The sequence below is a fragment of the Xiphophorus couchianus genome, chromosome 9 (genome assembly GCF_001444195.1).
Source record: "Xiphophorus couchianus chromosome 9, X_couchianus-1.0, whole genome shotgun sequence".
In the NCBI taxonomy this organism is placed as follows: domain Eukaryota; kingdom Metazoa; phylum Chordata; class Actinopteri; order Cyprinodontiformes; family Poeciliidae; genus Xiphophorus; species Xiphophorus couchianus.
In genome coordinates, this window is record NC_040236.1 from 1,588,451 (window position 1) to 1,712,924 (window position 124,474).

Here is a 124,474-nt window from a genome sequence, read left to right on the forward strand (position 1 = left end):
TCCTGACGGACAGTTTTGGTGGAAACAGGAGAGTTGAGGTGCACATTTAATTCTGCCGTGATTTGGGCAGCCGTGGTTTTATGTTTTTATATACAGTATATATATATATATATATACAGTACAGACCAAAAGTTTGGACACAACTGTGTGTCCAAACTTTTGGTCTGTACTGTATATACTTGACTATGATTACTTATATTTCTTATGTAATGTAGAACATTGTCTGTTTACAAATCAATTTATATAACCTTTATGTGTACTGTTCTGTCTCTTTCCACATACATGTATATCTATCTATGTCTGAAGATAGATAGAATTATATATCAATATATTGGTATACATGCTTGTTTACGTTTTTGATGTTGTGAAAAAAAGATTAATATGAAAGTGGTTTACTAATAATCACATTGCCATTAATCTAATGCTATTTTGTAGGAGTAGAACTTTTAAGATGATGAACAGCTTTGGCTTAACAACTTAAACTGTGCATTTCTGCCTGAAATATAATGTAATTTATGAATTATATTGCTTTATTACATGGTTGATTTATTTTAATGACAATGGAAAGAGTCTGAAATAAGTATAGCAAAAATGTTAAATTATTCATAAATGTCATGACCTCTATATGACAATCTAATACTTTGACAAATATTTTGTCTTTGTAATGAGTCCGCTGTTACTCTTCTTTCTTTTTTGAAAAAAATATATTTGCCTTTACAGTTTGCAGAGTGCATACTGGAAAACAAGGACCTGAACTTTCCATCAGCAGCAGAAGCTGTTAATACCATGAAACTCAACATGTCTTCCACACTTCTCTCAGAATCAGGTATCTTTTGACATATTTTTTATTCAGTTCCTATGTGGGTGGGATACTATGTTGTGTGTAAAATCATGCACGCACAAAAAAATTGTGTTAGGTCAGCTATTTTATCTAATTAGAAATATTAAAATATTGAACTTTGCAGATGTGTGAAGTACAATCATGTTAGTGTTTATGTCAAATTCAATTAGTGAAGAACATTTCAATACATCTGGCCTTGATCTCTAATAAATAAATTACACATAACACAGCCCAATAACTGTTGAGGCAAAAAACATAATCAACAAACTTAAAATTGTTCTAGGATACAATTACACTTTTCTTGAGTAGCTTTAATGTAACTTAATAAGGAAAAAGGACTTGCAGTTTGTGAAAGTACAAAACTGGAATGAGATGCATTATGTGAACCATTATATTCATTACTGTGTTTTCATAAAATTAACATTTACAAAATGACAAATTTCACAAGATGTATACACATATATATGTAGACATATTAAAATTTTCTGAATGCCATTTTTATACTTTCAGTGGCTTAAGTTGGAGAAAATTATAAAAAGGTAAACACTAAGTGATGCTTTCTTTTACCATAAATCCCAGAAATACCTTAAATACATGTGTGTTTCAATTCATGAATAGACAGACACCATGTGCGCCTGCCTAATATGCCAATATGATGTACAGTTTCTATTACTTGTATTTGTTTATGAGACCAGACATTATCAAAAAGGGATGATTAGACGACTGAGATCTACACAGAGGATTATTGTTCCACTTTCAAAAGAACACTAACAAATGGAATTATTTAAAAGAAAAAAAAAACCCAAAAAAATACCATTAAGATTATTTTATAACATTGATTTAAAGATGCGGTTTGTTTTTCTGTAGAGTCAGTGGAGACTCTGCAGACACTGTGGCAGTGAGGACACAGAAGATCACATGTGGGTAAGACAACAATGTAATGCAGTGAAAAATCAATTCAAGCAAACCATATACCGTCCTTAAAATAGTTGCAAAGTATGTAGATATACAAAAATAAATCATAATAAAATAAATAAACACCTAAGGCAGGTAAGTGGGAAGTAGCTTAAGTTTTTTTTTTTTTTTAAGTACAGTCGTAAAACATTAAACACAGTTGCTTGTGGTCCTAGAATTTTTTTTACCTCCATACATGTCAGGAACATGCTGTCATCTCCTCAAATAAAGTTCTACCAATCATATATTGATAATTAAGAAGAAGCTTTATGTTGGCAAAACCCAATATCACCTTCAGTAAACAGATAAGGAACTAAAAAAAACATTTTTTATGTTGTTATTTGACCATTTTGTATTATTTATTTACAGATCACATGTGACAGATGCAACTGGTGGTACCATCAAGGCTGCATTAAGGTCCCACAAACCGACACAGACTACTGCTGTGCAATGTGTTTATAGATTTTATGTTTGTACCAATCTAATTCGTTAATGACTGCAGTTCTGTGGATTTTCAGTTTAAACATGTGACATAATTTTTGTTGACTTAATTGGTTTTCCAAAAATTTTTGTTATGAATATTCTTTTGTTGAAATTAATGAAAAAAAGTGATTTAATTTTTATGTTAAACCAAAATAAAAATGGTTTGTGTATGCTTTACATTTAGCAAAGATGCATTGTCAGATTTATTTCCTTCAGTATCCTTGCAATAGCGATAATAAAGAAATAACATTTTCTACATAATCACATTTGTTCCCTTAACTGCTGGTATGAGTTTTATATCAATAGGATGATATTTGGGGAAAATAGGTATGGCATGCAAATATCGGCAGGCTCAAATTCGATATTGCCAAAAAATGCATCCCCCTCCTAGCTTGAAAAAATAAAGAGTCAAGAGGGATTTTACCTTTTCTACATAATTACACTTATCCTCTTAGCTACTGGTATGAATGTCATATCAATAGGATGACATTTGAGGAAAATAGAGGGGGCATGCATATTTTGCAAGGCTAATGATAGGCCTTGCCGTAAAATGCATCCCCTGCTAAAATGGAGAAATACAGAGTTATGAGTGGAATAACTTTTTCTACATAATCACACTTGTTCTATGAACTGCTGGTATAAGTTTCATATCAATATTATAATGTTTGAGGAAAATAGAGGGGGCATGCATATTTTGGCAGGCTAATAATAGGCTTTGCCGTAAAATGCATCCCCTGCTAAAATGGAGAAATAAAGAGTTAAGAGGGATTTTACCTTTTCTACGTAATGACACTTGTTCTCTGAGCTACTTCTGTAAAGTTTCATATCAACAGGACAATAGACAGGGGATACAAATATTGGCAGGCTCAGAAATTAAAATCATCCCCCCTACATTAATAGACTAGACAGTAAAGGATGATATAAAATATTCTACACAACGGGCTTCTGTTTTGTAATGCTTTAAGCCATTGTGTCAAAAGAAAAATCGGGGAATTTCAAGCTATCTGCGGAGAACATTTTCATCAGACGCTGACTGAAAAACGTTCGACTCAGATGTTTCAATAAAGCTATAAAAACCGTATTTATTTCAATTAATCTGCGAAATAAAACCCACCGTTTTATGTCTTACATGATTAAGAAACGTGATAATGTTACGAATATCTTCAAAAATGTCCTCTTCGGTCATATTTCAGTCCGTTTTCTCATCAATATACGAGAGTTTAGAGCGATGCGCGCTCCCGCGACAGGGGATGCAATTCTCGGCAGGCATGCATTTCTGGGCATAACAGTGTCTGTACATAAACACCTGCCAACGAACGCTATACAGCTTGGCCAATTGCCTGCCGTTTCTACAAAAAAAAGTGGAGATAAACTTTTTTTCAGTGTTTTCCCGCCACATTATTAATTGAAACTATGTGTGATTGGTCAGATGTGTGGAGCACACGCTTGACATGACCGCAGGACAAAAAAAAAACGATGTGGGGAAAAATTATCGGCTCTGGCACTTAGCATAGTAACATAGTTAAAATGGTTCAGGTTAAATCCTGCTAAAATGCACCATCTGCTGGTAAAACGGGGTATTGCATTCACCCTAGAAAGAGCGGGGTATTATGGGTAATCCTCAGAGCCATGAGGATCACTGTCGAGGTAATGTGTCTCTGCGATGTGATAAAGAAATATTATTTATAAAATATGTTTATGGTTTTCGTTTTCGCATATTATTGAAATATGTTTAATCCATGTTATGCTAATGTTAAGGAAATATGGATATTGTTGAGTGTTTAATATGGCTAATCTCATGCCATGTGCGTTTAAGAGATAAATATTCCTATTTGGACAAATGTTAAGCAGAGATAAACATTCTTCTGGCAGGGCTGTAACTTAGAGCAGCCACAAAACACTATTCTCTTGAAAGGCTTTAAATTAGCAGGCCATAAATAATATCTTCCCCTGCCTAGAGGTCGGAGGTTGGGGGGTTTCCCAGGGGCTCTGAGCTGCATCTGGAGTTGATCACAGATTTCGAATCTGGGAAACATCTATGTTTAATTTCGGATACACCTTTTAAATATTGTTCGTGATAAGGCAAAGATTCAAATCTTGGGAGATGCTGAGTCCAAAAGAGTAAAATAGGTTTTGTGAAATTAACTTATAACTTTAACAACTAAAATTACTCTTGAGTCTTGTCATTAAAACTTAGGGGAAGGTTGACGTTTTTCCAAGGTGGCTCTCTGATTGGTTGAACAACGGAACGCCTTCGTTGCATAAATTAAAATACGGAAACACCCCTTTGTATTAAGAGGACATGTAAAGAGAAAGAAAGAGAGTTTTTTTCCATTTTTTCTCCACGTGGGCGCCTTTGTCTGTCTTTGTGTTCGTTTGTCTTCCCCTGGTGTGTTTTTATTTTATTTTTATGAGAAAATGCATATCTCTGTATCTCTGCAGCTTTGTTGTTCATTGCTTTGTATGAATTAAACTCTGTGATCTGTGACGTGAACACGCTTTGTTTAGTTTCGTTTTACAGCTGGCCGCTGCTCGCCGAGAAGAACCCGGCTGTGTTAAGGAAGAGACGAGCCAAACGTTTTGTTCAAAGTTTTAATAAATTCTTCCTCAATACTAGCTTTGCTATTATATTGTCTTTGTTGCGTTAGAGAAATGTTGAGAAGGACCTCGCTGCAGCAAACAGAAAGGGGCGGGGACGGACCTTTCCGTCAGTCCCATACCTTATTTGGAAATGGGACCATTGCATTCCGGAAATGAAGGGGGCGCTATTTTCATAATCACTAGTATAAATACCTTAAGACGCGGAGTTAAGAGGAAAGGAAGAAGAAAGAAAGAAGTTTGAGGTTCTTCCACTGGTGTTCGGTCAACAAAAGGTATTTTTACTTTCTTAAATTTTTTCACATAGTAAATTACGGAGCCCCTAAGGCAGGGGTGTCCAAAGTCGGTCCTGGAGGGCCGCCATCCTGTGTGTTTTAGTTCTCTCCCTGGTTTAACGCATCTGGATCCAATGATGGCTCATTAGAGGCCTTAGGAGAACATTGACAAGCTGAGAAGGTTGTTACTACAACCAGGGAGAGAACAAAAACATGCAGGATGCCGGCCCTTGAGGACCGACTTTGGACACGCCTGCCCTAAGGGGACATGGAGAGGAAAAAAAAAGGAAAGAAATCCCGACTTATTATCTCGAGATCCCGACTTATTATCTCGAGATCCCGACTTATTATCCCGACTTATTATCTCGAGATCCCGAGATCCCGACTTATTATCTCGAGATCCCGACTTATTATCCCGACTTATTATCTCGAGATCCCGACTTATTATCTCGAGATCCCGACATATTATCTCGAGATCCCGACTTATTATCCCAACTTATTATCTCGAGATCCCGCGACATTTCTGAAAAATCGCGAGTTACTTTTTTTGGGGGGAAAGGCATGTTTTTATGCGGTAAACGTGGGGGAGTGTGTCTACATTGATTATGGAGGACGACTTATATCATTTTCTGCGGTCCAGAGATGTCCCAGAGGAGGATATCATGCACATGCAAAGAGACAAGGTAAATATAATCGCATAAAACATTGTTTGATAAATATCCGCTCAGTGAAAAACTACGTTTGATAGCCTTAGCTAAGAACCGCTTTGTATTTTATCAAGAAAAACTTGTTTTATCTGTTAAAGTTTGACCACACATTCTACAATTTGTCTTCAAAAAAGGGGGTTACTATGGCAACGGCACAACAAATTATGCGACCCATAACTAGCAGCGATAGTGCTACACAAGAAGTCTTCGCATGGCTTTCTGAAATACAACTATTACTATACATATATATATATATATATATATATATATATATATAAAGATGTGGATGTCTTTATTCTAATTATTTTTTTATTTTTTATGTCTCCAGGTGGACAAGGCTGTGCTGTCTATAATGACAGACGAACAGATGACCAATTACATCACTTCATATGGTGACAGAATAGCAGTTCTGTCTTTTTGTCAGCAAAGTACACTTATTGCAGAAAAAGATACTCTTCTCCAGAACTTAAGAGATAAAATTGGAGCACGGAAAATGAGATCTAGGACCAAAAGAGCTGTTTGTAGCACATCTGGTTTGTTCCAAATGCAAGGGGTGGAGATGGCAAGAGGAAGAAGTAAGGCAGCAGGGAGGACTTCGAGAAAAATTGAAATTGGGTGGCTTCATTTTCACATTGATGAATTCCAACAAGTGAGAACAAGAAATGGTGGAGGAACGAGGCATGCAACAGTGGATAAAAGTACAACTGTTTCTCAAATTCTTGAAATGGGAAAGGAGCTTTTTTTTCCAGATGGGACCTCCACCAAAGGGGTAATTGAAGACTTTCTTTTTGAAGTTTGTGACTTCAAAAAAAATCTGATTTCTTTAGATGAAACAGTCGGAAATCTTTATGAAAAAACCAAGCTGAAGCTTCTACGGTTTTACATGTGCACAAAGAAAGAAGAAACAGTTCAGTATTCATCTGAAGAAGATTGTCAAAGTCCTGAACAACCAAATGACATGGATTCAACCCCAACAGCTAGAAAAGGATCTTTTGGTGAAATGGAGGATTGTGATGATCAAACTTTGAATCACCTAGACTCTTCCTACAACCATTCTGGAGTTGTTGATTTTACCTCATTCTGGATCCACACCTCGGCAGCCCCAGCCCTTCAGCTCTGAAAATTCTGGATCTGTTCCACACATGGATGAGGGAGACACGGTTGTATGGAATCCTGAAGAGGACCTAATTGGATTGGATGATGACAGTGACATAGTCGTTGTAACACTAAATTATGACAACACTGAAGAAGTTGTACAGGTAAGATCAGAAACGCTTTGGCGTGATACGATTTAGATACTTATAGAAGTGATATGTGACATTTGAATTGAGGTAAAATAGTAACATATTATTTGGTAGAATTTACATAGTTTTTTTGTGATGTATTTTTAATCAACTGTGAAATAAATATCTATCTTAAGGCAAAGGTATGAATAGTTTAACACTTGTGTTGTGTGCTGTAATCAAACATAACTTTATATATTACAATACTGTACAACTTTGTCATTCAGGACGATCTCAGCAGTCCCTTTGGACACGGTTCCCCGATACTGTTGCCTTCAGCCAGGAGTCTCTTCTCATCACAAATGCAAACCAGTAATATGGAGGCAGGACAAACTGGCCAGGTGAAATGGACACAGTCAATACAACCCAGAGCTCATTTTCTCCTCTGTAATGAACAACTCAGTACCACCTTTTTTTTAAAGGTCATGCAATTATTACATCTTTTGAATTGAATACATATTTTTTTATTGAATTGAATATATATTTTTCATTTAATTGAATTGGTATTTTCTATTTAATTAAAAAAAATCATATGAAAGTATTAAAGTATGGATTAAGCAGAAGGGTTAGTGTTCCACCAGATCTTCCAAAGTTCTACAAATTAGCTTGGTAATCATAACATAGTAATGAAGAGAATATTAACAAACAAATGTCCAATCTGTTTGTAGAAATCTTATATTTGTATCTGTGTTGTTAATAATGGTTATTGCTTTATCTTTTACCCAGGACTCTGGCTTGATTCCACCCGAAGATTCTCACCCAAGTTCAAGCGGTCTACTGCCCCAATCTGTTTCAGCTGGTAACTCAGAAAATCTAGCAAACCATCTACATGTGTCAATTCGCAGGATCAAGGTTGTGGAAGATCTTTTGGCTGTGTTTATGGAAAACAACCTTTTGAATCAGACTTTAAAAATGGAGTTTGTGAATGAAAGAGCAATCGATGATGCTGGGGTATCAAGGGAGGTTTACACTGCATTTTGGGAGCAGTTTTTGGAACAGTGTGAGGGTGAAACAGAGCGAGTTCCCAGGTTGAGGCCTGACTTTTGTGAGTCTGAATGGCAAGCCATTGGACACATTTGGGTCAAAGGATTTCTAGACCATGGAGTCATTCCAGTGAGGCTATCGAAAGCTTTCATTTTAGCTTGTGTCCATGGAATTGAATCAGTGGATGATGATGTATTGATCCCATCATTTCTCAACTACCTCCCTCTAGTAGAGAGATCAGCTGTTGAGAAGGCTCTACAGGGCACCATGGATCAAGGTGATGAAGAGGACTTGCTAGACCTCTTCACAAGGATGGGGTCCCACTTCCTGCCTCCCAATGAGAACATTCAGCAGGCCATTGAAACCATGGCTCACAAGGCAATTCTTCAAGAGCCAAAGTATATATTGGATTGCTTCTCCACATCCATGGCATGTGTACAAGTGGAACTTGCTGACAAGAAATGTCTGTTGTCTTTGTATGAAAAAAAGAAGGCCTCAGGTAAAAGACTGTTACAGCTGTTTGAATCAGCAAATGTGACGCTGTCCCAGAGAGAACAGACAACCTTTAACCACCTTCAACGTTTTGTAAAAAATGCTGATGAAGACAAGGCCGAAAAAATACTGCGTTTCTGCACCGGCTCTTCTGTAATCTGTGTTGACAAAATTCTCATTTGTTTCAACACTGAAACCGGGCTTAATAGAAGGCCTGTTGCTCGCACCTGTGGAGCTACCCTAGAACTTCCTTGCACTTATAGTTCTTACCCAGACTTTCGCACAGAGTTCGACAACATCCTCTCCAGCAATTACTTTGAAATGGACATAATTTGAAGTTGATGGGAGGTATTTACAGCACCTTTTTGTTTTGGTTGTAAATTTTGAATGCAGTTTTTTTTTTTCTAAATTTCATATTTAAATATTTAATGCATTCAGTAATATAGCAATTGATTTTATGTTTTCATGGTTTGGCTGTATGTTTTTGTTACTTTACATTTCAATTGTATTTATTTTCAAAGATACCTTGTGAATAATACAAATTAATGTAAAAATTACTTTTCCGCAAGATTTTAAGATATTGTTTTAAGTAAATAATTCCTTAATATTGATCAAAAAGTACTGTTTATATTGGAAGATTATTTAACTTATAACAAGATATTTTTCCTATAAGTTAATTTATCTGCCAATAGAGCAAGTACTTTCTCATCAATATTAAAGAATTACTTACTTAAAACTCTATATGTTGCTGAAAAGTTACTTTTAAGTTAATTTGTCTTATTTTAAGTGTAATAGGATATTTTCACTAGAAACTAGACCAGAATTACTTGTTAAGATTTTGTTTTTCAATGTATGAAGAAGTGCTCCTTTGATTTTATCATATTCTAACCCCTTTTTTTGTAATTAAACAGAAATGTGTTCTCATTTTCTTTCAAGATGCTGTACTACAAGACCGATCTGTTGATGTAGCCTCTGTGCAATGTTGCTTTAAGCAGAGTTTGTTCTTTCAGTAAGGTTTACTGTTTAAGCTTTTAGATGTTTTTACAGATTTTTTAAAAAGTTCATAATTGTGTTTACAACCCTTATTAACTTCAGAGGCAAGAAATATGCATTGTGCTTTGTATCATGTTGATTGTTTCAAATACTTTTCCTTTCTTTATAGCATTTCAAATTTTAAAAAGTTAATTAATGCAACATTTATTTTAAAAATAGAATGGCAGGACAGAGTTTATCACTTAAAAGAAGCATTTTGTTTTGATCACAGAATTACATTTTCAGATAAATATTATTTATACTAAATACCCTTATTTTCCTTTTATGTTTATCTTTGTTTGACAAGTAAATATTTGCTTTCACAGAGTTTATTTTCATCTGAAACAGATATTGCATATTTACAAAATGGTTAGAAGCAGTTGAATAAACTGGCAGTTCATGAAACTCAAATGAACAATACATTTCTTCATTGTCCCTTCTAGAGAACATAATGAAATACTTTTGAAAGAAAAGAAACACAGTTTGTTTACATCTGCATGCCATTCTAAGTGGGCTTGTAAAGGTGCTGAAAAATGTTCTTGCTTGCAGTCAGCACATTTTAAAGTGATGCAATGATTGCCTCTCTTAGATGCATATACAAGTTCAAAGCCTGGTAAGCGTCTGTGGGTAAGGTCAGATGGGACTCTGCCATAAGGATGTTGCAGAGGTCAAAGACATCTGGATCACATGGTTTGGTCAGTCGAGAAATGCACTCATTTTTGCATACTTCAACATGTTCCTCTTCAACAAGGCAAAGAGAGCTGTAGAGCTCAGGTAATGCATACATCACATTGGGTCGACCACTGGGGACATTTCTGTTGTTTGATGGCCTGATGGAGTGTGCATTCCAAACCTGGGCAGTATCATCCAGCTCATCCTGTCACAAAGAACACATGAATATGAGAATCATACACACTCATCTGTCTTAAAATTAGTAAATTATAAGAGTCATAAATAGGGATAGGAATTCCTAAAAACTTTGCAATACCAATTTCATTATGATTATTAATTATTGATTTTATTTTCATCAATTCTCAATGAGTTAGAGAATAAAGTCCTTAATTTAAAATTTGCACCATGTTGTATTCAATTCAAACAAAACTGAAGGTGGCTTAAAAAAGAAGAATCCTGCAGTTAGATTACAATTTTAACATGAAATTCAACTTTTTGCACATCAACAATGTTTGCGAACACAATTTTGCATGTTTCACATCTCAGGAAAAATCTTTCAAGACTTACAGTGTCTCCAGCTATGGTTAAACACATTATTATATGTGTATTGTTATTTAAACATCTGAGAAAGCTAAGCAACTTCAAGTATGCAAGATCAAATCATGGTCATACTGATTTATTTAGTCCACTGCTTAAACTAGTGGACTTAACACATAGCATTTATGTGTTAATGAAAATGATGTCTTGCTTACAGCTAAGGAAAATATAACATTTTAGATTAGAATATTACATCACACCAATAAAAACACTAAACTCCTGCTTTAAGGTTATTTTAAAGTGCTTTTAATTTGACAATACTCATCCCAAATTCTAATTTATTGAATATGACTACATATAACTGAGATTGAGACTATTCATACAGTACAGAGCTGATATTAAAACAATAACCTTGATATGGAAGCATCTAAACTTGCCTGGCAGAAGAGCCAGAGTCCATTCCTCCCCCAGGGACCCTCAGACCTCCCTGAGGATCACGGCTAAGCAACATGTCAAACACTTTACATTCAATAGTCATTTGCATGATGTGTGTTAATTTTTTGGGACGTTGGAAGGATTTGTTCCCTTTATTGTGATTCAAGCTTTGTTTGGGTCCTAGTCTTTTTTTGTAGAATATAACCACACTTTGGAACCCATAATGTGTCCTCGGTCCAAAGTAGACTGATCTCGCTATTCTGTTGAGTTCTCCAGAGTTCTGGTATGACTTTATTATTTGATCTGAATGTCAAATGAACTACGTTGGGACTATTTGTTTGGAAACACAGCGGATGCGTGTGCGAGCACCGGCCACCCGTGTTATGCCCAGAAACACCGGCTCTTGCTGCAGTTAAGTTGCGCAGCATCCGCTGTGTTTAAAAACAAGTAATCCCTCTAGGATCTCAGTTTGCTATTATTATCCAAACATAAATAAATTATTAAGATTAACTCACCTGTATGATCCCCATGCAGCAAAACTGAAGAAGGTTTTTGTCTAAAAATCCACCATCAAAGTAACCGTTGTCTCTGATGTCTCCAAAAAGGGACAACCAGAACTCCACACACTGGTTACGAAGGAAACGCCACCAATATTCAATTCTTTGATTAGCTGTACTTGCTCCTTCCAGGTAACTGTCAAGGGTCTCGTTTGGTTCCGTTGGTACAAGGAAACGCTGGAAACTTCTCACATGGCCATTTTCGGTTCCAAGATCACCACGTACAACTCTAGGGCAGCCATTTAAACGCTGCACCGCTTCGATGTAATACCCCCCGATCACCTTTGGATTACTACTTGTTGTGTAAGCATTAAGCCAGATTATTTTTCTTGAAAACCCATCAATACTTGCGTTGATGCATATTCCATATGGTTTAAGTTTGTCGTAGGAGTCCATGTGCCAGATGAAGTTTGGTCCCTTTGAAAAGTAATTTCTCCGTCTGAGACGTCTTGCCTGCCTCAGTGCCACCCCTTGGGGATCCAATTCCTTCAACACAAAGCACACATCTTCTTTTCTCACACGAAGTCCATGCTCTCTGCATTTAGCGTACATCCATCGGTAACCGTGAAGCTGTCCAGAGGACTGTAGCTGGTTATTAATGAATTCTACTAAAACTGCCAAGTCGGAAAAGGACTTGCGCCGAATGAGTCCCCGCGCTCTGAAAACTCTCTTCAGATGTCTCTCACCAATACTAAATCCATGTCTGCTGTCAAGCACTGATTTAATGTGTTTATACTCAAGCTCAAGCTCGAAATAAAAATCTATATCTCTACCCCATGGGTGGGTGTCCTCCATCACTGTGATTAGGTCGTTATGTACTGATGTCGGGATCTCGAGATAATAAGTCGGGATCTCGAGATAATAAGTCGGGATAATAAGTCGGGATCTCGAGATAATAAGTCGGGATCTCGAGATAATAAGTCGGGATTTCTTTCCTTTTTTTTTCCTCTCCATGTCCCCTTAGGGGCTCCGTAGTAAATCAATACGCTTTTCTAGATTAGGTTGAAAATATAATTAACAGCTGTAAACTAGTGAAATTCGTAATTCATACAGGGGAAGGCTAATTTTAGCATGTAGCATAGCTAATTATTATCCCGCAAGGCACCATTAGATAAAAATAGAAAAGTAGATAACATGTATAATTGAGAAATGTATTTTATGCTCAAACTGTTTTTTATTTTCATTATACAGATCCACGTATCTATTTGCAACATGAACGATAAATATTTCTGTCCCCTTTGCTCATACAAGCTACAGAACCATTTAGCACAAACTGCTATGGTTCAACATAACGGTATGTATAACTACACTTGAAAAATATAAAATATTTTTTACATACTTACCAGTTTTCTAGTGTTTCTCTTTTATTTTTAAAGGTTAATCTTTTTTAAATATGTTTTGTACACCAATGTTAAATTTCTGGAAAGTCTAATATATTTTATAAACTAACAGCTGCCATTATAGGTGGGTGTAGTACCCAGATGTGATACTCTAATGATGAGTAGCACTACTTCAATATAGTTTTAGTAAGCAACTGCAATAAACTACACTAGTAAGAGTAACAAAGTATTTGGTGAAATGGCTATTATTAACTACTGTTTTACTGATCATAATGTGCAATGTGATTTTTTATTTTTTTTTTTTTTTTTTGTTATTTTCAGATGCCTCTGAATGTTCTTGAAACTGTTCTCCAGGAGGTGATACCAGCACAGGGAGACTCAGCTTACCTCACCTTGGCATTGACCTGCAAGTGCTTTGAAGCCGTTGTGTCTGAGCCAGTTTTCAGGAAGAAGACTCACTTTGACTTTTTTCACCTAAAACATGTGAAATTAGATTTCAACTACATGAAATCGATTTTTCATTAACAGGTGAGATCAACTGGGGCAAATTTTCAAAAACATTCAAGGCAGAAAACCGGATTCCTTTTGCGGTTGTAACGTGTTTTTCCTGCCACCGGTAATATAAAGACTGTGGGCTTCACCGGCAATGGAAGACGAGGAGAGTACCCTGGTTACTACTGTGATGGCCGACCTGGACACTGCACTGACTGTCAATACTGAATGCAAGGAGAATATTAGTTGCTTTCCACAGTCTTTCACACATCTCAGTTATCACACATTGTTAGTTTATTTTTTTTGTGACATGCCATTTTAAATCATTTCTGCTAAAGAATATTTGCCTTTTGACTTGTGCAGTCATCCTTTTTAATAATGTGTTCTTTCAATATTATTTACATTTTTGAATGTTCCTTTTGTTGTAGCTCAGTTGATTTACTTTATTTACTTTTCATAGAAATGGTGCCGTTTCCACACAAAGTTACATTGTGGCTGTAATTTGTTGGAGAGAGTAGAACCAATAAAGTAGTTGTAAATATATTGTAACAGCGTTATTTAACAATAGGATAACCTTGTTTTAAAAATTTTAAATGCAAGCAAAGCTAATAACTTGCAATATTTTATATGTGTAAATACAATGTTTCCTATACTTTTTGAACAATGACTGGAATCAATACCATTTTTTTTTACAAACCTGACATACAGCTAAGTTTATGTTTTAACAGTCAGAATCAACTTGGGTTTTTTTGTAATAAAGCAAGCACATTACAGAAACATATTGTTCAGATACAAACAAGATTAAACGAGCAGAGCGAAGGTGTAGTCGGGGTGGAGGTGATGGAAGCTGAGATGAGGAGCAGTTGCACACATCAAGCCGGACTTTATGAAGGGTGGAGGAGATGAGCCCGGCGCCGTTAGGCTGGGATGGAGACACCTGATCAGGTGATTGGCTGAGCAGGTGAGATGAAGACAGTTATAGTTAGAATTTACACACTGGTTTAATTTATGTAACCAGTGACGTTATTCAAAAAGGTTTTCATATAGAAAAAAGATCATTCTCTCTGGCAGTTACCAGTGCAGTGTCTACTGCCGGGGTCCGAGCCCCAAAGATTATTTCTTGTCAAATAAACTTTCTAAAACCTACTTTCTCTCTGTGTGAGTCTTTCCAGGTTGAAACTACATTTAAAGTTTTAATTAATCTCTTTGGGTTTTGCAACAATTGGATATTTAAGGTTTTTATTTTATGAATCGATTGCAATTGGTAGAATTGATATGGAATTTCTAAATGGAATAGTGGGACACCAGTCAGTTTACTGATTGAACTGGAGTCCTTATAGCAAAAGTTTCCAATGAGACATTATGGTAAACAATGATAACAGCTGAGCCAGGTCAGAATGGCACTTGTTAGAAGTTCAGAAGTCCTTTGGTTTGTTTGTAAATTATATTCACAATGTGAATAATAAGAAAAATATTTGGCAAATAAACAACAAAAGTGCACTGCGAATGGACGTACAAAGTTGGCCAAAATTGTTGACTAAATGTTTTACCCATGTGTGAAATGCAGGTATGTTTTACTAAATCTCTGTAGCAGATGGCTAATATAAGGCAGTTTTATATTAATAGTTTTATATAGATATGGTTAATGGTTTTGCATTGTTACAAGATGCAAGTTTGTACAAGCTAAAATATAAAAATGGCATCTAGTAAATAAAATGTCAGCATTTTATTTTATTTCTCAGAGCATTTTAATTAATTGTGTTACTTTCTTTAAAAAGGACACTCACTGGTTGTTCCTTTGATGTAAACCAAATCCACTATACGATCACTGTAATTTTCAATTATTTTATTTTGGTTACTGTATTATGGGTAATCCTCAGAGCCATGAGGATCACTGTCGAGGAGTTTCTTTCATGCCAGAGATTGACTTTACCTCGGTGCCCATGTGTGAAATGCAGATGGAGAATTAAAGAAAACAACTGATGCCAGATTGAGCTCCTTGTCGTTCATTTCTGCACCAAGAAGCCACCAGAACCGTAGGCCACACTTGCAGAGCACAAGCACAACGACAGGGAGGCGGAGAGACAGCGATATACTGTAGAAAAAAACCCGGCTCCCAAATAGGATCCTAAAACGGCTCCCATTGTGGAGCCGGTTCCAATCGTTCACTACAAAGAGCCGGCTCTTAGAGCCGGATCGTTAGCGACCGACACATCACTAACTCCAACTTATTCTCATCAGTCCTTTGGCGCGGAGTCTGCAGGTTGATTGTCCTACAAAACAATCCGTAAGTACGTGTCTTCTGTCTGGTTTACCTGTATTGTATCAAATTTTAGAAATCGCCAATTAAAGAAATGTGCTGCTCGTAACAGATCGGATGACCGGCGTACCCCAAAAGAGAGTTAATTATTTATGTTTTTTTTTTTTTTTCATCCTTTCCTGTGACAGTTTTTCTGATATTGTTAAAACACACAATAAGTCATCTACCATCATTAAGGTAAGAATATTTTGGTGCAGAGCGATTTCAAACTCCTTACTGTTCTGGGCCATAACATTTTCAAATATTGCTGCGCCATTATTTGCTGAGCTACCATTGGTTCTGTCATGATGGGTTAAGGTTTCTAGCCCACATGCAGAACACAAGACAGGAGAGTAAGAATCAGTTTAAGTGATTTATTAAGGTACACAATTATCAGAGTGTGGGAAGGTGGTCTGGTCCAGGGAATCAACTGTAACGGGCAGCAGTGGTTCACTACGAGGGGAAAAAGCAGACTGGTGAGTTCAGGGGTCGTGGGAATATGGAAAACTCAGATGAAACACAGGTTGTTCTTACTTGGTGGTGGCTGGATCTGAATCTTGGAGGGTTACTGAGTATGTCCAGGGTCTCGGTCTCTAGTGGGTCCAGGAACAACGGAGGAGTGCGGCGGAGAACGGACAGGTAGGCTCGGGTGCAACAGAGACACAGAGGAGTGATTCGGCCGCCAGCCGTGGGGTCCAGGAGATACTTGCAAACAACGGAGAGGTGAGTCTGGGAACTCGGGCAACCAGTGGATACTTTCCACGGCGTCACGAGGGAGGTTCTGAAACCAAGGAAACTGCCAGGATCTGGTCAGCGGGTCCAGAGTGTCAAAGGGATCTCCTGAAGGCAACAGAGAAACACAAAGAGAATCAAAGGAAGGCTCAAGGCAACGAGGAACACAGAGACAGGGCTCAAGGGGGCTCTCAGAGGTACCGTGACTGGCAAACACTCAGGCGACGCTGGACTGGCGGTCAACTCCTTAAGTATGCTCCGCTGATGAGGGTAATTGATGACAGCTGTGGATGATGATGATACCACCGCACTCCAACCGGAACCTGTCGCCATCTGGTGGTAAGAGGTGGAAAAGGCGCACAGGAAAAACCCCACCAAGAGAACCAGAGAACCCCGGAACATAACAGGTTCATTTGAGCGCCAACGCGGCAGAATAAATTCGGTTCACTAAGCAGAGTTTGTTTCAAAGTGTCTTGACACAATAAAACCACTTACATGATTTAAAAAGAGTAACTATTGTGCTTTCATTCTATGTACATGAGCTTTTAATAATCTTTCTCACAGTCAATTAAACCAGCATGCATGGGTGAGTCTCATGCATGCTGGCTTGGCTGGGACCAACCCATGCAAGGGTGCTTTTTTTTTTTTTAAATGAAACTGCATTGAATCTATTGTTGTGGGCTAGATAGGTAATGATTGGCCATTAGCATTTATCTGGGCTAACTGCATGAGCCCCATATGGTTAACCTAAAATGGGAGCCATATTGTTGACCCATTTGGGCTAAATGTAGGGGCCCTATTCAGCATTAATGTGGGCTAGCTGGGAACGGGACAGAAATGGGCAACACTATATGGGGCACATGTGGTTTCAGTATATTTGGCAAAAAAGCTTTTTTTGTAAATAGGATGACGGTATAGTAGTTAATATTTTTAAATCCTTTTTTATTTGTAAGTGACACTTTGAAACTAACTCTGGCAGAACAAAGTTCTTTAATCTGCACAGTTTTGTGTTGGTCTATAGAGTAGTCTTCAGTGGCCACATGTGAATCAAACATTAAGAATTTCTTTTTGATGTTTTTGCAGTATTTTAAGTGTAGCGCTTGTTCTTTAGTACGTGCAATATTTCAGGAGTGATTTTAGTGATAATTGCATTAGTGAAACTGTTCAGTGTTTACAATATATGGCTATAGTGATTACTCTATACCAGGGGTCTCAAACTCCAGTCCTCGAGGTCCGGTATTCTGCAGTTTTTAGATGTGCCACAGGTACAAAACGCTGGAATGAAATGGCTTAATTACCTTCTCCTTGTGTAGATCAGTTCTAAAGAGCCTTGCTAATGACCTAATTATTCTATTCAGGTGTGGTGTAGCAGAGGCACATCTAAAAGTTGCAGGACACCGACCTTTGAGGACTGGAATTTGACACCCCTGCTCTATACAAAGGTTGTTTTGCCTTAATATTATTTTTTTTGGAAAAGCCCAAACGTTATATTAACTGCATTAATAAAATATATTTCTTTGCAGACTTAAAAAGCATCAAACTGTGAAGATCATCTATCAACGATTTGAAAAAGGTAGATTTATAAATTTGATTTTCATAAGGTTTTGGGAATTAAATGTTTTGTTGCAATTTTATAACCATTTTATCAGGCAAGCTTTATGTACAAATTGCTACTTCTGCCAAAACTGACAGTAAATAAGACTCTATGATAACATTACACTAAGGAAATTCCTTAAGCCAACTTGAACCGTGCTATCAGGTTAGCAAAGCGAACCCACAGTCGAAAAATACAGGAGTTCTTCCACGACACCAGCAACACCAGAAGTATGTGGCAAGGCATAAAGGCGATCACAGATTACAATCCATCCTCCCCCCCAGTGGGTGAAGTTGATGCTGACTTTCTAAATGGACTCAATAACTTCTTTGGGAGGTTCGAGGCACTGAACAGTACTCCGGCAAAGAAAACTGTTCCCCACCAGGAAGAGGACCCACTCTGCCTGGACACAGCCGATGTGTTGAAGACTCTGAAAAGAGTCAACCCACGGAAGGCCCCAGGCCCCGACAACATACCTGGGCGGGTGTTCAGGGAATGCGCAGGTCAGCTGGCTGGTGTCCTAACAGACATTTTTAACACCTCACTGGACCAAGCCACAGTGCCAGCCTGTCTCAAAACTGTCTCCATCATTCCGGTGCCAAAGAAACCTCAAGTCACCTCTTTCAATGATTACCGGCCTGTGGCACTGACTCCCATCATGATGAAGTGCTTTGAAAGGCTGGTAAAAGAACACATCGTCTCCAGACTCCCCCCACATTCGACCCGTTCCAGTTTGCCTATATAGAGGAATTTAAAGGTGCCTAAACTTATAGAGTGTATAAATAAAGGTTAAATAAGACTCGGAACTCCTTCTGCTCATAGTCAAAACGAGAAGAGATTTTAATGCACATCTGCGGAACTAAACATCACATACACATCGTTACAGTAGTCCCAAAATCTCTTGACTTCTACTTCTGGTATCAGTTTTTTATAGGATCCGAGCTCTGCTGGTGTGTATTGGAAAGCCCCGACCAATGGCGTTGCTTTCCTCCATTTACGTAGTTCATTTGGCTCCGTCTTACACTGGATGTGTATTGGAAGTTCCTTGGAAATATTAAGACCTATTGACCTCCAACATCTGCTCCATTTCAAAGGTGCAAAACAAGTCAATTATTATTCTTATCTATCCAAACAGTTTATTTCCCAGACATTCTTTCCGTCTCACTTCGGCTTCGCACGCCAAGGAAAGCTGGGAGCCAGGTCAACTTGACTTTCTATGGCGCCAGATTTCCTCAGCGCAACTCCATAAAGAGTATTTCCACTCTTACATAATCCCAATCCATTTGACACAATACATTTCCTCTAGGTTAAAACATATCTTAGTGCGAAACCGACGAACAAACATAATTTTTAACTATTAATATAATTATATTCCTCTACACCTACTGCTGAAACCGCTCCACTGAGGATGCTATCTCCTCCACCCTACACCTGAGCCTGGCTCACCTGGAGGAGAAGAACACTCATGTGCGGATGTTGTTCCTGGACTTCAGCTCAGCGTTCAACACAATCATCCCACAGCATCTGGCAGGAAAACTGGGACACCTGGGCTTCAGCACCCCCCTGTGCAACTGGCTGCTAGACTTCCTCACCGACAGACCTCAGTCAGTCCGGATCGGACAACACACCTCCGATGTCATCACTCTCAGCACAGGCTCCCCTCAGGGCTGCGTCCTGAGCCCTCTGCTGTTCACTCTGATGACACACAACTGCGTCCCCAGGTTTGCCACCAACCACATCGTGAAGTTCGCGGACGACACAACGGTGGTGGGCCTCATCAGAGACGACAACGACCTGGACTACAGAGAGGAGGTGGAGCAGCTGGTGGACTGGTGCAGAGACAACAGCCTGATCCTGAACGTTGACAAGACGAAGGAGATGATCGTCGACTTCAGGAAGAACCGGCCCAGCCACGCTCCACTGCTCATCAACAGCTCGGCTGTGGAGGTGGTCAGCAGCACCAAATTCCTGGGGGTGCACATCACTAACGACCTCACCTGGACTGTGAACACCACGTCTCTGGCCAAGAGGGCACAGAAACGTTTGTATTTCCTGCGGAGGATGAGAAGAGCACACCTGTCCCCGCCCATCCTCAAGACGTTCTACAGAAGCACCATAGAGAGCATTCTGACCAGCTGCCTCTCTGTGTGGTGTGGAGGCTGCAGCGCCTCCGACTGGAAGAACGTGAGGAGAGTGGTGCGGACAGCAGAGAGGATCATCGGGGCCCCCCTTCCCTCCATTCAGGACATTTCATCCCAGCGCTGCGTGTCCCGAGGCCGAAACATCGTCAGTGACCCCTCACACCCCCACCATGGACTGTTCTCCCTGCTGCCCTCTGGAAAGAGGTTCCGCAGCATCCGGTGCAGGACCACCAGGTTCCGAAACAGCTTTTTCCCACTTGCTATCAGACTGCTGAACTCTTAACTGCACTGCACTTAAAATCTGGTCTCCACTTTATACCTTGCACATGTACAGAGCTAAATAACTTCTATTTTACTGTCATTCCTGCACTTTATATTTATATTCATATTTTATACTGTATTTTATTTTATTCTGGAGTAACCTCACAACATTGAAAGCTCAAAACACTGTCCTGAGCCGTATGCAACGAAATTTCGTTCTGTATACACGTTGTGCATGCAAAATGACAATAAAGTCAGTCTAAGTCTAAGTCTAATCATGGCCAACATAGACCACAAGTCTATGTTGGGGTACTGCTTCTGAAGAGTGGTTAACATTTAGGGTTAAATTATGAACTGAAAGATGAGTCATTTAACAACGGTTAAGTTATTGCTTTAGCCACTGTAAAAGATCTAATCGATAATGCTTTAAATGATACTAAGGCAATTATAAATGAGCTTAACATTAATTTTGTCAATGTGCTTTCAAATTTGTCTGGAGAAATTAAGCTGTAGAAAAAAGCAATTTTAGGTACATTCATAGAAACAAATGCAATATTTCTCAGTGGCATGTGCAAGGGTGACATGATGCAAGTTATAAATTTTCAAAATAAAGAAATCCCTTGACACAAATCAGTGTTGAAACAATTTTTAAATGTATAATCAAAATTGAATTATTTTCTAGATTTTGCTAACTACTTAATGATTTCATTTTTTTATTTATATACTTGTTGCCAATATTTGAATGAGCAGTGCACTGATTAATAACTGGATAACCAGTTGCATCAGTGTCATAAAAACTGTGACATCTATGACATGTACATTTATTTTATGATTCAGGGATGCTGTCTTTACTTAGGTTGTTTGGTTGTTGCACTTCTTGTGAAATATCAACTTTAATTCCATACTAATTTTACATCCTGAAAACTCAATTTATCCTTGCTTATCACCTTTTCAATTTCAACTAACGCATAAAGTACCTTAATAGTAAAATTCTTATGATTAATCATTGTGTTAAATACAAAAGTATTTGGCAAAGACAAAATTATATTTCAGTCTTTAGACAAGTAGTCTATCATATCTTAGTAAATAGGCATCTGAAAGTGTGCTTTGTTTGTGTTTCTACAGACTTTAAAAAATGGATTACTATTGTAGTTCTCGGACAAAAAGAAGACGAATTAAAGCCAAAGTTTGTGAGCATTTAAAGTTTTTGGAAGACATCAAGGTCAAAAGTGGCACATTTTCTGATTTGGATTGTGCTTTGGAAGTGGACAACCAGATTCCCAGTGAAGAGTGGAACTTTGAAGCTCATTTGAGTGAAAAAGAGACTGATGCAGAATTTGAAGTTGAAAATGAAGAACAATCAGTTGCTTGAAGAAAATGTACTGCCAGTAGCATTGAAATAGATTTGAACAGCACCTCTGAAGAAATTGATCGCACATGTACACTTAAAATTAAGCTTACTGACTGGGCAGCAAATCGAAATATTTCACACAGTGCATTGACAGAGCTGCTACATATTTTAGTGCACTATGGTTTGGATTTGCCCAAGGATTCTAGAAGTCTTTTGTCAACTCCCAAAACCTTTATGTTGTGTAGGAGATAACTGTTTTGATGTTGAGGGCAAAGTTGCTGTAATAAGGAATATAATACAGTTGTTATCTGGAGCCATGTACACTTTTGTGTGTCAATTTTATGAACAACAAGACTGTTTCTGCAGATACCCTATTGATTCATCTTGTCTAGGTATCAGAACTGTGACACAACTTTCTGACCATCTTTAGACTTAGACTTAGACTTGTACTTTATTGATCCCTTGGGAAGACTCCCTCAGGAAATTGAAGTTACCAGCAGCTCCCAGGCAAAAAACAAAGATAACACACAGTAAGCAAAAATGCAAAAGAATACAAAAATACAAATTAAATACTAAGGTACACACTAAATGTGAGTAACCAAAACCTTAAATTATGCAAGAAAAACCTTAAATTATGCAAGAAACAAGGAATAAGAATATAGAAGATAAGAATATAAATAAATATAAATACAACACAAAAAATATATATATATATATATATATATATATATATATATATAAGAATTTGGCGGATAGATTGACCAGTGATATCGTATTGCACTATGTGGTTTGACCTAATGAGTATGTAGAAAAATACAAGGGGTCACTACTCCTCCTTCTACCCTCTGTCCTGTGTCACCCCCCCCCACCCCAATGAGGAATTGTACAGTCTGAAGGCATGGGGGACAAAAGAGTTCTTAAATCTATTGGTCCGGCACTTGGGAAGCAGCAGTCTGGCACTGAACAGGCTCCTCTGGCTGCTGATGACGGCGTGTAGAGGGTGGCTGCTATCGTTCATGATGTCCAGCAGTTTGTTCAGTGTCCTCGCCTCTGCCACCGTCACCAGAGAGTCCAGCTTCATGCCGACCACAGAGGCGGCACGCCTGGTCAGTTTGTCCAGTCTGGACGTGTCCTTCTTGGATATGCTGCCTCCCCAGCACACCACGGTGTAGAAGAGGACACTGGCAATCACAGACTGGTAGAACATCCAGAGCAGTTTGCTGCAGATGTTAAAGGACCGCAGTCTCCTCAGGAAGTACATCCTGCTCTGCACTTTCCCATACAGGTGGCTAGTGTGTTTTGACCAATCCAGTTTACTGTCCAGCCACAACCCGAGGTATTTGTAGGAGTCCACGACCTCAACCTCAGTTCCCTCTAATGCGACTGGTCTCGGCTTTGGTCTGGACCTCCCAAAGTCTATAACCAGCTCCTTCGTCTTAGCGGTGTTGAGTTCCAGGTGGTTTGTGTGGCACCAGAGAGCAAAGTCCCTCACCAGACAGCGATACTCCTCCTCTCTGTCGTCCCTGATGGCTGTGTCATCAGCATACTTCTGTATATGACACAGCTCCGAGTTGTAGTGGAAGTCAGAGGAGTACAGGGTGAAGAGAAGAGGGTCCAGCACTGTGCCCTGGGGGGCTCCTGTGCTGCTGACCACAGACCACATACGGTGTCCTTCAGCCTGACATACTGGGGCCTGTTGGTGAGGTAACTATGGATCCAGGTGACCAGGTGTGGGTCTACTCCCATGCTGTTTAGTTTATCCTGGAGCAGAAGGGGCTGGATTGTATTAAAGGCACTGGAGAAGTCCAAAAAAAGGATCCTCACCGTGCCGCTGCCCTTATCCAGGTGGGAGTGGGCCCGGTGCAGCAGGTAGAGGATGGCATCCTCCACACCAACATCTGACTGGTAGGCGAATTGCAGGAGATCCTGGGCATGTTCCACCTGGGGTCTGAGGAGGCCGAGGAAGAGCCGCTCCAACGTCTTCATCAGGTGTGAAGTAAAGTGCCACGGGCCGAAAGTCATTCAGCTCGCTGGGCCTGTTCTTCTTGGGCACTGGGACGATGCAGGATGTCTTCCAGAGGGTGGGCACTTCCCTTAGCTGCAGGCTGAGGTTGAAGAGCCGCTGTAGTGGCTCTCCCAGTTCAGTAGCGCAGGTCTTCAGCAGCCTTGGACACACCTGGTCCGGCCCTGCTGCTTTCCTGGGCTTGAGCTTCCTCAGCTGTTCTCTGACCTGGTCTGTGGTGATGTGGGGCGGGGGTTGTGCTGAGGTGTGTGGGGGGGTTGTCAGTGTAGTGTTGTCTGGGGGGAGGTGTGTGGTAAGGAGCAGGGGTGGCTGCAGTGAGAGAGGGGTTTGGGGGGCCATGGACTGGTTGAACCTGTTGAAGAAGTTGTTCAGTTCGTTTGCCCTCTCCATTGTTCCCCCAACGACTCTGGTCTTTGTGTTGAGGCCAGTGATGGTCCTCACACCTTCCCAGACCTCCTTCATGTTGTTCTCTCTCAGCTTCTGCTCCACCTTTCTCCTGTAACTGTCTTTTGCTTCCCTCACACACTGTTTCACCTCCTGCTGTGCTGCCTTCTTTATGGTGTATCGGTGACAAGCCTGACAAAAAAACTGGTAGTCCTTCCTTTGCGGAACGGTCATGTTGTCTTTCCTCAGTTACATGACCACTAATTGACTTAATATGAACTTCCAGCATGTCCTTCAGCGTCATGGAATTCATTGAAGAATCAACAGAGGGAAAGAAGTTGATGGATATTATCCCATCATGTTGGTTTACAGATGAAAACAAGGTTCAGTGCTTCTGGCCAGCAGGTGTTGGTATAAATGTCACTAAAACAGTAAAGCAACAACTACAGCCAGATGCTTCATGGAAGTTATGCTGTGTGCGTGTTCTTGGAAATGCAGGTGACATTTACTTGTATGAAAATTTTCAAAACGTGAGCTTTAGATTTACAAATGTGTTGATCCTTTTTTTAAAAAATTCTTTTCTAAAGACTACTATGGAGAAGCATGACGAAAGCTTACAAGGGCAGAAGCAACATCGGATCTTCAAACAGATAATGATATCCCAGAAAAGCGACGTAGAAGGTAGTGTGGAACAGGGACTTATGTAACAAACAACTCTAAATCTTCTGTCTTCCTAGTTGTCAACTCCTTTACCCATTTGGTTTGCTTTACGTTTTCCTCATCCTTCAGGGCTTAAAGCAGGCATGTCCAAAGTCCGGCCTGGGGGCCAATCACGGCCCGCGGCCAGATTTCATACGGCCCGCAGCTTCAGTCTTATAATGTATTATTTATGGCCCGCCTGCACTGTGAAACAGAATAAATAAATCATAAAACTTGAAACTGTAATTCCTCCTTTCACCAAATGGTGGCAGCACCACTTTAATACTATCAGTCTCTGCCTCCGTGCAGCGAACCGCTCTCCACTCATTTCTGCCATGGCCACTGCAAAGAAAACGAGGAAAGTTTACAGTGAGGGCCGCCGCTTTCAAGAGAGATGGGAATTACAATACTTCTTTTCTGAAAATCAAGGCAATTGTGCTTGTCTAATTTGTAATGAGATGGTTGCCTTGTTTAAGGATTTTGACGTAAAGAGACACTACCAGACTAAACATGCTAACACATACAACAAGCTAACAGGGAGTGACCGTGCTGAAAAACTGAAGCAGCTCCAAGCTGCACTGGCATCACAACAGCGATTTCTTTGGGCCTGAGTCAAAAGAAGATACCACCAAAGCAAGCTACGATGTTAATGTTAATAGCTAAACATGGCAAACCTTTTACTGAAGATACATTTATCAAAACTGTGTTATGAAAATGGTGGAGAACATTTGCCCTGAGAAGAAGCAAGAATTTGCGAATGTTTGCCTGGCACGTAACAGTGTGGCACTGAGAGTTGAGGACATAAAACTGAATGTTTTGAACGGTAACGTCTGTCACTATCAGCAGTGAAAAGCCAAAAGAACATTTATGCACTTGGATTTATGGCACTTATTTTTATTAAACTCTTGAGTAAGATTTGGTTATGAACCTGTAGATGTGATACAAACTATTACTTTCTGAAAGATATTGTAAATGACAAGAGCAAAATTCACTTGTTTTAAAATTTAATAATAACAGACAATTTTGTATTATTTATAACCCCTCTTTAAAATGTTCTTGAGGCAAAGATATTTTTAAACTCATGTAAATTTAAGGTATTTTATACAGTTTGTTCAATGTTATCTGACTCTCCAGATATGAAAGAAAAGCAGAATTTCTGCTTTTAGAGTTGCCTGAGTGGCTTATATTTGGTTATTTTGTCATTTGAAAAATAAAGATAATTGTGACAATGAAAATTGTTTTATAACAGTGTGTATTTGCATGACACTTTTGTAGTTAAAAAATGTCCGAACAAACTATTGGCCCCCAGGCATCTTGACTTTATCAAATCTGGCCCTCTTTGCAAAAAGTTTGGACACCCCTGGCTTAAAGGAACAACATATTTGTAAGAATGGAAAACTACCCAGGAAAAAAATGCTAATACTTATGAGCTTTACTGTAGATTTTGCCACATTCCTACTTTAAATGAACTCGATTACTGTTTTTTTTATTTATTTTTTTAACTTTCCTCCATATTGGTTGTCATAAGTTCAGCTGTAACTTTTTATCCTTTGCATCTTGTTTCTGTATCTCACAATTAACTTGAAATAAAATCCTAAAATAGTTAAATTGCTCGCTAGACCTCAGCCTTTTTTTTTTTTAACCAACTTTTACCACTTGTTAAATTCTGATTTATCATTTCAGATCCTTCAAAAAATTGGGCACATTTTCATCAAGTGAAGACAGTGTGGACTCCTCAGAGAGTGAAGTTACACCTCCTCCTCCCTTGGAACTTACCACAATTGGATCTGCTTCAAAAGTGTATAGTCTCGGTGTGCACACAAAGAGAAGCCCCATTGCAACCTCTGCTCTGGAAAGCCCCAGCACAGCACCAACTCCAAATCTAAGAAGCCCAACTGCAAGTCCTGGGACTTCTTTGAGCAGGAGCAGCTCCAGCTTGGGAGAGGCTATGTTTACATGACTGGTTACACTTCTTGAAGAGGTCAGAGAAACACAAAAACTACACGGACAGTTGCTGAATACCTCGCTGAGACAGAAATCTGCTTCACCACTGGTTGAACCACCTGAAGGAGCTGTTTTTCCAATGTGTACAATCAATGATGTCCTGGGCATGAATGAGAAGCTGGGTGACTCAGACTTCATGTCTGGAGTTGTAAGTTAAAATTTTGTTCCTTAAAAATGAACATTAAATTAGGCCAGTGGCAGTAAGCAATTAATTAATGACACAAATTAAAACAAATTTCCATAATTTATTGTTTTTCTGTTTCTACTAAAAACTGCATGACAAGTATTCAGTCTGGTGTTTAGGTCTCAACTAGCCGTTTTTTGAAGTACACATTTGTTTACAAAGACTTCATAATTGGATATTTAAATTGTTTTCCAGTTGCAGTGCTCATTGTTCATTAGAATTTAAAGTTTATCAATCTTTGAGAATGTGTCCTTGCATTATTTACTATTATATTATTTGAAAATGGTCGCAAAACATTTAATCACAGTAACTTCTGGGAATTTATTGTCCAGAAAAATTTATTGTGACAGGAATCCCTTAAATTGGTACATAAATGAATTGCCATTTTGTCCATGTATAAAATTAAGCATATATGCTATATATGTGTGAAACAATAACAAATCAATTAATAAAACTTACATGTATCATGTATCCTGATTTTCAAATGTTGTCTTGTAATTGTCATTATATTTAAGGTTGCCATGGTTGCAGAAATTGGAGGAGTGTCCTTAGATGACGCAATATGACAAGCTATGCAATTCCTGATGTCCCATGAATTAGCAGTCCAGTTCAACCTGTTTGGCCGACATGGGAAACACCAGTTTCGGGACCTGCATCTCTTTGATGTTGTGTATGGTAAATATCAGTTTTTATGGTCAGAGTAACTTTTCTTTTCACTTTTTTTCCTTAAACATTTGTTAATTTATTTTGTTTGTCATATGCCTTTTGTTTATTTTTAGTAATCTTTTAGGTTAAAAACTGAGACTTCAATTTTTGGTTTTATTCACAGAGTGTTCTTTCACTCAAGAACTTGTTTTTGATAGCTGACAAAATTTTAAAGCAATATTTGTATTTCAAACAATATTAACAAAATAACTATAAAACCATAATAGAACCTTTCTTATATCAGTATAAGATAGATATAGATAGATATTTTCAATTTAAACTAAGAATCTAGTGTGTGTTTTCATAATAATAAAGACTCGAGTACTTTTATTTTGGCAGATCTTTGCAAGCATTTTTTATGCCCCATGAAGGGGGAGAGGCAAATGTCATGAATGTTACATTGTATTAAAGTAAAACGCTAATACAGTTTCTACCTTTGTTTGTTATTTTAGGGGCACTTAAAAGAAATGCATCCATCCATGGAATCACATATAAAAATACGGAAAAGGCACTCTCAAAGTGGTTCACTGGAGCCCATGACAGAGGTGGGAATAGGAGAGTTAAAGCAACTAGGGAGGCTGCCAGTTCTCACTCAGGTGGGCAGGTCTTCCAAGAAGGACAGTTACAATAATATGCAAGTTTTTAAGTGTAAGCATGCATCTAGGTTATTCTCAAAGGTTTTGTGAAAGATCTGTGTGTATGTGCCAGTAAACAAGTTTGTTGTTCAAAAATGCCATGTGAACAATTTTGTAGATTTTTTGTTGTATTTAAAGAGCGGCATTTGCGCTTGTGGCACCATTTGCTTTGTTAATGAAGTTCTAATAATTGCTGAGGTATAAAATAACTTCTGATTACAAAATAAAAAGCCTTGACCAAATGAAATTTCTTTTTCCTTTTTTTAAACAAATTTTGTGATAAAGCGTTTTAGGACTTTGGTTTGTTTAAGATTGCATATCTATCTATGAATGTAATTCATTTCAAGGTTAGGTGAGAACAACCCCATTGTTCCTAAAAGGATTAAGGCATCTGGCTCTCACTGAAAACCCAGTCAGGGCCTGTAAACCAATATGGGCTAAAGCATATGGGCCCATCATGGAAAATGTGTACTAATTTGTTACCCATGCTAGCCCAGGTGAAGTTCTATTAAGGCCCAGTTCTGAAAGCACATATATGAACCATGCATGGGCTTCATGTAAGTAAATCATCTGGGCCCCACTGAAAATTCAGTTAAAGCCCATTAAAACCCGCGTAGGGCCACCATGGAGACCTCTAACAAACCCACTTGTTACCCATATTCTAGCCGAGTTCAGATCCAATTGGGACCCAGGTAAATATTCCTGAAAGCACCCTAGTGGGCCACAGATGGGTCTCATGTAAGTTAACCATCTGGGCCCCACTGAAAACCCAGTCAGAGCCCATTAAAATCTACTTGGGCAAACCCATGTGGGGCCACCATGGAAACCGTGGACAAACCCACTTGTTACCCATTTCTAGCCCAGTTCAGACCCAATTGGGGCCGAGGTAAATATTACTGAAAGCACCCTAGTGGGCCACAGATGGGCCTCGTGTAAGTTAACCATATGGGCCCCACTGAAAATCCAGTCAGAGCCCATTTAAATCTACCTGGGCAAACCCATGTGGGGCCACCATGGAAACCGTGGACAAACCCTTTTGGGACCCATATTGTCTGCCATCTTTTATCCCTTTTATATATGGGGCCCACCTAGGTATGCTGGCTAGGAAATGGCTGAATTACTTTTAATCAACAAAATCTCCATTGCAAAATTGAATACATACCAACAGTGCTTTCAAAGACTAACTGAATCAAAGTTGCAGTTTGTACTGAAAGAAAACCATCATGCATTCTCTTGCTTTGTCTGCTTTTAATGACATCATCAAAAACTGCAGACTCTTAAATGTATTACCTAAATTCCGCCACTAGATGGCAACAACTGAACACTTCCACAGTACTGTATAAACCTATGAAATGTCCACAAACTGACATACAACAGCACACTGCTCATCATAAAGGAGATGAGGACATATTGGTCTCAAACTGTTCTTACTTAAAGGAGCAAATTTATGAATATATAAAGCAACACAAAATATTGTGTATTTTTAATGGGACATTATTTTCCAATATCTTATGTCAGCTGTTGTTTGTTACTCCTGTTAACAGTTTTAAATAACTGACTCCAAACTAAGCACTTACTTTGCTGTAGTCAGTACAAATCATAATCACAAGTAGCTTAAAAAAATTGACATTTACATTTATTGTTAAATATTCAAATTTACAATGTATGATAAAACCGCTGACTAAATTTGGAGTTAAACTGATGCATTAAATTCAGCAAAGGCTTTTCCTTTTCTCAGAAATTAACTTGAACTAAACTTGATGGGTTTTGTTCCTGTCTTCCCATTGATGCAACACCATTAGATCTTGATACAAACACAGCCTAAGGATCAATGCCGTTTTTGCTGATCTATTCTTATGTTTTATCCTTACTCATAATTGAATATGATTTCAAATATAACTGAGTAACTTTACTCAAAACAAATTTAAGTAAAAGTAAAAGTTCAGGTTTTGTAAACAAATTAAGGTTATAGACCTTAAGTTGTAATTACAGCAATACGAGTAAATTTAACTAATTTCCAACCTCTATGCCAGAACCAATATATATATATATTTTACATTGTAAAGGGCTTGCCTCATAGACTACTTTCTGCATTATCCATACAGGTTGACTATAGTACAGTGAAATATTTATATTTTTATTTGTTCTGGTTTGCAAAATGAGCCCCTCAAAAATCAATATCTTTTGCAATCCGTTAGGCTTTTAGATAGCCTCGTGTAAAATGTATTCATTTTATACAATCAGCTGAACTCAACAGTGTTGCATAATTATTTGGAGTGAACTGGCTTTTATGTAGTTGAATCTGAATGTGACTAAGCATAACTAGATGCTAATTAAGCTATAATTTGAACAGAATTTTTACTCTGTTGGACTTCATAGAGATTGGATATTTTGTGCTTCAGTTCACTTGTACAAACATTTGGGACAGGTGGAATAGTTTTCAAAAAAAACATAAATTTTGTGTTGAGGGTAACATTTTAAAATCCCTAAGCTTCTTTTTTAGAATATTGATAGAACATGTAGAAAGATGTCGGAGATTCATGAGAAATGTAGTTGCAAACTGTGAAATTAGCTGCAGTGGCAAGTGACACCGCCGAGGACTGAGCTTTGTTCCCACTCCAGTTGCTGCACAATCCGTTAGGTCTGCCTCCCTGTCAGAGCTCCAGGGAGAACATAGAGCTGGCGTCATCCTTTCGGCAAACCAAGAGAAGGAAGGGGGAGGGTAAGACAGAAATGGGTAGGAGAAGGAGGGTTGTCTGTGCTTCTACTGCATCAGCGCCAACATCACTGCCTTCGTCACCGGAAAACAACAAGGACTGACTAAAGCTGAGACTAAAGAGAAAAAATACTGTTAGCAGCAGGAAATCTCTTTCCATCAAATACGGATTCCCACATTAGGCCACTGCGTCTTCACCTTCCTTAGCCAGAGGCATCATCTCCCGAGAGAGAAAGAGGTCTTCTAGGAATGACTTGAGAAGAGAGGACGACAGCCATCGCTCCATCCTGTCAAGATGGGAAATCAGGAGGCAAAGCAAAAGAGAGCTGCGCCTTCATCGGGTAATGGAAGCTATCCTTCGCTAAATGAAGGATGGAGGGAAGGAGGAGGGGATTGGACAAAAAGGGGGGGCAAGAAACTCGGCAAGCAGGGAGGTAAAGGAACAAACAGCAGTGGAGGAGGAGGGACTCATGGCACTGGACCAGGTAAAAAACGAAATAAATCTGATTCCAAATCCTCCGTTTTTTCCCTCCGAAAAAGAAAGATAAACCTGAAAGGAAAGGGGGATACATGCTCATCAATACCAGGTTTAAATGAAGATGATTGGGCTTCTCAACATGATGATCTGGACAGCACCAAAACACCTGACCTGTCTGCAGATGAACTAGGACACTCAGATTCTGAGGCTGCATTTCCTGAAAAGAGAAAGAAATCAGAACAGGAAAACAGGAATAAAGATAGAAGAGAAGATGAAAAGTCACATGTGCAATTGAAAGCCTCAACAGAAACCACATCGCCCACAGAAGAAGCAGGACAAAAGGGGGGTAGCTCAGGATCGGACACTGATATATACAGTTTTCATTCAGCAGCTGACCATGAGGATTTACTTGCAGACATCCAGCTGGCTATTAGACTACAGCATCAGCAGCAACATGATGGGGAGAACGCAATCTCAGAGGTACATGCAGGTGGAGCGGGGGACCTGAATTGGAGAGCAGCGGAAGAATGGACTAAGAAAAGTAATAGGGTGGAAAAAGAAACTCATCAGGAGGTGCTTGGTATGACTCCAGAACTAGAGGTGGGCTCTGATGCACTATCATTCTTAGAGACAGAAAGTCATGTTTCTGTCAATCACACAGACTCGCTTCCAATGCTGTCAAGTAGAGAGACATACCTGTCCTCTCACACAGAGATGAAAGGACAGGGGGAGGTCCAAGAAGGGCTGGGACCACCAAAGTTAAGTATGAAGACGAGAGAGGGACAAGCTTTTCTTTGTATTGCTACAGGCACAAAAGACCAGCATGTGGACATCTCCATGGCAACTGGAAGTCTGACCGTCAGCCCAATCACTATGGCAACCTGTGACAATTGTTCACCTATAGTCTCAATTGACAGTGAAGGGAAATGTCTGGGAATGGTGGAGGAAGCAGAGTTCAGTCCCCCTCCAGTCAGTAACAGTAAAAGTACTGAACATGCAGAAGGATTTAGCTCAGGGGCTGTGTTTGATGAAGGTGATGGTCAGTTAGGCTCAGGTACCAGTGCAGAGTCCCTCGAGGACTGTGTTTTGACTGGTTCCAAATCCAATCAATGTGCTGCTTCTTGTAATGGTTCCTCACCCTCTGACCAGCTCTGCAGCAGGGACAGCATCTGCTTTATCACACTGACTCCCCAGGGGAGCCCAAAGTTGGCAAAGCAGCTCCTCAAGTCCACCCATTCCTCCAACTTTTATAGCCATGTGGTGAAATCCTACCCCACTATTTTTCCATCCTACATCAAGACCACTACGCGACAGCTCAGTACCCCAGGACAATCCCCAGCTTTATCTCCTTCCCACAGCCCACTTTCTCCACGGAGAGCCCATCTTCACAATCGCAGGTACATATGCTACTCCTCATGCTTATCATTTAATGATTTTTCATATTTGTACTCCATTTTGTGTTTTTACAGAAAATTATCCCAAAAATGAGATTGCACATTTATAATCTGATTCGTAGTTATTTATACCAGGAATGCAACTGAAACAAAATTAAACAGATTTTCAGAATTATCTTAGGATGCAATCTTAACCCAAAGCTATGGAAAAGGTAAACAATAATTCACATTGTCACTACATTAACTGTACATCAAATAGTTTGGGATAATAGGATTTGAGAAGATTAACAAAATCAAATTCAAAAAATACTTTGAGATCCCAAAGGGAAATTAAATGTTGTTGTAACTCATATTAAATCTTCTTCACAATTGTTGTAAATTGTGATGGTTGTTGGCAGGAAAGATCTGTAGTGGTCTGTATTACAACAAATTTGAAGAAGCCTCTAATTGAAGACACTATGTTTTTCCAATACAGTATTATGAAGAGGATGGCCAGGCTTGTCCATACATTTCATGATTTTATGGAGAATCCTTCTTTGCAACATCACCTTCAGATGATTTGTTAACAAATTAACGTTAAAAAAGCATGTAAAAATTATGTTTTTCTCGTGAATGAAGTGATAACTAGTTACAGAAAAGCTAAGCCTACCCAATTGTATTATCTGTCAGCAATCTTATCAGTCTGGTTATATAATATACAATGTTTTTCTATCAGTTTCTAATCTATCAGTAATCAGCCTAAATGGCAACTGTTATGGAGTCCTAATCATATACTTGATTGAATGGAATGAGAGTGTGGCATATTTGTCAGAGGTCATCTGCAAGGTGCTGGAAAGATGCACAGTACAAGGTCATAGCAAGAATGTTCATTTCCACGTTCAGTCTCTGGGCAGGTTGATGTAAACAAGTATGATTTATCAGATTATGAAGTGGTGAAAAGCCAGTTTTTGTAATTAATTACATACATGTCTGATAAGTTATTATACAGATCTCACTAAACCAAAGCAAACCAAACAACAAACAATTCACAAAACAATTTATTTGCCTTCATCAATAATGAGTAGAAAACTGCTCATTTATCAGGCAATTTTTTTTCCAAATGTGCAAACATTTTAAAACTAGAACATAGACCTAAGAAATTGCTGATTGGACTACAGCTCGTTTTTACTTTTGAACCGGAAGTTATTCTGGCTTTAACGTGTTTTTTTTAAAACATGAATGTTCTTGGTGATCCAAAGCCTCTTGCCACAACTGCTACAAAAGTTTGGTGACAGCTCAACCAGCTCTTTTCCACAGTTTGGGCAAAAATGGCTACGTGACCGTATTCCAGCTCCAAACAAGCTGTAGTCCAATCAGCGATTTCTTAGGTCTCCCACTGGGACATACCTCTTCCGTTTTGTTAATATTGTAGTGCATTTGTAATTTGTAATTGTTCTTTGTTAATGTTGTAGTGCTTTTGTAATTTGTAATTGTGCTTTCAATTTGCTGAAGTGGTTTGCACCTCAGGGCCACCGTAGAAGTGGGATGATCTTGGGTTTTCTTGACAATATTTAACTTTTACAATCACAAATTATTAAAGTCATACAGTTATTTGGTGAGCAATTAAGTCAAGAAATAAAACATAAACAAACATCAAATATAAATACTTCAAAGGACTTTCCAAAAGGAACTGAGTGAATATTAACTCAATGAAAGTAGTCTTGCTTAAGCAAGATGGCTTTACCAATACCTATCACTACAATAGTTGCTCAGAAGCAAAACAATTGACAAACCAAAAGGTTAGATGGTAAACCAATAAAGGTTTTTTAGAAGGTTTTTATTGGCTCTAGTGGCCTTTACTTTGGACTTTTCAGAGTAAAATGGGTTGTGAGAGAGGGGGACAACATGCAGCAAAGATCATCGGGCCGAGATTCGAACCTGCGATGACTGTCGAGGACTAAGGCCTCCACACATGAGTTGCATTTAACCCTGTGCAGCCACCTTGTTTGTTTATAGACATCTTAACCAGTAGAATCAGAACTGATCAATTTAATTGGACATTTACTTTGATTCTAGATGTTTTACCTACCTGGCTTTTTTCCGACAGGTAAACATCCAGGGTCATTATCTCTGCATATCCTGTCAAGCTCAGGCAAATAGTCTGTGGAATAAAAATTGTTTGAGTTCTGTCTGATGCCAAGGTAAAGGGTGTAAATATGTATGCAAATCATTTAGATTTACAAAAATATATATAGCTACAGATTGATTGTTGCCTATATTTCTTGCTTTAAATATGAGTAAAGCCTGAAACAAGACCTTTGCACATCACTATGATGTCTATATATATGAGAACAAGTGTTTCCAAAAAAGGTGGTGAAACAAAGGAAATTCCTCCACAAAAGGAATAGATTGCTGAACTGTATTGAAGCCTACACAGATGTTAACCAGAAACATAAATGTTGACAGGATGGTGGCTGGAGAACACGAAACGCACAGACAACGGTCACTGAGCCTTACTGGGACTCTAAGCCGATCAGCTGACTGGACAGAGGAGCTTGAAAAGAGGCTGAGAGGCAGAGAAGTGGATGGAGGAGAGTATCTGATGGGCTACAGAGGAGGAGGCAGTCAACCTATCTGTGCTACCAGAAGATCCTCATGTGGACAAGTCTCCCTCTGTGCTTTTCAAGATGTCTTTACAGGTGAGCAAAGAACATGCAACAGTAAAATTTTGGGAAGTCGTCACTTTCTTACTTTAATAGAGATAGAAGAAGCAAGATATTCCCAGATGTTCTTCTGTTGATGAAGTTGTATTGATGTTGTTCAATTAACTTAACATTTCAAAGTAATGATTGAAAAAAACTAGCCAGATGCGAGATCACTTCATAGTACACTTCATCTGTCTCAATTTTGGTATTTATTTATGTTTGTTTCAATGTTTTCTTCATGTCACGGTTTTTACAGTACATGAGTTTTAGATTTTGGCCTTGTTTTCAGCCTACTATTATTGGGTCATGCGCCACCTGCTTCCCCATTAAAGTGTCTATTTGCGAGTGAAAATGTGTAGGAGTAATACTTTTGTATTTAACTATGGCGCCATGTATTCTGATCACCATGTGTCCATAGTCTTTTCTGGGTCATAGGTAGAATTAGTTTTCCACTACACTTTAAATTTTGCTTGTTGGTTGTAAGGTTAATTTGCATAACATATAACTTAATTTAAAAAACAAACAAAAGAATACCCTCCATCTTAAAGAATTAGCAACATTTAATTTTCTCTAGGAAACCAGTCACACAATCCAGTTTCTAACAGGAGTCCCTATGCCAGAAAATGCTTCACTGAGTAGAATGAAGTCAGAAATACAAATCAATTGGTTGGTTTGCATACTATTGGCGATCCAACCACTATTGGAAACCCAGCAGAGCCACACCAAGCCATATGTAACAGCCACTCTTCTGTGTTTGTTAGATTTGTGAAGTGCACAATTTATAGCGGTCCAATCAAAAATGTTTTTTACATGACCTGTGGATCTCTGCTGCTCCTACATAGTCACCATAATACTTATGGTTAGTTCTCTAATTAAATCAACAGATTTAATAGAGAATCTGGCTGTAAGTCTGTGACCCAAAACTTACAGCCAGACCTGTAAATTTGGGTCACAGCTGTTAAACTCTTTTGCCAAAGGGCCAGTGACCTGCAAACTTTAGGTGTGTCTCTGATTCACACCTGAATAAAAAAAAATCCTCTTTACCATCCCACTGTAGAACTTGACTTCAGACTGAGGAGGCACTTTTGGCATTTGAGTCAGGTTTGGTGAATAAGTTATATAAGCTACTGTCATGTTCAGTGTTTTTCTGTGTGTTTCTTTTGAGTTTCCTGTGTATCTGTGTCTCAGTGTTGTCCTGTCTTCCCCTTGATTGTTCCCAGGTGTGTCTCGTTCTGTGATTACCCCCTATGTATTCAACTCCATCTGTGTTCCTTGTTCCTCGTCGGGTCCTTGTTTTGCAATTGTCGAATGTGCGTTCAGTCCTTCATCTGGTCCATTCAAATTACTCAGTCGTGCTGCCTGGTTGTGTGGATTTTCTGGACATTCTTTATTAAAATCATTATTCATCTTTACCTGGGTTTACAGGCGTCTGCCTCACCATCACCTCCACCGCACCATTTCATGACAGCTATAGTAAACAAGCCCTGAATGACTATAATTTAGCACTCCTAGTGTAGGTGAAAGGCCTGAACTAGGAGTGGGTAGGTTTCCAGCAAGTCATAGCATTTTCTTTTTTTCATTTTTTAGCAGATATTGGATTGCAGATGGCTGTGTAAGATATTCAATGCCTGAGATATTGTTTTAAAATCTAACCACGACTTAAACTTCATTATTTTATTCCTGACAGGTCTTCTGGAATTCTCAATCAAGCATAGCACATTTCAGCAACAAGACAGTTCAAAGTGTTTCACATTATGAAAACATGAAAAAGATCAGTTCATAGTAGACGTCATCGGTCTACTATACTTGTAGACTTGTATACTTTACCATGTCCAGAGGACTCCAACGCACTTCCCACTACATTCAGTCATTCACACACATTCACATGGTGGCAAGCTACTAGACAGTAGCTACAGCTGCCCTGGGGCAGAGGTGGGGCTGCCATGCACAGGAACCACTGAGCCCTCTGACCACCACCAGCAGGCAAAGAGGGTGAAGTTTCTTGCCTAAAGACACAATGACAGAGGTGGGCAGAGCGGGATCGAACCGGCAACCAGCCAATTGCAGAGCGAATTCCTACCACCATCGTCCCTCGAAAAATAACAAAACCTCATAGAAATGTCATACAGTCAACAGTTCTGAAACCAGTAACAGACATTGCATTTTGCCAAATGTTATAGTTAAAATCATCATTGTATATCAAAAATGTTTGCAAATATTCCATTTATTATGGTTGAAAAGCAACTTTAGCAACAGTGCAAAGTGCAGAACACACAGCCATATTGTTCTGCACTTTGCACTGTCACATTATCTGTACTTTGCCATAATTGGACCTGCTGCTACTTCTTTGGTGTGGTTGAGTGCCTTTAGTTAATTTAGTTGTATATATTGTTATTATTATTATTGTGTGTTTGCTTATTTATACTGTATATATTTGACCTTTTGCATGGGAGCTGCAATGGAAATTTCGTTGAATTCTGTTCAATGACAATAAATGCTATCTATCTATCTATCTATCTATCTTAAACAGGTGGATTTTTAGTCTAGGTTTAAAGGAACTCAGTGTTCCGGCATTTGGCAGTTTTCTGGAAGTTTGTTCCAGGTTTGTGGCGTGTAGAAGCTGAATGCTACTTCTCCATGCTTGGTTCTGGTTCTGGGGATGCAGAGCAGCCAGAACCAGAAGACCTGAGAGGTCTGGAAGGTTGATACAAAAGCAGATCTTTAATGTACTGTAATGCTAAACCGTTCAGTAATAGAAGCATTTAAAAATCTGTTCTATGAGCTCCAGGGAGCCAGTGGGAGGATTTTAGAACTAGGTAATGTTATCTCCCTGGTTTTAGTCAGAATGCCAGCAGCAGCGTTCTGGATCAGCTGCAGCTGGAAGACTAATTTTTTAGGCAGACCTGTGACGACACTGTTGCAGTAATTAATGTGACTAAAGATAAATGCATGTATGACTTTCTCTAGTCATACATGCAAATTATACAAGAAAATTCGGGCCAAATTTTCTTTATAGAACTAAAATGTGGTCAAAAAGGCCACATTTGAGGGTTATTTAACACTGGATCATTCTGAAGTGAATATGTTGATGTGATTTTGACCATTGTTCTGGTTTTGCTTTTGAACTCTCCTCCCGTAGATGCCATTTTTGTACAGTGTCTTTCTTCTTGTAGAATCAAAAATCATTGACTTTAGATAGACAAAGGATGTTTGCAATACTTTAGATGTTGGTCTTGATTCTTTTGAGAGTCCTTCACATGGTGGATCCACATCCACCATGATAGTTATTGCCCACATGCACCTTTCCAAAACCACTTTTGGAAAGGTGCATGTGGGCAATAACTATCATATTGACTAACTCCATTCAGCTTGCATAACTTAGTAATTACTTCAAGCATTGTTCATGCTTGTTCATCTTGGTAATTGCTCTTACAGCTGGCGTCAAAGCTTTAGAAATGGCTTTGTTGACTCATATGTAAATAACTATTAGTATTTGCATTTATTTTTACTGAGTCACTGCTTTTTGAAATCTTTTAGCCTTTTTTTTTGGTTTTTGGTGGTCAGTTGAGGAGGGCTTTCGAAGCAAATCATGCTAAGGGCCACAGACCATCTTTGCTTAGAACTGAACCTAGAACATAAGAAATTTAAGGTGATTTACAGAATATAATGGCTTTAAATATTCATAAAGTGTTTTGGGGTTTTTTTGCCCCGTTTATTCTATGGCTATGCAGGTCGCACCCTTCTTGAGAAGCTGTTTTTGCAGCAGCAGCAGAAGGAGCCAGAGGAGGCTGAGAGGCTCTGCTCCAAGATCTTGGCCATGGGTCTTCTGCTTCCTTTCACTGACTGCTTCAGAGAACAGTTAGGCGGCAGCACGGCTCAAATTTCATCCACTGCATCAGCCAAGTTTGACGTACGTACTATTATTTTTACACATCTTTTTGACATGTTTCAAAATTCTCTGAGGGTCATGTGTAATTTATCATCACTTTTTCAGCAACAGTGCCAATCCCATTCGGCATTTAAATACTATTGTCAGGAGACACATTCACTCATGATGTGTATGAATGTCAGATAAACATTCTTTAAAAATTAATTCTGTATTAAAGCCATGTTCTCTTCAAGGAGGATTTGTCATGCCACATTTTTATGTTGTATAATAACTTGCATCCAGAAAGTTAGGAATAACCACTAAGGGTAATTTGGTGACTTGGCCAAATTTTCTTGACCTGCAAGTTGTTATAGGTGTCTGATGTCATTCTTTTGTTGCATCCCCCAGTTGCTTCCAAGCTTCAACCATATAGCTTTATGGACTCAATACACCGGAGGCGATGTCACCCCCTCTCCAAGGAAACTTGTGTGATGAGGTGACAATCAATTCCTGTCCTCCAGCTAAGCGATCAGTGAAAGTTGTTCATGTGAAATTTCAAGCTTGTAGACATGCATATGCGACGCAATATAAAAAGTTACAAATTGTTCAACTTTTGTCGTTGCTGCCTTCACCATTGCTTCAGTCTCATGTGTTGGGTTCAACCAGAGTGGCAAGAACCTGGCGAGTCTCACTGTCCATCACTCCCCGTGTGTCAAGTGTAATAGAATTGAGCTGGAGTTGAAAATATTAAAGGTAGTTCACATACTTCATTGTCCCATTCAATTCCTTGAATACACCATCACCACCCACAGCCCCGTAGCAAGATGCCAACTCTATCATGCTTAACATTTGGTATAATCTTTTTAGCTTTACAAGAGTCACCTTGACTTCTAAAATATACTTCTTGTCATTTTGGCCAAATTGCTCAATCCTAAAACATGTTCATGAGGTTAAGTCATGTTTCAAAGTGTAGGGTTTGGAGTACATTCGTCTTTATTTGAATAGAATAGAATAGAATAGAATTACTTTATTCATCCCAGCAGGGAAATTACTTCGCAGTTACAGCATAGAGACAAGACACACACCAACCACCACTGAGTAGCAATGTAGACAAGATAAAATAAGAATAAAATATGACATGCTGTCAATATAAAAAGCAGCTTAGAGCAGTCCTTGCAAAGATTCAAAAATGCAGAACAGAATGTATATGTAAATATATGTACAGCAAGTGTGCCACAGTGCAGTTGTGCGAAATTGGACTGATTAGTGCAGAACAGTGATTTAGCTTTTATTGTACAGTGAGATGGCATGTGGCAGGAAGGATTTCCTGTATCTGTCCCTACGACAGCGGAGCTGGAGCAGCCTATGTGAGAAGGTGCTCCGCTGCCTGTCCACTATGTGGTGGAGAGGGTGCTGTTTATTGTCCATAATAGACAGAACCTTCTTCAGTGTCCTCCTCTCCACCACAGTTTCCAGGGACTCCAGCCTTAGTCCCAGTACAGAGCCAGCTTTCCTGATGATTTTGTCTAGTCTATTAGAGTCGCCGGCTCTGATGCTGCTTCCCCAACACACAGCAGCAAAGAAGATGGCACCGGCAACAACACTGTGATAGAAGGTCTCCAGCATCTTGCTGCACACATTGAAGGATCTCAGCTTCCTTAAAAAATAGAGTCTGCTCATCCCCTTCCTGCACACAGCGTCAGTGTTAGATGCCCAGTCCAGTCTGTTGCCGATTACAACTCCCAGGTATTTGTAATCCTCCACCACTTCCCCTTTGATCTTCAGTGGCCGTGAAGGTATCTTCTTCCTTCTGAAGTCAATCACCATCTCTCTGGTCTTACTAATGTTGAGCCTCAGGTGATTCTGGTCAGACCACTCCACAAAGCTGTCCACCAGTGTCCTGTACTCCCCCTCCCCTCCATCCCCTATACACCCGACAACCGCTGAGTCATCAGAAAACTTCTGTAGGTGACATGATTCAGAGTTGTACTGGAAATCAGTGGTGTACAAGGTGAAGAGAAAGGGAGAAAGCACAGTTCCCTGTGGAGCTCCTACGTCACTGACCACCACACCAGACAGGACACTGCCCAGATGGACAAACTGTGGCCTGCCTGTCAAGTAGTCAGTCACCCAGGAGATCACTGAGTCGTTGACACCCATCCTCCGCAGCTTCTCACCCAGTAGCAGAGGCTGGATGGTGTTGAAGGCACTGGAGAAATCAAAGAATGTGATTCTCACAGTGTCTCCTCCACCATCCAGGTGCGACAGTGCTCGTTGCAGCAGGAAGATGACGGCATCATGAACTCCTAAGTGGGGCTGGTAGGCAAATTGCAGGGGGTCTAGAAACGTCCTGACATCTTCTAAGTGAGAAAAATAAGTATCTGAACACCCAGCGACATTGCCAGTTCTCCCATTTAGAAATCATAAAGGGGTCTGAAATTTTCGTCATGTCATAAGGTACATGTCCACTGTGAGAGACATAATCTAAAAAAATAAATAAATTTTAAAAAATCCAGTTATCACAATGTATGATTTTTTATTTTTGTGTTAGGCTACTGCTGCAAGTAAGTATTTGAACACTTGCCATTCAGCAAAAATTCTGGCTCTCAAAGACATGTTAGTCTGCCTCTAAACACTACACCTTCACTTCACTTATTATTCTAAATTAGAAGCACCTGTTTGAGGTCATTAGCTACACAAAGACTCCTGTTCACCCCACTCAATCAGTAAGACTCCAACTACTAACATGGCTAAGATCAAAGAGCTGTCAAAAGGCACCAGAGACAAAATTGTTGTTATATTGCAGGCACAAATGGGACAGGCGACCACATAGTCTTTGATCATACAAAACTTTTGGTGGCCATCTTTGTATAAAGATGTCAAAGAGATTGTTTGGTTTATGCCAGAATGACATGAAAATTTGGCAGTATAGGTCCAATGAATAAGATGAGCTCTGATGGAAGAAGGGAGATAGAGACTATCGGGTAGTATGTTATCAGGACCGGGTTTGGTCTGTTGAGTTGTGAGTACCTGGTCTCTAATTTCCCAAGAAAGGGCTCCGATGACACAATGGTGGAATGATGGTGGCGCAAGTGTGTCTTTATCGAGGAAAACTGTCTTGAAAGTGCATCTGGTTTGGTGTTTTTGGACCCAGGCCTGTAACAAATTGTAAAGTTGAATCTGGAGTGAAAAAGTGACCAGTGAGACTGTCTGGGACTCAACCTTTTGGTCTGTTGAAGATAGGCTAGGTTTTTGTGATCTGTCCAACCGATGGGATGTTCAGCCCCCTCCAGCTAGTGACGCTATTCATCAAAGGCCATCTTTATGGCAAGGAGTTCTTTATTGCCTACATCAGTTTTTCTCAGCTGATGAGAGACGGCAGGAGGAGATTGCACAGGAGTGTAGTTTGTCATCAGTTGGTGAAATCTGTGACAGGACTGCTCCAACCCCTGAATGAGACAGGAATAAACTGTCTAGATCACATGTGTCAAACACAAGGCCCGGGGGCGAAATGCAGCCCCTCGCAGCTTTTTATGTGGCCCTCTAGATTCTAGACTTATGCATAAATAAAACGTACAGGATAACAGTTGTGTGCTTAAACATTATGTTTTTTAATTAAATCAAAATGGCTTTTATTTGTTACGGCCAAATTACATTAGTCAATTCTTCCAGTTTTACTACAATCGCAGAAATTCACACAAATCAACAAATTGTGTAATTTTTTGTGCGAATGCATAATTGTGAATTTACTGAAAGTTTTCCAGAAAAATTGTCAAAAACATGTGTTTGAAGTGATACCAACTCCCACCTGCAAGTGGCAGTATATTTTACTTCTACATTTATGCTTTAATTGATGTCAAGTTCTAGTCTCTGATCGTCAATTTGCGACTAATGAAAAGTCACATTTACCATTATACATAAGTGCAAATATTGCAAAATTTCTTACAAATATTTTGAAATTAGCAATTTATTGCAAAAAAATTACAACAACAAAAAAGAAATCCTGGAGGAATTGATGAATGTGAAAACTGTTAATTATGATTTGAGTTAGGACATTCGTGATGTTAATGTGGCCCAAAATGAAAACGAGTCTAGATGGATCTGGTTAAGTGAGGATGGATGCAATGGCAAATTAGTTTTATGAAACTTCGGGTGACCAACTGAAACTGGTTTTGGTGGATGTGAGACTGGTAGAACAGTTTGTCATAGTTTTTAATGAAACGACGGTAGACGTTTGCAAACCCCAGAAAACACTGAAGTTGCTTGCGAGATGTGGGAGTAGGCCAGTCCAAGAACTTGAACCTTTGCTGGCTCTGTCTTCACCTGCCCGCTCCCCAAACATATCCAAGAAATGTGAATGATGAGGCATGGAACTCACATTTCTTTGCTTTGACAGTCTATTCTCCAAGAGAAGCTGAAGGACCAGGCAGACATGTTTTTGTGCTTCTCTACGGACCTTGGAAAAAATGAGAATGTCGTTGAGATAAACAAAGATAAACTGATTAAGCTACTCCCTAAGGACATCGTTGACTAGAGATTGGAACACAGCTGATGCACTCATGAGGCCAAAAGGCATATCCAAATACTCAAAATGGTCAAGTGACTGATCTAATAGTTTGTACTCACTTGTTGATCACATAACCCTTTCATGCATAAATTATGATCCTGTAAGTCTGGATTTTCAAAATTGTTTTTGATTATCTTAGGGCATTAAAGAAAAAGGTGGGAAAAAAACTTGGTAATTTTCTTTTTTCTAGGATTTATCCAAGTGTCCACTCAGGTAGACAACATGTGCTTAAATTTTTTTAACTAATGATTTGCTGTATATTACATTGTGAATTTTTATTTTTTTGTACATTTTTTACATAATATTTTGACATGAGTTAATAGAATAAATATATATAAATATATAACATTGTATTCAACTCGCATCCTAGTCTAATGTTCACTACTATCTCATCCCTTTATTCACTCCCTCTCATTCAACTGCTCAATCTAATTTTAGTCGTATTTTGGCTTCTTCTCAAACAGTATATTATGGGCATTTTTATTTTTACAAAACTAACAAGATTGAATATGATACTTCAGTCATTTTGTTGTTTTCTGTAACATAACAGTACAGTCTCTTCAGTTTCAGTTATATAACTTCTCAAACATAAAGATGTTGAAATATAACGGTCCTCAGAGTGAGCCGGCACATTACCGACGCTACCCCTGTCCGACAAAACTGACAAAATGGTGCATTGGAACCGTGACTCAATTATACATCACGTCAATCAATATGTAAACATCCTACAAAGTTGCCTTGGCGAGTTTTTTCCACTGTATACTGACCTGGAGAACAAATTGACAGGAGTCATCAATGGAACGTAGCGCTGCATTTAGCATCCAGATTGCTTTTGCGGCAGACCGGAAGTCCATCCCAAACCCAACCTGGAAGCAATGCCCCCCAAACAAAGATTCCGCTTCGCTACTACCACTCTGGTCCCCACCTCAGGAAAGCATTATAAATGTAATGCTTAACTGTGAACAAAATATAATTTGTTAATTTATTTTTTTCTTTTAGAAAATAGCATAAATTTTACCTGAAACTATTTCAAAATTAATTAAAAAAAACCCAAAATACTGTGGTGGCATTTCTAGGTGCACCACATACGTATATACAGTATATATATATATCAACACCACCTGGGGTTTTTGTTCCAGGACTATTCAGCTTCACAATATTTACAAAAAAGCTATGCCAGGTCAGGACAACAAGGAGAGGTGGATTATTATATTTTAGAAATGGTTTATTTTCTCCAAAGTTTAAAGTAGGCCTACAACAATAGAATGCATGCATAAAAGACGACTTACAAAGTTCACACATGTATACTGCACATTAGCTCTTCAACACCAAGTTGTATACTACAACCCAATTAAAAAAAAGAACATTTACACAAATAAAAGAAAAGCCCTCCAAACCAAACAGCAAAACAACATGCATGCAAACAAAATAGCAAAACAAAACCTGCAAGCAAACAACAAACATACATACAAAAAGGGGAAAACATCTACAAACCCCAAATGAACATGCAGTAGAATTACAAAAGGGACTCACCATGAGCAGGTTGAGCCCAACAATAAAATTATTAATAGGGTAAATGACATCCCAGCTGAAAAAGGCATGAAACAAAAGGACAGGGACCAAACAACGACTTTGATGTGGCTGTGCTCCCCATGCGCACACCAGCAAGGAGGAGGGGGAGAGCCACGAACAATTTGCAGCCAAGTTCCGCAACAGTCCAGGATCTAAAGTAAAATTTATAGTACGCCATTGCACAGAGCCCACAACGAGCTGGACAATGAAATCACTCACCCCAGTATGAACCCCAAACCCACGGCGTGTCCGACCACACGCACTTCCAACGAGCAGGAGAAAAACCACACAACCTAACCATGTCTCTGAACCCAAAGGAGGCATGATCACTAAAAAAACTTAGACTTAGACTGACTTTATTGTCATTTTGCATGCACAGCGTGTATACAGAACGAAATTTCGTTGCATACGGCTCAGGACAATGTTTTGAGCTTTCAATGTTGTGAGGTTACTCCAGAATAAAAATAAAATACAGTATAAAATATGAATATAAATATAGAATATAAAGTGCAGTAATGACAGTAAAATATAAGTTATTTAGCTCTGTATAAAGTATAAAGTGGAGACCAGTTTTTAAGTGCAGTGCAGTTAAGAGTTCAGCAGTCTGATGGCAAGTGGGAAAAAGCTGTTTCGGAACCTGGTGGTCCTGCACCGGATGCTGCGGAACCTCTTTCCAGAGGGCAGCAGGGAGAACAGTCCATGGTGGGGGTGTGAGGGGTCACTGATGATGTTTCGGCCTCGGGACACGCAGCGCTGGGATGAAATGTCCTGAATGGAGGGCCCCGATGATCCTCTCTGCTGTCTGCACCACTCTCCTCACATTCTTCCAGTCGGAGGCGCTGCAGCCTCCACACCACACAGAGAGGCAGCTGGTCAGAATGCTCTCTATGGTGCTTCTGTAGAACGTCTTGAGGATGGGCGGGGGCAGGTGTGCTCTTCTCATCCTCCGCAGGAAATACAAACGTTTCTGTGCCCTCTTGGCCAGAGACGTGGTGTTCACAGTCCAGGTGAGGTCGTTAGTGATGTGCACCCCCAGGAATTTGGTGCTGCTGACCACCTCCACAGCCGAGCTGTTGATGAGCAGTGGAGCGTGGCTGGGCCGGTTCTTCCTGAAGTCGACGATCATCTCCTTCGTCTTGTCAACGTTCAGGATCAGGCTGTTGTCTCTGCACCAGTCCACCAGCTGCTCCACCTCCTCTCTGTAGTCCAGGTCGTTGTCGTCTCTGATGAGGCCCACCACCGTTGTGTCGTCCGCGAACTTCACGATGTGGTTGGTGGCTAACCTGGGGACGTAGTCGTGTGTCATCAGAGTGAACAGCAGAGGGCTCAGGACGCAGCCCTGAGGGGAGCCTGTGCTGAGAGTGATGACATCGGAGGTGTGTTGTCCGATCCGGACTGACTGAGGTCTGTCGGTGAGGAAGTCTAGCAGCCAGTTGCACAGGGGGGTGCTGAAGCCCAGGTGTTCCAGTTTTCCTGCCAGATGCTGTGGGATGATTGTGTTGAACGCTGAGCTGAAGTCCAGGAACAACATCCGCACATGAGTGTTCTTCTCCTCCAGGTGAGCCAGGCTCAGGTGTAGGGCAGAGGAGATAGCGTCCTCAGTGGAGCGGTTTCGGCGGTAGGCAAACTGGAACGGGTCGAATGTGGAGGGGAGTCTGGAGACGATGTGTTCTTTTACCAGCGTTTCAAAGCACTTCATCATGATGGGAGTCAGTGCCACAGGCCAGTAATCGTTGAAAGAGGTGACTTGAGGTTTCTTTGGCACCGGAATGATGGAGGCAGTTTTGAGACAGGCTGGCACTGTGGCTTGGTCCAGTGAGGTGTTAAAAATGTCTGTTAGGACACCAGCCAGCTGACCTGCGCATTCCCTGAACACCCGCCCAGGTATGTTGTCGGGGCCTGGGGCCTTCCGTGGGTTGACTCTTTTCAGAGTCTTCAACACATTGGCTGTGTCCAGGCAGAGTACCTCCTCTTCCTGGTGGGGAACAGTTTTCTTTGCCGGAGTACTGTTCAGTGCCTCGAACCTCCCAAAGCAGTTATTGAGTCCATTTAGAAAGTCAGCATCAACTTCACCCACTGGGGGGGAGGATGGATTGTAATCTGTGATCGCCTTTATGCCTTGCCACATACTTCTGGTGTTGCTGGTGTCGTGGAAGAACTCCTGTATTTTTCGACTGTGGGTTCGCTTTGCTAACCTGATAGCACGGTTCAAGTTGGCTCTCGCTGTCCTCAGTGCCTCCTTGTCGCCAGACTTGAAGGCTGAGTTCCGTGCTTTTAGCATTCCACGTACCTCCTTAGTCATCCAGGGTTTTTGGTTGGCCCGGGTGATAATGTTCTTAGTGATGCTGACGTCCTCTGTGCACTTGTTGATGTAGGCTGACACAGTCATGGTGTACTCATCGATGTTGATCTGGTCGTTGTAAGTGGCTGCTGCCTTGAACATCTCCCAGTCAGAGCACTCAAAACAGTCCTGAAGTGCCTCCATGGCCCCCTCAGTCCACACTCTCACCTGCTTCACTGTAGGTTTTGTTTTGATCAGCAGGGGCTTGTATGCAGGAATTAGCATAACAGATAGGTGGTCTGAAGAGCCAAGGTGGGGGCGGGGGGCTGCTCTGAATGCTTCTTTGATGTTGGTGTAGGCCAAGTCTAGAGTATTCACTCCCCTGGTTGGAAAATCCACATATTGGTTGAAGTGAGGGAGAACAGACTTCATGTTGGCCTGGTTAAAATCCCCAGCAATGATGAATACGCCTTCTGTGTGTGAGGATTGCAAATCACTGATGGTCCGGTAGAGAACACTCATAGCCTCTTTAGTGTTAGCACTGGGGGGCACATATACGGCAGTGATGCTAACAACAGTAAACTCCCTGGGCAGGTAGAATGGTCTGCAGTTAACAGTCAGAAACTCGATGTCCGGGGAGCAGTAACTGGCGACAGTCATGGCATTTTTACACCAGTTGTTATTGATGTAAATACACAGCCCCCCTCCTCGGGTTTTACCGCTGAGAGCGCTGCTCCTGTCTGCGCGGAATGTAGCGAGCCCCTCCAGGCTAACAACGTTGTCCGGTATGGTCGAGTTGAGCCATATCTCGGTCAGAATGAGAGCGCAGCAGTTCCTCAACTCTCTCTTTGAAGACAGTTCTAGTTGCAGATGGTCTATTTTGTTGTCCAGAGAGCGAACGTTGGAGAGGAAGATGGACGGAAGCGGCGATCTGTGGGGGTTAGCGTTTAGCTTAGCTGTTAGTCCAATTCGACAGCCGCGCTTCCGCTGCCGGTCGCACCGCCTTTGCTTTCTCCTCCTCCGGCTAGTGCTGCTAGGCGAGTCCGCTGCGCTGTGGGCCGCTGGGTCTTGCTTGCGTAGCACTCCGAGATCACGTAAACACTCCAGAGTAGTCGTATTTATGAGTCCGAAATCACTTGATGATCGTAATTCCAGCAGACGCTGGCGATCATATGCTAACTTACTGAATGGGTGCAAAGTTTGTAGCGTTTTAGGCGGAGTATTTTGCTCAAATACTCGCAAGTTGTCGAGAGCCCATGCAGCCGCAGCCATTTTGGGCGCCGCCATTTTATGATGAAAAAAACTGGTCTAGAAGCCAAACAAATGGGAGACCACAAAACTAACCTGGAAACTATGAATGCTCACCATACGCCATCTTCACGACTCAATAGAAGTGTGTGGGCACGTCCGATGCCCACCTGGCTTTGTTGGTGCCACCCACCACTCATTGTACAGGTGAACCTGCACCAACATACCACACTTACAATAAAATAATACATGGATTCAAATCCACAATAAATTACCAACTTTACAGAGTTAACTGTGCTGAAAACTACACACCTCATAGACAGACAGAATGGAATTATTCAAGAACATCTTTAAAAACTTGGTATTTCCATGGTTTCCATTTAAAACACAGAAAATACCAACACTTCAAAAAATAAATTTTAAAAGAACAATTCTTTTGTCACTGATGTCATGATTCCAATTTCATGGGAAGAGGAGAGTTTGGTTCATATTACAAAAACAACATTGTAAAAATTAGTTTGGACTTTCTTTTAACTCATTACTTTAAAGTTTTGTCTAACATCTAAAAGGAAAGTTGTGATTAACTTGGCAAGGAAGTTGGAGGAGAATAGTGAATTACATAGTAAACACCTGTTGCTTAAGAAAGTGTTTAAAATAGTTTTGTTTCTGCAGCATGACCAGCTGTATACATGGGCCGCAGTCAACCAGCCACCACACTCACTGGATCTTCTTGAAGGAAAACTAGCAGGCCAACTCAAGACGCAGTGGTCTCCATTAAGGCTAGGAGAAAACAGAACTGGTCATAAATCTATGGAAGCAGGTAAGCTCAACATTCAAATGAAGTATGAGGAAATCAAAATAGTATTGTTTTCCACATCAAGCAGTTAATTTATTCTGAACATGTGGAAAGGAATCACAAACAAAATACAAAAATACAACAAAAAAAATTGGCGTTTACTTAAAAATTATGCAAGCTTGCAAGCTAAAGGTTTCAAAACATAAGTCTTAGTATGTGCGAGCTGTACTGATTGAGTAACATTAACGTGTGCAATTTTAGGGAATTTTACGTTTATATTAGTATTAAGTTAATATTAGTATGTTGTAATTACTTAAACAACACCCAAAACCTAAGTTTTTTTAAAACTAGAAACTACTTACATAAAAAGAAAACAACTTTTTTGAGACAGTTCCAGCTTTATATTTGTTTCTTTGCTCAAACCTAGACAGTAAATACAGAAAACAAAGATAGTTTGCTCACGTTTTTCAGTAAAACAAACTCATTCACATACCAAGCTGCACTTATTTTTAAATAATAACATCATATACAACAAATATGGCATCAGTATTAGATATACTCAAACTTGAAAAAAGTCACCACAGGCTACTTCCAAACATACAAAAGTGAAGAAAAAAAAAGACGAATTAATGAAAATTAATCTAATGACAAAATAATAATAAAAAAAACAACTAGTTGTTTTAGAGGAGTTTCAGATTGTTTATTATACGATACAGATATTTCTGAGTATTGCTACGTTCTACGAACAAATTATGCAATTTGTCCTGGGAAAAATGTAGAAAAGGGTGATTGTATTATGTTTTTCTCAGTCTGTCAGGTCAACTTCATACTCGTTGCCATGGCAACCAATAAACAACAGCTCTGGGAGTGCAGAGCAAAGATTACGTTCAAGTGCATCAGGAATTAACACTAAAAAAAACCCCACAAAAACATTTCCCACACAAAAAGTACATACAAACGCCAAACAGAACATTTTGTCCGTTGTAGATTTATGTTTTTGAATTTCCATTTTGCGATCATTAGGAAGTGATCACCTGAACACTCACGGTGGTTGATTAGCTAACTTAAACACCTGCACTTCTGATTATCTGTCGGAAAAAAGAATGTGGGTTGCCTTATTTTTGTGTTAATTGAACCAAGCTAACATAACTAACTTACTCTCCACTTTTTTTAATTAAAGCTTTTTACTGACCTGTGAAATGTGATCCCTTTGGACCTTGTTATCTTGCTATTGTAGTGTTGACAATTAATATCAAAACTTTGCATCCCCTTCTCAGATTCTTTGGTTGATTGCGTAATTTCCCCGACCATCGATATTCCTGACTCAATGTAATGCAACAGCAAATGTGGCTCACTGCCACGGCGTGCACAGTAAGTCACGTGATGTCCAATCCACTAGATCACTGAGCGGACTTGCCATTTACGTTTTACAAAGGAATTTTAAAAAGCATTACCTGGCCGTTAATGCTTTGAATACAACGTGCAGCTGCTGCCGAGTTACATAGATGCAGGCCTATAAAAATAAAAAGGTGCAGGAAATATTGGTGGGGACTGTCCCCTTCAGGCCAGAGTTGGTGGGGACATGTCCACACCAGTCCTTCAGGAAGTTACGCCTATGCTGTAATGTAATAAAAGTTACCTCCTACAGCTTTAATGTTACCTCTTACTATTACCACTTTCTGTCACTCTTCCATAATGTTTTAACTAAAGTATAATTGCTGTACTGTGATATTTTTTGCCTAGATCATTGTGAAGCTGTCCCCACAACAAGACAACAAGACAGTGAGGAGAGATCAGAGGTCTGTCCTTCTATTTCTCTGTACATTCTATAATTTTGCTGTGTGACCAAACTAGTCTTCTAGTTCTGTTTGGTAGAGAGAGTGCAAGTGAACAAAGACCTTAAATTTTTTTAATTTGATTTTGGATTTTTCCTTTCTGCAGGGGGAATATGTGCTGCCGTCAAAAAAACTAAAGGAGAAACACGTTGATGTTATCCAGCAGCTTGAGCAAACTATAGAAGATCTCAGGACTAAGATTGCTGAGTTGGAACGTCAACCCCCTCTTCTGGAGGAGAAGGGTATAACAACCATCACCTCCACCACCGACGGAGAATGTGGAGGAGATGAGAGCCTATTGAGGTCTCTCTGTGATGCTCATCTGCAAACAGAGGCAGGGGCCTCTCTGGGATGCCAGGAGGTCAAGTCAGTGCAGACCTCGCCAATGGATGATAGTTTTAGGTTCAACAGGTTCTGTAGAGGGCTGGATGGAGGCTTTCTGCAGCCATCATCCAATCATGATTGTTCATGTCAACTAGAGCCTTGTACTTCACCTCTTCTGCATCAAGGAGAAACTGTAATTCTTCACTCATGCCTGAATTTGGTCCCACCTCCTCCTCCTCCACCTTTGCCAGGATTTCCAGACCCTCCTCCTCCACCACCTCTTCCCCCTCCTCCTCTTTTCCCAGGACTTCCAGGCCCTCCACCACCGCCTCCTCCTTTGCCAGGATTTCCAGGGCCTCCCCCTCCACCACCGCCTCCGCCTTTACCAGGATTTCCAGGGCCTCCCCCTCCACCACCGCCTCCGCCTTTACCAGGATTTCCAGGTCCTCCCCCTCCACCACCGCCTCTTTCTTTACCAGGATTTCCAGGGCCTCCCCCTCCACCACCACCACCTCCTCCTTTAGCAGGATGTTCAGGCCCTCCACATCCTCCTCCAGGATGTGGGCCTCCTCCTCCACCACCAGGAGCAACTGGCGTACCCCCAAGTCTTCCAGCAGTAATGGGTTCATTGCCCCCTCCAATGCCACTGGGTTTGTATTCTCTACCTTTAACTCAGGATAAACCAACCAGAAAAGCTGCAGTGGAGCCACCCCGGCCAATGAAGCCCCTTTATTGGACGAGGATCCAGCTACACACAAAAAGGTATTGATGTTGACCAGACAATTGTGATGTTATTGGCAAGACATTGCTATTGATTTGGTTCTGCTTACTTTAAATTAGGGGTTGCATGACTTCATATTTTTTAAAGTTGACCACAATATGACAAAGTCGAGTCGATTAGTCACAGTGACGTCATAGTAATGAAAGCGAAAATATATCACAGCAACTTACAACCTTTATTAGCTATGTTCACGGCAAATATTAACAAAAAAACATGCTTATGTTAAGTCTATTATGCTGAATTAAAAGAACAAGAACCGGTCTACATGTGTTTTGTGGACTTGCAGAAGGCATTTGACCGTTTCCTTCGGGGAGCTCTGTGGGGTGTTCTCCTGGAGCATAGGGTATCGGGCCCTTTGATACAGGCTGTTAAGTCCCTTTATAACCAGTGTCAGAGTCGGCAATAACTTGCTGGCAGTAACTCGGACTCGTTTCCAGTGAGATCTGGACTGCCCTTTGTCATCAATTCTGTTCACTACTTTCATGGACAGAATTTCTAGGCGCAGCCAAGGTGTTGAGGGGATCCGTTTTGGTGGCCTTATGATCGCATCTCTGCTTTTTCAATCAATCAATCAAATTTTATTTGTATAGCACATTTCAGCAGCAAGGCATTTCAAAGTGCTTTACATCGTATCAAACACAGAAACACAATGCAACATAGAATCAACAATCAAAACACGGCATTAAGTAAAGTTCCATCAATAAATTTGTTTACGTTTCAAATACAATCCTAAACAGGTAGGTTTGTAGTCTAGATTTAAAGGAAGTCAGTGTTTCAGCTGTTTTACAGTTTTCTGGAAGTTTGTTCCACATTTGTGGTGCATAGATGCTGAAAGCTGCTTCTCCTTGTTTGGTTCTGGGGATGCAGAGCAGACCAGAACCGGAAGACCTGAGAGGTCTGGAAGGTTGATACAACAGCAGATCTTTAATGTACACTGCCTGGCCAAAAAAAAGTCGCCACCTGAATTTAACTAAGCAAATAGGTACAAGCCTCCTATTGGATAAGTACTGCATAGGTGATTATCTTTCAGCTTCCAACAAGTTATTTAACCCCAGCTGATGCAATGAGTAACTCCTCATTTCTTAAACAACCATGGCAAAAGACACATCCTGTGGTCGTGGAAAAGACGTTAGTCTGTTTAAGAAGGGTCAAATCATTGGCATGCATCAAGCAGAGAAAACATCTAAGGAGATTGCAGAAACTACTAGAATTGGGTTAAGAACGGTCCAACGCATCATTAAAAACTGGAAGGATGGTGGGGAACCATCGTCTTCCAGGAAGAAATGTGGTCGGAAAAAAATCCTGAATGATCGTGATCGGCGATTACTTAAACATTTGGTCAAATCAAATCGAAGAAAAACAACAGCAGAACTCAGGAGTATGTTTAATTGTGAACGCAAAAGCATTTCCACACACACAATGCGAAGGGAATTCAAGGGGTTGGGATTGAACAGCTGTGTAGCCGTAAGAAAACCTCTAATCAGTACGGCTAACCAGAAAAAAAGGCTTCAGTTTGCTAGGGAGCATAAAGATTGGACTCTGGAGGAATGGAAGAGGGTCATGTGGTCTGATGAGTCCAGATTTACCCTGTTCCAGAGTGATGGGCACATCAGGGTAAGAAGAGAGGCAGGTGAAGTTATGCACCCATCATGCCTAGTGCCTACTGTACAAGCCTGTGGGGGCAGTGCTATGATCTGGGGTTGCTGCAGTTTGTCAGGTCTAGGTTCTGCAACATTGTGTGCCCAAAGAATGAGGTCAGCTGACTACCTGAATGACCAGGTTATTCCATCAATGGATTTTGTCTTCCCAAATGGAACGGGCATATTCCAAGATGACAATGCCAGGATTCATCGGGCTCACATTGTGAAAGAGTGGTTCAGGGAGCATGAGACATCTTTTTCACACATGGATTGGCCACCACAGAGTCCAGACCTTAACCCCATTGAGAATCTTTGGGATGTACTGGAGAAGGCTTTGCGCAGTGGTCAGACTCTCCCATCATCAATACAAGATCTTGGTGAAAGATTAATGCAACACTGGATGGAAATAAATCTTGTGACACTGCAGAAGCTTATTGAAACAATGCCACAGCGAATGCGGGCTGTAATCAAAGCTAAAGGCGGTCCAACAAAATATTAGAGAGTGTGACCATTTTTTGGTGGCGACTTTTTTTCTTGGCCAGGCAGTGTATTTTAGTGCTAAGCCGTTCAGTGATTTGTAAACTAACAACAGTATTTTAAAGTCTATTCTTTGAGCTGCAGGGAGCCAGTGTAGGGACTTTAAAACTGGTGTTATGTGCTCTATCTTCCTGGTTTTAGTGAGAACGCGAGCAGCAGCATTCTGGATCAGCTGCATCTGTTTGATTGATTTGTTGGAGAGACCTGTGAAGACGCTGTTGCAATAATCAATGCGACTGAAGATGAACTCATGGATGAGTTTCTCTAGATCTAGCTGAGATATTAGTCCTTTAATCCTGGAAATGTTCTTCAGGTGATAGAAGGCCGACTTTGTAACTGTCTTTATGTGGCTCTGTAGGTTCAGGTCAGAGTCCATCACTACTCCCAGGTTTCGGGCCTGATCGCTGGTTTTTAGTTGTAATAACTGAAGCTGTGCATTGACTCTAGATCTATAACTCTAGATCGTTCCTCTTTAGGTCCAAAAATAATAACTTCAGTTTTGTTTCTGTTCAGCTGGAGAAAGTCTTGGCACATCCACACATTTATCTATTCTAAGCATCTGTTCAGTGATTGGATGGGTTCTGAGTCACCTGGTGACATCGTAATGTAGAGCTGTGTGTCATCTGCATAGTTATGGTAGCTAATATTATTTCCTGTTATAACCTGAGCTAGTGGGAACATATAAATATTCAATAAGAGGGGTCCTGACTTCCGGTTATGGCGTCTCAGTGAAATTGTGCTTATGGCTCGCTGTTAAATCCTTAAATGAATCCGTAATTAAGATCAATATCCACAATTTCGCTCGTTTATGGTAACGGAAAACGTTTAGTGGGGATCATGCCACCGAAAAATGCCAAAGTTGTCCAACAACCAACTAAAGCGACTCCACGAGAGAATGCGGCTAATGAAGCTCATGCTAACGAGACAGCACCGGCTAACTTGACAGAGGCTCAAGAAGCTCCGACCAACCATGATATTCTCAGAGCAATTAACCTACTGAAGGAAGATATGAACAAACAATCTGCTGATATGATGAAAGCAATTCAGGATATCAAAGGGGATATGCAATCGCTCACTGAGAGAACTGGGGAAACAGAATGCGAATTTCGCAAGTAGAGGATGGCGTTACTTCCCTTCAAAGCAGAGTTAAATCACTGGAGAGAACAGTGGAGGTGCTTGGTGATAGAGTTACGGAGCAAGAAGACAAGAGGAGACGCTCCAACCTGAGACTGGTCGGGCTGCCTGAAAAATCCGAGGGAGCGGATCTGTGTGGCTTTCTGGAGACATGGCTTCGAGAAACACTAGGTGAGGACTTCACCTCCTCTCGATGCGTGGAGAGAGCTCACAGAATTGGGCCCCTCAGCTCTGAAACTGCGGCTCCAAGAGTTGTTATAATGAAGTTTCTGAGTTATAGAGACCGGGATTTAACTCTGAAAGCTGCCAGGAAAATGAAGGAAGTGCATTATGACAATCACCGTGTCACCTTTTTTCCTGACTTTTCGGCCGAGACTCGCAAGCTGCAGAGGCGCTTTGATGGAGTGAAAGCCCGGCTTTGAGCCCTTAAAGTCCGGTATGGTATTTTGTATCCAGCTCATCTGATCATTACACACAATGACAAGCGACGGATCTTCAAGTCAGTGGAAGAAGCCGAGAAATACATCGATGGAATAATCGATGGAGTTGATAACTCCAGGATATAGTGTGTGCCCATCGCTTCCCCTCAACAGTGGATACAAAAGGAACAAATTGCAGTGGACAATATTGTAAGTTGACAAACTTACAATATTTTTGTTGTTGATGTATGTGAAAGCATGAACACTGCTATTAATGTTTCTTTATTATACCTTTGTATTGTTACCAAATCTAGCCTTAACTATTAATATTTTGGTCAAATTGTTCTTTGTTCGGCCAGCCAACCCACATATTACCTTCGTTATGCGTGTGGACTTTTATGTTACCCACTTAATGGATGCAACATTTCATATAACCCAAGTTCAATGTTCAGAAGGGATTAACACCACATTTCGTTTGGGGAAATGTGTGGTGATTTGGGATGAAGGGCTCACTATGGGTACAGTTTTTTGTTGACTTTACATGACTTGAATGTGAGAATAAGAAGAGGCCAATGCATTAAATTTGTTTACATCTCCAAGTACACGATTTATGTCTGATTGCCCGGTAATCAATGTATCTAGTGGAATGTTAGAGGTCTGAACAAAATGGTCAAACTTAAACAAGTGATGGGCAGGATCAAACAGATGAAAACTACAATATGTTGTGGCCGGGACAGGTATTCTCCTCTAGTTTTACAACTCATGCCAGAGGAGTAATAATAATGATTCACAAATCAATTCCATTTGAACTTAAAAATAAATACCTTCACCCGGCAGGGAGATTTATCATTCTTAGTGGGACTATAATCTCTACATTGGTCAACTTTGTATGTCTCTATGCCCCCAACGGGGATGATCCTACCTGTAGAAGCCTAAATTCAGTTTTTGTTCATTCAGACTTTAGGATAAGTTATGTTCATATTTCTTATTATAATTTGTGTATTTGGATAAAGATGTTAACTAGTTGGATCTATTGCATAGTAATTTACCATATTTGGATACACTAATGTCTTGCAAATTTGCATATCTAATTGGAATTAAGGATTTTTAGGGTGTGGCTAACCAGAGTCTGTTGGGCAGTTGGAGTAGAGCCACACAGTTTTTTGACCTCACTCTCTTTCCTTTTAAATTGTCGTTTCTTTATTTTTTATTTTTCATGGAAAGATAACCTTTGTACCGTTTTTATTATTATTTCTGAAGTAAACCATATTAAGAGGATCCAGTCCTTTTTCTTTTTTGGTTGTCGTTTTTTCGTCAACAAGTGGACCGAAGGGGAAAGACGGAGAGCGTCAAGCTTATGGCTCCTTTATTTAGGAAATAACACTACCTTTTACCAAAATTTGTTTTTAACCATGTCAGCTTATAATGGTTCATTTATAATTGGTGGAGATTTCAATTGTGTTTTAAACCCTGCAATAGACCGTTCAAATAGTTCTGTCATATCCCACCAACAAGCCAGGAAAACTGTCAAGAAATATATGAAAGATCTTAATATAGTGGAGGTTTGGAGGCAACTTCATCCAAATAAGACAGAGTACTCATGCTTTTCAAGCACCTCCAAAACTTATTCACAAATAGATTATTTTCTGGTCTCCTCCGGTTTATTATCTACAGTTGAAAAATGTTGGTATGAAGCTATTCTACTTTCTGATCATGCCCCAGTTATTCTGTCAGTAAAATTACCAAATTATTGCCGGTCTTCAATCCCATTTCGATTTCAAGCTAAATGGTTTAGATCCCAAGAATTTGAGGAATTTCTCAAAGAGAAAATAACTGAGTATTTCAATTTTAATACAACCCAAACCAGTGCATCAATAAAATGGGAAGCCTTTAAAGCCTATATAAGGGGGGAAATAATGAGTTATACTAGGCATAAATCAAGACTACATTTGAATAAATTAAAAAACATTGAAAAACAAATCAAAGAATTACAAGAGCAACTGTATCACTCTAATGATGCTGACAAATATAGGAGACTTCTTTTACTAAAATCGGAATATAATGAGCTCACTACCAACAAAATAGCAACTAATCTACTGTGGTAAAACAATCATACTATGATCAGGGTGAGAAGGCAGGTAAACTCTTAGCTTGGAGGCTTAAAAGGTTACAGACGAATCGGGCTATAAATTCAATCAAATTAAATAATGGTGAAAATCTGGTAGATCCAAAAAGTATAAACGATGCATTTGCAAAATATTATGAGAACTTATATACATCCCAATATCTAGACAACACAAATAAACAGGACCAACTTCAATTTCCAACTCTGTCAGAAGAGAATAAGAACAATTTGGATGAAAAGCTGAGTATTGAAGAACTTAAAATGGCCTTAAGCCGCATGAATTCAGGTAAGGCACCTGGCCCCGATGGCCTTCCAATTGAACTTTACAAGAAATTTCCAGATAAGTTACTGCCCCCTCTACTCGAAGCGTTCAATGAATCTTATGAAAAAGGCATCCTGCCTCCATCACTACGTTTGGCAACTATTTCTCTCTTGTTAAAGCCAGGTAAACCCCCAACAGAAATGGATTCATATAGGCCCATTTCTTTAATGTCCTGTGACACAAAAATTCGATGCAAAGCTTTGGCTCGAAGGATTGAAACTCATATTCCTAATTTAATCTCGAATGACCAAAATGGATTTGTTATTGGGCGCCAAGCCTTTCACAATACCCGTCGATTGCTAAATATATTATATGCAAAACAGTTTGCTATGGACCACGCCTTTCTATCATTAGATGCTGAGAAAGCTTTTGACAGGATCGAATGGAGCTATCTCTTTGATACCCTTAATAGATTTGGCCTAGGAGAAAAATATTTAAAATGGATTCAATTACTATATACTGAGCCAGTTGCTAAGGTCGCAACAAACGGTCAACTTTCAACATGTATTAGCCTCTGTAGATCGACGCGACAGGGATGCCCTCTGTCCCCCCTCCTTTTCTTATTTGCCATTGAGCCGCTTGCCATGGCAATACGTAAATCCCCTGAAATCACCGGCATTCAAATTGGAGATGTGGAGCACCGGTTGTCTCTTTTTGCGGATGATATTGTTCTGTTTTTAGCTAATCTGAAAGAGTCTATTCAGGCTGTTGATAAAATTCTGAAGGAATTTGGTGAATTCTCAGGTTACAAAGTTAACCAAAAGAAAAGCTCCTTATTACTGCTTAACAGAAATAACCCCCCAATACAAACACAATTTGCTTATACCTATGAGGGCTTTACCTACCTAGGAATTAAGATTAACCCAGATCTAGAGAAAATAGTCTCTATAAACTATGATCCTTTAATTCAGAAAATATTAGATTCCCTAGATAGATGGAATGAGATGCCAATTTCAATGATAGGTCGTATTAACATCATTAAAATGTCCATTCTCCCGAAGTTCTTATACTTTTTTCAGTCCATCCCCTTACACATTCCAGCTTCCTTCTTTTCTTCGATAGATAAAGCCTTTACCAAATTTATATGGAACAATAAACGCCCCAGATTGCGACTCTCTCTTCTTTATCTGCCCTATGAACGAGGTGGGCTTAGAGTACCAAACATTAGGTTGTACTATCATGCAGCACAGCTTTGTGCTGCTACTTGCTATTTTTCCACTGGTGAAATACCCTCTTGGGTACAAACAGAGAACAACTTATTAACATTGTCTTTGACATCCTATCTTTATTCAGCAGATCTTAAACATCTATTAAAAAACACCAAAAATACTTTTCTCAAAAACACAATATCAGTTTGGCACCACTCACATTCAGTTTTGGATGAGGTGTCCGAGCTCTCATGTCTATCCCCTATTTGGGGAAAAAATAGATTCAAACCAGGAAGAGCAGACAGAGGATTTAGAATATGGTTGAATAAAGGCGTAAATAAAATAGGGGACCTTTATAGTGAAGGAGTTTTGATGTCCTTTGAACAGCTGGCAAATAAGTACAGTCTGCCTCAAAAACATTTTTTTAAGTATTTACAGATTAGAAGCTTTGTTTTTGCGTCACTGAAATCCACTGCTGAACCTCCACTCTCTACCATAGAATATTTAGCCACTCAACACAATCAGAGTAGGGGTTTACTCTCCAAATTTTATAATATCTTGCTTTTAGCCTTAAAAGAAAATAGTCTCTCATATTTACAAGCATGGAAAAGAGATCTGCAAACTGAAATCTCTGAAGATGAATGGAACAACTCTTGTCTACTGGCACAAACGCAAACTATTAACACAAGGTTTAGACTATTACAATACAAGTGGTTGTTTAGGACATATATCACTCCTATAAAACTTCACCATTTTAACTCAAATATTTCTGATGTGTGTGTTAAATGTAATATAGATAAGGGTACTCTTTTTCATTGTATGTGGCAATGTATGGAACTTCAAACTTTCTGGAAGGAGGTTATTGTGTTCTCCTCTCGTTTGATTGAACAGGATGTTTCAATGGACAGTAAACTTTGCCTACTGCATATTTTTCCAGATGGATTTAAAGTACCTATAAAGAGAAAGAAGCTTGTGAGTTTTTGCCTTTTGCAGGCTAAACATTTGATTGCTCTGAAATGGAGGAACCCAGAAAGACCAAAGATAAATGAATGGATCAAACTACTGAGCAACAACCTGGCAATGGAAAAACTGACTTATATAACAAAAGGAAAACTTGAAGACTTCAATGATATTTGGTACCCCTTCCTATATTTTATCGAACAATGTGACATGTAAACTCAACCTTTCCTTTCTTTTTGTGTAGAGAGTGAGCCCTGGGGTTTTGTGTGTTTTTCTTTATTATTATTTTTGGGGTGGGGTGAGGGACGGCATTGTGTTATTTTTTTATTTTTTTTCTTCTTCTCTTTTTTCATGTTCTTTTCTTGTATGTTTATATAGCAGAAAATTCTAATAAAAATATTTTGGGAAAAAAAAGCAGAAAAAAATAAATAAATAAAAAAAATAAGAGGGGTCCTAGGATTGAACCTTGGGGTACCCCACATGTGACCTTTGACCTCTTTGATGAAAAGTTTTCAATTGAAACAAAGAAATCCCTGTTCTTTATTAAGATTCAAACCAGTTAAGCACTGGACCTGAGAGTCCGACCCAACTCTCCAGTCGATTCAGTAATATGTCATGGTCAACAGTGTCAAAAGCTGCACTGAGGTCCAACAGAACCAGCACTGTGGTTCTCCCACAGTCCGTATTTATATGGATGTCATTGAACACTTTTACGAGGGCAGTCTCTGTGCTGTGGTGAGCACAAAAACCATACTGGAAGGAGTCAAAGCGGTTGGTTATCGTTAGGAAGCTATTTAATTGTTTAAACACAGCTGTGTTAGACCAAAATTCTCTAAAATATTAGAGAGCTTTTTTGCCCCTCTGTCTTGGGGGTTGTCAACATGAATGTTGAAATCACCGACAATTATTAAACAATCATAATTAATGCATATGAGAGATAGAAACTCATTCAAGTCAGTAAAGAAATTTTCCACATATGTTGGAGTTTTGTATAAAGTTAGTGTCAAAGTTCGTTTGTGGCCTTTAACCTCAATTCCAAGATACTCAAAAGAGGTGAAGTGACCCAAGGAAATTTTACTACTATTTACGATATTCTTAAATATTGAAGCCATGCCTCCTCCTTTTTTATGTTTTCTATTCTCACTTAAGAAATTGTAGTTAGGAGCCGCTGATTCAATTAGTACGATTGGTTCATTATTGTCATTCAACCATATTTCTGTCAGAGACATAACATCGATATTATGCTCAGTGATGAAATCATTAATTAATAGAGCTTTAGCACAGAGAGATCTGGTATTTGAAAGAGCTAGTTTAAGTGAATTGAGGCCAAAAGTTCTTCAGTCTGAGGTTCCTTTAGGCAGTGGAACAGTCTGAGGTTTGAATTAGGTCCGCTGTATTTTATGTTTCTGTTTTTTGTAAATTTTCTGTAGTTATCCGGACAGGTAATGTCCTGTTTTGCAGTGCCGGGGGGCCAGACACATTCTGGAGTAAGACGGGTGTAAAGATAAAATCTGGACCCCGGCCTCAGACCTCAGAAATGCAGAGTGATGGATCCTCTGGGATGTGCCGAAGCGAACCTGTTGATTCATTCCATCTGTAAATGTAAGAAACTCCGGTCCAGAAGACATTTCTTTATGGGCATCTTGTGAATCCTGTGAATGAGTGGGTGAGCAGAGAGGGAGGGGGGAAAGAGGAAGGGAACCAGTCGCTCCATCTTCAGTCGATGTATCAGCATGTTTTGGAACGGTTTGCTCCTGATAAGCGCAGGGTTCCATCCTAGTCAGACATCCTTGAGCCTGTTCTTCTGAAGCGATGATCACATTGCTGTCCTTGATAAGATGAAAAAGATTTGCAGTTAGTAGCTTTGTCCCATGTTTATTAAGATTGCGTCTGTCTCTTCCAAAAAGGTGAAAGTGCTACCAATAGATCCAGAGGTTATCGATGAAGGTCACTGAGCTGGCAGAGCAGGTTTTAATCAGCCATTTGTTTATCATGTTCAGCCTGGAGTGTTTTTCGTCTCCCCATTGAGGTGATGGAATTGGACCACTGAGAAATAACTTCATTTTTAATTTTCCCATAGTGTTCAGAAGAATATTAAAGTCCTTTATCAGAATCTCATATTTCTGCTTTGCCAGATCGTTGGCTCCAACATGCACAACTAAAGTCTCAATATCTGGCTGATCAGTAGTTAGAGAGAGTACAGTGTCACCAGGAAAAGAAATCACTCTTGTTTTCTTGGGATTGCAAACGTGACTGATTCCATTTACTGCCTCATCTCCAACAATAAGCACTTTTGGGATACCTTTCGTTTTCCTGGTAGCCGCTTTGTCCTTAGGAGCTTTGGGGGGTGGATGTGTTGGTCTTGCCTCATTGTTGATGTTTGAAGGCGAGGTCTCACTCAGAAGCTCAGGCTGGAGTACAGAAAATCTGTTTTTCAGTGGGATTCCCACAGAGTCAGAATGTTTTGAGGCCCAGGCTGGTCGCTTTGTCCTTGGGAGCGCGGTCGGTGGAACCGTTTTGGTTTCAGCTGCTTGTTTATTTTTCTTTGGTAGAGCAGGTGTTGAGGTTGAAGGTGGGTTTCGGCTCAGAGCCGGACACGCTGATTCGTCCAGGTGAGGGGTTCTCCCTGTCAGTTGCCTCATCGGATCTGCGGTGTGAGACATTTGCTTCATCTTGGCACCCAGAGCGTTCCAGGGTGGGCTGCTTGATGCGGTGCGTACGACCTCTTCGTTGAATTGAGGAAGAGTTGTCTCATTTCCTCAGGTAGAGTTGATCTCAAAGTTCACCTCCAGCATTTTAATCTTCATTTCTATAGACTGAAGTCGTTGTATAATACTGCTAATGTCCTTGGGGTTGGCCGGAGGCATTTTGTCCTGGTTCAACTTGGAGATGAAGAAAAGTAAGGTAAAAATAAAAGTAAGAAAATCCCCCAGTCCTTAGGTTTGAAGTAATCCAGTTATGATGTCAATAATGTAAATATAACTATAAAAACTGTCACTTTAAAAAATAACTCACAGGCAAAGTTATAAGTAAGGACGAGAGAGAGCACGATAAGCTGTTCCTCCTTCAGCTGCCACAGAGAAGTCCCGGTTGATGCGGTCCTATTGGCTTCATCAGGTAGTAATCTACAGCTTTCGCTGGAGCGGTTCGCAGCCGAGTGTGAAGCAGCCAGGATGAGGATCAGTGCCTCCAAATCTGAGGCCATGATCTTGAGCAGGAAAAGTTTAGAGTGCCTTCTCCAGGACAGGGGGGATGTCCTGCCCCAAGTGGAGAAGTTTAATTATCTCAGGACCTTGTTCACGAATGAGGGAAAAATGGAGTAGGAGATCGACAGACAGATTGGCGCAGCATCTGCAGCGAAGCGGGTGCTATACCGGTCTGTCATGGTAAAGAGAGAGCCGAGTTTACCGGTCGCTCTACGTTCCTACCTTCGTCTATGGTCATGAGCTTTAGGTCATGACCGAAAGAACGAGGTCATGGATACAAGTGGCCTAAATCAGTTTTCTCCGCTGGCTCTCCCTTAGAGATAGGGTGAGAAGCTCGGCCATCCGAGAGGGATTCAGAGTAGAGCTGCTGCTCCTTCACGTCGAGAGGAGCCAGTTGAGGTGACTCGGGCATCTGGTTATGATGGCTCCTGGATGCCTCCCTGGGCACTCTTCCGGGCACTTCCCACCAGGAGGAGACCCCGGGGAGATCCCTCCAACCCAGAACGTTGGAGGGACTATGTTTCTCAGCTGGACTGGGAATGCCTTCCCAGTGTGCCCCTGCGACCCGACCCCGGATAAGCGGAAGATGGATGGAGGAAAAAGAAGAAGAAGCAGAAGCAGAACATTCATCTGCTGCTGACTTATTCGTCAGCAGCAGAGCAAAAGTGGTCTGGAAAGTTGGACAAAGTTGGGTCCTGCTTTTTTTTCCGTTCTTCACCATTAATAACTGCCATTCATTGGGCTGATAATAAGCAAAGCTGGTGCTGATGATCAGGTTAGCAGTACTTATAGGAGGCAAATTATTACATTGACCACAACTATGCTTTTGGCACATCATTAAACAACTTATTATGAACAAATCCCATTTGAGTAGTTAAATTCAATGCACCCACCCGCTGCTCCTCCGCCCCAATTTGCAGCAGGATGCTCCACTGACTCAGCAGCGGCTCTCTGACTTTGCTGAATGAACCAACATGCAGACAGTGGCAGAGATCGCCTCTATCAGATCCTCAGAATGCAACTTGAACTAACATTAGCAGCTGCCTTGTTCAGCTCAACACTTCACTTTTTGCAGTGGAGGATAACCATTGCCTGCACTGTAAACAACCGTTTACAGTGCAGGCGAGTTCCAGTAAGCTTCTTAGTATCAAACTTGTACATTACATACGTCACATTCAAACATCCGCAATTGGGCAAAAGTTAAAACATCAACAGAGTTCACACCTCCAGAGAGTAATTTTAAAGAAAAAAATTTACATTTTTATTTTGTCTACAACTGCTACTCAGTGGTGGTTGTTGTTGTACAGCATCTCTACAGCATAGAGATGCTGTAACTGCGAAGTAATTTCCCTGCTGGGATGAATAAAGTAATTCTATTCTATTCTAATTGTTTCTCAACAGCCGAGAGCCCAGACCCTCTGTCTGGACGCTCTGTAGCCTGATTTTCTATTGACAGAAGAAAGATTACTTTAAACTTATGTCTGTCAAGGATATTTTGGCCTGTGGATAGATTGGCATGATTTAAGCTATATACAATCAAGAAAATAGTTTTTCTAGTTAGTTCTCAAAGTTTTGGTTTGTTACAAGAAACTCTTGAGACCTTTTGTGTTTTTCAGGGACATTCCTTCTTCACTTGTGTGGGAGTTGGTTGAGGAACCTGATGTGGACTTTGACGAGTTTGTGGCACTGTTTTCGAAAACAGCAGTTAAAGAAAAAAAGCAGCCACTCTCTGACACCATAACAAAATCCAAGGCAAAACAGGTCTGTGTGTTAAGAATGTTTTATATCTTGTATATTATACAAAGCAAAATCATAAATAGTTAATATGCTTTCAAAATGGTCAACAATTGAATATATAAATTATTCAAGTTTCTAAGAGATAAAGTCACTGAAGTTCACAATTTTTTTCTTTATATTTGCATATTTTAAACAGACATGATTAACACTTCCCCATGTTTTAGATGTCTCTGTTGCAGAATAGCTTATTCAAATGATTACATGACCTCTGCAGCGATCAAGTGCTGGAGAAGCTTGTTAATCACTGACTTATTCAGGCTACGTGTGTGGCAGAAGGGAAACACCTAAAATATACAGGGCAGTGGTTCCTGTTGACTGGTTAGATTCCATTTACCATCAATTAGTCTAACAAAGCTAAAAGCAAAACCAGGACAGAGCCAATTATACAAAACAAAAATGCAATATTTAAGATGCAAAGTTTGAAAATTTTTGAAGATTTTAGTCATCAAGTTGACGGCCTTTTGACAACATGACCAACAGTACACCAGCAGGACAAAGCATAAAATGTGGCAATGGCACCTGCCAGTGTCAGCATTGTGTTCTGAACACAATGCTGCCACCACCATGGTTCAATATAGGTTATGGTTATGAGCTGTGCCTGGTTTCCTCCAAACTTGACTATTGGCACTCACACTAACAACTTCAATCCTTGTCCTTGAAAATTTTCTTTCATGGTCAAAGTCCTTCAAGTTTCTTTTGGTAATCTCCAGACAGGCTGCCATGTACCTTTTAGTAAGGAGTGGCTTTCATATGGCCATTCTATCATACAAAATTGATCAGTGGATCACTGGAGAAATGGTTGTCTTCCTGAAAGGTTCTATTCTCTCTACAGAATGCAGTAGCTCTGGCATTGTGACCATCGGGTTCATGATCACCTCTGTGACTAAGGCCCTTCTCCCCTCTGCCAGATAGCGGTCTAAACTGCTCTATAAAGAATCCTACTGGTCCCAACCATCTTCCATCTACCAATGATGGAGGCCGCTGAGCTCAATGGGACATTCAAAACACCAGACATTTTTCTGGATCCTTCCCCAGATTTCTGCCTCAAGACAGACAATACTGTTTTGGAGGTCATCAGGCACTTCCTATGATTTCATTCTTGGTGTTTGACCTCTGACCTACACTGTCAATTGTTGGACCTTATATCGACAGGCAGTGCCCTTCCAAATCAAGTCATATAAACCGCACAGCCCAATAAATAAAAATGTTATTTCTTGTTTTGTTTTGTTTTTTTAAAGGTTTTTGTGGCACTAGTTGCATTTATTTAAATGAAGTGACAGACTTATATAGTGCTTTTCAGGACACTCAGTCATTTCCATTTGCATGCTGTTGAAAAAGAAGATCATTTAATGCTAGCTTTGGACAAAAAGTTTTGGCTCTTTCCTCTTTTCTCTCCCGAGTCCTTGGCGAGTGGCGGCGTCCTGCTAAAACGAAACTAACAAGGCGTGTTGACGTCACAGATCACAGAGTTTAATTCATAGAAAGCAATGAACAACAAAGCTGCAGAGATACAGAGATATGCATTAACTCATAAAATAAAATAAAGACACACCAGGGGAAGACAAACGAACACAGAACACATAGACAGACAACGGCGCCCACGTGGAGAGGGAAAAAAGATGGAAAAACTCTCTCCCTCTTTTTCTTTACACTCCGTTTTAAACAAAAGGGGTGTTTCCGTATTTTAATCTATGCAACGAAGGCGTTCCGTTGTTCAACCAATCAGAGACCTGTTTTCGGCCAGAAGGGGAAAAACACTTAATCTCAGTAAGAGGGCGAACCACTTCGTGCTCATCTCTGTCTGGCACGAGGAGAGGCGCCAAGAAGTCTCTTGCCCCCTATCGGAATGTAAATTTATTACTCTGTCTTCAGCGGGGGAGGAAAAAGCCCTGCTTGTTTAAATGTCTGCTATTGTCAGCTCTCCCATGCTCAACATAAAACTGTTCCAATAAAAGTGTTGGCTATACCTTTACACATGTTGTAAGTATTTTAGCACTTAAATAATCATTTTCCTTTACAATGCTAATGATGGCAAGCAACTGAATTGTAGCCACAGCTTAATTTCTCTGACAGAGGCGAGGCTGCTGCATTGTGCTAACGGCTCTTCTAATCAAGGCGATCGCAGGGCAAAGTCCCTGCAAACTCATTGCAGGGAGTTTGTCACCGATTACATGTGCCCTCCCTCACACCCCAGTTTTCTGTTTTTAATAAATTAGCAAAGTCCTCAAAAACATATGTCCACCTTGTCATAATGGGGGATATTGAGGAAAGAGATTAATTTAATACTATTTGGAATAAGGCTGTAACATGTGGAAAAAGTGAAACGCTGTGAATTTTTCCTGAATGCACCTGTATCTGTTACAACTTGGAACTGACTATGGGGGGTTTTTTAGGTTGCAAAGCTGCTGAACAACAAACGTTCTCAGGCTGTTGGGATCCTCATGTCTTCCTTGCACCTCGACATGAAAGATATACAGCATGGTGAGCAGAGAAACTGAATTAACTGTGCTCAGCATTGTACCTTTTTATTTTTATTGTCCATGTTTGCCTGGGCACTTATGCTGTACAAAAATAATATCCTTTTGACTGATGAATGGTCAGGGCCACCGTACACAGCATAAACCAATCACCATTCAGACGATTTGATTCCCATGCCAGAACATCAAGGGGCAAATGTCATGATTCTTCCACACATGGATTTTCTAGACTGAATGTGGTTTTGAAAAAACTTCTACCAAGTGATGCCATAGATCAATGTTTCCCAATCCCGGTCCTTTATTTTAGCAGGATTTAACCTGAACCATTTTAACTTTGTTACACTAAGAAAAATTAAAGTCAGGATTAAAAAAAAATAAATAAATAAAATAAATAGAGAGAAAAAAAGACAAGAGTGTCAATTTTAACCCAGTTTTTCTCCAAGAGAGGTGTGTAGACTGTGTGAGATTATCAACCATTTAGCATAGTTAGCTTAGCTAGACTACTGCTTGCCTCCATTTCACCAGCATTTAATGAATTAAGGAAAAAAATTACCAAGATATTCATATATTTAACTTGTCCCTGTACCACACTTAACAACAGATTAGTCAGCAGCTGCTCTAACCCACGTCCCTCCTGACCAGCTCTCTCCTAAGTGAAATTAAAGCTGCAGTATGTAACTTTTATTTTTTTAAAAAAATAATAATTTTACATATTTGTCAAAACGGTCATTATGTTGTGAAAGTATGGCATGAGAGATAATTTTTGTAAAATGTATTTCCTTTGCCTTCTCTTACTACTATCTATAAACAACCAATCAGAGACAGTAGGTGAATTTTAGCGATGTCAATCACAATCTCATGTGGTTGCTCATCCTCCCTCCCCTTGCTCTGTGCTATGCTGTAGCTAGAGCAGCCTGTTGAGAATGCTCAGTCTAGTTAACATAGCTACCAATGATAGCAGAAAAATGATTTTCCTGTAGCGATAAGTTGTTTCTCTACCATTAGCAAATTTAGCAGAGTGAATAAAGTTGATTGACAGCACTAAGACCCTCCTCCTGGTTCTGATTGTTTTTTTTTTGTCATAACGGTGCATTACTTTAGCTAACAATAGTTTAGGGAGGTGGTGAAGGAGATTGATTGTTTTCCCAGATTATGTGTCTCATAGCAAACTATCATGACATGGTGACAGCTTTAACAAATATGGAGACAATATATATTTTATTAGTTATATACTGCAGCTTGAATAAAATGCAACTACATAGCATTTATTGAGAAGTCTAGATTGCTTCATTTATATTTTGCACATTACCAGTGACTTGCTAGTGAGGAGAGACATTTCAGTAATCTAAAACTAATAGAAAAAATTTAAGCAACCTATTTGCATACTGTATGCAGACTGTTGCATGTAAAATTCATTAGCAGTAAATATTGTGCTAGTATCAGTATTGGACCAAAGAAAGCAAGGCAGTTGCAAGCCTTTAAAATTGTGAAGCTTTTTATGGGTCAAATAGACTCAAGGAATTGTAACAGTGGCTGCGCGGGGGGGCCCAATCAAATTTTTGGGGGCCCAAGATTCCTGGATGCGCCCCTGGATGTAATGTATGCTTCCACCCACATGGCAGCAGGGAGCGGCTGCCATGGGCTGCCAATTAGGCACACTGTTGTGGACTCATTGTCTAATCTTTCTGAAATGGATTCAGCCTGACTTTAAGGTGTCTGTCAGAACAAAAATTGCTGAGATCCAAGATATTAGCTGTTCTATGACATAGAGATGTGTTTACTCAGTCAAAACCCCTGCTTAATAACTTATAACTGTAGATTTCACGATAGTGCCATGCCCTATTGTTAGCGCATGACACTATCGTGAAATCTATGCGCATCTTCTTCAAAAAGACGGTGCTTGATGATCAAATTGGTGCCTTTTTTTATGGACTGTAATATTTTACACAGGTTTTTCAGAGACATTAAAAAATGCTACTTGCACTGGGACAGGACGAACAATAAATCGCTTATCATTTATAGACTTCAAATTAAAAACTGAATTTTTAATTTAAGCAAAATTAAAGCTTGATAAAAGTGCAGAAAACAATAACTAATTTGTTCAAATGAAAAGACAGTGGTGCAGTACATAAGAAGTTATTTGGAGGCAATTTTGTCTCCAAATGCTACGAAACAAAATTGTTCATCAATGTTTATACGTGCCAGTGAGGTGGAAAAAGTACAAGAAATTAGACTACTCAGGCTAAATCAAAGTTCTACTCATCACAAAGGAAATAGAACATATTGGTCTCAAACAGTTTTTATTTAAAGGAGCAAATTTATAAAAATATTATGTATATTTTTAATGGGACATTAATTTCCAATATATTATGTCAGCTGCTGTTTGTTACTACTATCTAATAGTTTTAAATAACTGACTCCAAACTAAGCACCTGATCTTCTGTTTTTAAATGTAGTCAATACAAATCATAATCACCTGTGATTGACATCTTAAGATATGTAACCAAAAACCATAAATTTAGATTGTAATGTGACGGCAACCCATATATACTAAAATTTTATGACGTGGATGTGGTATTGCTTTAAACACCTGAAAGTAGCTAGAATTATAAATTACATATTTAGAAGCTTTTTCATTTGTAACTAGACAGATACCACATTGACACAATTGATGTGATCAATATTATCAAAGAGAATATTGGAAAATATTCTATAGTGTTTTGGGATGAAGTTTGTTCTTTAGAATGGATTGTCCTATGAAAACATCTGTGAACAATGGCTCTTCTTTTTGTTTTCTAGCTGTCTTGAACTTGGACAACAATGTAGTGGACACAGAGACCCTGCAAGCACTTTATGAAAATGTAAGTTGCTAACAGAAATTTCCTCCATTCAGGTTATGTTGCTTGTTATGTCAATCACTGGCTCTTAAAGCCTTCATGATTTTGCCAATAAATCTAGCTTAGAATCAGGTCTGTTTTACTAAGCTGCTTGTGTACACCCTTTCATCTGAGATATATTTTCTGTCCTAGGCATGGCTGCTAATAAAGGAAATTCCTAAAAAGTAATTGTCATTTTTTAAATGTTGAATGCCTTGATCAATTATTAGTGAGGGCCCACTAATGCAGAGCTGTGATGTGAAAAGACTTCAGCCTTCAAAAACACAACTACTAGTTGTCAAGTTGATTTTAAGCTTTTTACTCTTCCTACACCAACTATTAGCAATGGCAGCACTTTTTGAAATGTAAGGAGCCACAGTTGAATATTTCCCTTTTTGTAGTTTTCCTCACACGGCAGCAAATATTTGTTTTCAGCTTCCTAATTACTGATTTGGCATTTACAAAGTAAGTACATCTTAAGAATACATACATTTCTTCAATATAATCAATTAAAAACAAGCCATCAAATCAAAAATAGATAACTAATCAATAACTTTCACCTAGGACAACCATCCCCACTCAATAGCATCCAAAAATTGCAAAGTCTCCAAAAACTATAACTATACTAACTAAAATTTTCAACCAATAATGCACCTCAAATTCCGATTACTAAATGGGAAAAAGATCTGTTTTGTTTTGAATGCATCTTTTTTAATGTATACCTATTTGTGTCATGATGGGTTCTATTTGTCTTGCCCACATGCAGAACACTACACTGGAGAAACGGAATCAGTGAAAGAAGGTTTATTAATATATATATATATACAAAATAACTGCAGTTGTTGGTCCGGGTTGGAAGGGGAAAAGTCTCTTGGAGCAGCCAAAACTCTATGAGAGATAGCGGGGAAAAGGGATGAGTTCACAGACGGTGGGAAATAGGAGTGACAACAGAAACAATGGATCGATCTTACTGGGGGGATGAGAAAACTCAGTCCGGAGGGAGTAGTCCGTGGAGGCGCGGCGGAGGGCGGGCAGGTAAGTTCGGGCAGACCGGAGACAGAGGAGCGGTTCGGCAACCCGCCGGAGGAAACCAGGGAAGACGTGTAATCCAACGGGGAAGTAGAAGACGGAACTCAGGCAACCAGTGGGTACGGTCCACGGCATCACGAGGGAGAGAGTCCAATAGGGGAACCAGACTTGACCGTCACTGGAAAATCCAAGGCGTCTCAAAAGGGAACACCTGAAGACGGGGAAAAAACACGAGAGGATTCACTCGGAGAAATACTCTTGCGAAAACACAGAGCCTAGCTCTAGGGGGCTCAGAATACCATTGCTGGCTAACACTCTGGTGTCAAAGTGCTGGCAGCCCGCTCCTCTTGTAGTCTCGGCCTGATGAGGTGATGAAACACCGGTGTGCAAGTAATGCACCAATCTCTGGAGAGGTGGTGAATCTGACTCCATCTGGTGGTTGAATGGTGAGTAACAAAAAAGAGAAAAAGAAAACCCACAAAGAAAACCAAAAACCCCTGCTCCGTGACAGTACCCCCCCCAACCCCCCCAACGGTCGCCACCTGGCGGCCGAGAAGAGCAAGAGGGGAGCGAGGAGCAATAATCCTCGATAAGAGAGGGATCCAAAATAAAAGACCCGGGAACCCAGGAGCGGTCCTCCGGACCGTAGCCCTCCCAGTCGACAAGGTACTGCCACCTGCGACCTCGCCGACGGGAGTCCACAATCCGGCGGACAGAGTAGGCAGGATGGCCATCAATATCACGGGTGGGAGGAGGGGGCTCGGAAGGGGGGCAAAGGTGCTGGTCTGGACGGGTTTTATCTGGGAGACGTGGAACGTGGGATGAATGCGAAAGGAGGCTGGGAGGCGGACAGCTGATGAATGATGGATTCTATCACAAACGGACCGGACATAGACTTTAACGGGACATTCCGAGAGGACAACCAAACCTGTTGACCTGGAACATAGGTGGGCGCAGGGGCCCGTTTCCGGTCCGCCAGACGTTTGTTCTGCGCAGCGGTATTGTTCAGGGCATGGATGGTGTTCCTCCAGACCTTCTGACATCGGCGGATGTGGTGGCGGACTGAATTGACTGCGATCTCGTCCTCATCAGAAGGAAGTAATGGAGGTTGATAACCTAGAGAGACCTCAAAAGGGGACAGGCCAACAGCAGTAGAAATATGGCAGTACTCTACCCAGGGGAGAAACTGGCTCCAGTCAGCCGGATTAGTAGAAGTAAAACAACGAAGGGTTGTTTCCAGTTCCTGATTCATCCTCTCTGATTGCCCATTGGTCTGCGGGAGGAATCCCGATGTTAATGACACCTTAGCGTGAAGGGCCCTACAGAAGTTCCTCCACACTTGGGATATAAACTGGGGACCTCGGTCTGATAGTATCTCGAGTGGAATGCCATGTAGGCGGAAAACATGTTTCACTAGGAGTTGGGCTGTCTGGAAGGCAGTAGGTAACTTGCGAAGGGGGACTAAATGGCAAGCTTTAGAAAAAAGGTCAATTATGGTTAAGAATGGTGGTCAAACCCCTTGATGGTGGGAGTCCGGTCACGAAGTCAACAGAGATGTGAGACCACGGGGGTTTGGGTATGTGAAGGGGTTGAAGGAGACCGGAAGGAGGTTGGTGAGACAGCTTATTCCTTGAACAGACTGTGCAGGCCATAACATACTCTCTCACGTCTTTGTGGACCGAGGGCCACCAGAATCTACGTTTGATAACAGAAATAGTCCGACTAATACCAGGGTGGCCTGAGAACTTAGATGTGTGGATCCACTGAATAAAACGGGCTCGGATGGAAGTGGGTACATAGATCTTACCAGGAGGACATGAATCGGGCGCTGGCTCAGATTGTTGGGCCTGTATGATTAAGTCCTCAATCTCCCAGGTGACGGCTGCAACAGTGCAGCTGGGAGGGGTCTTAACAGAGTCGTCCGGGGAATGGATATGGGACAGTGCGCCTGGCTTAATGTTACGGGAACCTGGGCGAAAAGAGATGGAGAGGTTAAACCTTGAAAAGAACAAAGACCAGCGGGATTGATGGGGACTCAGCCTCCTAGCAGACTGGAGGTATGACAGGTTCTTATGGTCCGTCCAGACCAGCACTGGATGTTCGGCTCCCTCCAACCAATGCCGCCACTCCTCCAGGGCCAATTTTATGGCCAAGAGCTCACGATCTCCGACATTGTAGGTCCGCTCCGGTGGGGATAGCCTATGGGGGAAAAACGCACAAGGGTGAGTCTTGTTATCTTGATCAGAGATCTGGGACAGTACTGCACCAACACCCATGTCAGAAGCGTCCACCTCAACAATGAATTGTTTCGTGGGATCAGGTTGAATGAGTACAGGGGCATTAGCGAAAAGAGTCTTTAGCTTGCAGAATGCGGTGTCGGCCTCCGGGGTCCAACAGAATGTGGTCTTGGTAGACGTCAGAGCTGTTAGTGGTGATGCTGTTTGGCAATAGTTGCGAATGAACCTACGGTAGAAGTTAGCGAACCCAAGGAACCGTTGCAGCTGTTTGCGTGTTTCAGGTGTCGACCACTCCAATACAGCCCGGATCTTCTCCTCGGTGGCCCTTACCTGCCCGCCCCCTAGGATGAAACCAAGAAATGAGACTGAAGGCACATGAAATTCACATTTCTCCGCTTTCACATATAACTTGTTCTCCAATAGGTGTTGAAGGACTAGGCGGACATGGTGTTTATGTTCGACAAGGGGCTTTGAGTAGATTAGGATGTCGTCGAGGTATACAAAAACGAACACGTTAAGGAAGTCTCTAAGTACATCATTCACTAAGGCCTGGAAAAATGCTGGGGCATTGGACAGGTCGAAAGGCATGACCAGGTACTCAAAATGCCCGATGGGGGTCTTAAAGGCAGTTTTTCATTCGTCCCCCTGGCGAATGCGGAGTAAATGGTATGCGTTTTGTTGTGATTTAAACTCAACGGACCAAAAGCATGTGAGCACACGAACAGGAAATCAGCCACACAGAATAATCAGAGTTTACTTTTTTTATTCTTTTTTTAGTGCTAGAAAAGAGAGACGCTAACCCTCACAGGCTAATTTGTTGTGGAGTGAATATAACCGAAATTATACAGCATCTGATCAAAAACGGAAGAATCATTGGTTATATCTAAAAACACGCCCATTGGTTGCCTGATGTCGTACATCAGCTAAGTCATGCCCAGTGATCACCCGATGTGTTACATCAGCTAAAGTTTCTATTTCTACAAAGGCCTTTGTGTGAAAGTGAAGAATTCCATGTGTGTAACAAACTGTGTGTGCGTGTCCTTAATAAGCGTCTCAACAGTTTCTTAAATCTAGTTTGGAAAAAATGGTTGCATCGTGTACCAGTTCAAAAGCTGACGAGAGTAGAGGCAAGGGATATTTGTTCTTTACTGTAATCTGGTTTAGACCCCTGTAGTCGATACATGGGCGTAGGAAGCCATCCTTTTTCCCCACGAAGAAAAACCCCGCCCCTAGGGGAGAGGAGGACGGGCGGATGATTCCAGCCGATAAGGAGTCCTTAATATATCTCTCCATAGTTTCACGTTCTGGTCTAGAGATATTACACAGGCGACTAGAGGGAAAAGGAGCACTGGGTAGAAGGTCTACGGAGCAATCATATGGTCAGTGAGGCGGAAGTGAGAGGGCTCTGGACTTACTAAAAACTGAAGCTAGGTCATGGCACTCGGGCGGAATGGTAGAGAGGTCGGGTAGGTCAGCCTCTTGGAGCCTTGCCGGCAATGGACCTGGTGGAATAGCCGAATGAAGACAGAAAGAATGACAAGAAATGGACCAGGACTCAATTCGTTTGTCTAACCAGTTGATGTGTGGGTTGTGTTGTTGTAGCCATTGAAAACCAAGGATTATGGGGGAGCTGGTGGTGGAAAAAACAAAAAAGGAACAAAGTTCACAGTGGTTTCCAGAGATTATTAGCTTTAGCGGTTTAGTTTGGTGAGTTATTTGGGTGAGGTTTTCACCATCTAAGGCGGTGACTCGCAGGGGAACAGCTAGTGGTTCGGTCTCGATGGATAATTGCTGGACGAGTACAGTACAGAGTTGAGGTTCTGTTCACAGCCGGAGTCTATAAGGACGGATAAAGGGCACGACTGATTGTTATACATGACAGTGGCTGGTAGTACTAAACGAGGAGCATTTACTTCATGCGAGTGGTCCGCCAGCCTCCCTGCTTCTACTGGCGGACCAGCAGGTTTGACCGAGTCGGACATGTGGCGATGAAATGTCCAGGAAGCCCACAATGTAGACAGACCCGAGAAGCCATTCGCTTCTGTCTTTCCTCGGGGGTTAGACGAGCTCGACCTAACTGCATGGGTTCGGGGTCAGAAGTAAACTGAGGAGGGGAAACCGAAGGGGTAGAAGTTACTGCCGGAAAAGATCTTACTGGCGGCTCTCTCCGGTTTGAGGAGAATGGTTAAATATGATGGTGCACTGTAAAACAAACCCCTTGCATCTGTTCGGGTCTCCAGAAAATCTTTCAGGAGTAGGTGGACGGATCTCGGAAAACGTGGGACGAATTGAAGGATCAGGGGCTGGAACAGGCTCTGGAGAGGATTGCTGGGGAACAGAGGTTTGCAGAAAATTAGAGATCTCGACAAGACGTCGGTTTGTTTCGGCTTGACGGCTACTTGGCTCTCCAAGAGCGGACTAGTGGGACTGTAAGAGAGCATGTTGCTCTGATAGCGTTCTCCGTACAGTGTCTGCTGGGCACTGTACCATCATGACAGAACACTCTGGCAAACAAACTATTGTTTGCCAGAGTGTTCTGTCATGATGGGTTCTATTTGTCTTGCCCACATGCAGAACACTACACTGGAGAAACGGAATCAGTGAAAGAAGGTTTATTAATGTATATATACAAAATAACTGCAGTTGTTGGTCCGGGTTGGAAGGGGAAAAGTCTCTTGGAGCAGCCAAAACTCTATGAGAGAGAGCGGGAAAAGGGATGAGTTCACAGACGGTGGGAAATAGGAGTGACAACAGAAACAATGAATCGATCTTACTGGGGGGGATGAGAAAACTCAGTCCGGAGGGAGAAGTCCGTGGAGGCGCGGCGGAGGGCGGGCAGGTAAGTTCGGGCAGACCGGAGACAGAGGAGCGGTTCGGCAACCCGCCGGAGGAAACCAGGGAAGACGTGTAATCCAACGGGGAAGTAGAAGACGGAACTCGGGCAACCAGTGGGTACGGTCCACAGCGTCACGAGGGAGAGAGTCCAATAGGGGAACCAGACTTGACCGTCACTGGAAAATCCAAGGCGTCTCGAAAGGGAATACCTGAAGACGGGGAAAAAACACGAGAGGATTCACTCGGAGAAATACTCTTGCGAAAACACAGAGCCTAGCTCCAGGGGGCTCAGAATACCATTGCTGGCTAACACTCTGGCGTCGAAGTGCTGGCAGCCCGCTCCTCTTGTAGTCTCGGCCTGATGAGGTGATGAAACACCGGTGTGCAAGTAATGCACCAATCTCTGGAGAGGTGGTGAATCTGACTCCATCTGGTGGTTGAATGGTGAGTAACAAAAAAGAGAAAAAGAAAACCAAAAACCCCTGCTCCATGACAATTTGTTTGTTTTGTTTGGTTATTTGATCTCTATTGCTGTTATTTGTTCTATTATATGGTTAATTATTTTTGTAGATCAATATCCTTTTGTGTTTTTTGTCACTCTATGTTGTATATACACCTGCTGATGAATAATATATATATATAAAAGAAAAAGAAAAGAAAAAAATCATACACAAGAGATTCTCAAATGTCTTTATATATTAAAAAGATTGTGCCATAATTAAACTTTTAAAGAAAGCAAATTGCAAAAACCTTAAACATGGATTTATTTATTTATATTTTTAAAATAAAACTATAATTTAATGTGAGTGTGCTTTCACTATACCATTACTGTAGTTTCTAAGGGCATCAATAAAACACTATAAAATGTATTCTTCTAATTTTTTTTTTTTTTTCTTTTCTTCTAGTTTTCATGGGTTGTTTTCATGTATGGTTATTGCTGCAGTGGAACAGGAACAAAACACTAAATAATTTTTTTTGCTGTTACAATGATTACTCCATATTGTGCATAGAATCTTGTATTTTTTCCATAGAGAGCACAACAGGAGGAACTGGACAAAATTGAAAAGCACATAAAGTCCTCTAAAGACAAAGAGAATGCTAAGCCTCTGGATAAACCTGAACAGTGAGTACTTCTCCCCCCAACTCAAGTTTAATTACCGGGCTAAGTTGTTCTTTGAACTTGAATCATGTTCTTTGCTCTGCTCACATATGTATTGATTATGAGGAAAAGTGCATTGTTGATTAGTCTTTATTATGACTAACCATGGCTAGATGACTAATTGTTGTATTTAGTTATGACCTTTACTGAAACATGAAATTGATATGAAAATATATGTATTAAATTTTAAATAATTGACAGACATTCCAGAGTTGTTTTGTTAATTAAAATGCACATCTGCAATCCTATCCTGTGTTGGCAAAAGCAATCTTACAAATGCCTGCTATCTCATTTGGTTTGTTACAGATTTCTCTACCAGCTCTCCCTGATACCAGACTTCTCCAGCAGAGTTTTCTGCATTCTCTTTCAGTCCAGCTTCTGTGAGTGTATGTCATCAATCACAAGAAAAATTAACACACTGCAAAGGGTATGCAAGGTGAGTCATTAGAGCTTTTTCCAAAACCTTTTTTCCCCCAAAAAGCTTTTGGTAAAAAAATATTTAAGAGTAGGCCTACATACATAAATATTTCCTACATCAAAAGAGTTTAAGGCTTTCTGTGTGTTTTATTCAGAAATGTTGATATATTGTATGAATACATTGGTCAGTGTTCATTTAATGTATTATATCGCTATTATTTTATTAATGTGATTTACCAGTTTGGATAACTTGACTTCCTATCAACTGTAACAGTCATTATAATGCTTAGTTCCTAGAGATGAGTCGGTATCACCACAAGGGGTGATACCCCTATTTCCTTTTTCCTTTGTTGTACTATTGTACAGAGTAAGAACTCCTCTTCCACGTTGTTGTAGAGATCATCGGTGATGATGAGGTGCAGAACGGTAAACTATCGTTTCTTTTCTCATGTATGAGACTATAATGTTAGTACCGTGGAAATCTGGCTTTACATAGACAACGTGAAAATAAAGTGAAAATGTGGAATACTTCAACAGTGCGTCCTGCTGTTTTGGGTTAGAGTGGCTAACCACCATTGCTAACTCCTTCTCCAACCTCGCACCACACCGTCACAACGAAGAAAAAACATGCTAACCAAAAATGCTCCAGACCCAGAACTTCAGTTCATGGGCGGTTCTAGACGGGGGCCAATAGGGGAACTGAAGAAATCATACTAAATAAATATATTTTGTTAATATTCAGTGATAGGCTTTTTAAATCTTTACAATTTTACTTTAACAATGAATTAAAAATTAGGGCTGCACTTTTAGCTGCTGTACTAAGATAGACATTTTCCATCTGCTAGATCAGGATCTGCAACCTGGATATCTTTAGACGCAAGTAGCTCTTTGACTCACTTAATATATCAAATGATGAAATATTGCTCTGTTTTTTGTTTAATTTTTTTCAAATGTCCCTATAAAAACACAGACTATATTGGCCCCATGGTAAATTTGGTCTAGAACCAGCCTTCAAGAAAAAAAACACCAGTAAAAGCCGTTATATATTTTTTTACCCAGCTACATGGGGGCAAACTTGTATCATCAGCACATTTATTCAGATAACAATTTGAGCAGCAAAATATTATGCTTAGCGATTTTTCTGCAATGGGCAATTTCAAGTGGCAAATGTAAGGGGTCAAACAATCAAGCGAGATGTTGTGATTGTGTCCGCAACATTTTAATTTAATAATTGTTACAAAGTAACTCAGTTAGCACAGTATCGCTACACAGCCGTTAGAAAGAAACATCGTTCCACAACCGTCGTCTCCTAGCAACGGCGGAGTGATACTGACCCCCTCTGCAACCACGTGAAACTGCGACACAACTAGTCAATAACACACACACACACAAACACAAAACAGTATTAATTTACCTTGACTATTTCATCAAAATGGCCTGTGTGCCACAAATGCAGTACTTCATCAATTTAGTATTAATTAAGTATTATGAATGGAAATTGTGTAGAACATTGGCTTTATTTATTTGAAGAATATTTTGTAGTTCAGTACAAAATTGTGTATATGTGTAAAATATTTGGATAAATAATGGGTTAGTTTGATCCTGGTACTTAGCCTTGTTAATTACTCTTGTTGCTCTTTTTTGAAGTTTGATTAGTGACTGCTGTGTTGTTTTGTAATTAATTACCCAAACCTCTCTGGAGTCACTTAAATAAGGTAGAACTAAAGAACAGTACAGAATGTTAAGTTAGGCTGTTTCTTTGTGAATAGAAAAGAGTTTTATTCACTTCCTGAATTGTAAACTGAAATAGCAAAATCCTGACTCATAATGTCTACTTTTCCATTGATTGACATACATTTTTGTTTAAAGAAAAAAGTAAGAATGTTGTTTCTTTAAAAAAAAAACAACATCCTTTATGTTTTTATCTGAACATAATGTTCAGATAAAAATAAGGGTATTGCAATTTCTAAGTATGATTTTCAAATAAAGTTCAGGTCTACCTTGATAATAAACTGGTTTTATGTTTATTAATGCTATGAATTTAGTAAAATGTTCTTCAAATGACTGGAAATACATAGTTTTGAGTAGATTTTATCTTAATTACCAGGGGAGCATGACCCAGGCCCCTCTGGGACTGTGTCACTCCACAGCTGCTTGCCTCATTAATGTTAGCAGATGTTGGCAGGTATGATGTAATCTTGAGAGTCTGTTTCAAACTGAGTTTATACAGCTCTAGAAAAAAATCAAGAGATCAATGCAAAATTATCAGTTTTCTGATTTTACTCTTTATATGTATATGTTTGAGTAAAATGGACATTGTTCTTTTATTCTATGAACTACTGACACGTCTCCCAAATTCCAAGCAAAAGTTTAGAATTTATTTCCAGAAAATGAGAAATGATCAAAACTATGAAAAAGATGCAATGCTTTCAGACCTCAAATAATGCAAAGAAAACAAGTTCATATTCATTTAGAAACAGCAATACTAATGTTTTAACTCAGGAAGAGTTCAGAAATCAATATTTTGTGGAATAACCATGAGGTTTTCAATGGGTTTAGTGCAGTGGTCTTCATTTTTTCCAGAGCTGTAGTTGTTAACAGTTTTAGTTGGACAAAACTACTTAATTTCATATCTGAATGTATGTAAATAAGCAGTGACATTTAAAAAAAATGCACCAATAAATATCTTCTCTTGGGCCTTAGCACTGCTGGAGGCTAAGCACCCCTAAAGGTCAGAATCGCCCTTGATCCTTCCATCATTTTCTGAGACCAAAAAATGATATAAATGGCAATTTAAAGAACACATCATACAAATAGATTAGTACTAAATAAATAAATATTGTGAAGAAAAACCATTTATTTTTTTTAACATTAAAAACAACATTTTTCCTACTTTGTGTAGGAAAAACATTATGTTTTATAAATACAGTGTTTTGTGGTCAGTATTATTTCACTGTTTTATTAATGTGGATTGTCAGTTGGTATAACCTGAGTCCCTATCAAGCCATAAGAATGATTGAATACATGCTAACAAAATGTCTCAGACACAGACCTGCAGTCTAGGTGGTTCTACAGAAGAGGCTACTCACATTGAGGCTAACAGAAGTGGCTCTTTGGCTCACTTATATATTAAATGATGAAACATTGCCCTGTTTTTTGTTTCGTTCTTTTTTTAATAGATCTCTGGGCAGTAATTTATTCACACATATGTACATTTATTATTATTGATACTTTAATTAAAGATGAGATGTACAAGTTTATGTGTGTATCAAACACACCTAAACTTGTGTTTGTGTGTACTCTGTGTCACTATAGCTCTTTGACTCAAAAAGGTTGGTGACCCTTGTTATAGAACTTGGCAGGTTAAATGTCACATGAGGTTAAATGTCTTTACCCAATATAACATTACTACAATTACTACATATTGTGGTGTACAAGATACATGTATCTGACTTATGTATCTGATAAATCAGATACATCACAGTGTCCAGACAGTAACTGTACATAGGCCTGTCGCGATAAACAAATCAATTAATCAATTAATCGCACAATAAATTAAAACTATTGACCTCATTTTAATTATCAGCTTTATTGTTTCTTCCGGCCTTTTTCTCTTTCTGTTGATGACACTGAATGTAAAAAAGGCTCAACTCCGATGCTCTCCACTGACCCCTCCCTTCCTTATTTTCTTAGTGTAATGCCCAGCGCACACGACACAATCTTAAAGTTGTCTTAAAGTTTGAAAATGGGCCGATTGTCGGCCCATTTTCAAAACCTGAGAGACCACACATTAGCTGACAGAAATCCTAGGTATAACGGTTCGATCGGGTTCGATCGTGCCGTGTGGTGTCCAACAATTGGCACAAAATAATGGCTACAAGTCCAGTTAACTAAGTTTGAAACCAGGCATTTATCAATGCTTTACAACAATCTAACTGCAATGCATGTGGCTAGTGTCAGTCCTGACTGAATGAAAATCATTATAACCTATTTATGTCACGTTAACTAAGAACAGCTGAAAAGTTACCGGGTTTATCAACTGCGGTAGCAATTTTGCTCCAACTCCTCCCCTTGTCATTTCGATATTCTTTGCACAAAATGTTGAGTAAACATTAATGTTGTTTCCACATATCATCTGGACTACCCTTTGCACTGTGTCAGCTGTTTGGGATTCCCCTCCGTAATTTCCCCTCAAAAGCACAGAGGGGAATCCTTGCTTTCTGATTGGCTACCTGTCACATTCAACAGGCTGCCTTAATGCTCCCAGTTGGGGAAAACCCCTGATTTAGATCAGAGCGGCCACAATGATCTAACTTAACACACCACACACCACAGGATGATCGATTACGAAATGCAAACGACAATCTTAGAGAATGATCTAAGATTGTCGTAAGGGGAAAATTGGGGCAAAAATTTGTGTATTGTGAACTATTGCATCAGGTAGTCGATGTGCCCATCATCTCTATTTAAATCTAATGATTACTGAAGGGCAGTATACGTAGTATACAGACTTCATAATCTGCAGTCTTTTGGTTGAATGCAGTATTTATTTCCACTTTGGCTTTATGTTGTTTAGTTTTTATTCAAGTACATTTTTTCTTAATTGGGAGACTGAGAATCCATTTTATTTTTGGTTGTTTTGTTTATTTTGTTTATCAGTTCCAGTGTTAAGTGTTCTTTTGAAAATAAAGTGTATCTATCTTTGGCAGGAAATTGCATGCATTATTATGTCATTTCCATTAAATCAGTTTAAAATGGTCTTCAAACAATATTATCGTTTATCGCAATAATTTTTGAGACAACTAATCGCTCAGCAAAATTTGTTATTGTGACAGGCCTAACTGTACATACACCTCAGAAAGTATGTAGTTGTGCCGCTGGGTAGTACCGCATACAGTATATTGAGCCACTGATGTCACATTAGGAGCCTGAAAGAACATGGGCCAAGATTGACATAGATTTGTTTCACTTAAGTAATGTGTTGATTATCTTTATTTATTTTGTCAAGGATGTTTGTGGCTCTAGTGGTCTTCATAGTGGTAATTGATAGGTAAGTTTGTTGTGAGAGAGTGGGAAGACATGTAACAAAGGTCAACAGGTTGGAAGTCACAACAAGCCAGGCTTATTTGTTAGCAGAAATATTAGTTAATTCTGTTGGAACCAAGCCTTGCTTTTAGTGATTGTTTTTGTTGCTCCTTTTGAGGAGGAGGTTTGTTTTTGATTTAATATTGAATTTTTATCTGGATGGAAGTTAGTTGGTTCAACAAATCATGTTGATTGTTTAGTTCTTTTACAATTAATATATGAATATAATAATAAAATGTTCATATTATTTTATCTTTCTCCTTATTCCCATAGATTTTTTAAACTTTTCTTTTCATCTATGTAATATCAGAAAAAGAAACCAAACCATTCATTATTTGCCTTTGTCTTCAACCTTTTTGACAGACTCTGCAGGACAATGTTTCAGTAAAGAAGATTCTAGGTTTGGTTCTGGCATTTGGTAATTTCATGAATGGTGGGAATCGAACAAGAGGTCAAGCTGATGGCTTCACTCTTGAGATTTTGCCAAAACTCAAAGATGTCAAGAGCAATGTGAGTAAAGAAATCATATAACATTCCAACTTGAAATCATTTTTGGGCCTCTTGAATATTTTTGTTCGTTTGTTTTGTTTTGTGCAAAATGTACTAAAACACTTTCCAATTTCATCTTAGCCAGGGTTTCACCCAGAAAACTTGCTAAGCCCATTGATCGGAGCGCCGAGGCAGTACACCGGTGGCCCACCGTGTTTTTTATGAAAAGATAGACAGGAAATGTCTACTTAACATCTGGAAGATGTTACTGGAATGTTACTGGAAGACATCGCCAGTGAAACGCTATTTAAACCCAACTAGTACTAAAAACAACAAATCAAAAAATACAATTAAAATGAATATTAATTATTTTCACTTCTGTTTAATCCAAATTAAGTCAGCGGCTCCAACAGGGCCCCCAGGGCTTCAGAGGCCATAAATGTTAATATTTGATGGAAAGAAGGAGATCTTTCTGGAGATTTTTCCTGCCCACTGCCATCACTATCTACTACACATTTTTTTTTTTTTTTTTCAAGGTCTTTTTATTATTATTTTTTTTTACATACACCACACACACACAAAAAACAACAACAAAAACAAAACAAACAAACAAACAAAAAAAAACACAAAAAAAAAAAAAAAAAAAAAAGACTGACAAAATTTACAACAAAAATCCCTCCCAACCCTCCTCTCCTATACCGGATCTACTACCCCAACACGAATACACCTTTTATTCATACATCAGCCGATACAAAGCACAGGTTTGCACACAAAGAACCAATATTTGACCTTTACACAAAGTTATCTGCCGAAATATTCCCGACATAAGATATAAATGGCTGCCAGATGTCAAAGAATTTGTTTACAGATCCCCTAACAGTATATCTGATCTTCTCTAAATGAATGTAAGACATAACTTCTCTTAACCAATGTCCATATATTGGAGGATGAGGGTCCTTCCATCGAAGAAGAATGAGTCTTCTAGCCAGTAGAGAACAGAAAGCTAACACAGTCCTCTGATGTTTGCTGAAGGAGGACTCTGCTGGAGCCACCCCAAAGAGAGAGATGAGTGGTGATGGACAGACAGTTTGTCCAAATATTCCTGAAAAAGTGTCAAAAATGCCTTGCCAATATCTGTGTAACTTTGGACAAGACCAGAATGTATGTAAAAGTGTGGCTGGAGATTGTTTACAACGATCACACGTCGGATCCAAGTCCCTTTTGAGTTTGCACAATCTGTCCTTAGACCAGTGTAGACGATGTACTACCTTGAATTGAACTATAACATGTTTCAGACATATTGAGGACGAATAAATATTTTGAATAATTTTTTGCCAAACTGTGTCTGATATGGACTCCTCCAAGTCCATTTCCCACTTGACCCTCAAGGAATCTAAATTGGTATCATTAAATGAACTGAGCAGAGAATAGACTCTACTCATAGAGCGTCTTGTTACAGACTTGCACATCAAAACCTCATCAACAAGAGAAGTTGGTGGATGTAAAGGGAAACATCCAGAGTTTGACATTACAAAATGTCTCAATTGTAAATACCTGAAAAACTGTGACTTGTGAATGTCAAATTTCTGTGTGAGCTGTTCGAATGAGGCAAACTTATTATCTATATAAAGATCATTTAGAGAAGTTATTCCCTTTAAACTCCAGGCATTAAAAACAGAATCCATTAGTGAAGGAGCAAACATGTGATTATTTGATACTGGAGCAGATATTAATAATTCCGTACTTTTAAACATCCTCCTGCACTGATTCCAGATTTTTATTGTGTGAGTTATAACCGGATTAGAAGTATAAGTTGAGATTGGTTGATTAAACGGTAACGGGGAGCAGAGTAAAGCAGAGAGAGAGCTAGCCGTAACTGAATTCCTCTCTAAAGTCACCCAAGTGGGAGCAGGATTGTCCTCTCTCAACCAGTACAGTAAGGCTCTAATATTAGCCGCCCAGTAATAATATAGGAAATTGGGAAGTGACAAGCCACCAAGACCATGGGGTAGCTGTAGCATCTTACAGCCTATTCGCGGGTGATTTTTATTCCAAATAAATGACGACAACTCACTATTTAATTTTGTAAAGAAAGTCTTGGTGAGAAACACTGGCACGCTCTGAAATAGATAAAGTAATTTAGGCAGTATTGCCATTTTGATTATACTGATTCTACCTCCCAAGGATAGAGGCAGAGATGCCCATGTAGTGATGTCTTTCCTAAGGTTCACCAGAAGAGGCAGATAGTTTGCTGTATAAAGATCTTTGTGACTATGAGTAATCCAGATACCAAGGTATTTAAATTTAGCAGGGCTAATTTTGAAAGGAACTGGACCCATATGCTGCACTTCCATTGGAGTCACAGGCATCAATTCACTTTTTTGAAGGTTAACCTTATAGCCAGAAATGTTTCCAAACTTTTGAAGTAAAATAAGTAACTCAGGAATACTAGATAAGGGATCCGAGATATAAAGAAGTGTATCATCAGCGTATAGGGAAACTTTATGTTCAGTGCCAAACCGATTAATACCTTTAATTTTGGGGCTGTTTCGCAAAGCCACTGCAAGTGGTTCAATTGCAATTGCGAATAAAAGTGGCGAGAGTGGGCATCCCTGCCTCGTCCCACGTTTCAATTCAAAATAACTGGATAGATTACTGTTAGTGCGTACTGCTGCCATTGGCAAGGTATATATCAACTTCACCCATGAAACAAATTTAGGACCAAAGTTAAACATCACCAAGGTCTTAAATAGATAGTTCCATTCCACCCGGTCAAACGCTTTCTCAGCGTCCAGCGAGATTAAAATTTCATTACAGTTGTGACTGGGCGGGGCAGAAGTATACAACACATTAAATAGCCGCCTGATATTAAAGAAGGATTGACGATTTTTAATAAAACCAGTCTGGTCAGGTGAAACAATTGTAGGGATAATCCGTTCGACTCGTTTTGCCAACATCTTTGTGAGAATTTTAACATCAGTGTTTAATAACGATATTGGACGGTATGAACTGCAGCTCAAAGGGTCTTTATCCTTCTTTAAAAGCAGTGAAATTACAGCCTGACGCATAGACAGCGGCAATAAATGTGTGGCCAGGGACTCCTCAAAAACTGATAGCAACAGGGGAGAAAGTAAATCCAAAAATGTCTTAAAAAATTCTGCCGGGAAACCGTCTGGTCCTGGAGATTTTCCATTTTGCATATTTTTAATTGCAGAGTTAATCTCAGCTAAAGAAAAATTTCTTTCCAATTCGTTAGATAGATCAGAACTTAGTGAAGGGATTTTAATATCTTTAAAAAAATCATCCAATTCAGTTGGGTTAAGTGAGGCTTCAGAGGTATACAGAGATTGGTGAAATTTGCTGAAACATAGACTAATTCCAGCATCCTCACAACATTTTACACCATGATCATCATTTATCGCTGAGATATCCTGTTTAGCTGAACGTTGCCGTAGCTGCTGCGCAAGAAGGCGTCCAGCCCTCTCACCATGCTCATAATAGCCACACCTAGATTTGGATAATAAATATTCGGCCTTTTGGGTAGATAAGATGTTAAACTCTGTCTGAAGTAACACACGTTTCTGAAGAGAGTCTTGTGTAAAAGTATGGGAGCATTCCCTATCTAATTGTAGAATCTGATCTGTTAACAATTTTAGCCGTTCGATACCTTTCTTCTTTTTGTTTGCACAGTAAGAAATGATTTGGCCTCTCAGGTAAGCCTTTAATGACTCCCAAACAGTGCTAAGTGGCATCCCAGGAGTCCGATTAATATCAATAAAAAACTTAATTTCAGAAGTAAGCATATCTACGAAGTTTTCGTCAGATAAAAGTATGGGATTAAGTCGCCAAGGACGATAAACTGATTGCATAACAGGAATGTTCAGTTTCATTATGAGCGGACTATGGTCAGAAACGACTATAGCTCCATATTTACATTCGCTCACTAAAGGTAAAATCCGTTTATCGAGGAGAAAATAGTCAATCCGGGAATAGCTCTTATGAACAGGGGAAAAAAACGAATACCGTCTTAGGGTCGGATTTCGAAAACGCCATACATCAACCACTCCATAAGTGTTAAGAAATGAATTAATTGACTGGGCAGATTTAGAGAGAGAGATCCTTCCCACTGTACTACGATCAAGGGATGATAGCACACAGTTCACATCTCCTCCAATTATAAGATTATGTGTTGAAATATTAGGTAAATTTGAAAAGAGCATATTAAAAAATGTTTGATCATCCCAATTTGGAGCATATACCGAGACTAAAATAACTGGAAGTGCATACAGTTTTCCAACCACAATAACATAGCGTCCAGCAGCGTCCGTTTTAACACTGGATGCCGTGAATTGCACCTGTTTACCAACTAAGATGGCTACCCCTCTCGATTTAGATTGGAAATTAGACTGAAACACCTGACCAGACCATCGCCTACATAAATTTACACTGTCTGCTTTACACAAATGGGTCTCCTGCAAGAAAGAAATATTAGCATCAAGTTGTCTTAAATGTGTCATAACTTTCCTAAATTTCACTGGACCATTAAGGGATTTCACATTCCAACTCACACAATTAACTGGGTGACTGTTGATGAACCTATTAGTATTAGGACTGCTCATGAATGGTCAATCAGATGTAGTACAGTATCCACAAACCATCACAAAAAGGTAACCTGACAGAAGGCATACTCAAAACAAATAGATCCAGTATAGTCCCACCCCTCTCTCCTGAATAACCACGGAGAACCCAACAAACAAAAAATCCACACATTTGTGCTTGTACTGGGGAACTTAACTCCCTGCCTGGGCTCCCGCCAAAACTAAATAACAGTAATCAAAAAGAAAAAAAAAAAGGTTCCCCTACTTTAAAATATTAATGTCGTTTATGCTCCTTGCTGCATTGATACAGTAAATGCATCACTAACCAAGATCTGGACAGACCCCCTGCGAAACCCTCATACATAGAACACAAAAGAAGAATGTTGTCCCTCAGAATAGAATCGAAAATTAAATCAAGATATAGCACGGGACATAATGTCAGAAGGTTCCGTACAACCTGAAATAATGGAGCGATGGGGATTGGACCTGCAGTTAACATCGGTCCTCGCTGGCCGTCCCTGAGATGATTTTCTTTTTGACGTAATCCATTGCTTTATTGGCATCCAAAAACTCCTTGTCTTCCTCCCCATGAGAAATGCGAAGCCTAGCAGGAAAAAGCAGGCCGTAACGAACATCTCGTCGGTTGCGAAGAAGCCTCCTCACCTCCGAAAACGCCGCCCGAGCCCTGGCCACAGCTGCTGTATAATCAGATGTGATGATAATCGGTACCTCCTTGAAGCGAAGAGGGCCACGGCTCCGGGCCCGACGTAATATTTCCACACATTCTTGATAATAGTGCAGCTTAGCGACAATAACCCGCGGCTTATCGCCTGACTTGCTCCCACTGCCAGTGCGATGAACTCGGTCAATCAGTGGCGCTTTATCCATCTGTAGCACCTCTGCTAGCAATTTAGCCACTGCTGCAGTGGAGCTGGATTCTGGCGTCTCAGGAACCCCAATGATCCGCAAGTTGCACCTTCTCATGCGCCCTTCCATATCGTCACACTTCTTTTTGAGCCCATCAACTTCTTCTTTCAGCTCCAACACAGTGGTGCGTAGAGTAACAACCTCATCGGACCAGGTTGACAAGCCGTCTTCTACCTCTTTGACGCTTTGTTTAACGTGGTCTAGGTCGGCACGAAGTAGCATTGTGCCGTTCTTGTAGTCTGCTCCGAGGCGGTATCGGGCCTAGCAGCCGCAAAGCTAGAATGTTTGCCTTTCCTCAAATTTGTCGCCATTCTTCTACTCTTCCAGGCAAGAGTCACTTAGAGGTCGAGTCCGGACAGACCTAATGCTCAGAACAGCAAGGACATTTAGTAGAGAACCATAAACTAAAGAGGTTGAAGCGGGAGCCCAGCGAGGCACGTCTTACTCCTCTTCCGCCATCCTACTACACATTTTTAATTAAATTTAATTACAGCATTTAATTTCTCTTTGACATCAATAAAGGGTTTTTCAAAAAAAATGACAAGTGTTTCTTGTCTATCAGGAAGAACATTCAAGTAGAATCAGGCTCAGTGTGAGCGGCAATCTGCCATAAGCAAATGGGAGTTTGAGAAAGCAAAGGTTACACACAATAAAAAGAAACACAGTATTTTCTATGTCAGAGTCGACCTTTAGATTCATGTAATTAAACCCTTACATTTTAAGATACAGTATAAAAAGAAGCCCGTGGGTGTTTCGGTGGCTAGTCATACATCAAATGAAATCAAATCAAATGTACATCAGCTTGTTTCCAAATTCCATAACAGTAATTTGTGACACAAGAACAGACTACTTCATAGAAATGTTTGGTAAAGTAGTATTTATTTGGTCTTTTATAAACATTTTGCATGTACATATTTGTAGTACAAAAAAAATGCTATCTTCACAAAATGATAGAAACTTGAACGGGCAGTTTATACAGCTATTGGAATTAGTAAACATCACTTTATTGTTTGTACTGTTATCTCCACGCTGTTCAAAATGTCAGTGTCTCTTCTTGTTGTTTTTCTACATGCAGGATGGCGCTAAAAGTCTTCTGTCATACATTGTAGCCTACTACCTCAGACACTTTGATGAGGTAAACGTCTACCTTTCTTTATTAGCTCAAACTTTCAGCTTTTTTCCTTTGCAGCATTTTACATGTCTTAATGTTATTGTAATGTCCAAAGTTTCCTTATAATCAGATGGTTACTGTGCATTGCATGTCTATTAACCACACACACAAAACACATTTTATTGGGATTTTATGTGATAGACCAATACAAAGTAGGGCACAATTGTAAAATGACACAAAAACAATACAACCTTAAATGTCGTAGAAATAAAAGGCATTTGAATTCAGCTCCCTTTATTCTGAGACATAAACAAAACTCTGTGCAAGAAATTGCTTTCAGAAGTAATGTTAGTATTAAATAAAGCCAAGTTATGTGAATTTTACCTTTGTATAAACTTGCCTTAAAATTTCATGTGCTCTTTGGTTTTACGTTTTTCCACTTTACAATTATGCACTAATTTTTTTTTTGTCTAAAACCCTAATACAATTAACTAAACTTTGTTGATATGCATTGTATAGGGAACAGAGAATAGACATGATGTTTAAAAAACTCAATTTATTACTGACACCTTCAAGATTAATGACAGAAAGCAATGGGTGCTGATTTAAAAATCTATAAAGTTTATGAAGGTAATATATTGGGTATTGCTTTTGAAGTCAACAATGTTAAAAGAAAACCAAGGTCACTGATAGCAGTAAACAAGTGATGCCCAGTCTTTGTTCTGCAGCTTCACAGGTTTCAACAGTTGTTTGACTGGAATGAGACCATTAATACATGGTATATGGTAGTAATAAAGATAAAACATACTTTTATTTTATGACTTACACCCAACTCCTCTCATTGGGGTCATAAGAATTGGGAATAGGGTTCCCTCTAGTGAACCCTAGCGCAAACAATTTCTGACTTCAACAGCTATTGAAGTCAGAAAGCAGCAAAACAAAGACTGGACTTCACTGTTTTCATAACCATTGTTACGGCTACTCTTGGATTTTAACAAAAATCGAAAATCAACAACCATGATTTATTATTTCTGTACTCAAGTTATTAAATGCATCATCCTGATCTATTAAAACGACCACCTGTTAAAACTGGCAGGTAGTCATTACTACATTTCACTACATAAAAATTTAAAAATGAACATTTTACCCGCAACAATTTTGTTAGTGATAAATCTGTGCACTTTTAATTTGGCATTTTTACTTTCCTGTTGTCAATCTTTCATACTGTTTAATATGTATGTGTTGATCAAAAGGATGCTGGGAAGGAGACGTCTGTGTTTCCTCTTCCTGAGCCTCTTGACCTGTTCCAAGTTTCACAGATGAAATTTGAAGATTTTCAGAAGGACTTCATTCGACTTCGGAAGGACCTCAGAGGTAACACACGTGTAGAAAAAAAATCAACAAGATAATAAACTCATGCTCCATTAAATCAGAATATTGAAGAAAAAGAAGGAAAAAAGGTAGAATAAAAATAAATCTAGATGCTAGATTGCTACGAAACAGAGAGTCCAGTCATGATGACCGAAGGATCTGAGAGAGAGATTATTTTAATCTGCTTGATATGCCATCAGAAGCTGTACGCTGTATGCACAATTATTACTCAAGTTGTAGTTTTAATTACTAAACAACTACAGTGCTCTCAAACAATAACCTCTCAAACCTGAATATTTAAGAAAGCAAAAGTGAGATTTTGGCTTTTTTAAGACAATATATATGTGTGCACGATTATTGGGCAACAATTAGTGTGCAGAATTATTATGCAACTGAATTAAAACTGAAAATTTTCCCATCTCACCTGTTTATTGTCATCCGTTAAAGTGAGAATAAAATTGACAAATAAACATTTGTAACATTTAAAAAATAAATCAGTGACCAATATAGCCACCCTTCTTTTCAATAGCAGTTGAACTGACAAACTTTCATTCATGGAATCTATCAGTTTCTTGATCTCTTGACGATCTTTTTGTGCAGCAGCAACCACAACCCAGACACTGTTCAGAGATGTGTTCTGTTTTCTATCACCGTAAATCTCTCATTTAAGAAGGGCCCATAGGTTTTTAATGGGGTTTAGGTCTGGTGAGGAAGGGGACTACTTCATTATTCTTTCATCTTTAAGGCTAGCCACATAGAGGAGTACTTGATGCATGCGATGGAGCATTGTCCTTCATAAAAATCATGGTCTTCTTGAAAGATGCAGACTCTTTCCTGTACCACTGCTTGAAGAAAGTGTCTTCTAAAAATTGGTAGTAGGCTGTGGAGTTAATTTTGAGTCCATCTTCAACCTGAAAAGGTCCAACTAGCTCATCTTTAGTAATAGCAGCCCATACAAGTACCTGCCTCCACCTTGCTGGTGTCTGATGCAAAGTGGAGCTCTGTGCCCATTACTGATCCAGCCACAGGCCCATCCATCTGGTCCTTCAAGAGTCACTCTCATCTCATCAGTCCATAAGACCTTTGAAAGATCTGTCTTCAGATCTGTCTTGGCCCAGTATTGATGTTTCAACTTATGTGTCTTGTTTAGTGGTGGCCGGGTTTCAGCCTTCCTTACCTTAGCCATGTCTCTGAACTCTGAACATCTTGTACTAATGGGAACTTCAGATAGGTTGCAGTTCTGCAATATAACAGCACTGGAAGATAATCAACTTTGATTCTTCTCAAATTTTTGGCAGTAAATTTACGTCTTTTTTTCTCAACACATTTCTTGCAACTTTGTTCACTACTTGCAGCAAGCAGTTAGATGGTTCTGTGATCACACCCCTATATCTTAGCAATTTCAAGAGTGCGGCATCCCTTTGAAAGACTTTTTAAAATTTTTGACTTTTCAGTCTCTTAAATCTCTTTTTTATCCATTTTGCCTGAGGAAAATAAGGTGCCTAATAATTCTGCACACCTTGATATAGGCCCCACTCTCCCTCATTAAACAAATACACGTCAGCTGATGTGTTTATATTCAATAATCATTCAAGTTTATACCGCTTGGAGTTGGAAAATATGTATACAAATTATTATAATTGTTAGTTTTATAAACTAAAACTTGGCTAATAATTGTGCACACAGTGTAGTCTGGATACAATGTTCTTACACAATGTCAGGAACAGGAATATTACATCATACACTCAGGCACAACATGCAAATCTTATTTTATTATTAATAAATGTTGTTTATGTAACCCAGATGTTTTACACTCATCACTTTAACTAGCATGTACATCGGAAGTGGAAAAGGTGTGCAAGGTGTCTGATGAAGATAACTTGCAGCCTTTCAAAGAGAAGATGGATGCGTTTCTTGCACAAGGTATGCTGTAAATCTATTAACCAACCATGATTAGGCTATCAGGAGGGATCTTTCCTCATTTTCCAGCAGAATTCTTCTTTCAGCCACTAGAGGCCAGGCCTTCATTACAGCATTTTCAGTACTGGTTCTGTAATGAAATGCAAGGACAGGGCGGGAGATAGACAGTGCCTGAACTGCTACTGTGTTTATTGGAGTGAATGTGTGTACTGACCTTTGCTGTGTGCTACCAACAAATAAACAAATGAAATGAAACTGAGTTTCAAACTTTTCTTCCTTTGTTAGCTAAAAGTGAACTAGAGATCCTGGATGCTCAACTCAGCAGCACTCACAAACTGTAAGCTCAGTCTGTTTTTTCTGTTTAACACTCATTGATGTCATAGTTTCCTGCATATCACTGTGATTACTTTATACTTAATATATTTTTTCACAAAATCTTATTTCAAAAAGTAAGACAAATTTAGGAACTGTAGCTGTATCTCTCTCTGATTGTTAAATATAAAAAAAATGACATTGTGGATGTGTCTGTTCTCTTTAGGTTCATAGAGCTGACGGTGTTCTATTCAGTGAAGCCCAAAGCAGGAGAAAAGGAGGTTTCCCCCAACACTTTATTTTCCATCTGGCATGAATTCTCCTCCGATTTCAAGGACCAATGGAAAAAAGAGAACAAAACTATTCTCAAGGAAAGGTAGAATACTATCTACCCACTCCTTCACCATAGAAATTTCTTGTTTCCTCAAACTTTTATTTATTACGTCCATCCCTATTTCTTTTCTCCTGTCCTATTTATGGATTTTAGGTTTAGATTCTAAAAATATATTTCCATTTTATCTTATGAAAATAGAAGATTTTCTGTTTTTTATTTTCAGATGGTGACAATAAAAATGCATAGACGCCTATGGCAAAAAGGATTGTGAGTGTATACTGTTAAATCTGATAAATTAATTGAACTTGATTTGAGGAAACTCATTGACTTAAACCATTTAAGTTACCTTAGCATGCTATGCTACACTAAAACAAAATAAGTGGATTTTACTTGAAAATTGTATGCAAACTTGCCTAAAAAATGACATTTTCAAAACTTAAAAACATTAGTATGTACTGATTGAGTAACATTGACTTTTTTTTTAATAACTTTATTTTTATTGACATTTTTAGATACAATCAAAAAAAAAGGTCAAACAATACTCAGAAAATATAAGAGACAGAAAAAAACAAACCAAGAAAAAAACAAACTACACTCTAGGGCACAGGTGTCAAACTCCAGTCCTGGAGGGCCACTGCCCTGCAACTTTTAGATGTGCCTCTGCTGCACCACACCTGAATAGAATAATTAGGTCATTAGCAAGGCTGGGAGAACTGATCTACACAAGGAGGAGGTAATTAAGTCATTTCATTCCAGTGTTTTGTACCTGTGGCACATCTAAAAACTGCAGGACAGTGGCCCTTGAGGCGTGGAGTTTGACACCCCTGCTCTAGGGGGAGACTCTTAGTTAAATAACACATAACACAAGGGGACCCTTTATATTCAAAATTAGTCCTTTAATGTTGATGTGACATTTGTCCATTTTTCCCCATTTGTCCTGGCATTGCTCTTCCTTTGTCCTTACTCAGTGTGTTAAAATCTCTGTCTCAAATAACGAGTTTACAGTCTGTATCCATTCCTTTGTAGTAGGAGGTTCAGGTTGGCACCATTTCCTGGTGATTACCTTTTTGGCTGCCGTTAGAAGAATTTTAAATAAATAACAGTCATTTCTAAGTGCAGTATTTTCCAAGAGACCAAGATATAAAACCAAACAAGCTTTAGGTATTGTGTAGCCCAATATTGTTACAATCTCCTTGTGTATTTTGTCCCAGAACAGTGTGATTCTGGGACAAAGCTAGAAAACATGTGTGTGGTTAACATTAAATGCTCCACAATCTCTCCAACATGGTTGAACTCTAGATTTGAATTTACTGGTGATTTTGGGTGTTACAAAAAATCTGATCGTGTTCTTCAAAACAATGTTCTCCAAATTATAGAAGAGGATGTTGTAATTTGGGCCTTCCAGATATTCAGCCAATCGTCTTCTGTTAGTATAATTCCCAAGTCCTTTCCCATTTTGTTTTAATATCCAATTTGTTAGTGATGTATTTTCTAACAGATACAGTGTCTTGCGAAAGTATACTGTTTTTATCAATTTGTGTTATTGTCGTTCTTGTGTAGCGCTTTGGTGCAGTTTTACATCTGTTTTTAAAGTGCTATATAAATAAATTTGACATTGACAAATTTGGCCCCCTTGAACTTTTCAACCTTTTCCCGCTTTTCAGGCTTCAAACGTAAAGATCTAAAATTTTTATTATTTTGTTAAGAATGAACAATAAGTGAGACACAATCGTGAGGTGGAATGAAATTTACTGAATATTTTAAACTTTAACAAATAAAAAACTGAAAAGTGGGGCGTGCAATATTATTCGGCTCTTTACTTTCAATGCAGCAAGCTCACTCCAGAAGTTCAGTGAAATCTCTGAATGATCCAATGTTGTCCTAAATGACTGATAAGTAGAATCCACCTGTGTGTAATCAAGTCCCCGTATAAATGCACCTGCTCTGTGATGGTCCCAGGGTTGTGTTTAAAGCACAGAGAGCATTATGAAGACCAAGGAACACACCAGGCAGGTCCGAGACACTGTTGTGGAGAAGTTTTGGATACAATAAGATTTCCAGAGCTTTAAACCTCTCAAGGAGCACTGTGCAAGTGATCATATTGAAATGGAAGGAGTATCAGACCACAGCAAATACACCAAGACCCGGCTGCCCTCTAAACTTTCATCTTGAATAGGTAGAAGACTGATCGGAGATGCAGTCAAGAGGCTCATGATCACTCTGGATGAACTGCAGAGATCTACAGCTGAGGTGGGAGAGTCTGTCCATAGGACAACAATCAGTGGTACACTGCACAAATCTGGCCTTTATGGGAGAGCGACAAGAAGAAAGACATTTCTCAAAGATATCCAAAAAAAGTCTCGTTTAAAGTTTGCCACAAGCCACCTGGGAGATGCATCAAACATGTGGAAGAAGGTGCTGTGGTCAGATGAAATCAAAATCTTTGGCCACAATTCAAAAAGATATGTTTGGCATAAAAAGCAAAATAGGTCATCACCCTAAACACACCATCCCCACTGTCAAATATGGTCGTGGCAGCATCATGGTTTGGGCCTGCTTTTCATCTGCAGGGACAGGGAAGATGGTTAAAATTGATGGGAAGATGGATGGAGCCAAAATACAGGACCATTCTGGAAGAAAACCTGTTGGAGTCTGCAAAAGACCTGAGAATGGGACGGAGATTTATCTTCCAAGACAATGATCCCAAACATAAAGCAAAACCTACAATGGAATGGTTCACAAATAAATGTATCCAGGTGTTAGAATGGCCAAGTCAAGTTCAGTCCTGAATTCAATCGAGAATCTGTGGAAAGAGCTGAAAACTGATGTTCACAAGCGCTCTCCATCCAACCTCACTGAGCTCCAGCTGGTTTGCAAGAAAGAATGGGCAAGAATTTCAGTCTCTCGACGTGCAAAACTGATAGAGACAAAACCAAGCGACTTGTAGCTTTAATCGCAGCAAAAGATGGCGCTACAAAGTATTAACGCAAGGGGGCCAAATAATATTACACGCCCCACTTTGCAGTTTTTTATTTGTTAAAAAAGTTTAAAATATTCAGTAAATTTTGTTCCACCTCATGATTGTGTCCCACTTTTTGTTCATTTTTCATAAAATAATGACAATTTTAGATCTTTATGTTTGAACCCTGAAAAGCGGCAAAAGGTTGAAAAGTTCAAGGGGGGCGAATACTTTCGCAAGGCACTGTATATATAGAGTAGATACTGTTCTGTGTGTTTTTATTCTAATAGGATTCAATCCACATTTTGATAATCCCATTATTGTTGAGGTCTGTCTTATGTTTAATTTTTTGGTTATAAAAGTCCCTTAACTGTAGGTCTCTAAAATGATCTTGAGTTCTTGGAGCAAACTCTTACTGTAGTTCCTGGAAACTTTTAAAGTGCCCATCTTTAAGGACTACTAACAGTGCTGTTAAACCTTTCTCTAGCCATTGTTTAAATTGTGGGTCTGGAATAAAATATTTATTATAAGCTGGCCACTATATCAGACATAATTGTTTCTCTTATTTGCTTTTTCGGATTATATACTGTATAATCATTTACCCAGTGAGAAACTAGTAACAGTATTAACATGCTTAAGTGTAGGGTTAAGGTTAGGCCATAAGACCACACCAGGTTAGGGGCCCTCTCTACCTCTCTAGTAGTAGAATGAGATCCACTTGTCCAACATTTGGCGTGCGCTACAACATTTACTCCATTCGGTATTTTAGATAAATATCTGTATCAAAAGACCTACCAGAAATAACTACAGTGGGGCAAAAAAGTATTTAGTCAGCCACCAATTGTGCAAGTTCTCCCACTTAAAAAGGTGAGAGAGGCCTGTAATTTTCATCATAGATATACAGTACCTCAACTATGAGAGACAAAAGGAGAAAAAAAAAATCCAGAAAATCACATTGTCTGATTTTTAAAGAATTTATTTGCAAAATATGGTGGAAAATAAGTATTTGGTCAGCTACAAACAAGCAAGATTTCTGGCTCTCACAGACCTGTAACTTCTTCTGTAAGAGGCTCCTCTGTCCTCCACTCGTTACCTGTAGTAATGGCACCTGTTTGAACCCGTTATCAGTATAAAAGACACCTGTCCACAACCTCAAACAGTCACACTCTAAACTCCACCATGGCCAAAACTAGAGAGCTGTCAAAGGACACCCGAAACAAAATTATAGACCTGCACCAGGCTTGGAAGACTGAATCTGCAATAGGTAAACAGCTTGGTGTGAAGAAATCAACTGTGGGATCAATTATTAGAAAATGGAACACATACAAGACCACTGATAATCTCCCTCGATCTGGGGCTCCACGCAAGATCTCACCCCGTGGGGTCAAAATGATCACAAGAACAGTGAGCAAAAATCCCAGAACCACATGGGGGAACCTAGTGAATGGCCTGCAGAGAGCTGGGACCAAAGTAACAAAGGCTACCATCAGTAACACACTACGCCGCCAGGGACTCAAATCCTGCAGTGCCAGACGTGTCCCCCTGCTTAAGCCAGTACATGTCAAGGCCCGTCTCAAGTTTGCTAGAGAGCTTTTGGATGATCCAGAAGATGACTGGGAGAATATCATATGGTCAGATGAAACCAAAATAGAACTTTTTGGTACAAACTCTACTCGTTGTGTTTGGAGGAGAGAGAATGCCGAGTTGCATCCAAAGAACACCATACGTACTGTGAAGCATGGGGGTGGAAACATCATGCTTTGGGGCTGTTTTTCTGCTAAGGGACCAGGACGACTGATCTGTGTAAAGGAAAGAATTAATGGGGCCATGTATCGAAAATTTTGAGTGAAAACCTCCTTACATCAGCAAGGGCATTGAAGATGAAACGTGGCTGGGTCTTTCAGCATGACAATGATCCCAAACACACCGCCCGGGTAACGAAGGAGTGGCTTCGTAAGAAGCATTTCAAGGTCCTGGAGTGGCCTAGCCAGTCTCCAGATCTCAACCCCATAGAAAATCTTTGGAGGGAGTTGAAAGTCCGTGTTGCCCAGCGACAAGCAGTACAGCACCAACACTGTTTATAGTGGGGATGGTGTGCTGCTGACCTCTACTCGGGACGTCGTGGGCCGGTGGGCAGAGTACTTCGCAGACCTCCTCAATCCCACCAACATGCCTTCCATTGGGGAAGCTGAGCCTGGGGATTCTGGGCTGGGCTCTCCAATCTCTGGGGACGAGGTCGCCGAGGTGCTTAAAAAGCTCCTCGGTGGCAAGGCTCCGGGGGTGGATGAGATCCGCCCGGAGTTCCTTAAGGCTCTGGATGTTGTAGGGTTGTGTTGGCTGACGCGACTCTGCAATATTGCATGGACATCGGGGGCAGTTCCCCTGGATTGGCAGACTGGGGTGGTTCAAAAAGGGGGACCGGAGGGTGTTCTCCAATTATAGAGGGGTCACACTCTTAAGCCTCCCTGGCAAGTTCTATTCAGTGGTCCTGGACAGGAGGGTCCGTCGGATAGTCGAACCTCGGATTCAGGAAGAGCAGTGTGGTTTTCGTCCTGGTCGTGGAACACTGGACCAGCTCTACACCCTCGACAGGGTCCTGGAGGGTGCATGGGAGTTCGCCCAACCGGTCTACATGTGTTTTGTGGACTTGGAGAAAGCGTTCGACCGTGTCCCTTGTGGAGCCCGGTGGAGGGTTCTCCGGGAGTATGGGGTACCGGGCCCTTTGATACGGGCTGTCAGGTCCCTGTATGACTGGAGTCAGAGTCTGGTCCGCATTGCCGGCAGTAAGTCGGGCTCGTTTCCGGTGAGAGTTGGACTCCGCCAGGGCTGCCCTTTGTCACCGATTCTGTTCATCACTTTCATGGACAGAATTCCTAGGCGCAGCCAAGGTGTTGAGGGGATCCGATATGGTGGCCTTAGGGTCTCATCTCTGCTTTTTGTAGACGATGTGGTCCTTATGGCTTCATCAGGTCGTGATCTGCAGCTCTCGCTGGAGCAGTTCGCAGCCGAGTATGAAGCGGCCGGGATGAGGATCAGTGCCTCCAAATCTGAGGCCATGGTCTTGAGCCGGAAAAGGGTAGAGTGCCTTCTCCGGGTCAGGGGGGGTGTCCTGCCCCACCTGCCCCAAGTGGAGGAGTTCAAGTATCTCGGGATCTTGTTCACGTATGGGGGAAGAAGGGAGCAGGGGATCAACAGGCGGATTGGCGCAGCGTCTGCCGTCAAGCAGGTGCTGTACCGGTCCGTCGTGGTGAGGAGAGAGCTGAGCCAAAAAGCGAAGCTCTCGATTTACTGGTCGATCTACGTTCCCACCCTCATCTATGGTCATGAGCTTTGGGTCATGACCGAAAGAACGAGATTGCGGATACAAGCGGCCAAAATGGGTTTTCTCCGTAGGGTGTCTGGGCTCTCCCTTAGAGATAGGGTGAGAAGCTCAGTCATCCGGGAGGGACTCAGAGTAGAGCCGCTGCTCCTTCACATCAAGAGGAGCCAGTTGAGGTGGCTCGGGCTTCTGGTCAGGATGCCTCCTGGACGCCTCCCTGGTGAGGTATTCCGGGCACGTCCCACCGGGAGGAGGCCCCGGGGAAGACCCAGGACACGCTGGAGGGACTATGTCTCTTGGCTGGCCTGGGAGCGCCTCGGGACTGGGGGAGTCCCGAGGCTCTTCCGGGGGGGAAGAGCCTTCCCCCCCCAGCTCTTCCGGGGGGGAAGAGCTGGAAGAAGTGGCCGGGGAGAGGGAAGTCTGGGCCTCCCTTCTGAAGCTGCTACCCCTGCGACCCGACCCCGGATAAGTGGAAGAAGGTGGATGGATGGATGGATGGATGTAAATAATTGATTGAGCATACTGTACTGTTTGATTAGTATGGTCAACTGGAATGTATGTGTGATTCACTGAAATTATTTTTTTTGTAAAGTGCTTTGAGACAACAATTGTGAATTGGTGCTATATAAATAAACTGAATTGAATTGTGTTGTGCACCTAATAAAAATGCACTTGACACTATTTTTTCTTTCCACTGGGTAGTCATGCCTTTCTTTGTTTTAGGGCAGGGGTGTCAAACTCAAATACACAGTGGGCCAAAATTTTAAATTGAACAAAGCCGCGGACCAAGGTTGAACAAATGAATCTTTTAATATGGACCCAAACAAGTTTTGATTTAACAATAAATATTGAACAAGCAAGGCTTATATAACTTAAAAGTGCAGGCATGCAAAATTGAGTTGCTAATAATAATAATAAAACATATAAATGGCATATTAAATAAAATTTAAATAAAAATTGAAAGCCTCCTTTCTGAGGTAAATGTCAAAATTAGCTTCGTACACAGACTAATAAATTTTAAAATAAAATAACATAACTATGAATGAATCATTAAATAAACTATGAATAAACCATTCAGGCCTTGGAGTAACAAGAAAAGGTGCATAGAAAACTTATTTATTGCTCATTTTGCGACACACTGATCTACTCTGATGCGGCAAAGTCATATACCTGGCATCTTTTTTTGGATGCCAGTTCATCAATGTCGGGGCTCAGAGTTTGAGCTGAGGAAACCGTCATTATCGAACAAAGGTGTTCGTCAGTCAGACGTCTCCTGTGAGTCGTTTTCATCATCGAGGAGAAAAGTTGCTCACATACATATGTAAACAGATATTCTGTCTCCCACCTGTCCAGAAAAGTTCTATTTTCTGTCTTTCTTTTTGCCATTTTTTGGTAGGGTGACAGCTGTAGTTTGAGGTCGCAGTGTGATTTGGGGGAGAGGCACAGGGACGCGGGGTGTGCCGGGGCTTTCAACCCAAGGAGTGCACAAGAAGACGGATCACCACCTTCCTAATACATCCATGTCCGCTACCATAAGTGCTACTGACACAGAGGAGGAGGCGTGTCTGCCTCTGTCCTGATTGACGTGCCAAAAAAACAGCAGAGCATTATGGGATTTGTAGTATAAGCGGTGAATGAGGCGTCACAGCGTTGCCACCGTATAATACCGGCGGGCCGGCTCTAATATTAATTTGAAATTGCCTCGCGGGCCAAATATAATTACACTGCGGGCCAAATTTGGCCCGCAGGCCAGAATTTGACACCCCTGTTTTAGGGTATCACATAAAATCCCAATTAACATTAAACTTTGTGGTTTCAGTGTTAAAAATTTGAAACGGCTTCATAAGTAGGAATAATTTTGCTAATCTCTGTACTTATTTTCACTCTAAAATTTGTGTTTTGCAGGTTAAAAGCAGCAGAAGAGTGTTTCAGACAAGCCAAGGAGAAGACTTCCTACAGTGTTAAACCAAAACATGCTTCTGGTATTGTAAGTTTTCTTGAGATTTTCCTGGTTTGTTTAAAGGGGTAAAGGTCAGATGATGATAAACTCTTTGCTTCCTCAAAGCCCTTAGTACTGTTCGAAGACAGATTCTTTCTTTTTCCTATTTGTTTGTGGTTGCATTTTTCAGGAATTGTGAAGTAAAGAACATATGAAACTTCTTTACAGTACATTGAAAAACAGTTCTCATTTCCTATGCATTTGTGAAGTACCTTTGTGCTGCAGAGACCACACAAAGGACCATAGGAATGTTCCTATATAGCAGAGGTGCCCAAACTTCTTTTTTTTTTTTTTTTTTAATCGCCCCGCAAGGGGTCTTTTTGTGGGCTCTAGTGTCCCTTTTTCAAAGTAGGCTGACAGGAAAGGGGGAAGGAGAGGGAGGAAGACATGCGGTAAACGTTGTCAGGTCCGGGAGTCGAACCCGCGACAGCCGCGTCGAGGCCACGTTGCCTCTGAATGTGGGTTGCGCTAACCCCTCCGCCACCACAGCACGCCCCGGGTGGCCAAACATCTTGAGACCAAGATCTACTTTTTCTCTGACCAGCCGGCTGAGATCTACCTTATGACACGAAGACATAAAATTGTAAATTAAACTCTATTGACTTATTTTATATGCGAATATAAATTAGTTATAGCAGAAATAATAAAGTGATAGAAAACCTAATGCAGTTTCTTCCTCAGTGAGACTCTGTCACTGGGAGGAGGTTACTGGTTTCTCAGTCAGAAGCTGGTTGCAAACCTGAGGCCAGCAGGTGTCAGTCAGTTATGGTAGATCTGAACTTTGGTTTGATGACCTCAATATGAGAAACTACAGACTGATAAGAGGAACCAAAGAGCTCTGTAAAAGTAAAGGCAAATCTTCTGAAGTTGGGATATAATTAATTTAATTTCACATAATTATCGCGGTAGAAGCCATTTGTTTGTTAAAACTTAATGAAATATATTTGTTCTATTTGATGTTTGTTGTGAATGACTTATACTCACAAATGAACGAGGTAATTAATCCAAGTTTGTCGTTTATTGAATGTTCAGAAACTACAGCGGCTTTAATGCGTCACAGCAAAGGTAAACAAAGAACCCGAACAGATGATCAACTCAAAACTACTCCTACCTTTTTACTCTCCGTCTCTCTCTGTCGTTTAAGCACAGTCGTTGCCGTGGCAACCGCCTGCGCCCTGCAAGTCAACCAGAGATTACATTAAAAACATAACATTAAGTCTGTTACGCTATTAGGTTTTCAGGCTTGATCTTTATTTCTCAATTATTAATAAGCCTCACATGAACACAGTGGTGGTTGAGTAGCTCATTTAAACTCCTGCTCTGCTAGTCGGTCGGTCTTTGAGTACCCTTTTTTTGTTAATGAAACCGAAACACACTGAATTGCACAACACCTTGTTGAAACAGTAATTACTGAGATTATTAATTTTAACAGATTTGTTGATATTTTTTAAATGATTATTCTTTAATGAAGCTACAAACGTTTAGGATCTTTGTGAATATTTTGATAAGCCTGTCAGAAGAGGAAGTGCTGGTCTCAGCGTCCGGGTGGCGTTCAGTTTGTTACCTACTGCAGAGATCGGCTCAAAACCTTCCCGCGATCGACCGGTCGATCTCAATCGACGTATTGAGCACCCCTCAGTATATAGGTACTGAGGCTTTGTGGGTTGGACTGCACTACTGATAATGTAGTTTGAAAATGTACAGATGTATCTGTATAAATAGATAAGTGAATTTCCAATCAACTCCTGAAATGTATTGCTGGGTCATCTCCTCAGCCAGGGAAGTGGTTCCCTCCGTGCATGGCTGGTTGCTGGATCTGTAGCTTGTAATGTGCTGGACACCGTGCCACACCTGCCTGGTGTTGTTGCTCCTGAGCTGCTTCTCTATTCTCCCTCTGTATGATGCCTTAGCTTGGCAGATGCCTCTTCTCAGGTTGGCTCTGGCAGAACTGTAGAGTGCTTTGTCCCCAGACCTGAAAGCAGCATTCCTGGCTTTCAAGAGGCCCCGGACCTCCTTAGTCATCCAGAGTTTCCTATTCATGAGTCTGTTCTTGGTGACATTGTCCGTGCAGAACCTCATGTAGTCCAAGACTGCTGAGGTGTAGTTCTCCAGGTCCTGATGTGCAAAAACCTCCCAGTCAGTTCTCTGGAAGCAGTCCTGTAGTTGGTGAGAGGCATCCTCAGGCCAGATGGTGACAGTCCGGATTATACTGGGGACACGTTTCCACAGGGGGGTGTAAGCAGGGATCAGTAGCAGGGACACGTGATCAGACTGGCCAAGGTGTGCTAAGGGTTAGGCCTGTATGCCTGTCTGATGTTTGTGTACAGCTTGTCCAGAGTTTTATCACCCCTGGTTGTGCACTTTACGTGTTGATGGAATTTGGGGAGGACTGATTTCAGATCAGCATGATTAAAGTCCCCAGAGACGATGTGAACAGCCTCGGGGTACTTGTTCTGGTTGTTGCTGATAGTATCATGCAGGAGTCCCACGGCCGAGCTAGCGTTAGCATCCGGTGTTATGTAAACTGCAGTGAGTAGAATGGTGTTAAACTCACGTGGGAGGTATCGGGGTCTGCATTTAATTGTAATGAACTCCACGCCTGGAGAACAGTGGCTAACAACTACTGTGGAGTTTGTACACCAGCTGTTATTTACATAAACACATAGTCCACCTCCTCTTTTCTTACCGGAGCTCGCTGATCGATCCTGTTGGTGTGCTGTGTAGCCTGCTAGCTCGATCTCCGGGTCCGGTATGGTTGGATTTAACCACGTCTCCGTGATCAACAGAATGCAGCATTCCCGGATGAGGTTGTCAGTTGCAATCCACAGCTTCCATTCCTCCAGTTTGTTAACGAGAGACCTCACGTTGGAGAGAAAAATGCTTGGTAGCGGTGGTTTGTGTGGCTGTTTCCTGAGCCTCGCTAACACGCCGCTGCGACACCCCCTCTTTTGTTTACGATCTCTGCGCCGTCGCCCTGTCATAGATACTGGGATTGTAATCCAGGGAGAGCCGGGTGTCCGTGCAATATCGACCGGAATGTTGTTGTGGACACGGAAAAGCTCCTGTGACAGACTTTCCCCGATTGCTTGAGCAATGGCCAGTAAATTTTGTCGGTTGTAGGTGTTTTTAACCGCGCAAAGTGGAAAAGGACAAACTTTGAGTCGGAGAGCACAAAGCCGCTGCGTCTACGCGCGCCGCCATTCCATCCTAGTCAGACATCCTTGAGCCTGTTCCTCTGAAGCGATGATCAAATTGTTGTCCTTGTAGATAAAATGAAAAAGATTTGCAGTGAGTAGCTTTGTCCCATGTTTATTAAAACTGCGTCCGCCTCTTCCAAAAAGGTGAAAGCGCTGCCAATAGAGCCAGAGGTTATCGATGAAGGTCACTGAGCTGGCAGAGCAGGTTTTAATCAGCCATTTGTTTATCATGTCCAGCCTGGAGTGTTTTTCGTCTCCCCATTGAGGTGATGGAATTGGACCACTGAGAAATAACTTCATTTTTAATTTCCTTATCACATGAAGAACATTTCCAGGATTAAGGGACTAATGTCTCAGCCAGATCTAGAGAAACTCATCCATGCGTTCAGTCGCATTGATTATTGCAACAGCATCTTCACAAGTCTGTCCTGCTCATGTTCTCACTAAAACCAGAAAGACAGAGCACATAACACCAGTTTTAAAGTCCCTACACTAGCTCTCTATAGCTCAACGGATAGACTTTAAAATACTGTTGCTAGTTTACAAATCACTGAACGGCTTAGCACCACAATACATCAAAGATCTGCTGTTGTATCAACCTTCCAGACCTCTCAGGTCTTCCGGTTCTGGTCTGCTCTGCATCCCCAGAACCAATCGAAAAGAAGCAGCATTCAGCATCTATGCACCACAAATTTGGAACAAACTTCCAGAAAATTGTAAAACACCTCTTTAGGATTGTATTTGAAACGTAATCAATTGCAAATTTATTGATGGAACTTTACTTAATGTCGTTTTTTGATTGTTGATTCTATGTTGCATTGTGTTTCTGTGTTGTTTGATATAATGTAAAGCAGCAGTTCTTTGCTGGGGGAGAGGAGGGGGTGGGCGTCGTAAGTATCGAGTCCGATGCTGTTGTTCGGGGGGTGCGCGCGCAGTACTCCGATGTTGTTTTGTTACTCATTCCGCTGCAAGTTGGCTCAATTTTGACGCGCAAGACGTAACCGGTAAATTCCGGTTTAGGATTTTCAAAATAAAAGATCCAGAAGTAGTTCATTATTTCTTACGCACCCCAGTACCAATTAGTCCGCGGACCTGGTGGTTGGGGACCACTGATGTAAAACACTTTGAAATGCCTTGCTGCTGAAATGTGCTTTACAAATAAAATTTGATTGATTGATGGCAGAAATTCAATGCACCTAGGCATGTAGATGTGGTGTGATCAATGTGATTAAAATCAGGCAACTAGAATTTAAGACCACCATGCCACGATTTTTATGAAAATTATATATTTTATACAAATTCTTGAAATCACAGTTTACAGATGTTGAATTGGAAAAAGCCTTTCATCTAAGGGAGCTGTAATTGTATTTATTGTTATAGATATATAGATATAGCAATCTAAAAATATTTTTGAAAATGTAGGATTTAGAGCTGTTGTAAACGAATATTTTAGTAATTGAGTAATCTATCGATTATTCTTACAATTAATCGAGTAATTGGATAAAAAAAAAATTAAAAATTGGTAAATCTAACATAACAGCAGTATTAGTATCGCATATCAACATCAGTCCAATTTTTCACATTAGAGAGTCCCTAACAATAACTTTTCTGCAGTTTAGAAAATTAACCTGTAACAATAATAGCTCACTTTCTAACTTTACCTGAAGAAAAGTTATACAAAAATCTGAAATTATATTCATTTTAATAATAAAGAGGCAGGCTCACAAATACGCTAGTAAAAAATGTCTATACTCCAGCTTTTGGTTTATGTATTCATCTTCAGTCAACTTAATAAATTAATTCTCACCCTGCTTAGACATTTATAGCTTTTCTGTTTATGTTAGCGACGGGATTTGACACATGCGTTCATCACACACAGAAACACACCTATCAGCTACGTACCGCCACAATGTCCTCCGCCACACATTTGTTGAGACAGGGATTATATGAAATAAATTTTAAAGCTACACTTACGTTAATCATCTAATGTGCAGTCGCCTGCAGCATTCAGTCTATCCGCTCACCTGTATAAATACACCTTCAGCGCTCTTGCCCTCCGTTCGCTCTGAACACTGGCCACCAGGCAGCAGCTCGGGGAGGAGAAAAGCTGCCATACTCCAGGCATTGCGCCAGTCATCTGAAGGATGCTTATTGGTCCCCTAAAAACGACAAAGACCCAGACATTATCACCGATCAATAAAATCCCCACGGCTGAACTTGAAAACTGGACGTTATGCTGCTAACACTTAGCTTTCGCCAACAACTCAGGCGGAAGTCAGAGCACCACGCAACGCAAGTATCCCGGCTAGAACAGGTGTATTAAATAATAAAATATAACTTAACAAAGCTTCGAGGCAGATAAATTTTCCTCGAGGAATTTTAATAATCAAGGTACTCAGATCACTTGAGGAATCGTTTCAGTTCTAGTATTATTATTCGGATTATTATTTCAAAAAAATATTTTGAAAATGTGCTAGAGTGCCACCAATAGGCTAAATGGTAACACCTTTAAGGAGTAAGCACTGTCCTGAAAACTTCTAGCTCAGTCCAGATGCTAAGAGACACAATGAAGCCAGGCTGGTGGCATGTGGGGAGCAGAGTGCAGAACAAGGGGTGGACTTACTGGGAAAGGCTTGAAACCCATTGATACCTGCTTGAGGTTCTAGAAATTGGACTGATCTTTTGTCAAGTATTTTTTGTATATTTGTAGATATGACAGGTCATTATCATAAGAAGACAATATGTGAAGTGCCTCACCCATATGTGCCTCATTGTTCGACTATTTAGTTTGCAGATTTTTATTACTGGGAATACACAACTACACAATGTATGATTATCAATAAAGGAAGACACTCTTTTCAGTTGTGAAAATGGAAATTCAGTTTATTTGTATCAAACATTTCAGCAACAAGCCAGTTCGGAGTACTTAACATGATAGAAACAAAATACAGTAAACAAAATATTAGTTTTGATTTGAAGGAACCCTATGTGTTTCAGTAGTTTTGCAGTTTTTTGGAAGTTTGTTCCAGACTAAAGGAGCGTAAAAACTGAATGCAACTTCTCCATGTTTTTGGTCTTGAAGGTTAATATGCCAACATGTCTTTAATGTATTGTGGTGCAATGCAATTCAGTGTTTTATAAACTAGCAAAAAATATTTTCAAGTCTATTCTTTAAGATACAGGGTGTGTTAGGACTTCAGAACTAGGATGATTCCTCTATTTTCCTAGTGTTAGAGAACACGTAAGCCTGATTGTTAGTTTCTAGCTTTGAGCTTTGTGCTACCTAGATTGTTCCTCTTTAGGTGCGGAAATAACATCAGTTTTGTTTCTGTTCAGCTGGAGACAGTTGTGGCACATTCACACATTGATTTGTTTTGAGCACTTACTTAGCACTTGAATCAGTTCAGACTAAGCTCTTAATGTAATGTAAGAGCTGTGTATCAGCTGCGTAGTTATAGTAACTTATTCTTCTTATTATGTGAGCTAGTGGGAGCCCGTAAATAGGGGGTTTCCAAAGTCAGTTTGCAATAGCTGGTATCCTGCATGTTTTAGGGTGTTTTCACACCAGATAGTCTGATAGACTTGGTTCGATTGGGGATCAAAATTGCAACATTTGTTACATTTCCAGGACTGTAGTTTGCATTCACACTACACTGTGTCAAACGACGCAAACTAACTGAAAGCCCCGTTCACCCCAACGCCTATGATGGCGCTGCACCAAGAAATACTGAAGGAATCGACACAAAAACCTCTGAAGAAGACATAGAGCGGAGGCTCTTTTTGGTAGGACTCCACAACATGTTGCAGGCTGCTCCTGGATCGAGTGCCAAGAGTAGCATCTAATGTGTCATATCAAGGAAACTTGTCCTTCGCATCTCCTGAACTTCCACTTGCCCTTAGCATGTTATGTATTGATGGTGAAGTCTTTTTACCTTAGTGCGGTACTGTGCAACTGTACGAGGGAATCCCAATGCCTCCATCTTCACACTAAGTAGCTTGAAAATCTCGTTTTTGTGAGTGGTTACAAGTATCTGCAATATATTTTCTTCTGACCATATTTGTATGAGGGCCTTTACCTCCTCTTCACTCCACGCCTGACCATGAGCTATTTTTTCCTCTAATGGTGGAAATGCACATTTATTATGGTTGTATTGACACAGAATGCTATGCACTGTAGTTCACTTCCTGCTTTTGGAACAGTTTCATTCAGATATGATTTCAACCGTGGAAGAGTTCACTTCAACCGGATTGAGATCTAGGTTTTTAGGTGGATCAGAGTTCACTTTTTTTAATCCGTTTTGGATTTTAAATTTCCATTCTCACCTCCTAAACGAATCGGACCTTCTAGACAAATGAATTAGGGTCTGATTCAAGACTCTTAATTCTGGGCTGGTGTGAATGCACCCTTAGTTCACTCCCTCATTCAACATAGCTGGATAAAATGATGGCTCATTAGCAGGAATAGGAAGCAACTACCACCAGGGACAGAACTAAAATCTGGAGGATGTTGGCCCTCAAGGATTCACTTTAGACACCACAGATGTAGATATTAATTAAGGGGAGCCCAAGTATTGAACCTTGGGGTATCCCACAATTGACTTCTGTCCCCTCAGATGAAAAGTTATCTGTTGACACAAAGAAGTCCCTGTTATTTAGGTAAGATTCAAACCGAGAGACCCACTCAGCCCTCCAGTCACTTGAATAATATATCATGGTCAACAGTGCGTGGTGATGGTGTGTTAACCACTGTGATGTGTCTTCCACAGAAAGCCAAGCTTGGTATGAAGATTTAACATCGCTAACCTGGGAGATCATGAAAATGGAACTAGAGTGAAGTGAATGACAGCAGATAAGTCCTCTTTGGACATCATGTTTGATTTGTTGATTATTTTTTATGCAGTTTGATTACTTTTGTCATATAAGCCACTGTTTTATGATGTTTGAATCAAATACAGTCAGAGTTTTTTTATCAGCCCGACAAACACACTTTTCATCAGTTCAGATATCAACTCACAATAAACCTATAGTTCTGAAATTTTCATTCAATATGTCTAATAAAGTCTCTTTACTTCTGCATCATAATTATTGTGAACAGAATTGCTCAGATGTTTAAGCCTGACTACCAGCTGACTTCTCTCTGCTCTCTTCCAACAGTATGCTGCCAACATTTGTTTTACTTTCATTTTGTTTTGGTTGCACTTTATCTACGCTTACATCTATATACACCACCTATGCACACCATCTCTTGCCATAACTTAATTTTTACCTAATTTGGAGAAACTTTTTTTTCCAAGAAAATATCCATGTAGAAAAAAAATCAATTTTCCTTTTTGGTTGATTTGAAAATGTTCAATGAACCTTTGTGGTGCGTTTCAGCTGTCAGACATTATACTTTGCCGAAGAACACTTATGAACACTATTCACTTCATTCTTCCATTTTTCATCTGTAAACAGTCTCAGAATCTGTAGGCTGTAATATACCCACTTATAGTTTTCTGCGCATTGTGTAAATCTGTCAGTACTGCTGAGTGACTCTAAGCTGCATAGAAACAGAATGGAGGTTTCGGTCCTTGTTGATACATCTTCAAACAATTAAAATGTAACACTTGAATTTCCTAGTGTTGTGAATTAAGCTCGACGGACCCAAAACGTGTGAGCACACGAACAGGAAAGTAACAGTGAAAGTTACTTTTCAACCATAGATTGAAAGATTACATACTGAAGCATTTGACTTGGATGTCACAGCCACATGGTGAACACATAATCTTTGTAATGCCACAAAGGATTTGAAATTAAAATAAAGCATGACTATTGTGAGAAAAATAATGTGTAGTAGAGCTGTCATCGGAATTATTTAGCACTATCCTGTTACATCTTAAGAATTTTACACATTTTAGCAATTACAGCCAATACATTTAAACACATTATTATTACTGTTGTTATTAATATCTCACCCATTAGCCACTGGATATTGGGACCAATCTGCCAATGACACTAAGTACAAAAAATGATAGGACAAGTCTTGAACTGTGAAACATGACTGGTAGCAAGTAAGAATAATGTGCCGACACTACAACATGACAAGGGTGGTAGATATAGGCTTGAATTACTGCCAGTTTGAATTATTTAGTGCAATGTCAATAAAATCACAGGAAAACTATTTTTTAAACTGTCTTTTTAGGCTCTAAGACAGGGGTCACCAACCTTTTTGAGACTGGGAGCTACTTCACGGGTACAGAGTAATACGAAGGGCTACTTGTTTGATACAAACAAATTTTCTTGGCTCAGCCTTTATAACAATAATACATATACGTATATATGATTACATGCGGTCTAATCATATTAATGTTAGGGACCACTCACAATAGTTATCAGTAAGTACGGTTAATTGCTATTATGTGACCAGAAGTTCTTAGTTCAGAGTTTTAAGTTTGATTCCCTTTTGGAGCTTTTCTGTGTGATTCTAAATTGGCCACAAGTGACTGAGAATATGGACTATTCTAGTAGCACCTACAGCTGTACGCACTACGAGTACCTTGAGATTTTCCTTTGAATAAAAGAAGTAAAGAATAGTTATTGTATGTTTTATTATCTAACCCTCTTTACTATTAACAAAATTGTGGAGGAAAAATAATATTTTGTGTCAAAACATCTTGTACGTAGCGCACATCGGGGTGAGTCTGTGGGGGTGGGCGCAAAAGGCTAAATCATATTGGTCACTCAGTTTACTTTTGTTAATTTGGCACATTTTCTGTGAGCAAGAAACGAATGAGCTCCTCCCATTGGACCAAAGTTCCGCCTGAGCTTTTTACCGTGCGCGGTTCTGTCGGGGTCGCCGGTTTATTATCCTTTTTGTGGTTTCGCGAACTGAAAAGCTGACGGTCACCTGTTGGCTGACACCAGCAGATGCCGAAAAAAAAAGTTAGACAGATCGGAGAGTAGCATAAAACTACCACTACACCTGACCAGCACAAACCTAAACCACAAAAGCAGCAGACTTTTTTGTTGTTGTTTTAAACAAACAATGCTAAATAATAAAGACATGAAAGTGAAGCCTACCCTTGTGATCCACGGAAAGAGGGGGATGTTGATTCCCAGGTTCAGGTGGTATAGGAGACGCAACATTGTTTGCTTAATTTCTTCTCTTTTGGGGAACGTTTCGTCTGAGTAGGAGCAGCAGATGTCTGCCATCCGGTGACCCCGCCAGAATCGCGCACACGGTAAAAAGCTCAGCCGGGATCCAAATGACCGCTGTTAGGACTACGGGTGGGATCAAACTCCACTCAATCATTTTTAGCTTACAGAAAAAGCGCCAAGCTGCCAAATAAACAAAATAAACTGACCAGTAACATTTAGGCTTTGATCTGCCCTTTAACCCCCACAGACTCGCTACATAAAATATGTTTTGACACAATAGGTTTTTTTTTCTCCACAATTTTGCTAATAGCAAAGAGGGTTAGATAACAAAATTCAAGAAGTTATTCTTTTATTTTTTAAAGGAAAATCTCAAGGCACCAAAGTGGGTGCAGCCGTACAGCTGCAGGCGCTGCTGCCTTCTGATAATATCCTGTAGGCGTCTGCGCATAATTCTGAACTTTAACCCTAGAAAAGAGTTGTATACATACAGCAAATTATTTTAAACGTTTTTATAATTCACTTTTTAAAAAACAAATTCTAAAAATAAACAAATGTTATTATTTCCAGGTAAAAGCATTTAATTGAATATTTTTTTGGCAGTGCTCCCTAATGACAATGGCTATTTTTAGAACTTGCTCCCGGGCGACTGACTAGGTCCCCTCGGGCTATGGGATGCCCGCGGGCACTGTGTTGTTGACCCCTGCTCTAAGACCTTATAAACACAAATATTGCTTTAAAAATGAAGCTTATCTTGTCTGAAACAAGCTTGTTCATTTCAATCACATGTTGAATTAAACATAGTTCACTTCAACATATTCAGCTGAATATGTTGAATTGAACTATTCAATTCAACATGTTCAGCTTTTTCAGCTGAATATGTTGAACGTGTATTTCCAGTCATATATTTAAAATAGTAAATATTCTCTTCCATAACCAGTATTGATAAACTGGAACAAATATGAAAAGCAATCATTATCAAACTATCAAACGTAATCTGAATTTATAATTAAATTTTGTTATGCGTTTTCATACTAAAAGTCAGGTGAAATAAAAACATTGTCAATTGCTACAATATGTATAAAAAAAAAGAAATCAAACATTGTGAAAAGTGGGGTCTAATTAATGTAGCCTTTACTGATCTGTTCAAGATTCTGCATTGTTCTGTTCAATAAAATTTTGTCGCTTGGACAAAAAATAAATAAATAAAACCAGTGTCTAGCCCTGTCCATCTGCAGTGTTGAACAGGAACAACATCTCATTGTAAATGGTGTAATTTTGCCATAAAGGCCATGTAGCACTGAATTATCTTGGTGTGTGCATGGATGTTTGTTTTAATGTTGATACAGGCATACAGTTTCTCATCATCTGGTTAATAAGGTCTCAGTTGTAACCCATGTGTTGTAGAATATGTACAGTGTATAAATACCTTCTGTAAAACTCTGCTGCAGAAACCATGTAAAGGAATAAATTGTTGTATTTCTTTCAAAATGTACTTTAGTACTGTCACCTTTAGAGGGGTTTATTTACAATAGTAGGGTTTGTGCACAATCATTGCTGATTTGTTTGTTTTGGGAATCAACGGAATCTACATTTTGTAATATAAATAGAAATTGTTAAATATTTTCTTCATATTTAATATTTTAATCAAACTACTGCTTAGCCTGGAATTAAAGGACAATTGTTTGGTCAAAACTGATATTTAAAAACATTTCTTCTTTAGCACAGTTTCCCTTCTTTGAGGCTAAAAACAGAATCAGTCTAGAACAGGGGTCTCAAACTCCAGTCCTCGAGGGCCGCTGTCCTGCAACTTTTAGATGTGCCTTCTGCACCACACCTGAATAGAATAATTAGGTCATTAGCAAGGCGCTGGAGAACTGATCTACACAAGGAGGAGGTAATTAAGCCATTTCATTCCAGTGTTTTGTACCTGTGGCACATCTAAAAACTGCAGGACAGTGGCCCTTGAGGATTGGAGTTTGAGACCCCTGGTCTAGAACTTAAAGCCATTTGAACTGCTGAAGTAGGAACTGAGGAGAAGCTATGGGTAAAAATTAATGCCCTTGAGTTACTGTCGGTGTCAAGCAGCCTTCTATGTACAATCAGCTCAGAAGCGCAATAGAAGTCCCCAAAAAGGCCCTGGCCTTTCTGGCTCTGGTGCTGCTACCATCTGAGTCAGATGGTAGAGCACAGGGAGAGAGGTTTATGAGGGGGCGTTTAGGACAAAAACTATGTTTTGTCTCTAACACACTATTAAAGACTCATACACACAAACAAAATATTACAATTACACATATATGCTAATAAAATGTCACACACATCAGGGTTTCCCCCAGAAAACTTGCTAAGCCCGGTGGTCGGGAAACCGAGGCAGTCCCCCGTGTTTTTTATTAAAAGATGTTAAGTTGACAGGAAAAGTAAAAATATTACTGGATAATTATATGTTCCAGGAAAACATTTTCACTGAAACGCTATTTAAACCCACAACTAGTCTTAAAAACAACTAATCAAAAAACAGTTACAATGAATATCAATTATTTGCTCTTCTGTTTAATCCAAATTAAGTCAGCGGCTCCATCAGGGCTCCCAGGGCTTCAGGTGCCATAAATTCTAATATTTTAACACAGACAGATACATGTAACATTTGTTTATTGACATTATCAATGCTACTAAATTTGATTTAGTGGTTTCAGCATACATAGATTAAATATTTGAAATTGTTTAACATTTAAATGTAAGATGTTAAGGAGCTGGCAAGTTTACTTTGTAAAAGGTCAAAGAACAATGTTCATTGTTAGATTGTTTTGGTACCATAGCAACAATCTAATGCTGTGAATTTAATCTTTGAGTTTGAGCTCTATTTGTTCACAAATGCAAATTAGTGAACTGAGATAACTTATTGCTTTTTGGGTTGGCCATTTAAACTATTCCCTTCACCCAGATTAAATCTAACACAGAAGCTGTTAGAGGTGCTGATGTTTTTGAGCTACAAAAGGGTGATTCAGGTTGAATCGATACCAGGCACAATTTGTTTGGTATTTCTATATATGTGTGATAGACACACCTGTCAGTGACAGGCTGTCACACAGATCTCAACCATAATGACCAAAACAAATACTACGGACCATCACAACCTAAAGAATCAGACATCAGAGTCTCTTTATCCCCCAATCATCTCCCGAGACCAAAAAATATAAATGGCAATTTAAAGAACAAATCATACCAATACATTAATGGTAAAAAAATAAATATTGTGAAGAAAAATCATTTATGTTTTCTACATTAGTTTGTTAGGGTATCTGTGTAGGAAAAATGTTGATATCCTTTATAAATACGTGATAATTATGTGGTCAATATTATTCCAGTATTTTATTAATGTGGGTTCCCAGTTTGGATAACCTGACTTTATTCTTATCAAGCTATAAGAATGGAGGAAAACATGCTAACAAAATGCCTCAGACCTGCAGCCCATAGGCGGTTCTAGAGGCTGGTGGAAGTGGCTCATATATTAAATAAAATATTGGCCTATTTTTTGTTTAATTCTTTTTAAATTGCTTTCTAGGCTGCAATTTATTCACACATGTACATTTATTATTATTAATACTTTAATTAAAAATGAGTTGTATAAGTTTATGTGTGTATCAAACAAATTAGTCCTCAGTGTCACCAAAGCCCTTAGACTCAAAAAGGTTGGTGACCCTTCTTCTGGGACTTGGCAGGGAGACACTTGAGTTTAAATGTCTTTACTCAATGTCACTACAGTGGTGTTGTGATGCATCTGATAAGTCAGATCAGATACAGTAGCTGTTATCCAACAAGAACATTTAAAAATTAATTTTTTATGTGGTTTGACTACTGTATTTTTAAACCTACTTAACACAAAATGAATGTCATTCAGCTGTGAGGATGGAGAGAAAGAAGAGAAGATGAATCAGGACAGACAGGGGAAAGCAACAGGTTGGTCTAACATTAGGTGTCATGATGGGTTCCAATTTTCTAGCCCACATGCAGAACACAACACAGGAGAAGATGTATATAGTTAAGAGTTTATTTTGAACACAACAAATGGTGAATGTGGAGTAACGGGTCTGGTCCAGGGAAGGAACGGGCTCACGGAAAGATTGGCACACTATGAGCGGCAGAGCAGGATATGACCAGTTCAAAGCCGTCGGAGACGGGAGTGCTAACAGGTTAAACGGAACGAGCTTACTTGTGAGGATGAGAATTATCGTCTTGGGCGGGTTTACTGAAATGTCCAGGGTCTTTTGTCTCTTTGTGGGTCCAGGTGGTCGGTGCTGAACGGCAGGAATCCAGAAGGCACAGGTGGAGTGCGTCGGAGGGCAGGCAGGTAGGCTCAGGTACAGCGGAATCAGAGGAGCGGTGCGACTGCCAGTCGAGGGATCCCGGAGGAACTTGCAATCAGACGGAGGAGGTGAGTTTGGAAACTCGGGTAACCAGCGGGTACGTTCCGCAGCGTCACGAGGAGGGTTTCGATCAGGAAACCAGATGAGATCGACTCAAGGAAGATCCATGGCGTCTTGAGGATTCACCTGAAGGCAGGAAATAACAGGGAGAAATCACTAGGAGGTCAAGTCAAACGAGGATAACTGAAACTAGCTCTAGGAGGCTCAGAGGTACCGTTACTGGCTAACACTCAGGCGCCGAAGTACTGGCAGTCAGCTCCTCTTGTACGCCCTGCTCGATAAGCTGATTAGATTCAGGTGCGCTGATTGACTGCACACAACTCCAGGAGGGTGAGTCTGGCACCATCTAGAGGCTGAATGGTAAGTAGTGACCACAAAGAAAACAAAGAACCCCGGAACACAACATTAGGTGGAAGTGAGGGAACAGTTGGCTAGCCACAGGTTAAAGCAAATGATAAAAATGATCTAACAATAGAAGTGTAATAGAAACTACTGTACATCCCTGATTCATTCACATTCAGAAAAAATATATATATCTTCACCATATGTGGCATTTACTTATCATCTAAACACAGACATTGTGGAGATGAGCTGCGAAACAGAAGTCTGAAGAAAAACAGCTCCAGCTCTGATCTTTATGGACCTGTCCTGATGAAATCCCCCGGTCTCCACGCTGCTCTCTGGATTAATGTACTTTCAGTCCACTTCAGGTTCACTGTTATATCAAACAAATGATTTTAATCTACATAAATTATAAGAAACATCTTACAAACAACTGACGTACCTTAAAGTAACCATGTTTGACCAGACAAACAGCGACTTGTCTAACGAACTTCTAGGTAACCATGGCAACAATAAACAAACGGCAAAAGCGCCCATTAGCTACATGTTTCTCATTGCCTCTCCCTCTTTAGAAAAACTACACAGTATTAAAAAAGTTAGCTAAGCTAAGAAAATAGTCAGAGTAGTTAACTGGGCCAATTTAGTTACAAAGGAAATATTTCTTGGCTGTTTAGAAGTTTGTTTAACCATGGAAATGCACAGTACTGGCCACAAAGTCAAGAAATTCTGCTAGTAAATTTACATTATTATTATCTTTAATTCTTACCTGTCAAAGATAAAGGCAGTGGGTCTACTTTGTACTGTAAAACCGTTTAAACTAGTCTATGCATCACGTTTTCTCCTCTGCCACTTTCAAGATGGCGGTGATGTAAGTAGGACTCAGCGTATACGTATTCATGCCTATTGTCCACTCAGCGATTTCTCAGGTGTCCAACTGGGACATACAAGCAACCACTGCTCGCGCCCTGAGCTCGGCCACCATGCTTCAAACTTATCAAGCTACGTGCTTGTCCGAGCTAGGAGTGCAGATACCTCCTGATAGCCATCTGATTCCCCTCTTAAATGAGATCAGAATCTCTGCGGATTATATTCTTCGCACATCCCGCTGTGCGGCGCTCTCACTGGGGAGGGATAGGTAAAATGTTTCTCAAGATACGAGAGAAAATGTTCGGAATGTTTGTGTAACTGTTCCACATGTTTCAATAAAGAGTGCAATTCCTTTGCCAAAAAATCAAAATCAAAACACTCTGTGCCATAACGTGCACAACAGTCAAACGGAGCTGCTCCTCTCTGTTCCAGCAGAGGGCAGCACCTCCTTGCCCAACAGTGCGTCAGGTCAACTGTCTGGCTGCACCGTACTCTTTGGCACGCATGCGCACTTTCCCCATGGATGGAAAGGACCGTTGCTACGGGTTATCGGTTGCAGTTCCGGATAAGGCCGCCCCGGTTCCCAATCAGTTATAAACATAGGCACCGAAGCAGCGAAAGTTCTGAGAGACGAAATAAACACGTTGTTGGCAAAAGGAGCAGTGCGTGTGGTTCCCACTTTGGAAGCAAACTGAGGATGATACAGCTGCTATTTTGTTGTTCCAAAGAAGGGAGGTGGGCTACGTCCCATCCTGGATTTAAGAGTGTTAAATAAGCATCTTAGCAAGTACAGATTCAAAATGTTGACGCTGAGACAACTTTTGAACGCTGTCGGCCCAGGCGATTGGTTTGCAACAATCAATCTGACGGATGCTTACTTTCACGTAGCAATACACCCAGAACACAGGCATTTTCTGAGGTTTGCTTTAAACGGAATAGCCTACGAGTACCTTGTCTTACCCTTCGGTCTGTTGCTCGCCCCTCGCACATTTACGAAAATTGTGGAGGCAGTGCTAGCCCCTCTCAGAGAAAAGGGAATTCGCATTCTAGTTTATCTGGATGACTGGGCTTTAATAGCTAGATCCAAAGAGCAGGCGGCAAAACAGCTGCTGCAGGTGCTGTCCCCTGGGATTCTCGACAAACTTTCAGAAAAGTTCACTGAACCCGAGCCAGCAGTTCTCATTCCTGGGGCTGGAAATATGCTCCCTGTCAGCTCGAGCTCGTCTCTCAAAGCACCGTATGACCGCGTTTCTTCGGTGCCTCGCTCAGTTTCAGTTGGGGTGCAAACTGCACTTCCAGACTGGGAATGATGGCCTCCATGATCGCAGTGGTGTCACTCGGACAGTTAAAAATGCGTCTGATGCAGCGGTGGACGCTCTCATCGGTGGTGTATGTCACGGCACCTGCAAAGAAGGCTGACGATAACTGCTGTACCGTGGGTCTCCAATCGTCAGGGTGTCCGTTCGCAAAGTGTTGTCCACAGATGCTTCTCTGAAGGGGTGGGGGGCAATATGCGATGGCGTAGGGGTGAGGGGGGTCTGGACATGAACCCAATCCAAGCTCCACATAAACTACCTGAAGTTGCGAGCGGTCCTGCTAGCTCTGAGGCATTTTTGCAGGGTTCTGATGAAACAGCATGTTCTGATAAGGACAGACAGGGCATTCATTCACGTTCCTTGCTGAAATTGCCTCAAACTGTTGTAGTGGTTCAGCATTCATTTTCTGTCTGTCAAAGCAACTCATATTCCTGGGTACTTCTTTGATATTAACAGGCCAGATCTGCTGTCATGATATGCGGTGTAGATGGTGGTGAGGCAGACGCAGTGGACCCAGGTAAGATGAATAATGAATTTAATAATGCAACACACAGTCCAAAACAGTCCCAATGCCGGGCAGCACGGCCGAGCTAAAGCCAGGGCTCGACGCCGGTAGCAACCGGTAAACGAGGGATGAAAAATAGACTGGGCACACAGGAATGGAACGACAAACGACAAGGGCGGCAAGTAACGACGAGGACCCGACAGAGACGCAGACACACAGGTGGCATTAAATACACGGGAGGGTAATCACAGAAACGAGACACACCTGGGAACAATTAAGGGGAAGACAGGAAAACGAAGAGACTCAAGGACAAGGAAAACTCTAAATAAATACACAGACAACACAGAACATGACAGTACCCCCCCCTCAAGGGCGGCTACCAGTCGCCCAAAAAAAACCAAAAAACACAACAAGGGTGGGTGGAGGGGCGCTGGACGGCGGGCCAGAGTCCAAAATAACAAAAAACAACCCAACGGAGTGGGCGGAGGCACAGAAAGGGCCAAGAGTCCAAAAACAAACAAAAAACTACCCACTGGGTGGGCGGAGGCAGAGGAGGCGGGAACCACGGAGGCGGTCGTCCGCGGCGCTGGAGGCGGGAACCACGGAGGTGGTCCGGCGGTCGTCCGCGGCGCTGGAGGCGGGAACCCGGAGGCGGGAACCCCGGAGGCGGGAACCCCGGAGGCCGTCCGGCGGCCGTCCGCGGCGCTGGAGGTGAGGATGAGGAGTCCCGGGGGCCGCCCACAGACGGCGACGACGAGCCCCCCGAGGCAGGGTCTCTGGTGGAACACAGAGAGTCGGGGTCTCGGTCGGAGCACAGGGGGTCTGGGTCTCGGGAGGAACGCTGAGGGTCTGAGTCTCGGGAGGAAGGCTGAGGGTCTGAGTCTCGGGAGGAACGCAGGGGGTCTCGGTCGGAACACTGGGAGTCTCGGTCTCGGGAGGAACAGAGAGGGTCTCGGTCTCGGGAGGAACGCTGGGAGTCTCGGTCGGAACACTGGGAGTCTCGGTCTCGGTCGGAACACTGGGAGTCTCGGTCGGAACACTGGGAGTCTCGGTCTCGGGAGGAACACAGGGAGTCTCGGTCTCGGGAGGAACACAGGGAGTCTCGGTCGGAACACTGGGAGCTTCGGGTGCGCCGGCTGGAACGCCGGCTGATTCGGCCTGCGGTGCGCCGGCTGGAACGCCGGCTGATTCGGCCTGCGGTGCGCCGGCTGGAACGCCGGCTGATTCGGCCTGGGGTGCGCCGGCTGGAACGCCGGCTGATTCGGCCGGGGATGCGCCGGCCGGAGTTGCTGGTCCCGGGTCTGGGCTGGCGGAGAGACTGTGCAGACTGGGAGGCAGAGGGTTACCTTTCAGCACGGCAGCCGCCGTCAGGCACTCCCTCTCTGCCTCCTGTTGCAACTCCGCCAGCCCCAGATGCGGAAGTCGCGGGATCCATTCGTCCAGGTATATCACCAAGCGTGTGGCGATGTTCAGGCGGTGACGGGCGGAGTATGGCCTTGCCAACTCCTCGACATAGTCCTCTATTGTTTTAAGTAATCCTGCTGGGTCCATAATAAAGCGCGCCTCACCGTTCAGTTTGGTCGGGTCCTTCTGTCATGATATGCGGTGTAGATGGTGGTGAGGCAGACGCAGAGGTCCCAGGTAAGATGAATAATGAATTTAATAATGCAACACACAGTCCAAAACAGTCCCAATGTCGGGCAGCACGGCCGAGCTAAAGCCAGGGCTCGACGCCGGTAGCAACCGGTAAACGAGGGATGAAAAATAGACTGGGCACAAAGGAACGGAACGACAAACGACAAGGGCGGCAAGTAACGACGAGGACCCGACAGAGACGTAGACACACAGGTGGCATTAAATACACGGGAGGGTAATCACAGAAACGAGACACACCTGGGAACAATTAAGGGGAAGACAGGAAAACGAAGAGACTCAAGGACAAGAAAAACTCTAAATAAATACACAGACAACACAGAACATGACATCTGCAATAATCCTGGACATTAAAACTTTGGATAATATAAGAGGCAGGAATATATATATATATATTTGTATGTATACATACAGTATTTACAGTATATATAGGGCTGAAACGATTCGTCAAATGATTCGAGTACCTCGATTCTTATAATTCCTCGAGGAAAATTTATCTGTCTCGAAGCTTTGTTAATTTATGTTTTATTATTTACCGCACCATGTTCTGGCTGGGACATTATTTGCGTTGCGCGGAGCTCTGACTTCCGCCTCTGAGTTGTTGACGAAAACTAAGTGTTAGTGGCATAATGTCCAATTTTCAAGTTCGGCCCATGGGGATTTTATTGATTTATAATAATGCCTGGGTTTTCATTGTTTTGGATAAACTAAAAGCTGGAATATAGACATTTTTTATAAGTGTAGCCTATTTGTGAGCCTGCCTCTTTATTATTAAATTGGATATAATTTCAGATCTTTGTATAACTTTTCTTCAGGTTAACTTAGAAAGTGAGCTATTATTGTTACAAGTTAGTTTTCTAAACTACTAAAAAGTAACTCTTAGAGATGCTCAATAATGAAAATATCGGACTGATATTGATATCCGATAGTAACACCAGTGTTATGCCAGATTTACCAATATTTTATTTTATAATTTTTTTTTATCCGATTACTCGATAAATTGTAAGAACAAGCGATAGATTACTCGATTATTAAAATATTCGTTTACAACTATAT

At 40.4% G+C, this 124,474-nt stretch overlaps 3 protein-coding genes and 4 long non-coding RNA genes across 7 annotated transcripts; 3 read left to right on the top strand and 4 right to left on the bottom strand.

Annotated features, from left to right (window-relative positions):
* Positions 1 to 6,128: 6,128 nt before the first annotated feature.
* Positions 6,129 to 8,953, top strand: LOC114150987 (uncharacterized). Its single transcript, XM_028027858.1, has 3 exons — positions 6,129 to 7,117; positions 7,369 to 7,482; positions 7,868 to 8,953. The coding sequence occupies exons 1-3, from the start codon at positions 7,001 to 7,003 to the stop codon at positions 8,951 to 8,953; spliced, it is 1,317 nt and encodes a 438-aa protein (XP_027883659.1). The 5' UTR covers positions 6,129 to 7,000.
* Positions 8,954 to 10,282: 1,329 nt separating this feature from the next.
* On the bottom strand, positions 10,283 to 12,542 carry LOC114150990 (uncharacterized). Its single transcript, XM_028027866.1, has 3 exons — positions 11,809 to 12,542; positions 10,377 to 10,526; positions 10,283 to 10,294 (listed from the first exon to the last, which is right to left on the bottom strand). Exons 1-3 carry the CDS (start codon positions 12,400 to 12,402, stop codon positions 10,283 to 10,285), a joined length of 756 nt encoding a protein of 251 aa, XP_027883667.1. The 5' UTR covers positions 12,403 to 12,542.
* Positions 12,543 to 12,827: 285 nt separating this feature from the next.
* On the top strand, positions 12,828 to 14,828 carry LOC114150397 (uncharacterized). The gene is made up of 2 exons (XR_003596739.1): positions 12,828 to 13,144; positions 13,512 to 14,828. It is a non-coding gene; the product is annotated as an uncharacterized LOC114150397 (long non-coding RNA).
* A 1,512-nt stretch (positions 14,829 to 16,340) lies between these two features.
* Positions 16,341 to 17,118, bottom strand: LOC114150391 (uncharacterized). The gene is made up of 2 exons (XR_003596734.1): positions 16,516 to 17,118; positions 16,341 to 16,434 (listed from the first exon to the last, which is right to left on the bottom strand). It is a non-coding gene; the product is annotated as an uncharacterized LOC114150391 (long non-coding RNA).
* A 14,247-nt stretch (positions 17,119 to 31,365) lies between these two features.
* LOC114150372 (formin-2-like) lies at positions 31,366 to 115,806 on the top strand. The gene is made up of 20 exons (XM_028026740.1): positions 31,366 to 33,285; positions 35,728 to 35,960; positions 39,698 to 39,876; positions 50,175 to 50,322; positions 52,042 to 52,097; positions 52,240 to 53,219; positions 66,346 to 66,490; positions 68,920 to 69,007; positions 71,803 to 71,864; positions 79,012 to 79,103; positions 79,446 to 79,575; positions 85,005 to 85,151; positions 91,731 to 91,790; positions 93,020 to 93,140; positions 94,968 to 95,060; positions 95,343 to 95,394; positions 95,596 to 95,745; positions 103,887 to 103,968; positions 111,944 to 112,795; positions 112,851 to 115,806. Exons 1-19 carry the CDS (start codon positions 31,706 to 31,708, stop codon positions 111,968 to 111,970), a joined length of 4,425 nt encoding a protein of 1,474 aa, XP_027882541.1. The 5' UTR covers positions 31,366 to 31,705; the 3' UTR covers positions 111,971 to 112,795; positions 112,851 to 115,806.
* Positions 62,652 to 66,339, bottom strand: LOC114150401 (uncharacterized). The gene is made up of 2 exons (XR_003596743.1): positions 64,539 to 66,339; positions 62,652 to 64,405 (listed from the first exon to the last, which is right to left on the bottom strand). It is a non-coding gene; the product is annotated as an uncharacterized LOC114150401 (long non-coding RNA).
* A 1,784-nt stretch (positions 115,807 to 117,590) lies between the features above and the next one.
* On the bottom strand, positions 117,591 to 121,590 carry LOC114150399 (uncharacterized). Its single transcript, XR_003596741.1, has 2 exons — positions 118,522 to 121,590; positions 117,591 to 118,440 (listed from the first exon to the last, which is right to left on the bottom strand). It is a non-coding gene; the product is annotated as an uncharacterized LOC114150399 (long non-coding RNA).
* Positions 121,591 to 124,474: the final 2,884 nt, after the last annotated feature.

Excerpts from the sequence above, each read along its gene's own strand:
- LOC114150987 (XM_028027858.1), top strand. The coding sequence starts at position 7,001 with ATGGATGAGGGAGACACGGTTGTATGGAATCCTGAAGAGGACCTAATT. Across the intron at positions 7,118-7,368 it reads ACACTGAAGAAGTTGTACAG|GACGATCTCAGCAGTCCCTT; the intron begins GTAAGATCAGAA and ends TTTGTCATTCAG. Across the intron at positions 7,483-7,867 it reads AGGCAGGACAAACTGGCCAG|GACTCTGGCTTGATTCCACC; the intron begins GTGAAATGGACA and ends TCTTTTACCCAG.
- LOC114150990 (XM_028027866.1), bottom strand. The coding sequence starts at position 12,402 with ATGTACGCTAAATGCAGAGAGCATGGACTTCGTGTGAGAAAAGAAGAT. Across the intron at positions 10,527-11,808 it reads GCTGCATGGGGATCATACAG|GATGAGCTGGATGATACTGC; the intron begins GTGAGTTAATCT and ends TCTTTGTGACAG.
- LOC114150372 (XM_028026740.1), top strand. The coding sequence starts at position 31,706 with ATGGGAAATCAGGAGGCAAAGCAAAAGAGAGCTGCGCCTTCATCGGGT. Across the intron at positions 79,576-85,004 it reads CACTGCAAAGGGTATGCAAG|ACTCTGCAGGACAATGTTTC; the intron begins GTGAGTCATTAG and ends CCTTTTTGACAG. Across the intron at positions 95,061-95,342 it reads GGATGCGTTTCTTGCACAAG|CTAAAAGTGAACTAGAGATC; the intron begins GTATGCTGTAAA and ends TTCCTTTGTTAG.